Genomic DNA, 144,179 nt, shown 5'->3' on the forward strand with positions numbered 1-144,179 from the left:
AACAGAAAAAGATTCTAGGCGCCAGGGATTAACAAAATGATAATAAACAAGTGACAGTATCCCAGCGACCCAGGGAGGTCTGAAGTGAAGACCCGTGCCCTGGGGACTGGACTCCGGGATTGTAACACCTGCAGGAGGAGGATCCCAGGCTTCCAGACAGAACGGTGCCAATAAAAACTCCGTCACAGCATCAGCCCCGAACACAAATAATGGTTTAAACACACCTGGCGCCTCTACGCAAGTGATCATCCGGAAGCGAGGGCTCATCCAGCGCCTTCGCAAGCCTGAGGAGCCTGGACACAGCCAGGCAGGACAGTCCTTTGAAAGGACCCATCCACCAAGCAGGGCCCAAGGGACCCTGATGGATGCAATCCCCACTGCTAAGCTGAGACCTAATTATGACTGCCAGCAATTCTAAGACACAACGTCTCCAAGACGCTAACGAGGCAGAAATACAACAAAACAGAGAATTAGCATGTGAGGATTTGATATCACACACAGCATAAATATATATTGCAGTTCATAAATGAACATGTTTGAAATAATTAGAAAGGAATAGAGAATGTACAGCAGGATTGGAACTCTATGAAAAAACTCTATTAAAAAAACAAATTAAATATTTTTTGAGAGGAGTAATAAATCAGGTTTCACATTATTTTTTAACCCTCACCCTGAGGATATGTTTGTTAATTTCAGAGAGACAGGAATGGAGAGAGAGAGAGAGAGAGAGAGAGAGAGAGAGAGAGAGAGAGAGAAATATCAATGTGAGAGAGAAATATCGATTGGTTCTCTCCAACCTAGGAATGTGCCCTGATCAGGAATTGAACCCACAACCTTTTGGTGTACAGGACAACGCTCCAACCAACTGAGCCACCTGCCAGGGAAGACATTCTCTTGTATTTTAAAGGTTGTCATGTAAAAAGAGTGTAGACTAGCTCAGCAGAGCTCACAGGGGATGTGTGAGGGTTAGTTCAGAATAACCAATGCTGGAGATGCTCAATAAGTGAGCTGACCCTGGACCTGTGAGTTCCTTGAAGCTGAAGGGGTTGCATCAGTGTCAGGGTGGTCATCTGCTAAGGATGTGGAGATGAGCCACAGAGAAATGAATACAGGTGGGTAATGCCTGTGACCATCACCATTCGGGGGAGGCAATGGATCAAAGTCAAATGGAAAAGGCAGCTTTGAATAAAAAGTTTGCTCCGGGCACTCTGTTATCTTAAGGGAACTATTTGGCTCAATTCAAAATCCTCATCTTTAATAGTGGGATAATAACTTCTAGGCCATAAGAATGATGAAAGGATTAAGGTAAGGCAAGTCAAGTTGTTAATACATTTCCTGACACATATATAAACTCCAACCCATCACTGCTCTAAAAAATGAAGCCTACTTTAAAAGAGAGAGTTTCTTACCATGTTTTGTCCAAATTTAAGAGAACACAGGCAGATTATGGGAATACAAGACATAAGATATGTGTCGTCGCATCATGGCCAGAGCTGGGGTTCTCACATGTCAGCCTTTCTAACCAGGAGAACATGACGGAGGAGAGAGAGGGCAAGTATTTCAGGCAGAGACAGTCCGTGTATAAAGGACTCCAAAGCGGGTAAAAATGGGGGGCTGGATATATAAGTTTAGGCAAGTATGGCTGCAGCAGAAGCAGTGAGAAAAAGCATGCGGTAAGACTGGAAATCAGGCTGGTGTCAGACCCAGCCAGGCCTTAATTTATATTCTGGGCGTTAGATTCTTTAGCAACTGACTAAGGTGATGAAATGTGCTAAAACTAATTACCTTCCAGCGGTAAGAATGACGGATTAATGGAGGAAATGGAGAACAAGTTCCCGACGAGAAAGCTGGCTCGCAGACTAGGATGACAAGATCGGGATAAAAATAGTCATCGCGCTGAGACACGCCACGAAAGCCGCCTCCACGTGACTTGGAGATCAATTGGGGATGATCGGTTAATTGGATATTAATTGGCGATGACCAGGAGACAGAGGAGGGGCAGAAAGCAAACACCTTACCTGCAAGAGTTTAATGCAATCAGCTATGTGTGTGGTTTTGCCATTAGCTTAAATATAAAGCAACAGCCCTGACCGGTTTGGCTCAGTGGACAGAGCGTTGGCCTGCGGACTCAGGGGTCCCAGGTTCGATTCCGGTCAAGGGCGTGTACTTTGGTTGTGGGCACATCCCCAGTGGGGAGTGTGCAGGAGGCAGCTGATCAATGTTTCTCTCTCATCGATGTTTCTAACTCTCTACCCCTCTCCCTTTCTCTCTGTAAAAAATTAATAAAATATATTTAAAAAATAAATATAAAGCAACAGCAAAAACATGGAGAAGGAGCCGCTAGAAGAACGGTGCGTCACTGGGAATGGAACATGAGCCGGTGAGCGCACACCATCTGCAGCATCCTCACGGGAGGGGGCTACGGCATTTGTGATTGAGGAGAGGACTGGCTGTAAGGAGCAGATGGGGTGAGAGAAGAAAGGGGACCAAGACCAAAGCTGAGAAAACTCCAGTGTTTCTAGCTCATCGGAGAGAAGGAAGCAGCCAGAGCAGGTGGCGAAAAGGCAAGTGAATGAGATGTCACTGGAACGAAAGAGCGCTTCCTATGCAGGAACGTTCTGAGAATTCAGAGAAGAAGAATCTCAAAACAAGATCGCCCAATGGGCCCCTCTGAAAAATGTGATACGTACATGTTTCCCAGATACAAGGGGATGAAAACCAGCCAGGACGGGACTTGCTATTTCCAGCTCTCAGGGAACGGCCCACCCTGAGGCTGTTTTTCTCTCGTGTCAGTGAACGTGAATGGGCTTGATCTGATCCCAGTGCACTCTTGAGAATTTCTGTGGACTAAGCTTGGTAAAAAAAAAAAAAAAAAAAAAAAAAAAATCAGTGTTTTTCTATGAAAGTGAAGATGTGCATTTTGCGGAGACTTCCCCTGTTTCTTGAGTTGACATCAATTTATGAACTCCACAATTAACTTGCGGGGTCACTCTGCCCCGAGGTCGACAAAGCGACGTGACCCTGAGCCCATAGAGATCGGCAATGCTTTGCATTATTGGATTGGTCCCCATAGAAAAGCCGAATGGAAGCTGTCAGCGCTGCAGCCTCCGGCCACATGGAAGTCATCAACCCGCAGAGCCGTTTATATCCGGGTTTTTAGAAGCAGCTTTCCCTGTGATTGGCCACCCCATGTGAATGACATTCTCCCATCTCTGCATCCACTTCGGACACTGACCGAGGGCCCATGCCGCACGAGACTCCATGCTGGTGACAGGGACACAGGGCCGCCGGGGCCAAGTCTGGTTTCCGGGGAGTTCAGTCTGCTCAGCCATCAAGCTAAGTCCATGAACCAGGCTCACAGAATCACACCTGTCAACCTTTAATTACACTCCACTTGTCCAACAGAACATTCTGCTTTTTAAGCATCGACTTGTCTTCTGTGTCCACCAAGAATTTAGCTGAGCAGCTACAGTCTGGCCCTCTGGTGTCAACAAAAGGATCAGCTGAAATGGGAGTTCTGTTTCTTAGAAATGTCTTCACAGAGGTCTACAAGAAGTCTTTTTCGTAATTCAAAAATTTCAAGATTTTCTACAGCGTCAACTCTGTCTGCATCAACAACGCAGCCTCTCTGGTCCGATCCGGGGTCTCCGAGGGAGACAGGGGCCGGTATGGGAAACCCTGCGGAAACCAGAGACCATTGTAGGCAACAGGCTACTCCAACCTTCTGGGCTGTGCTGTGATTCCTTCACTTCACTGTTGTTTTCATCGCATTTGAAGAATAATAATGGAATAAACACTTGCTTATGGGAAACATCAGTGTGTAGCAATTATAAGAAGAAGGTAAGTAAAAACCAACCATCCTTGGATAACATTTAGGAATGGTTGAAATTTGGGGAAAAAACCTGAAGAAAGGCCAACTCCTAAAACAGACAATGCTTTTGTACCCTTTTCAGAAAATCAAAACACTCTATTCCAATTACATTCCGTGGACAGTGAGTCCTCACTCACCGGCACCAACAGGGTCTGGGAAATTCGGTGAAACGCTGTGTACCGGTTTTGCACTGGCTAAGTGATAGGAACAAAAGCAAGTTCCTCCAGCACCTCGTGGACGTTGTAACAAAACAACATCAAAGAAAGCGTTTTTCAAGGACATGCTGTAACTGAAAGGAGATCACCAAGCATGTTTCAAACACAATTCCTCGACATAAAAATCCGGTTCTTGACGAAGAAGTTTGAAAAATACAAGTCTGCCTTGTGATAAGCCTTTGTTCTGTAAGCGATTCCTGGAGCAAATGGGTGCCATTCATTCAAGACCCTCCCCCCTCCCCTCCCCCCAATACTCAGTGTGGATTAGCAGAGGTCTTACCGGAGGCTGCACATCAAAATAGCCCGGGAAGACTGTGTAAGACGTCGTGTTGGGATGCACCCTGAAACTCACACTCACTGAGGATTTCCTGGAGTCAGGGATGCTTCTATTTTAAAAGCTCCCCGGTTGGAACTGCCATCGAAACCACACAGTGGACACAGCAACGAGAGCGCTGTTTTTAAAATACATTCATCTGCATTATCATCTAGGCTTTTAATTATGCTGTAAGTTAGGCAGCGTAACTTTGAGGAACACCATCCTGTGCTCACTTCTACTTACTTAATAATGAGGGACCTGAGGCCCAGAGTCCAGTAAGCCTTCCTTTTCATTCCATTATAACCGCCGTCTGTGCGGTTGCATGTGGGATGTAAACTGATAGAAACACAGGTATCTATTATGAAGACAGTGGATAGGTGGATAGATAGGTAAATAAATTTAAGTTGCCCAAAAGAATCCAGTTTATAGAAAATTGTTGACAACTTGCCTGAACCACGCACTATGGTAGGCAAAGGGAATACAAACACAAAACATGTTTTTTCATCACCAAAAGTTTCACAGAAAAAACAAGGTCAGGAACCGTGATCAGGACTTGTCTATGGTACAATGCACCAGACATGTGATACGACATAGCCTGATAGCATAACCTTTGAAGATGGAATGCAAGGTGCTCTAGACCCGTGGTCGGCAAACTGCGGCTCTCGAGCCACATGCGGCTCTATGGCCCCTTGAGTGTGGCTCTTCCACAAAATACCACGGCTTGGGCGAGTCTATTTTGAAGAAGTGGCGTTAGAAGAAGTTTAAGTTTAAAAAATTCGGCTCTCAAAAGAAATTTCAATCGTTGTACTGTTGGTATTTGGCTCTGCTGACTGATGAGTTTGCCGACCACGGCTCTCGACGAACAAACATGCGACATGTTCCACTGAGTATTCACACAGCATTCACCTGAGGCCTGTCCCTGCTCAGCGGGAACGACACGTGATCCAGGATTGGCTACCTTAGCTTCCCTTTCATCACGGGGTCGTCCATTCCCGGGGGTGACCCTGAACATCTCGAGATGCTGAGGAGGTTGTGAGTTAGAGGATCATGAGGCTGTGAGGAATGGATGCCATCACCGCAAACACAAACCATCAGCTAGTTTTATGTCGCTTAACCTTAAGTCTCCATGTACTTCTTATGGCCAATCTGGATGCTCACACACCACTTCCGCCGCCTTTAGCAAGAGGAAGCATCCAAGCAATACATCTGTGGTCGGGATCTGATGCTCTTTATCTTATAGTTAAGCTGATGAGATCACCACTGGCCAATCAGAATAGTGGCCATTGAACCAGCTAGCATGGCTCAGTGGTGGAGCATCGAACTATGAACCAGCAGGTCATGGTTCAATTCCCGGTCAGGGCACGTGCCTGGGTTGTGGGCTCCATCCCCAGTGTGGGGAGTGCAGGAGGCAGCTGATCAATGATTCTCTCTCATCACTGATGTTTATCTCTCTCCCTCTCCCTTCCTCTCTGAAAGCAATAAAAATATATATTTTTAAAAAGAACAGCGGCCATTGGAGGAACAATGGGGGTGCAGAACCAGACTCTTTTAGCTGCTATTGCCCTAATGTTTTCTGCCCCTTGATATTCTCTCTTCTCTTGGGCTTTGGCTGGGAAACTAAAGGCTGAATTAACGAGTTGGCAAAAATAAAAACAACAACAACAAAAAAATGAGTTTCCTCAGCTTGACACATTGCATCGCGGGAAGAAGAATTGTCACATTTATCAAATTGTCTCATCGGGGTAATTTTAGTTTCCCAGGCTGGCTGGCTGGCAGGAGCCACACCAGCAGCTGCACGGCGTTCCTCCCTGGTGCTCATCACAGGAGCCCCCGTCGGCCGGCTCGGCTGGGCGCCCTGCCTGGGGAAGAAACACAGCGATGCGGAGAGGGAAGCTGGAGAGGAGGAGCTGGCTTTGCAGAAGCCATTACAGGACAACCCGCCATTTCCAAGCTTCCCAGCCAGATGGTTTAAAAACAGAATAAAATCCCAAAGCAAAGCTTTTCTGTTTAACATTAGGTCTCTGTTTGTATGTCTGGGATTTGATTAGCTTGAGGTGGGGCAGGGGGAAGTCGCAGTTTTTCAAAACTCAATCAAGATACCAACATGCTTTTTCTATTTTTTTAACTAGAACATATTCCATTAGAATATAAGTTCTAAGGGACCAGACTCACGCTTGTTTTGTTTCTGCTATATGTTCAGAAAGTGCCCACTAATTTATATATATAAAAGCCTAAGCAACCGAACGACCTGTCAACTGGTCGCTATGACGCACACTGGCCACCAGGGGGAAGACACTTGATGCAGGAGCTGCCCCCTGGTGGTCAGTGCGCTCCCACAGCCAACGTCCCGTGGCCGGCCAACCTCCCATAGTCCTTTCCCCTGGCCAACCCTGAAGAGCCCAATTGGGACTGGGTAAGACAGGCCCCAGGCCCCCATCATCCCTGATCGTAGGCCAGGCCGAGGGATCCCACCCGTGCATGAATTTGTGCACTGGGCCTCTAGTATATTATATAAATAAATGAGGTGCATCATTTTTCTTCCCCAACAAGCATGCACTACAGAGTGGCCTTTTATTACTCCGACGCTGTAACTCCAATGCCTGAGTTTTACAAGGAAGGTGGCAACGTCGGTGCAATAACGCATAGGAGGGCCAGCTGGGTCAGGCTTCATGATGACAGTAAATGAAGATGCCATGGATGTGGCAATGTGGCCACAGAGCCTTTTAAACCCGCATGGCTCTGGCCCTAGTAAACACACGTGCACTAATAGATTCTAAAAGGATAATCCTCAATTTGAGGGGAAGTTGGTAACATATTCACAATTTTTATGGTTTGTGTATATGGTGTTTTTAATTTTAGAACTAGCATAAACTTAAAAAGCCAACAATGGAAATTATTTAAAGAAGGAATATTGTACAACTATTAAAAATGATATGGTCATAGCCTGCACCACCCTGGGATTCTGAAATTCCGTTCCTCAGATGAGAACCAGTGACACCCGTCTCTGAATTTACTTTCATGAGTTACTGTAGATGAAAGGGGAACGTACATCCTGTAGTGGTCAAGTCCCCTTCAGAATTGCCTCTGAATCGCCTTCCAGGGCAAGATGGAGCTGGAGTCCAAGTCCCAGGTCCCAAAGGTGACACTGGGCCTGCATGAGGGCAGGACTGATCATGGGCAGCAAACTACTGGCTCAATAAAGATCCAGAGAATGTCCAGAGAGGAAAGCAGAACTGGACAAGGCCTCGGGGCCATCAGCAGGGAAGGGGAGAGAAAGTCCTCTCTCAAGTGGGGGTTAGCCACTAGAGACAGGTGACATAGCCTCCCTGCTGGGGTAAGGTGGAGGTTAGTGCAAACAGCAGGTGCATCTACTTCCCTGGGAATCCCGCTTGGGTGACAGCAAGAGTCAAGAGAAATGCGACACGAAGGTTGCTGACGACAGAGATGCAAGGACCACGGAGCAAGCTTCCCCCTTCCTCCGACTCTGTCCATGAGCATTTCAGTTCCGCACAATTGAAGGCACCGGGGGTCCACTGATTGCAAACAGAGGACTGCCCTGCGTCAGGGCTTCATCCCCTGACGGCAGGAAGAGGGGGTCTGTGTGCGTGCCGCGAGGGGAGCGCGGGTGAAAGCATGGGGAAACCCACAGCACACGCCGAGGAGGAGGGAAAGGCACTCAGGGGCCCTGGGCACCTGCTTAGGGAAGTAAAGCACAGGAAGGAAGGAAGAGGGAACAAGGCCCACAACCGTGCGAGTTTATGCCGACGTTCAGTTCCCAGGTAGAGGGGGCAAGGCAGAACCAACACGTGGTCTGAGTCATCTCACACGGTAATGACGGCTTCAGTACACAAACGCTTTGTCTTTAATTGGAGGGCAAACACCGTATGGGTGAGAATCGTGACTCTGCAGCACGTGTGTGCGATGCTACCTACAGTTAACATGTGGACAATGACGACGACCTGGGAGAGAGCGAGAAGGACCTGCGCCATAGATGGACTATTTAAATTTCCTGGTATGTTCAGAAATATGTATTTTCAGTCCCGGCTACACATGAGGAGCAAGGAGTAACTACTTTAATTAGTTACACCGGCACCTCCTTTCCGCTGGGACTTTCCGGTCTAGGAGGGCTCTATGCTGACTAGAGTGTCATGACAATTATGTGAACACCTTTTTATGAGGGTCTAAGGAGAACCCTTATGATCGAGGCAGAGATAATCCAGGAGAGCAGTCTGCACCTTACATACTAACCCTGACAAGTCTGGGGCACTGCTCTATGGCAGAATGTGCGTCCATGAATAAAACACACAAAAACTCCATCCCATGCGGCCCGCAGTAGTGAGTTGTCTTATGGAGCTACATTTCCAGTAGAAAACGTGAGCCTTGTAGAAACACATCCAGAAGCCATTTCTATGGATGGACCCAAGGTCACAGGGTCAAGGGGAGGTGCCTACTGCATGCAATGGCGCGGTGGCTCAGTGCGGCCTGCGTACACACCACAGTGCATGCGGAGACAGTGACAAGCAGGGGATCCTAGACCCCAGACCCTGTGGTCTGGCTTAGGAACTGGGCAGGGATAATGCTGGGGCTCAAGGGCATCAGAAAATGCAGGTGAGAGGGGCCAAGGTGAGCAGAGCCTGATGGGAAGCGACCCTGTGTGACTCGTGTGCTGACCTGGCACCAGGAGACCTCAAATGCAAAGGATGTCAATTACACACGTCACCATCGGAGAGAGGCGAGACTTCCTCTCCTCCTCACTTCCATCCACACCATCATTCCACGTCCACAACGCGCTCATTTGAGAAGCTGTCCTACATGAAGGAAGCGGGGGTGATGAGAATTGCTTCTGCGTTCACTGGAGGCCGGTTAAAATATAAACGACCGAGTCAGCCTCAACTCCTGCAATTTCTAGCAACTGCAACCTTGTCAATCACCTTCGCGAGAATGGCAACACACCCACTGGGACAAACACGCCAGGCTCGGCCACCCCAGGGCTGCAGGAGCGTGCCAGGAGTGTTCTAGAACAGACCATTTGCAAAACTGACAGCCACACCCTGTTCACGCAGAGAACGCTGGCCCTCTGGGTCACACAGGCTATGTCTGTGGGGGGAGTGACCACTCAGGTAGTCTGTGGATTTAATGGCTGGGAAAGTCCTCAGTCACTCTGCTTCCAGGACACGACGTCAGAGATAAAATCGTGCAGCTCATTAAGCACCAGGTCCCGGAGGGGCGTGGCTGTGGGTGACTGACGATGCTGAGGGGCCACCGCATGGCCGCCTGCTTTAATGACGGACGTCACCCCCACCTCCAAGGTCTGGGCAGCGATGCTGTGTGACCTGCCTGGGTGGCACGCTCTTGTTCCTGCTCAGGGCTGCGGGGAAGCAAAGCTGATCTTCCTTTCTCACGGGGACATGAGTCTGAGTAAATGCGGTCTTTTCACGGCGGCACTGGGATTTCGCTAACAAACTGTGAAGTGCTGTAAGAGCAGTAACTGCCGTGACTGTCACAGTCACCCTGTGTTATGAATTTGGGGACGTGTACGATGCTTTGTTTCTCTTTAACCGTCTCTGCCCACGCACTGTGGACTTCCTTTGCCCTTTGAGATGGGAGATGCCCCCTGGTCACAGGCACGGGTGCCCGGGATGGCCCAGGACCAGGACGCGCTCCGGTTATCTGCCGCCTGTTTCCATCCTGGAGCAGTGCCCGGAGCCGCAGGAACACGGGCGTCAGAAGAGGCGAGGAGACAGATTGGGAAAGGCTAATGCCTCTGGAAGACAGTCTCCTGGAATGAATTCCATCTGACATTTGAGTGGAGCAGGGAGAGCTCCTGGGGATGAACACATGGGAGCGCGGCTGAGGGTCCAGGGGGGGTGGACCAGGTGCGGCCCTGCAGGAGGCTGGGAGCGCGGGTGCTGGGCCCAGCGCCCTGACGCCCTGACAGAGATAAGCAGGTTCCTGGGTCCCTGCAGAGTGCTGGCTCAGAGCAAGAACACTCGCCCCGGTGCCGTCTCAGCCGCTAGACAGCTGACAGACACGGGCTTTGGCTTGGAGATTGCCTTCTCCTGTTAGGAGGAGGAGGCGAATCACTTTCCTTAGAAAAAGGAGAGAAATACAGCTGAAGAATAATTACGTTTCTGCCCACAGCACGTGGAGATTAGACTATTTTGCTGAGGCAGTGACTTCAAGTGCTAGTATTTCTGTTGCCTAGAAAAATGGAAGACGAGTCTCCTAATCTTGAGCGCTGGTCACCCCAAATCAAAACCACACCCCCCCCCCATTTATATGGAGGCTTTTAGACTTCTTAACCCCACGGCCAAGGCTTCGTATCTGTACACAGGGGCAGGGGGGAGGGCGCTCTTTAGCATCCCACGCCTTCCGCGGACCCTCCAAGCACAGAGGTCATATGGGTCCTCTAATTTATTCATTCATAGATTCACCCAGTGGTCCCTGAGACACAGATTCTGGTAGATGTTTAGGACTTGGCAGCTAACAACGGGGACAGAGCCTCAGTCTCCAGGGCTCCTCTCTCCAAAGAGGCATCCCATTTGCACATGAGCTGAGGAGGAAGATGTGCTTTGGTGGTGGTGGGGGGGGGAGGGGGGAGGGGCGGGGCCAGCAGGAGTCTGAGTGAGTGTTCAGCCTTCCTGACTAGGACAGAGAAGACCTCGGGAGAGGAGGTGTTTCAGGGGAGACCTGGATAAGGTGAAGGAAAATGACATGGAAATACCTGGGAGAAGAGGGGGAAGAACGAAAGGGGAAGAAGAAAATCAAGAGTAAGAATCAAAGCAGAAACGCTCCCTCGATGCACCAGGAAGCAAGCAGGCCTAGGCTCGGCGCAGGGGGTGGGGCAGCGGGACCAGAGGGCTGGGTCCTGGGAGGGAACAGCGTCTCTCTGTGCCCCAGGCTGAAACCACCCTTCCTTCCCTTCCATCAGTCAGCTCACAGAATGCTTGCTTTTTTCCTTAAAAGAAGGGATATTATTATTATTATACTTTTTTATTGATTTCAGAGAGGAAGGGAGAGGGAGAGAGAGATAGAAGCATCAATGATGAGAGCGAATCATGGATTGGCTGCCTCCTGCACGCCCCACACTGGGGATGGAGCCCGCAACCCAGGAATGTGCCCTTGACTGGGAATCGAACCGTGACCTCCTGGTTCATAGGTCGATGCTCAACCACCGAGCCACGCTGGCCGGACACAAAATGCCTTCTCATCTGTCATTTCACTTACTGCCAGCGAACTCACTGTGAGGAGCAATGAGCACACTACGCCGCAGGGGTAGCGTTGCCCCTCAGCCTCTAGGGGGCGCCTTGCGGTCCGCCTGGTCCTTCTCGTGCGGCCTCCAATGCGTCCTCAGCAGCCGCGACCATCCACTTCCCGCGTCTTCTCCCTCCTGGCCAGCAGCGTGCTTCTCCTCCCCACCGGGCCATCTCCTCTCCGCTGTGCATGCTCTCCTGACATCGATACTGGCCCGGCCCCGCAATAGCCCTCTGGGGAACGCGTGGCACTATGTGGCATTACGGCCACGGAGCTCCTGTCCTCGGTGACGCCGCCTCTTTATCTCCAGCGAGGGCGGTGGCTGTTATGTTGTTGTGAACAGGCGACAAAGGCGGTGCTGTGAGAAAGTCCGAGTGCATTTCCTTCTTCCAGTGTCACCTGCTTTCAAACCATCTTGGCACCCCGTGTGTCTAACATTTCCCACGACACGGGGGGAGGGGGGGTGGTGGTGGGGGGGAGGCTGGCGTGGCTTTACACTGTGGGGACCTGACGCACAGCGCTTATCCTGGTATTATTAGTGTGATTGCATTCCTTTCCGCAGCGTCAACTGCAAACCTACTTTTGCTCCCTGGTATCCTTAAGCGGGTGCTCTGAGACACTGGTGTCTGCAAGGTGTTAACAGTCTCTCTGCTCTGCCCTCCCACAAGAGCCAAGCCAGGGAGGGTGCTCGCGTGTGAAGCAGCGCCCCCTGGAGGGAGACAGCTGTCACCCCAGGTAATGGACCCGGGCTCCCTGGAGGCAGTAAGGGCATCACTTACTACCGCTTTTACCTAATCTCCCTCCTCTCCAAAGGGATCCAGGACTCATTCAGTCACATGCTGGCTGAGTCTATACAAAGAAGAAGCAGTGTTCCCGGCTGGTGTGGCTCAGTGGTTGGCACCCACCCAGGCACCAGGAGGTCACGGTTCGATTCCCGGTCAGGGCACATGCCCGGGTTGTGGGCTCGATCCCCAGTGGGGGGCGTGCAGGAGGCAGCCGATCAATGATTCTCTCTCATCACTGACGTTCCTATCTCTCTCTCCCTCTCCCTTCCTCTCTGAAATCAATGAAAATAAAATAATAAAGAGGCAGTGGGCTAGATGCTGAGGTTAGGAGTGAACAGGAGAGACACAGCCTCCCCCACATGACAGCAAGTCCCTTCTGTGGAGTGTGAGCTCAGGGTCTTCGGTGGCACCTGGAGGGGCGGGCCATCCACCTGAGGGGAGGAGGATGGGGAATTACCAGACCACGTCTGCACAGGGACGTGGCCAAACACCTGCCCCAAGGCGGGCGGCCCCGAACTGTCTGAAACAGTTTGCTTGGAGTAACATCTGAAGGGAGGACTAGGAAGATAAGGGTGATCAGGTGTGTCTGTGAGTGTGTGCCAGTATTTGGGGTGGAGGGATACTGGTCTTAAAAGAGCAGGTTTAGATGGATTCAAACGCCTCGGCACTCGCTCTCCCAATGTGTCCTTGTGTGGACCCTCCCAACTCTCGGTGACATCCTCTGGAAAACGCAGTGAAGAACAGCAATGACTCATGGGGTTGATGTCAGGGCTGAGGGAGCGAGTATGTTCGGGGCACTCGGACACCGCCGGACAACGGGCCACCTCAGCGTGTCATGGCCTTTGCTGCTGCTGTTCCTGATACTGCTATGATGTAGGGTGATCGGTGGAGGTCATAGATTACATGCGCAAGAACTCAAAATTCTCAATGTTACACCTGGGGAAGCTGAGGCCCGAGGACCAACATTACTTGACCTGTGACCCTGAGGTATTTAGAGCAGAGTTGGGGCACAGGTGCCTGTTGACTACCCCTCTGATGGTCTCCGCTGCCACAAAACCTGGTCCTGCCTCTCCTCCACATCTGGCCAGCCACCCTCGCCACTCATCCAGACACAGCTCAACATGGGAGACGCCCAGCTGCTCACCTGTACCCCGCCCAGCCAGCCACCCTCTCCACTGGTCCAGACACAGCTCAACATGGGAGACGCCCAGCTGCTCACCTGTACCCCGCCCAGCCAGCCACCCTCTCCACTGGTCCAGACACACAGCTCAACATGGGAGACACCCAGCTGCTCACCTGTACCCCGCCCAGCCAGCCACCCTCTCCACTGGTCCAGACACAGCTCAACATGGGAGACGCCCAGCTGCTCACCTGTACCCCGCCCAGCCAGCCACCCTCTCCACTGGTCCAGACACAGCTCAACATGGGAGATGCCCAGCTGCTCACCGGTACCTCACCCGTAGCATCGCCCTGAGCACAGGTCTCAGCATTAACACCACCTCATCCAGCAATGAAGGGTCTGGGAGCGGAGAGGGACACACCTGTGGCTCCCAGAGAAGCAGGTACTTCATCACCACTCAGTGGCCGCTCACATCAGAAAGGAGAGGAGAGCTGGGATCAAACAGAAATGCACCACTGGCCAGCCATAAATTCCAAAACAGAGTCTTGGTAATTCTTTAATTCTTTTCTTTTCCTGTTTTGTTTGTTTTTTTAGAGAAAGAAACATGAATTGATTACCTGCCATACACACACCAACTGGTGATCAAACCCGCAACCTGGGTATGTGCCCTGATCAGGAATCATACCCACAACCCCTTGGTGCATGGGACGATGCTCCAACCACTGAGCCACCCGGCCAGGGCAAGTCTTGGTAATTTTGACCTTGGAGATAAAAGTAGTGGAGAGAGAGAATATTATTTCTTTAACATAAGGAGGTATTGAGAGCATGGCCATGCCGAGGGCCTGAAAGCCCCCAGGCATGTCCCTCTCTAAGCCATCTTGGAAGGAGAGGGGAGCCCGAGGCAGACTGTGGGGAGACCAGGTGTGTCGGGTAGGGGAGAGGGAGGCGGTGTGGAGACGTGGCACTACCTCAAAGGGGGCTCTCAAGGGGATTCAGACCCAGGAGGCTGATGGCCTCGTTTGTAACTGGAAAGGTCGCCCAGGCTGCAGGTGCAGGGGGTGAGGCGATGGCAGAGCCCAGACAGGATCCCGGAGAGGCGGCTGCAGCCACACAGACAAGCGTGTGAGCGCCTCACAGGGGCTGTACTTGGCGTTGAGAGAGAAGAATGAGTGGCCGATAGAGAACACCGTGGGCGCGTGGTGAGTCCAGAGGGGTGGGGTTAAGTAGAGCCGGTGGCGGGAAGGAGTCGTCTTGGGTAAACTGTGCCATGGGAGGGCTGGAGAAGACGGGATTTCAGGAATAAAGTGCAGCGCTGGGTTCAGGTACCCCGCTTTCCAGGACAGTGTGAGCTATGTATATCCAAATTCACCATCAATCCTTACAGACATAAGAATGTGCGGCGCACAGTGCACTGTGATAAAATGTGCCACAATATTCCAAATATTTATGTGTACCATAAATTCCCTACACCTATAACTTAAGCATGACCTGCTGTTTCTTACAGAATCTACCTTAGGTTTTTAAAATGTCATTGCCAAGATAGTGGCACCAAGCCAAATGTGAATGAATGTCTGTTATCCACTTAAGCTAATAAGTTGCTCACGTCACTTGTTTGCTCCAACATAAATGCTCCAACATAAATGTTGGGTAACGTTTTCATTTCTATTGACAAGTGAAATAAAATTAAAAAACAACGGCGTATGTCATAATTCCACCTGCTCATCAGGTAGGGAAGTCAGCACGCCTTTGCCGCCTGGAGCTGTCTGCTGCCGGATGGGCGCTAATCCCAGAATACTGTAACAGTTACAAACCCAACACACTTTTCATCTACTCTGGATTATTAACATTCTCTTCAGGACATTCTTAGTCAACACTGCAGGGAGCCAGGCTCTGATCGGTAGCACGTTCCGATCCCTATGGTGTAAATACTCCCACCATGACTTATTTCAAGCTGCCAATGTGACCTCATTGAGTGCGGAGTTGGCGCAGCTGTCACCGTCATATAGTATTTCCACCATACGGGTACTCAACTGTATAGATAAAAGTGAAATGCAATAAAATACTTAGGAAGTGACAGACTTCCATGTTGATCTCTATTTTTAACATATTAAAATTTACGTAATTGTAAGTGTAGATAATTAAAATTTTTAAATATATTTTTATTCCAGAGAGGAAGGGAAAGGGAGAGAGAGATAGAAACAGTAACGATGAAAGGAGAATCATTGATTGGATGCCTCCTGCATGCCCCCTATTGGGGGGATCAAGCCCACAACCCAGGTATGTGCCCTGACTAGGAATCAAAACATGACCTCCTGGTTCATAGGCCAATGCTCAACCACTGAGCCAACACTGGCCAGGCTATAATTAAATTTTTAATAGTGGCTATGTGTAACAACCAGTTGGCAACATTCCAGAAAATTTAACAATTGACGTCATAAGCCAGTAAGATGGCTCCAGCCTTCTGCTCAATGAAAGAAACAGCAATGCTGAAGCAGTCAAGAAGCAATGTGGAATCACCAGGTGAGGCCCGATTTGAGACTGTATTACAAACGTCAATGTTCTACCTGTGTGTGTGTGTGTGTGTGTGTGTGTCAGTGTATCTGTGTGTGTGTGTGTCTGTGTGTGTGTCAGTGTATCTGTGTGTGTGTGTCCGTGTGTGTGTGTCTGTGTGTGTCAGTGTATCTGTGTGTGTGTCTGTGTGTGTGTGTCTCTGTGTGTCAGTGTATCTGTGTGTGTGTGTCCGTGTGTGTGTCAGTGTATCTGTGTGTGTGTCCGTGTGTGTGTGTGTCAGTGTATCTGTGTGTGTGTCTGTGTGTGTGTGTCAGTGTATCTGTGTGTGTGTGTGTGTGTGTGTGTGTGTGTCAGTGTATCTGTGTGTGTGTGTGTGTGAATGCTTTCTGAAGAAAGGGTAAGTTCTTACAACATGAGGAGTGTCACTGAGCTGACCTGATGCTGTTCTCTGGCCGTTGCGGTCTCGGATTCTTTCCCTGTGGGACTCTCCCTGTTCTCCTGGCTCAGCTGTTATTTCCAGCTCTTTCACACCTGCTGAGGGGACGCTCCTTCACATGATATACAGTTGGAGTGGGGGGACAAAGGTAATTTTTCAGGACCATGGCCATTGGTAGTGTATCTTACAAACTGCACAGACTTATGGCCAGCTGACTTCTGACTGGCTCTCCCTTGAACTTCCAAACTTGGGCACTTGTCAATGCTAGGAGAATTTGGTATTTTCTAAACCAATTTATTCCTTCTATCAATCAAGTAAATTTGCTTCTCTACGAAGGCAAATGTTGGAGACTAAATTGGAATGATCTCCTATTACTAACTTTAAATATAGGAGTAAATGACTCTCAAGGTCAACAGGAAGGTTATTTTTGTCCTCATGGGAATTGCGGGCTTCTTGATCCAATTCTCCACCCGAAGCGCATCCCTGTGCACTCCGCTGCCCCAGAGCCTATGGGTCCCCTGGGAGAGAATCAGCCACCGAGGAGTGGAATGACCCGGCCGGCAGTGTTCCAGGCTGCTGTGTGCCTCTCGACAGCCACATAAAAGGCTCCCCAGGAGCTGGTGTCCGGAAATCTCAGGGCTGAAAGGCAGCCCAGCTCAGACAGTATCTAACAGAACCTCCCCGTTTCACACACGGGGCTGGGAGATCCCTAGATGTGAACAAACATCCCGGAGGTGCGGCTGGCGAGTCTACAGAGCCGGAGGGGGACCCCAGGAGTCTGCCTCTCCATCCGGGCAGACTTTTTCTTACCACACACAGTCCTTCCAAAGGCCACCGAGGAGAACAGACGAGGGCCGCCAGATGGGAGGGGTTGGGGGGCTGGGTGGAAAAGGGTGATGAAATCAAGAAGTACAAATTGGTAGTTACAGGACAGTCCTGAGGATTAAAGGACGGCTAGGGAACCATAGTCAATGATATTGTGATAACATGTACGGTACCAGGCGAGTACCAGACTATCAGGGGGATCACTTTGTAAAGGATATATATGTCTACGCACTCCACTGTACACCTGAGACTAAACATATGGGAAGACTGAATGTCCACTGTAATTGACAAACAATACAGAAGGGAAAACAGAAAGATCGTAAGACACTGCAAGTGGATAACTTAGTGCTTTCAAACTCCAAATGCCACGGCATTTTAGCAGAAGGGAATTCAGAGAGGAGAAATGTCCATAAGAATATTACTATAAAGTGGGACTCTCATAAGGACCAAGAGCCTGATACTAATAACCATTAGTATAAACCGGGACTCTAACAGAGAGGGCTGCTTGAAGGGTAAGATTCCGAGACGGCCGTGGGTGATTAGTGGGCAACCCTCACTCTCAGGCACAGCATTTGGAAGTTCATGGTCGCTGCACCCTCATGTAGCCAGGCAAAGAGGAGCAGAGAACAGTGGCTTCAGTTATAACGCTTGACGTTACTCTTGTGCAACCAGGTGGTTCCTGATTTTACCCAATTTGCAGAATAAAAAAAAATTAAGGCTCAGAGAAATGAACAAATCTTGGGGGGTGGAACACACTCCTTTATTATACAGAGAAAACAGGCTCGATAAAGAGTTTATGAAATTGAGTAGAGTGTTCATTCTGCTATGAAAAGATAATCCTAACTATTAAAGAATATGGCACAGCATGTATTGGTGAATAGGGATGATTGTTACAGTAAAATTTATATAAGGCGAATGCATAGGTCTTAAGTTCATAGTTTGAGTTTTCCAAAATGCAAACCCAGATGGCCTAACTCTCAATGAGACAACAGAATGAACTGGTCACTTCAGAACGTCTTTTCTGACCCTTCCAAGTCAAGTCTCAGCCCAGCCCGACCCTGTAGGATTTATCCGCCTGCTGTCAGTGTGGCTGGTTACGTGGGCTGGTTTTTGAAAGTTATGCCATGCCAGGAGGAGCCCCATTCAGTCCTGGTGTATCATTCCTTCTCACATATTGCTGAATTTGATTTATGAATATGTTGCCTAGGGCATTTGAATTAAATAGATATTGGTCTGTAATTTTATTTCCTTGAAATGTGTTGTCTGTCTTTGGTATTATGAATATGTTGGTCTCATAGAATGAGTTGGGAGATCTTTCCTCACCCTCAGTTTTCTGAGGGAAATTTATATTATTTTTCTCATCATTTTACTTCATCTGGTTTCTATTCTTTTAGTTTACTCTCTGGTTCTTTATATTTAAAACATATCTGTTGTAAAACGCAAATAGCGAGTTTTACATTTTTTCCAGTCTGATGGTCTCTGCTTTTCAACTGGAAAGTTTAGTTTGTTTGCATGTAATGTGTATGCATTGATATAGTTGGTTTAAGTTTATCTTGTTATTTGTTATCAATTTGTGTACTGTTTTTTCCCCCTCTCTTGTCTTAGGTTGGATAAATCAAGTATTAATTAATTTGTTTATTTTTTCCTTTTATCTCCCCCTCTGATTTTTTTGAATACTGATTTTATAGTTTTACTTAATGGACATTAGATGGATTACAATAAGCATTCTTAGCTTATTATCAATGGCCATGAATAATATGCCACTTTGTATGTGATACAAGAGCTTTACCAAGGTACATATCCATTTATATACCTCAGTCTGTTTGCTATTGATTTAATACATTTATTTCTACTTATGCAATAAATATTATAATGCATTGTGTCCACATTTGCTTTAAAGAATCAATCATCTTTTGAAGAAATTGAGAAAGAGGAAATATGCTGTAACTTCATACATATTTTCCATTTCCAGGCTCTTCATTCCATTTTGTAAACCCAAGTTTCTAGTTGGCATCACTTCCTTTCACCAGAAAAAAAATACTTTGTTGGGCTCTAAAATACTGAAAATAGGAAGGAGAAAAAAAATTCCTTCTGCATCTCTATAGTTTGGCCTCGAGGAGTACTAAAACCCTAAAGATGGAAATAACTAAAACTTTACTTGTAAAAACCAACTAAATCATTTTCAGCAATTTTCCCCAGGTATTTACTGAGGCTGGCACTAGCACCAGTAACAACATAATCAAAACTTGGCTCCTCACTAGAAAAGCAGACAATATGACAACCTGCTTCTAAAAACAAGGACTTTATTAAGGAATGCATTCATTTATTGTTAAGACTGTGCTTAAACTCAGATTTTACAAAAATGGTTATTAACTTCTTATCTTTACTGTGGCCCGATGGTCATAGTAAATGGGCACTTTATTTTTAGCCTCACTTTTAAATGGAAGGAACTGAGGGTCAAAGAATTCAAGTAACTCACTCCAAGTCTCATACCGGCAAAGGTCATGCCGCCAATCTGAACACAGGAATTGACTCCAAGTCAATTCATTTTACTGTGTCCACAAAACACCAGCAAGAAGTTTCCCCAATAGAAAGTTTACTGAGAAAACCTTTTATAATTCACATGTGACTCAGGGTGCTAATGACTTCCAGTTAAAAGAGCAGGATTTAAGTGCCCTCGGGCAAGCCATTTCGTTTACTGAATCAGAGCTTCCTTAGAATTACTGAGAATATCAAGTGGCTGAAACAGGGTGGTGTTCCATAGGGTTGTTTTTTTTAGGAATATAACTATAAATAAATGTAACCTTTCACTGTTAATAAGTCTAAGGATTCAATTATAATATGAGGAGAGAAAGATGTGTTTGAATTATTATTTCTAAACAATAATTTTGAAAACAACCTTATTTGAAGTAGAGTCTAATAAATTATTAGGGTGAGGGATCTTTTGTAACCTAGTTTAATGCCAACAATTTAATTACTATATCAGCTATTTTTGTTCCAATAAATGTCACTGGTCTCTTAGAGTAAGTCAGTCATTCATAGTGATGTTTGCCACATAGGATAATTTGTTCATCTCGTGCCCAAGGGTTCCATAAAATGCAGAGAGATTCGACAGTTTCTGAAATATGATTAGTTTTTTTTATTTAAGCCAAGAGACTTCAGTCAAAAGATAAAATCTGAGACATTGAAAGTCAGAAGCAAGCTAACTCTGGAGCAGAATGATGTGGTAATTAAGAGAATGGTATGTGAAGTCATTGAAAAATTCATCGGGATTCTTGACTCCAGCACATGATGTATGACCCTGGGCATCTCAGCTGACACGTTTGCCTCTCTTGCTCTACGACATTACAGGATCGTTCCTGTTAGAGTCCTGCTGCAAGAATCAAGTGAGACAAGGCACCTACTGCATTACCAACCACCCAGTCCTCAACAGAATATGTTGCAATAAATTAATGGTAACAGTTAGAGGTGGCATATTTACATTCACCCGCTTTGATGGAGCTTGAATGAAACTCAGCCTCTGCTATCCAGGCGATTCATGCATGTAACAACCGAGGAGGCACAGACCCACCTGGCCTGCCTGGTGTATTACGTAAGACCTTCAACGGCCTACCATTCTTTCTCTTATACCATGAAGTCTACTCAAAGAAAACGACTTGCTTGTTTTCCATGCTCCTTCATTTCTCCATCATTCCTTGCGGCAGCATGCGTTGCAAAGCTTGTTTTTGCAGATCCCCACACACTTCTTGGCTGAGTAAGTTCTAATAGGCTTCGAGATTCAGGTCAAGCATCTTGCTCTCCCAGAATTCTTCACTGGCCTCATTTCTGCATGGGGTACAGCCCCTCCCCTCATCTGTACTCCAATAGCATGCTGGGCTCAGCCTGGCTGTTCTTAGCATGGGATGTCAGGATTTGGGGCTGATCTACTTCCTGCACCAATGACTAAATGTGAGGCCAGGGACTGCACCCTTGACCTCTGCACCCTCCGTTCTTCAAATGGACCTGCGATGTCTTCGTCGGCACCGTCATCACCATCGTCCCCATCCATGGTTTTTTATAAATGTAGACAGTGCCTCTCCTATCTACACACGTCAAGAACCTTGGCTCATTTCCATGCTCAATGCAGGCTTTCCCCACAGTAGCTTCAAACACCCTCAATAATTTATCCAAACTGTAAGTATAATATCGTTAATTGATAGAAGTAATTTTGGTGCTTTTTAATATGGCAAATCTCTAGTGAGCAGTAAAGTCACTGGAGAGCATAAAATATGCAGATCTTTTTAATTTAACAGGAAGTTCACAGCTCATTTCAATGTGGAGCTGCAGGGATTTGAGCCTGGTGAACTTTGGGCACATTATTCCGTCACATAATATAACGTCCTGAGTTCTGAACACCTCCCTTAGAGGTACTCAGATTCTGAAGTAGAACAAACATTTGACTAGGAGAGTAGTCAGCAAACTCATTAGTCAACAGAGCCAAATATCAACAGTACAACGATTGAAATTTCTTTTGAGAGCCAAATTTTTTAAACTTAAACTTCTTCTAATGCCACTTCTTCAAAATAGACTCGCCCAGACCGTGGTATTTTGTGGAAGAGCCACACTCAAGGGGCCAAAGAGCCGCATGTGGCTCGCAAGCCGCAGTTTGCCGACCACGGGACTAGGAGGATAATAAAGAGGAGAGCTTTAGACTGAAGCCCTCCCGTGCTGCGCAGCAATAGTGACGACCTTCAACCACTGACCTTCAGCCACTGACTTGATGAGTCTCAGTATCAAGAGAAGCCAAGTTCTCGTTCTGCCTACATCTCAGTGTCTGTTGGATGAGCAAATAAAAAACTTAAAAATATATGTGTATGTAAAAATACTTTAAATAAAAATTAATGAATACGAAAGACAATTTTTATTATATAACTAGAGCCAGTTAGCATCATGATCCATGTATACTCGTTGAAGACACCAAATACAGCCCACGGTCTAGGGCGCATCATGTTACACCAGTATAATTGGTTATGTAGCCAATAAATACTCCTACATGCCTGGTTCTTTCTTTCCGTGGATATTGAGACCTAGACTACGAGATGATCACTTCTCAAGACCAACCTATAATCACTTAAGTGGGAACTCAACCTGTGATACTGAAATGAAAATGGCTGGAAGGCAGGAGCATGTGGGAGCTGAGGACTCTTCTTCCGAGAAGAAGGCCTTGCTGATTTCTGAACATCGTCCTTCTGTGATGGGTACAACATGGAGCCCCGTGGGTGTTTCTTGAATTAAGTGGAATGCATGTTCATCCAAAGCACACAGCCCTCCTCCGTGTGTTTATTATAGGAGCGTTTTTTACGAGAGCGGGAGAGACCACCGGATGCTCATTTTAATCCCGTGTCCAGGTTCCTAGGTACGTATGTGTGCCCAGCAACTACTTAACTTAAAGGTCAGTGCCATGCGCATGCTCCTCACACTGATGGGAAGGTTGGAGGGACGTGCATGGGACGCAATAGTGCCGTTCTGCACTTCACCGAGTGACCGGCGAGTTATAGGACAGCTGTCTGGGCGATCTGCGAAGGCTGCTCATCACTGGGCAGTGTTCCAGTTCCCGTGTCTTTCTGAAGTCAGCGGCAGCCTTTCTCATGAGCTGTTATGGGGGAGGGGGGAGGGGAGGGTTTTCTGAAAACCACTGATGGACCAGGTTGGAGTCCATCTTCGTTCCCGTAGGCTTGCATCCCAGCAGCCTGGAGACTTCATTAGATTTTTCCTAGTGTGTTTCTGTCATAGAAAAGCTTTGGATGGTATTGAACAGAATAATGATGCTCAGAGTCAGAGGGAACCACATAAATGATCTGGTCCGGTCCATCCATATTAAATACATGGAAACTGTGACCATTGAGAAAGTCATGCTCTCATCCAAATCATGTAGTTAGATGGCAGCAGAGATGAAGCTAAAGGTCGCATTTCCTGGGTCCCAGCCGTTCAGAGCTCATCATTCTACAAGTGACCTCACTTAGGTCACTTGTAGAATGATGTCCATGTTTTCATGCGCTACAGAAATATCCCAAACCTCTGCAGAAAGTAATTCCCCCAGTACACACACAACCACACACACACACAACCACACAGACACACACACACATACACACAACCACACACATACACACAACCACACTCACATACACACAACCACACACACACACGCACACGCACACACGCACACACACATATATACACCACACATACACACGCACATACACACACACATTTAATCACCTCTAATTTGTAGAGACATCTGTAAGTGCATGTGTCCATGAATTGTACAAACTAAATCACATGTTATCTCAATCTGCGCAGGGAACGGTTTTTCTGATTTTATGAATGGGAGTGCAAGTTCCTAATTCAAGCCTGAATGAGACAGAATCTCTCCCACGGTTGTGGCTGGTAATGGCTGACGCGGGTTTCACGGCGAGGTCCGTGTCAATGAGTGTTCTCAGTGTTTACTCTCATTTCTACAACTTCTCGTATGTCAGTGTGTTCCAGAAAAAAAGAGTAATTCAGGAATCGTGTGCCTTTTCCATGTGAGATAGTGTTAAAGCACCTGAGGCATAGGCGTTGGCTTACGGGGGGGAAAATTCAGGAAGTCACCATAAGTTTTCTCAATGTCTGTATTAAATGGTTATGAGAGATATAACCAGGACTACAGTGTCTCCTTTTCAGGAAATTAACATGAAAGAAGGTGTTAGATGGCTACAGTTACTTCCCTACTTACCTATGAATTTGTCTTTGTTGATGTTCCTTCTTAGTGCCTACAAGCTCCTCTTTGGGGCTTTTTCAGGTAAGAATCAAATTGCACTCAGATGTTAAGAAGAATAAGCATTTCCCCAGACGAAATAAAGAGAAATACAGGTGAGAAAAAAATCCTGTTCCAAAATGAAAACACGAAATAGATACATAACGCTCCCAAGCGATGGGTCACTTAGGCCGATGCTGTCAGACAGCAGATGGAGCCATCTGCATCACCGGAGCATCAGGAATTGCTTTGCAACCTCACTCAGCAGACGGACAGACACAGGGTATTACGCCGCTGTCACTGGCAGTGGGAAGAGTGAGAAGAACAGGTGGACCTGAGACTCAGGCCTGTGCCAGCTACTTACCTCCCCTGAGCTGTCCCTTACCCAGAGGCAAAATGAGAATTCTCGTACTTAACTCTTCCAGCTTGTTTCCTGTATACTTCCTCTCCATGAATTGATTAGCAGCCTCCTAATAAGTTGTCAGTATACCCAAAGAGGGTACAGTAGAATTATACAATATTAGAGTTTTAAATTTCCTTAGAGAACATGCCACACCTCTTAATGCATGTTTTCATCCATTTATTTTTTTTACTCATTTATTCTCCTAATAAAGATAATCCGTCTCCCTCTGCGAGACGGGTGCTGCATGTGCCCGGAGACCAGACATCCTTTGTGCAGAGGAGGTGACAGTGTGGAGGGGGACAGGGACGTAAGTAAATATGTAAGGAAGTCCTCCCTTAACATCATCCTTAACATGGTCTGTGACTTTAAGTGAAATGACATAATAAAACCGATTTTACCAAGGGCCAATGGCTGTAGACAGGAGTTCAGTTCCTAGAGCGCCTCATCAACATTACAATGGAAGGACGGTGAACAAAGCCACGCTACTCCATGGTGCGCTGTGCACACGTGTGTATAAAGAATGCCTCGGTCGTGTCTACACCTTTGATGATCAGGCTCTGGGTTCAGGTCACAACTTCAACCATGGACTCTCCCAACACTCTCTCTTTCTGTGATTTTACCCAAAGGATCGGAAACACGTGCTTCTGAGTAACGGGGTGTGAGGATGGTGGAAAACGGGGGTCTTACAATGAAAGGAGGGTCCCCGTTTCCCACGTCAGGCTCCCTGCCTCAGTCCCTGCCTCCGACGTGCTTTTCCTCAGGTTCCATCGCTGTCACCAACGTTGAGTGTTGGGAGTTTTGAGTGCTGCGCTGTTTTTAGGTATCCTGTGATGGATGAAAGTCCACGGGGCAAAGCTCGCTGTCCAATTCGAGCCATCTGTCACCAACACGGGCGCTCATCTCTGCCAAGCTGCTGGTCTGAGTCATGTCCTGCTTGTGATGAAATGTCAGTACGATTTGTCACCATCTAATATTTATGCCACGTCAGGTTGCCATGGGTCAGAACCACTGGATCGATAGCAGCTCTGGATGGTTCTTTACAATCCCCGATCCCACCCCCCCTCCGCCCCGCCAGCCAGGATAACCCTCATAGCTTGGCTCCACCACCTCCCTGAAGAGGCGCCTTTGTTGCCTGCGAGTGTCCAGCATCTTGCATGAGGACAGTGATTCGACTTAGTCTACCTCTTTCCTGACACTGTTTCTATCCACAAAAGTCCTAACGGATGTGCCATTCCATTTCCTTCTGAGTGTAGAACGCCGAGTAAAGCAACAGAGCAAGAAGAACAAACTATGGTGACCCACGGCCCCACACTGGGGTCACACTGCAAAGGACAGACAAAGGCTCTTTCCACATCTGATCTCAAAAGTGCCACCCGAATGCAAATCATTATCCCTCCGTTAGATCCCGCAGCGTCACTCACCCGTGCAGCAGCTGCGCAGGAGCAGAGCGAATCTGACCTGCAATGGCCTGACACCCACATCCGTGCTGGAGACTGGAATTGAGCGAATCCCCGACTGCATACTTGGACTCTTCCTTTTCTTTCTGAATATTCACACATCTCCCCCTCCTATCCAACACACACTAACAGAATTGACAGGTGCAAAAGAAATTTTAACACCATAATTCACTCCTCTAAATTCTGCATACTTAGTAAATCCCTGTAAGCGCTTAATGAACATAGGTTAAACCCAAGGGGAAAGTTACTGAGAGATAAATTCAGGAAATACATGAAAAAAGGGAAAGAAGTATTCATTAGAACACACAGTCGAACACCTCCCTACGATTAATTTGTTGATTGCGCCACGGAGGAGAATAGTTGGAAGGCATTTTAGACAACATCTGATTCAGCTCTCCTAGGATCAGGTAAGTAGAAGGAGGCCAAGCCAGAATTCAAAACATCTTAAGATGGTACGAAACTATACTCCCTGTGACACGAAACTGCCCCTCCGGCCATTCTGTACGCTCACATATCAAGTTCCTGTAAATCTATACTTGGAAAATAAATCTGCCTTTCATGGCAGTTCTCGACAGGCATAAAAGCTCAATTAGGCAAGACGGATACATTCTAGAGAACTGCTGCCCGGCACTGAAATACCTTTGCCCAGAAGCATACAAGCAGCTGTCTAAGAAAAGTCAAGAAAATGGACAGTGAACACTGTCACGGAAATTTGCTTTCCTGTTCCAAGTGACTTACAAGAAAATCTTTCAACGTTACAGTCTGGGCGAAGCGGCTCGGAGACGTGCGGCAGGGGCCGGGGTGTCTGGCTCCCCGGTGCTCAGAAGACGTGTCTGAGTTCTCTGAATTGGACTCCAAACAATTGACACTTGAAGAGCAGTTCTGAGTTGGGTATTGAAGGTGCAATGTGTCCAAAAACAATAAGTAAATCTCATTTCTTGTAGTTCTAGAAGACCCAAGAAGCTGCTCTCAGTGAGAAACAGGTGGACAGGGACAGCAGTAAACGGAACAAGGGTTTCATGGGAGTTTTTACACGGGGGGTGGCTACGGGCATCCGCAGAGACGTCCGGCCCACGGCCTGCAGACCCCTCTGTGCGGCTCCCACGCAGGTCGCCTCGAGCTTGGTAGCTTCGAGATGGGATGAATAAAAGTGATGCAGGATAGGTCCCGGCAAGCCAGATGGAGTTTTATTGAGAACTATCCGTTTTCCCCGAGAACATCTATATATTTCCTGGCATACGCCATTTGATGGATTGGGGCTTTGCAAACGGTTTAGGTAATTTTCTTGTCCTTGTGCCATTTGGTGACTACGTGGTCTTGCTTTGTCATTTAAAGGTCAACATTCTCAATATGCATCCAATCTGCGTTCATTTATTCAGCTCCATAAATATCCCTTTGCTCATTTCTGCATGAGCCATATTTCTCTTAGGAAGAACTTTCTGTTCTAAAACAATAAACTTAGTGGCTGCGACATAGAAACTTGCAATAAGATGTGTGCCACGAAATTAAACTGTGGCAAACACTATACCATTATTGTTATTATACATCAGATTCCCAAGGTAAGTATTTGGACTTCCCTCCTGTTCCTGGTGGGAGTGTACAAGCATGGAGAAAATACCGCCTGTAAGAAAAGAATGAGGAGTAAATGGGACAGCATTGCTAACATCTGTTCAAGATGATGGGAGATGAGAAAACATGACAGAGAAGGACAGTGAGCTGAACGGAAGGAGAAGACACACACGGGGTTCTTGGTACTCTCTAGAGATGGAGAAGACATGCTAGATTGAAGGCAAAATGAAACGTGACCCACAGCCCCTAACAAACACAGCATAAAATAAGAACTGCCAACTGTTAAGTTCCACGCCATCATTTTTCACTCATGGATTTCTTTCACACACATACTATTCTGGGAAACTAGGGAAAACGTCCTGCCGTACGGGATTTGAACTCAGACAACCCTAGGGTAAAATCCTTACTCGACTATTATTAACCGTGACCTTGGGACAGGCATTTAATGATTCCTCTTCCAGGTCACTCCATGCACGAAGCAGGGGGTTACTGTGTTTGTGCCAATGGCTGTGGTGACAACGTGAGGCAGTGGATGAAGGACAGGAGCTGGTGGGCGGGGCTTAGAAGTCAGTTCTGTGTGGTTTCATCAGGAGCTCTGTGGGGCCCGAGTTTCGGAGAGAAGAGCAGAGAAAAACAGACGGATATTCTGCCCTTAGCGTGTGCAGAGTCTCAAAGTCAAAGTAGGTCACGCACGTGCGGTGTACGTATGTGTGTGTGTGTGAAAATGTGTGTCTGTGCTACAAAGAGGTGAAGATAAAGGTCCATAAGAGTTTATAAGAAGGAGAAAACGAGGAGTTAAAAGGAGAAGGTAATTTAGTTCAGTTATTAAGTTTCTAATTCTAAGGGCCATCCTCGTTCTCCGTGATTCTCATCATTGTTTCTCCACTTCATGCATAATGGGCCGTGATTTACACTGAGCACCCCGAAGAGGGGCCTGTTTTCCGTTTCCGACCTTCCTCCCTCCTGCTCCTCATTTCCTCACGCTGATTGTCCGATGTTCCGCCCCGGTCTGCCGGCCTAAAACCTCGCCTCCTTCCGTCCACCCGGCATATGTGGCCAGAGGTCTGAGAGACCCCCGTGCATTAAAACAACAATAATGACATCTCTTAAGAAGAGCCTAGGATGTAAAAGAACAGAATTCCTTTAAGTCTACAAATATATCTCTGTACAAATAAGATGTTATACTCATTGAATTAGCAATCACAGTGAGTTATATGACCTGGCTGCAGTAATTGCATTAAGCAACCATATTATTTCAATAATAAAATAAACCCATTGAAACAGATTATTTTCCAGAGTAATTATTTAACTAATTTAAAAGTGGCAGGAGGATGGATGTTCCAATCTCCGCGTTTTATTAGCTCCCCACTGTACTCAGCCCAGAAGCACAGTGCTGGCAGCTGCAGGCTCCCACTATGGAGAAGGCTCACTTGTTTCCCCAACTTAAGTTTTAACGCGCGTCCTGATGGCGCCTGTAGACAAAGCTCGGATGCTGATGGGCTCCTAGCAAATGCCTCCTTCCAGCGGCCTTCCCTGGGTCCCCGGTTAGACCCAGTCCCTGCGCGGCTCCCAGAGCGGCTGTGTGCAGCTGTGCATGGCACTCGCTGACCCTGAGTCACTTGTGGAGTGTCCGGGAAATGAGGGGGACGTCATGCACCCCCAGGGTCCGCTGCAGCCCGCCCTGGGCACATGCACCCCCGGGTCCGCTGCAGCCAGCGCTGGGCACATGCACCCCCAGGGTCCGCTGCAGCCAGCCCTGGGCACATGCACCCCCGAGTCCGCTGCAGCCAGCGCTGGGCACATACACCCCCAGGGTCCCCTGCAGCCAGCCCCGGTGCGGCCCACCGCCAGGGCTCGCAGGGTATCCGCTGAAGAGATGACGCAGTGGATGGACAAGGGGTGGCTCCTAGCTGCACTTGGCCGTTCCGCACACTGTGCCCAGCTGCGGCAATGAATGAACCAGGTCCTTCACTTAGTGAGTAATGGTGCCGCTTTTAAACGCCTCTAATAACTCATCCCCGACTGGCCGCACCCTTGGACGTGTGGATGAGCTGGCCCAGAGCCCAGTTTCCTCCCGATTCCAGAGGAGGATGGAGAGGATGCACTCTGACCCTCCCTGCCATGCCCGCCACCCATCGCTGCATTCCTCGCTGGGTGCCCGTGGGCAAGCGGCCGCACCTCTCTGCATCCCAGTTTCCCAGGAATAAACCGCGGACAGTAAGTGCCTCCTTGCAGGGCCTTCGAGAGAAGGAAGTGAGCGTCCGGTGCACAGTGCCGGTAACAGTGTCAGCCTGGCCTTGTCGCGCTGGGATTGTCTGTCTTGTGACGATTTAAAGGAGGTATCATGCTGTGCTAGATGCTGTACAATCACGTGACGTGGGACCAGCAAAACGCGCAGCGAAGGCGGGTGCAGAGGGAGCAAACCGCAGCGGCCGCTGTTCCAGGAGCAGCAGCGGGACCAGCAGCTGCGGCAACGCCGTCCTGTCACCTCACTGTCTGCCAGCTCACACTGCTCGCCCCGGGCGGGAGGAGGTTACAGGGATGTTAATAGCAGACACTGCCATGTACTAATGCCCAGACAGAAGGACTGGGAAGCAGTTAAGGAACGGACGCGGCGGCCGTCACTGGGGCCCGCACCCCGTCTCCGCCACTCGCTCACGCTGGGCCCTGGGTGAGCCCTTCGGGGTCCGGCTTTGAATGGGTAACAACGGCACCAAAGTTACTATTTTCTTCTCGTAATAACCTTAGCATTATCCATTATGTACTAGCCCTGTCTCCGTTACAGAGCCACGCGGCTGCCACGCGGAGGGTACATTACTCTCCAAGCGCGCCCAGCAGTGCCTGTGGGAACTGGCCTTTGACCCCAGGGGGTCGGATTCCGGAGCTCGTGCTTAGTCAGTGTACGCTGGAGCCTCCCCTCCCCCAGAGACAGGTGGGGCCTCAGGTGCGGGGGGCATATGCCAGCTTGCTGCTTGGCCACCACCCACCGCCATCTGGAGCTGACACCCTGCTCCCTCGATGTGTCTCGAGTCGAGCCTGTGGCTACGATGCTCTATTATATGGGATTTTCAGAATCGCTCTCTTACAGGCAGTTTCTTTGAAACTCTTTCCAGATAATTATGAAATAACATACTGTCAGAAAATGGATGGTGGTTCCCTTTGAAACCATGACCAATAGCCACTAATTTCTGCTGCTTGCACACCTGATGTGGCACCGCCCTTCTTGCCATCTCCCTACTTCCCGGTGCAAGGTGGTCCTTCATTGACCTTTACTCACTCGCCCAGCTGTCTCCCTGAGTCAGACACTGTCCTACGTGCTGAGGACACAAAGACATGGATAGATACAGTCCTGGCCCCTTGGGGTGACACCGCGAGTCTAGCTTAGTTTCCATCATAGAACATTCCTAGCCTTTGCTTCCCCAACAGCCCTCCCTAATGCCAGCACCACACCAGACATGCCCACCACTAGCAATTTGGGGCTGAAATTCTGGGGACTCAGAACAGTGTGCTGGGAAGCACCAGGCGCTATTCTTTCTCAGCTTCAGGCACCGACCAACTTCCTCAGCTCCCACACAGCCAGTCCACATGCTCATTCTTCCTTGACCCCAGTTTCTCCTCTTTCCCAACGGGAGAGAGAGTTGGCACCACAGCACAGATTCATTGCCTAAAACCCAGTCCTGGAAGCCTCTATCGCCAAAGGCCAGCCAAGTTAGCCGGTGAAATGCTCCATCCTGGCGAATCCTTTTCTTTGCTGGATCCTGTCTTCCTTGGACAAGTGTCGGCATCCCCAAGTCCTTGTCTAAGAGCCCATCTTCATCACCATCCCCCCCAAAAAACGAATGCCTTTGGCCTGGGTGGGGGTGATCATCCTAGCCTTCCGAACCAGACGACACTCACTGTGCACTTCTGTGGCATGAGGATTCCTTGTGAGGACTGGCATTCTCGGTGGTTCTACCGTTGGCAGGACCGGGTACCCCCGGGTACTTTCTAGCCCAGACCTGAAGGCGCTGTCCATTAGGAAATGCACGCAGGGAACGCTGGCCTTGGAGACACTCTGAGGAGTAAGAGAGATGTCGCTCGGCGACTCCACTGAGAGGGACACACACACCAGCAATTCCTGACTTGGCGGCCACTGATCCCACCCATGCTCCCATTTTCTTTCCATTTCCATTTTCTCTCCCAAACCATCGGCGTCCTCCGTCGACAGCCGATCCCGGCCCGTGTGAAGAGAGGGAAGAGGGATGCTCGGAAGGCTTCCCCGGGGGTCGGGGACATGCCGCTTTCTCCGGGTGGGGAGGGAGCCCCTCTTCGCCTGCTGGCCTCAGGCAGGGATGCTTCTCTCCGATGGTCATAAACAAACACCCACAGATGCGAGGAGCAAGTGAGTATCCAGAAGGAGTCGCCATGGCAACAATAACCATGGAAAGTCCTCTAAACACCCACCCCTGCACCGGCGTCTACAGGGAAATCCAGAGCACCCAGCTCCCAGGAATATAGAAAAAAAAAAAGAGGCAAGAAGATTTCACCGCAGCGTGTAGACATGACCTCTATGCTGAAAAACTGGAACTCCCCGCAGAAGTCTCATTCCTCTGTGCACGCCCAGGCTCGCTCGTGGAAGAGTTATGAGGGGGGATATTCTCTGTGGCTTCCCTTGTCCATAGGACAGCGTGTAGTCCTTAGTCTGATCTCGGAGGGGTTTGCAGCCTACATCTGTGGGGTTATTTGTCGTTGTCTAGCTGCTCAAGTCAATGGTGTAACGCATGATTCATTGCACAGGTGAGTCCCCTTTTGCGATGGTTTATTCTTAGAGTCAGCTATCGCTATCTCAGACGACTGTTCCGGAGTCTCCGAACGCCCATTTCACCCAGGAAGTCTTCTCCGGCCACCATAGTTGACCGTTGTTTCTTGAAATATGAAGACAAAATGTCTGGGTTCGTATCTCTCAATTTGTATATTTAAAGTTGGGTGACATTGGACTGAACATCGCCCATGTAAAATGATGTCAATTCAATACTTTCCTTTGAAAATCAAAAGAGATAATGAGGTCAAATTAAATGAACTGGGGCTCTAAGCCTTATTTCCATTATTATTTTTCACAGTGATATTATTTCTCCTTTCTCTCACTTGCTATCTCCGTACTACCTTGACGCAAGAGCATCAGTGGGCATACTGTAAAAACCCAATAAGATACCTGACAGATGTCTACATGAGTGAAGGCGGTGAAATAGAGAATACTGAAGGAAGTGACCCACTCAACATATATCGGAACAATGAAACAATGAGGAAGGTAGATCTGGAAGAACAGACAGGTATAATTTTGTCCCCATCACCAATCAACTTAAGTCTTATCTTCTTTCACTCAAGCTGTATCTTCCCCATAATTAAGGACTTGGTTGAGATATTTTAGGTAACCCAGGAATCAGGTCATTAAGCGAATGCAGGAGACATATTTTCCGGGACTGTCAAGGCTGTAAGAAAACCTAATCACAGATGAGCACTGTCAGCGTTGACTGAAGGAAGGAAGGAAGGAAGGAAGGAAGGAAGGAAGGAAGGAACCAACTTTCTTCCCGGGGCTAATGCCCACTCATCCCTTGAAATTCTCTTAGTCGGTCCCCTCTTCCCAAACACCTCCTGCCCATTCCAGACTCTCTCTGACCTTTCCCTAGCATCTCTGCTGACTGCATAATACTGGTTAGCACATGGTTAAAAGACTGTTCACTTGTTCTCTCGTATGTCCTCCTTTATTCTATTATCACGTGTCTCCTTCATTGCACAGGGCCATCCTCAATGGCGTTACTTGCTGCATTAGTGACTTAGTGTTGAGATGAATAAGTGAATCGATGGCTGAATAAAAGAATGAATGAATCAAATTAAATGAATGTCGCACATATGCAAGCATCTGGATATCAATTTCTCCAATTTGCTCATTAAAATTTATTTGAGGTTTTAGAATAATCTTAATCATGTGATGGCATATAATATTTTATTTTCTCATATGTATTTTGCAAGCTTTATTTCAATTAATTTATTAAAATCCAGTGGCATATGCATTACCACGGTTTTAAAGCTAGAGTAACCAAGTGTAATTGAAAAATGAAAAATGATTTAAATCAAAACTAAAATGAAACTAGGGTAACCAAGTCTACACGTCTTTGCAGGCCATCCAGCTAAGTGGTTCTCAACTTTCGTTGTCAAACTTAATAATGAGCTATTCTGTATGTGTCAGAAAAGATCGAAGGTAAATGTCTGAGTGTCCCTCAGAAACCCACAGAGCTCTTGGTTCGTGCAGTTTGACTGGTGCACGGTAGCTTCAGAACATTATGCTTTCAAACACACAGAAACACATAGAAACACATAATCTGTACATGAAGCAAAGATTGGGAACAACTAACCGACTGTGTAGCTACTCCTGTGGAAGAGAAACTGAGGCCCAAGGAAGGAAAATACAGGCTTGGGCAGCTGTATGTTCACAGGTGTTTCGTATGGAAAATAACACAATAATTAATAAATAATAAATTCTATCTTCCACACACTCACAACTGCAAACCTACTTCCGCCCCACCCCGCACTTGGTACTCAGTGACGGGGTCAGGGAAATGACATGGCCTCTCATTAACCTGTGAAGGAACTCGCATCGTGCTTTGGGAACACAAAATCCCCTCACTCTCTACTTTCTCCAGAAGGTGTAGCTGCGACAATGTCACCGGAATCGTGGTACATTCTTCCTGTTTCCTACACGTGGTTTTGGGCGAACGTGCTAGCAATGCACACCGAGTGCTGGACTTTGGAGGGAGTTGGTTGAGCTTGAGGAAAAGCCTGCAGATGACAAGTTTAATGTTGTTTATAAAATGATATAATCCCCAAGATGGCCTAGTGATTTAATTAACTCGTATTTTTAAAATATGGAAGTAGGAGTTGGAACCAGTGATATCCACTTACTTTTAATTAAATTTCTGAGAGCAATGGGCCTTGATCACTGGATGGGTTGTTATCTGTAACTCATGAGTCTTAAATAAGGGGCTTTTAGTATCTAATTTTATATTAATAGAAGAAAGGTTACAATTTTTCTACAGCAGTAATTGCATAAATATATATTTTATCTGGCATTAAAAAGACATCACTGATGCAGAACTCCTTGTTACAGAGAATGGACTACATTTCGATGAGGAGTTGTCCAGAGGTACCATCCCATTCATCATCTAAATAGAATTAGTCATATAATGTAACGAAATCAGAATTATAGGAATGTAGTAAGACTGGAAAGCACATGTCCAAGGAGATAGCTCTGGGAATGCTGGGCTGATGCAACTAGAGTTGCATGCACATTAAACTGCAGAAGTTAAGAAGAATTGCATGTGCATTTATTCAACAAGTAGAGTATGTTTCAGGTACTGTATCAGGCACTGACAATATGACACAGACATGGTCCTGATTCTAAGTCTATAAGCTGGTGCTGGGGACGTGAAGCGATCACACGAGACCAGATAAACTGGGATGGTCTGCTGACTTGCTGGTTAGAGCAGGAAATACATAGGTGATGTCAGATGGAATGAATGAAGTCACCACTCACATAACTGACATTCCCTGTGATGTGAAGAGTAGGATTTTCCCAGCACGACCCTGGTGCTCAGTCTGGACTGCTTGGATCTCGTCCACTCTCTCAGCCACGGCATTGTGCTCAGGCACGGCTTCCCTTAGCATGCGTGCCTTCCTTCCCACTGTGTAAAGTCTCATGGGCCCCAAACTCCCGGGTGGTGGGCATCAGACGTCCACAGGCAATCCCTATGGCCGGACCGCTCAGCTTCCCTGAAGTCTGCCTGTGCCTTCACCGGTAAGATGGCTCTTGTATTTGCTCGTAAAAACTACTGGTGTATTGTGGGAAGCGGGGGGTCATCACCCCTGAAAGAAAACTCATCCAGCATGTTCCGGAGATCAACCTCTCCAGGGACCATGGGAGAAGAGGCCTGTCTCCACTCATCCAAAACCCCAAAGGGCAGAGGGGGACGTGCTGACGCGGAGGAAAAGAGAATAAATGGCACACCTCTGGGGTCTGCAGTGAGGAAGAAAGACGAGCCCTGGGGGGCTGCCTGGGGTATACCATGGCCCAGTGCATCCCGGAGCGCTCCCGACAAAACTTTGAAAAATGGAGAATTAAATTCCTCAAGAGTCAGATGGGATCACAGGTAAAAGTATCCTTTCCAACCAGGGAACTCTGTAAAATTGATTCTTGATTTTGAAAGTAAAGCAACCGTTATTTGATTCAGGGGCATCTTCAGAGGGCAGGGAGAGTTCAATGTGCGTGCAGCGTGCTTGAAGACTTTCCTAGGGTCCGAGAAGCTCTCCTCGGGGTGCCATTGGCCGGATTATTACCCATTATCCGTAACACAAAGATAATGAAAGCGGCACAATCGTCTGTTCGCAAAGGCCACAGGGATACCAGGATCTGACAGCCATGATATATCTCAGTTAGTTTTTTTCCGGGTAAAACCGTCACAAATCATAGAGCAGACAGTGTGTTGGTTGAAGAGACTACGCATGGAGATGACGGAGTCATTCATTTATCTTCATTGAAAGAACTCAGACGGCACTGTGGCTGAAAACATAAATCTCATCCTACACAGGAACCTCTTCCTAACAACTTCTTCCAGCAGTTTGATTGAAACTGTCTTTGTTTTCTAGTAAACCACACTAATCCAACTCTCCTGATTAGTCACGGAACCTTCCAACCCCACTTTCGGTGATAAACTCTAAAGAATGGTTCGATGGGAATAAAATGAAGGATTAAAAATACCCCTGGGGAGGGGGGTTGGCGATTAAGACACGTAACCATTAAAAAGGTAAGCCCACTTGTAATTCACCTCCTCCTCCAGATGCTTCATTCAAGTGAACTATTTTCTGAGACCATTTCTACACGCACAGGTAAGCCGGTTGGTTTGACCACGTAACATTAGTTGAAGAAAGCATCAAACGGTGTGGAGTGAGAAGGGAACGTTGCACAGTATATTGATAACGTTATCAAAGGTTAAAAATATAATTATGATGGAGACCATCAAAATATTGCAAAATAAAGTAAGCCTATAAACATCCTCGAGTATAGATGCAGAAAGAGAAGATGGGGGGCTGGGGGTGGAGGAGAGCCAAGGCAGAGAAAAGCATGTTGGGGGGAAGGAAGAAGGACTTGTTCAGACCCTGCATCCCCCACGCTTCCCCCTCCACGAATGTGCACCCAGAAAGCACTTCATAAACATTCACAGGATTGACCAGTCCCGGCCTCCCTCCGAGGCCCTATTCAGACTGCAGAACAAAATCACCACCATCACTTCCGTGTGTCTCTCTTTGCAATTTGCGAAGCTTTTTTTTTTTTTTCAAGTTCAGTGTCTCTTGTGATCCTTACATCATTCTAAGTGTAGGTTTTATTCTTTTTTCAAAAAACACAAGGAGGAACTGAGGCCAGAAAAATTCTAGCAGGTGTAAAACAGACTTGAACTATGACCTCTAAGTCCCAGTTAGATGTAACTCCCGGGATGCTTTGCCATTAACTCCAGTGGCTTCTACAAACGTTAGCTTATTTCTTTACCAAAAACTCCCGTCAGAGCTCCACAGGGAACTCTGGTAATGAATACAAGAACGCGCTTCCCTTGAAAGAGACTGGGACACAATTAGCAAGTAGAATGTGCAGCAACCAACATCTAACAAATAAGGAATACTTTTTTTTTAAAGACAATTAAAGGATAACTACCCACAAGGTGCTATCAGCAAGCAAGTCTGGTCCAATGGGCATTTGCAAACGTAGCTCATTGTCTCATTAGAAAAGCCCAAAGGGGAGCACAGGAAATTAACCCAGAATCACAGGCGAGGTGGGAAGGAAGGATGAATGGCGTTTGCAGAAAACGTGGATGTCACACAAGTTATTGAGGGAAATACATGCCTTTTATTGTATTGGGGGAGGGAGAAAAGATGCTGTATTAATTATAACTCATTTAAGATGTTTACCTTCAACGAAAGCTAAAATAGGCAGGATGCAAAGGTTTATTCAAACCCCTCTTTTCAACAGGCCAGGAAGAGGAGCTTTTCCAGAAACGTGAAGCAAGCAGCTAAAGAGAAAACCACAGTCCCCAACGGTCACTCATGCTAAGAGCCTACACTACCAACCCGAGACGTAACGCCTGACCTCAGAGCAGTCTCAGCCTCTCCCAGGACCGTCATCTGAATCAGCCAGTCTGGAACTTTCTGGGCCAGGGCCAGGGAGGTCACTGTCGCTTGGAGCTGAGGGGGGCAGGAATCAGAAAAGCCAGGGACAGTATCGTCATCTAGTTTTTAACAGAATGGCAAATGCTCGTCATGGAATGTTAACGGGAAAAGGACAGGATGAGATGATGATTACAGAATATGGGCTCCGGTCAGTAAAGAAAACGCTGGAGAAGAAAAGCTGAAAGTAAACATTTCCATTCATTGTCTCAGTAATCCGATCACGGGTGGTTTCTCTTTCTGCTTCTGTCAGTATGTGGTCATTCCGTATGTCCCGCATAGAGAAATTTCTGCATCGCTTTGATGCACAACAGTATAATAAGGTAAAATTGAAAAAAGTTACTGAAAAGGATTTGGCGTGGAAAGAAACAAAATTATAACTTGAGATGCTTCTTAAATGACAATTAAAATATATCTGTGGCCCTAGCCGGTTTGGCTCAGCAGATAGAGCATTGGCCTGCGAACTGAAAGGTCCCAGGTTCGATTCCGGTCAAGGGCACATGCCCAGGTTATGGGCTTGATCCCCAGTGGGGGACTTGTAGGAGGCAGCCGATCCATGATTCTTTCTCATCATGGATGTTTCTCTCTCTCTCTCTCCCTCCCTCCCTCCCTCTTTCTTCCTCTATGAAATCAATAAAAATATATTTTAAAAAAAGAAGGCATAAATAATAAATGAAATATATCTGTGATTATTACATAGGAACCTGAGTGGAACAAGAAGACAAGTTTCCGGTGTAGAGAAATTGCGACAAGAGTGGGTTTGGCTACACATAACTTCTGAGACCTAGAGAGACATACTATATTTTTATTGATTAATAGAGGAAGGGAGAGGGAGATAGAAACATCAATGATGAGAGGGAACCATGGATCCGATGCCTGCTGCATGGTTCCCTATTGGGGATTGAGCCCACAACCCAGCCATGCACCCTGACCAGGAATCGAACCCAGACCTCCTGGCTCATGGGTCGACGCACACCACTGAGCACTGGGCAGATTTTAATTAAAAAAAATTGTGTAAAAGTATTCCATTCAGGCATTTATATATTTAATTCAATAAACATCGGTTGAGTCCAATGATATTTTAAGCTCTGGGTTAGATAGAAAGAGAAGCTTAGCGACTAGTATCATTTTCATCCAAAAGCAGGAACACAACCTTTTTTCACTGATTAATGGGCAAATGTATTTCTGTAATTTTATGTTTTCTGTGCAACATGGATCTCAATTGCCAGTGAGGTAATTAAACTTGACCACTGAACTTCAGAGTCTCAGAAGCTTGAATGGTTTACCTTGCTGGGCTCTTTGAACTCTCTGTCCTCCAATAAGAAAAAATAAAATACATAGATTATATAGATATAGTTATAGATACAGATATAGATATATAGATATGGATATAGATATGGATACAGATATAGATATGGATATGGATACAGATATAGATATAGATAGTATTTCCCTGTCTTGTGAACGTGTTGTTACAGAGAAGGTCAAAGGGAAGAAATCAATAGAGTTTTGTCATCTCTAAACCAGAGGGGATTATTTCTCAGACCATCTCCCTTGTGAGTGAGTGAGTGAGTGCATTTTGTTAGATTGCATCACCTCTGACAGGGGCTCTGTTGAACAGACACTTGATTTAGACTTAGAAGTAAGCCAGTGGAAAGGAAAATAAACTATCAATTATTGAGCGTCATTTGTCAGGAACTGTGTTAGACATGCTCACATTTTAGGATTTAGCAAGGCCATCTCACAAATAAAGAAACTACAGTCCAGGAAATAAACCAACTTAAGCATGCTCACGAACTTAATTCATTTGACAACGATTAATTCACGGAGCACATTCTTTCTCAGGAAGAGCTTCCCAACAGGTCTCACTCCCGTGCTCCTCCCACGCTCCTCGCCAACATCTCGCCAACTAGCTCCTAATGGGAATCGCTGTGGCACTTAGGCAGCTCCTTTATTTTTAAATTTTTAAACCCATGAAGATGTTTTTCATTTTTACCAGGTAACCTGGAACCCCCTCACTGTCCTCCTAACACTCCCAAACTCCTGGAGGACGTAGCTCGAGTGGAAGCAAGTGAGCATGCGCTTTTCCTTCCCACAGGAGATTAGCACTCTCTCCACCTAAACTTCAGGCCCCGCCCAGGACTCAGGCTTGTTGTCTACCCTCTGTCCCTTTGGGAGCCTGAGTCTCAGAGTAATAACCTCTCTCTCTTCTCTCTCTCTCTCCTTCCCTCCCTCGCTCTCTTTCTTTCTCTCTCTCAACCTCTCTCTCTCCCCCATTTTTCAATGTGTATCTAAGATCTAGTGAGCTGCCCCAAATTAACATTTATGGGAAGCAGATGGAAAATGGGCAAGTGTCTGAAAATTTTCAACATGTTGATTTTAAAGCATAATTTATTTAATCATACATGGAGGTGGGTGTGGGGGGAGTCAAGGATGACTTAGTTCATGTCCTTCACTTTCAAATGAGGAAACTGCAAATAATCATTTATTGCATTTGTTCAATTATTCAGCTAATAAAAAGTGATAGAAATTACACTAATGGCTGACATTACTTTATTTAGGGCTCACGGTGTGTCAGGCAGTGGCCTGAGAATTTTCTGTGTATGACTCATTAAAACATTTGTCAAATACCTGACCGGTGCCAGGCACTGCTGTGTCCTGGGGCAGTGTTCACAGAGACAATCCTGCCCTCATAGAGCTGATGTGTTAGCGGAGCAGACGGACAAACACATGCGGGCAGAGACCCAGCGCGCTCTCGGCTTCCTCAGTGTTCCAGAACTCAGCGGGATAATCCAGAGATGCACGGAGGCTGGCTATCTGGGTTAACGTTGTCAATACAGTCCTCTGCCCGGCTGGTGTGGCTCAGGGGTTGAGCATCGACCCAGAAACCAAGAGGTCACCGGTTCGATTCCCAGTCAGGGCACATGCCCGGGTTGTGGGCTCCATCCCCAGTGTGGGGCGTGCAGGAGGCAGCCAATAGATGACATTCCTCTCTCTCATCGATGTTTCTCTCTCTATTCCTCTCCCGTCCTCTCTCTAAAATCAATGAAAACATTTAAATAAAATAATGCAGTCCTCTGCGAGCCAGCCCTGCGCAGAGAGAAGGATCAGGGCGAATGTGAGGTGAATTGTGTGGGGCCAGATCATGCGTCCTCGTTGTCTGTGGTTCTCCGTTTGAGATTTAGTCCACATTTAGTGGGCGAGATAGCGCAGACTTTTAAGCAGGAAAATAAAACTATATAATTTACATTCATTAAAGACAACTTTCCCCGCTGCCTTAAAAACGGCCCAGGGAGAGGAAAGCTAGGAAGCCAAGGAGACTAATTAGATCCAGGCTGGAGACGGCGGCCCTGGGCCCAGAGGAACGCTGTGGGGAGGAAAGTCAGTCGTGGACTGACTGTATTTTGAAACGGAACGAAGGGATTTGGAAGTGAAATGTGGGGGAAGGGTGAGGAGAGATACTAAGATGACTCCTATGATATTTGCTTGAGCAACTGAACAGTTTCTGATGCAATCAATATACACGGTGGGGTGAAGGCCAGAAGAGAAGCAGAAATAATGGGCCATCAGGAGCTCCCTTCCGGACAGATCTGCTCTGGGCGACCCCTAGCCATGCAGCGGCACTGCCAAAGGGGCTGGGCCTATGGGGTGCAGCAGGAGCAAGCCTGAAGCCTGGGCTACAAAATCCGCGCCCACAGGACTTGCACACGCCTCACAGAGCATGCTCAGATGCTCCTCTTTGTTTTCTTCAGCGAATAACACGAAGGAACGGTGTGTGGTGACGGAGAAGCCACAGAACAGCGATGAATACACAACAATGAGGCCCGCGGCTGAGGGGACTGGACACAGGGACAGGTTGGCCGGCTGGGATCGCTCACTGAATTGCAGCTTTTGTCGTCCCGTGCTGAGGGTGTGAGGTGTCACTTGGATCGTTTTAAATCCACAGCCGTCGGTCCACCTCCCTGTGCAATCACAAGTGCCCGCTTGCTGGCCTCTCCAGAAGGGTCAACAAGCTTCTGAAGCCGAGTGATCCTCCTCCTTTCGTCCTCGGTGATCCCATGAATGGAACCACCACCCGCCTGCGATGGCGCACCTTCTCGTGTTCAGAGTCTTGTCTCCTGCCTGCTCCTAGACCCGTGGTCAGCAAACTCATTAGTCTACAGAGCCAAGTATCAACAGTACAACGATTGAAATTTCTTTTGAGAGCCGAAAACCGACTTCTGCGCATGGGCCACGAAGTTTCAATCGCACTGTACGTGCGCGCTCGCACGTGGTATTTTGTGGAAGAGCCACATTCAAGGGGCCAAAGAGCCGCATGTGGCTCGCGAGCCGCAGTTTGCCGACCACTGTCTTAGACGGACCAGCAGTTAGTAGAGCAGTGAGTGTAATTCCAAGAGTCTCTTTTTTGTAAAACGTTTGATTTGGAGATTCTTTTAGACCAACATGCAGTTGTAAGAAATAATACCAGAGATCCCACTTCCCTTTACCGCCTTTCCCCCAAAGATCCCACCTTGCGTGACTATGATACCTCACGGCCTGAGACAGGCACTGACGCAAACCATCTCATTCAGATTTCACCAATTTGACACGTGTGTCCCAAGATTCTTTTTTTTTTTTTTTAAACCATAGCTTGATCCTTTCCATGAAAGCATGGCCACCCTGTGTGATACGTGTCCCCACGTGAGGCTTTCAACAGATGACTGGCCTTGGGAACATTTTTTAAAAATACATTTTTATTGACTTCAGAGAGGGAGAGGTGAAGAGAGAGAGAGACACCAATGATGAGAGAGAATCATCGATCGGCTGCCTCCTGCACGCCCCCTCCTGGCAATCAAGCCTGCAACCCGGGCATGTGCCCTTGAGCAGAATCTAACCTGGCACCCTTCAGTCCTCAGGCCGACACTCTATCCACAGAGCCACACCGGCTAGGGCTCTGGGAACATTTTTTTCATCCAAGAATCTACGTTTAAGTAAAATGTGTCTGCACTGCTATGATGCCCCATACCTTGCTTTGATGAACATATTTTCCCTCGTGTTATTTTCCCCTCAGCCATACAAACGTGCGAATGATCAGAGGAGCACAGGCCCCAAATGGAATCGCTGAGGCTAAGCCTCCACATCACCGAACCGACACCTAACGACAGCTTCGGCTCTCGCCGAAACGGAATCGGAAGCCAGTCGGTCAGGAGTCACCTGCTCAGCTCTCAGCCAGGTAATCGCTGGATAGATCCCTGGCGCCCCGAAGGAAAGGGACCTGGCAGTAATCCACCTGCCTGCGCCGCCTAGAATAACTTCCTTGTTCTCCATCTCTTCCGTCTATAAAAGTCCTTCACTTCGTACAGCTCCTCGGCGCGCCTTCTTATCTGCTAGACGGAATGCTGACCGATTCAAATTGATTTCTGCTCAAATAAAGTCTTGAAATTTTTAGCACGCCTCGGTTCATCTCTTAACACACTTAATCTCAGAGGTCATTTTTTTTTTCCCATACAGTCTGAGAAAAATTCTCAACGGTTACTTCCATTTTAATAACTCACTGTGAATTGTCTACACAGATAGCTGGAGGGGGGAAATGAGTAGAAATCAGTTTTAGTCTGTTAATTTCCATCTAGTATCCATCCACTAGCCACCCCCAACCCCCTCCCCCCCAAACCTGCCAGGCAAGTTTCCCTTTATTGGGCACCGCGAACTGCAGCACGGGTCTCAAAATCTGCCATCTGACCTTCAAAGGACGAAAACGCATCTCCAGAGCATCATCGTTTTTATTTCTGACATTTACCAGCCTAAAAAAGAAACCCTGATATAAAAATAAACATTGAGGTCACTGAAACCCTCCTCTGATGATTAGCTATAAAAATATGCCCATTGCAAGCATACCCCGAAATAGCAACAGAATCAGCATGCAGCTCAATCCCAAGAATTCCAAGGGTGTTTTTCCACGTTCATCAAAATGCACTGCGACGAGGAAATGATGTGAATATCATTGAATGCTCTACAAGGAAACTCTTCAGAATCGATCGTTACGAGTGTTTACAATACAAATCCAAGGTGATTACGTGGTGATTAGCACTTGCTTCTATGTCTCTTAAGAGACGGCACCATCTGATCCCAAACAGCCATCTTTTGGAAATACTTGACCTTGATGAGCCTGAGGCACATTCTGGTGACAGAACTTTTAAAATTAAAATGCTATCATTATGTCGTGGCTTGGCATTAATATTTAGGTATCGGAGCAGCAATAAAATGCCTACCTACCAATAGCCTAATTTTGGTTCCAGCTAGTAATTTCAGGGGTAAAAAACGGTATCTAACAGGTGTTGAGTGCTTAGTATGTGCCAGACAATGTCAGAATCACTTTTCTTGGCATCAATTCTATCAAATTATGCACGTTTTAAAATGGAAGCCATTGTAAGTGGCTCTTTAAAATAAATAAATAAATAAATATTTAAAAAACACCTGGGGTCAAAGTTTAAGGAAAGGTGATGGAGATCTTTGATTTCACACAGCTCCTTGTATGTAAGTTCCTCACTCCAGCCTCTAGATGGCGCCCAAGTCCCCTTCACCCACAGGATGTAGAGGTGGGATTTGGTTCCGTACCTGATGCCAGGATCCCTGAGGATGCTCTGCTGGGGCCACCACCCTGACAATGGAACCTGCTGGGATGAGTGGAGGCTTTGACACGTTTACATGGATGACTCTCTCATTTACCCTCTGGTCAACCATTAGAATCAAGGGAGACCAGGGCGGGAGAGGTTGGGAGAGGAAGGAAGACCACAGGGGCTATTTCTATGGAGCGATGTAAGCTGATGGAGTAAGAAAGGTCAGAGTTTTAATGTGGCCCAGCTCATGTACCAACATAGTAGACAGTTGCTATTCTAGTCGTCGGCTATTTGGCTCACTTTCATTGCCAACCATAAAAGGCATTGCCCATCCCCCATTCGTCCACACAGATCATCAGAGACCCTAGCGATATGTGTGGTCAAGCCTCCCCACAGAAGTTCGTCTCTGTATCACGTGCAGCTGCGACTCTTTGAGCCTGAGACTGCGAGCTGCAGGAACCAGTTATCATCTCCATCACGGGATCCCATAGGGCAGTGGTCGGCAAACTCATTAGTCAACAGAGCCAAATACCAACAGGACAACGATTGAAATTTCTTTGGAGAGCCAAATTTTTTAAAGTTAAACTTCTTGCCAAAACCGGTTTGGCTCAGTGGATAGAGCGTCGGCCTGCGGACTGAAAGGTCCCAGGTTCGATCCTGGTCAAGGGCATGTACCTTGGTTGCGGGCACACCCCCAGTAGGGGGTGTGCAGGAGGCAGCTGGTCAATGTTTCTCTCTCATCGATGTTTCTAGCTTTCTATCCCTCTCCCTTCCTCTCTGTAAAAAATCAATAAAATATATTTTAAAAAATAATAAAAAATAAAGTTAAACTTCTTCTAACGCCACTTCTTCAAAATAGACTCGCCCAGGCCATGGTATTTTGTGGAAGAGCCACACTCAAGGGGCCAAAGAGCCGCATGTGGCTCGAGAGCCGTGGTTTGCCGACCACTGCCATAAGACAAGGGAACAGGAGCAGCAAAACAGTGCGGTCCAGAAAGAAAACCAGGGAAACACAGATCACACTCAGGAAAGCTACTCATTCCCCATTATCTGATTCCTCAGCCTCATCTGAAATGGGCCTTAGAGAGTGGCTGATAAGCTTTCTTAGCTCGGTTCTAATTTCAAAAAGATGAAAGAGTGGTTTTAACCTCAAATAATCTCTCTCTTTCTCTCTCTCTCTCTCTCTCTCTCTCTCTCTCTCTAGCCCAGGCTGGTGGTTCCTTAGGCAGTATCACTCTCTCAGTAACTTAGTGTTCTTATTTTTGTTGCTTCTCTTTCCAAATGTTTGAATCCCATTAATTTCATGTGGCATAGATCACACAATTCTTTTGAGACCTAATTCTGGTACCTGTTATATTTATTGGCCAACTCGCTCCACTACTTGCTTTTAATTTTCTATTCAACTACACATATATTCCTGAGCCTGTGAGCTTTGGTAGGTAAACCACTCCCTCACACCTGTCAGCAAGGCTGTGACCAAAAAGACAACAAGTAACCAGAGTTGGTGGGATGTTCACTGTTGGTAGAACTGTAAATTGGTGCAGCCACTGTGGAACGCAGTATAGAGATTCCTAAAAAAATTAAACATACAAACCAGCAATTCCATTTCTGGGTATTTATCGAAAGAAAAGAAAAATAATTTGGAAAGATATATGCACCCCCATGTTCACTGCAGCATTGTTTACGATGGCCAAGATATGGAAGCAACCTAGGTGTCCATCAATAGATGAATGAAAAAGTGAAATCTTATCATTGGCGACAAGGATGGGCCTACACAGTATTAAGTGAAATAGGTGGGACGGAGAAAAAGAAATACCTTGACATCACTTATATGCGGAATCTAAAATAACAAAACCAACAAGATGAACCAAACTCATAGCTACAGAGAACCAACGGATGGTTGCGGGGGAGCAGTGGGGTGGAGGAGGGGTGGAAGGGAAAGGGGAAGGGTTTCAAGAAGTAAGAACTTTCAGTGGTAAGCCCTAACTGGTTTGGCTCAGTGGATAGAGCATCAGCCTATGGACTCAAGGGTCCCGGGTTCGATTCCAGTCAAGGGCATGTACCTTGGTTGCAGGCACATCCCCAGTGGGGGGTGTGCAGGAGGCAGCTGAATGATGTTTCTCTCTCATCATTGATGTTTCTAACTCTCTCTCCCTCTCCTTTCCTCTCTGTAAAAATCAATAAAATATATTTTTTAAAAAAAAGAACTTTCAGTGGTAAAATACGTCTCGGGGATGTGAAGTACAGCAGAGGGAGTCTAGTCAGTAGTATCGTCGTGACTACGTGCTGCGGAAGATGGTTACTAGGCTCATTATGGTGATGACCCTGTAAGGTATACACATGACGAACCGCTCTGCGGCTCACCTGAAGGTGATACGATACTGTATGTCAACTATGATTAAAAATAAAATTTAATTTTTTTTAAATAAATAGATCATAAAATTACAACAACAGCAACATATAAAAGATCCTCCTTCTCTCAGAGCTGTTTTGCCCAATTACAAAGACCTACTGGGTGCGGTCATCTTAACTGAGTTGTCTCATTCCCAAGAGGACGGGGCTCCCCTTTGAGTAGCAGATCTATTGAGACTAGACATGAGAGCGACGCTGTAAAATCAACACCTTGGAGCTCCTTTAAGAGTCACATGGTTGATGAATAAAGGTGAGAATAATCCAGGGGAAGCAAAGCCAGTTCAGAGCCTGCTTCCGTTCATTCAGTAAATAGGCACGGAGGACCCACTGCAGTCCAGTCAGCATTTAGGTTGTGGAAATACCAGAGTGAAAGGAGACAGTCATTTCTGCCATCGTGGAGCTTGTATTTAGTGAAGGAACGAAGCATTCTTTAAGAGGTAAACGTGAAAAGGTGTTTCTGGTATAGACCTGGAAACATTCTAAGATCAATGTGTTTCTTTCCCTCATTTGACACTCCCATCCTCAGTCCCACCCATCCTATCTCCTCCAGGGTGCGGGTTCCTTTGTTTGATCCTCTCTCCCAAGTACAGAATGAGACTCCTTAAAGGGGGGCCCTCTGGGAGTCCTCTACATCAGATGAAATTCTCCCACAGCTCATTTCCTCACAGTCCCTCTGACACCACCCTTTCCCCCTCAGAATGGGGGAAGACCCCACTTTCCTTGCTAAAAAGAAGGGAGGCCTCTGATGAAGTGGCTGTTGTGGACGTGATGAAACGCAGGTAAACTTTTAATGGGCTGTCCTTATTTCAACATTTCTTTCAACCAGACTCTCTGGCCTTTGAACACTGTGTTCTCCCTTCTCAAAACAGAATGTGGTCTTTCTGGATACTCAAAATGCTCACAAAATTAATGATCGTAAAGGAAGAGAAACACTAAATTATATAGACAAAGTAGAGAGATGACTACAACTATACGATTTTAACTCTTTCTATAAGCTGACATAAAGAATTCCCTGTAGTGTACTGGAAAGTAACAGTCCTCGTCCTTCTCGTCCCCCTTCCTCCTCTTCTGCCTTCTTCTTCCTCCTCCTCCTCTCCCTCTTCCTCCTCCTCCTCCCCCTCTTTCTCCTCCTCTTCTTTCTCCCCCTCTTCCTCCTCCTTCTTCTTGTTATTGTTGTTAGACTCCTAAAGCTTAGGCATGCCATGAATTGGGAATTCTCCTGTGATAATAACTCTTAGGAAATCTTTTCAGGATCCTGTGAATTTTGAGGACCGTGTGGCTGTGGATCGATATCACTGGGCCTGCCCCGCCTTATCCACAGCTTGGCTCCCGCTTGGCCGTTCGTCAGCTGCCTGAGGGAATTCCTCTCTACAGAGAAGGAGGCTGCGGCTTCTCCTGCCCCACTGGTCTCACTGGAGTAAACAGAGGTTTACAGAGAGAACAATAACGACCACTTAGTGGGACAGGAATCTCTACCTCTCACTCACTAATCACCGCATCGCAGCCCAAGGAGTCCAGAAATGTGTGTGCTTTTCCTTCTATTTTAATTATATATTTTTCTCTTTCACAGGCAGAATGAAAGACGCCTGGCGTTCTCTATAAAAACTGTACTTTTTCCATGAATAGATTTTTTTCCCCTCCATTTGGAATATAAGGAAGCTAATAAGCTTAGATGTTAAATGATCTTCACAATCATAACAAGCCATTTAGTAAGGGCTAGGGCTGTTCTTAGGTTATCAATGCCTTTGCATAGATTTTATTTCTAGATCTTTTCAAGCTGCTGGCTAAGGAAATGAATGAATGCATTAATGGATGCATAAACAGTCCAGGTGCTTTTTGATAGAACTCAAGTCAGATGGTTTTGTTTTGTTGTTGTTGTTGTTTTCTGACGGATGACCAACCTATTTCAGGCCAAATGGCATCTCTATTCAATTTATCTCCTGATACCTGATTTTTTTCACCCCCACTGGAAGGGCCATTAAAATGTTACCGCCCCCCGCCCCCCATCATCCATTAAAAGAGAAAATGCAGTTAAATCTCAAAGTCAGATTTAGTTGAACCAGAGGAGCAGTGACCCAGGGCTTTTTGTAATGGATGCGTTTGACATAAAAGCAGCATTTCCTCTGTTCACGGGCTCCTATCATAAAAGCCATTGCCTCCGTGTGGAGGCTACAATTGCCCTTGCGATTTGTCATCCCCACTGGAGTCCTTTATCCTCTGCCATCAGCACGGGAGGCAGCGGCGGGCTGTGCCCACGCCGCGTTAAGTAAAGGGAGGAGGAGGCGCAGAGCAGCCGTAGACGGCGCTGGGAATGTTCGCCTCTTCCTCTATGCGTCCTGTCCAAACCCAGACGCTTTTCCCAGTGGTGGACGATCCGTTATTATTGTAAGTCATTACACATTTTAAGTCACAGAGGATGCGTTGAAATGTGATTTTCATTGTACAAACCCATTCTCTAGTCAAACTTCACGCTGGAGTGTAGTGACAATTACATTACCCCATCACCTGCCAATGCCCTTTGCTGTTTATATTCTTTCCTCAGCAGCATCCGTGGGGCTGGGGAGCTGGGGGGGTGGGGGTTTGGTTCTTTACTCTCCTTCTCCTGGGAAATGTGCTGAGCGCTCACCACAACCACTGAGAAGACAACATAATACCCGCCTCTGACATCATCGGTGCAGAAAACAGCTCTCTGTGCGCCGGACCACCTCAGGCACCTGTTTCTGGGACATGTGATGCGTTCAAATGGAGTCCCCTCTCCCATGAGGCCCAGCGTTTTTACATTGCTTGCGCTGAGAGCACTGCTTTAGGGATCAGGAGCCTGAGATACAGAGAGGGGAGGGGACCTCCTCGGGCCTCTTAGCATTAAACGGAAAAGCTGGAAAGGGGGTGCAGGCCTCAGGGCCATCTGTCTAGAGTTTGTCCACTCCGCAGTCCCACAGTCCGAATCAATGACGCTCTGCAGGTAAGTCCTGCCCCTCCCCTAACCTTGGAGATGAGCAGGAACCAACCAGAAGGTGACAGGGAGGAGGACAATGGGTGCAGAGGTGAGAGAAGATGCGGCTCCACGGGAGCACAAACCGCACAGCACGTTGAAATGCCCTGGGGTGCTCCCCCCCAGGCTGAGTTAGGGAGCGAAGGGGGGGATGGGGGGGAGGAGGGGGCAGTCCCTGAAGAGCGGTGTACGCCATGCTCGGGAGTAGGAACTCAGCCCAGGAACACACGTGCGGGTCTGAAACAGGCACAATCATACACGGCCCCGTAGCTGTGCGTGCTTTTCACTTTTTGTTACCGACACCGTGACAGGGTATGGGCTGGGTTTCAGAAAGATGTGCTATGAGGCAGTGTTGTGACGGTGACCTTGAGGGGTGTTTATAGAGGTCAGGGTCAGGTCAGTAGCACGACTCTAGAGAAGAGGGGTGCCTTCTCATGATATTTGAAGCACAGCGTTAGAGGAATGTGCATCGAATACCAAGAGAGAAAGTGGAAAACTTAGGAAAAAAATCTGCCCGGCTGGTGTGGCTCAGCATCGACCTATGAACCAGGAGGTCACGGTTTGATTCCCGGTCAGGGCACATGCCCAGGGTTGGAGGTGCGATCCCCAGTGTGGGGTGTGCAGGAGGCAGCTGATCAATGATTCTCTCTCATCACTGATGTTTCTCTCTCTCTCTCCCTCTCGTTTCCTCTCTGAAATCAATAAAAACGTATTTTAAAAAAATCTAAGATTTCTCCCTTAGACCACTGGGTCACGTTATTATTGACTTTGCATCCTTTGGGGGGTATATGGCAAGTACTAAAAAATATTTGTTTTGTGAATTATAGCCATAGAGTCTAGGCTGAAAATATTAATACAGAAACATTGGGAAAAGGATATTTGCAATGAGATTCTCTCAGAGACATTTTATGGAATAAGAAGGCGAGGGAATGAATGTTCCCTAAGAAATAACTTTTAACAGAGGAAGATTCAAGATTAAGGCTGGGGGTCATAGACATTAAGGAGAGAGACTTCCAGAAGCAGTCAAGGTCACGGAGAGAGAGAAGGGCAGAGCCAGGAATAGAATCACGTGTCTGGATACCTAGACTACTGTATTTTTTTTTTTCCACAACAAATGACCTTTTCTTTTGGCCATAATTTTAGTATCTGTCTCTCAGAAATGTAATTTGTCCAACCATTCACTTGTCTGTTGGTTAAACCAACATTTATCCCATGTACCTAATACTTTCCAAGGCTCCGGGATCATGCGAACATTAAAAATTCCAGGAGCCGTTATTAGCAGGACTGCTGTGACATGATAACATGGGCTTGATAACAGATGCAAAATGAACATAAAGCTTAATGTCACTACGGCCTCATTTCTCTTTGTTTTCAATTAGCACTAGTGTGGAAGGCTGAATAACCCACTCCCGGGACCCCTCCTCTCCTAGGAGAGGTTAATACAAAAAGGTCTTCAGTCAAAAATACATTTCGCACCTCTCTGTGCACTGAAAATACGTCTGCTCTCTTCCCTGCCATCACATGAAACAGCTAAATTAGGGACATTGGAACGCGCCCTTGCTTAGCTGGGTACATCTTACATTTGGTGTTAATGGATCACTGATGTATTTCATTGGTTCATTCATCTCCTTCCTCATCCACACACATAATGAATGTGTTTGGTGTGTCCCTGACTAAGCCAGTCTCTTCGGAATCACTCTGAGGACCTGGAGGAGGACAGGGACGTCTGGGAGAAAGCGATGCGTGACGTTGGCCTCTTTGCATGAGCAGGAGGCACCAGAAAGAGGAAAGGAGCCCGCTGAGCAGGGAACAGACCTAGGCAGAAAAGAACGTCTGATGTCAAGAATGCAGAGAGCAGGGCCCGTGGTAACTGAGGGAAGGCTAAGTGACAAAGGAAGTTAAACAATAAAAAGGATCGGGAAGGAGCCTGGGTGCTGAATGAAGGAGGTGGCACCTCATTACAGACTCCTGGAGGCTCTCAGGGGGGCGGGGGGGGGGGAGGTGAGTCTGCAGGGAGGCTGGCCCTAGGCAGCACAGACCGGAGGCAGAGACCAGGGAGAACGCCAGGCTGAGTTCTGTTACCTTGTCACATGTCAGACGGTCCGTTACCTTGAATCGTTACCATAAACATCTTTGTGCGTTTTGACAGTGCCGTTCCCATCAGTTATAACTGAAGAAATGAGTCTTAGTCCGGGTTCCTGGGGAATTTCTCTTAGTATCTTGAACTTACCACTGACATTTGCTTCCGAGTGATATGGTTTGGCTCTTTTGGATGATTCAATAAACCCAGCAGTTTAGACTTTCTCAGGCAGAGAATGAAAAACTTAAAAACACTAGGAAAGAGGCATTAGGTGGTGTCTCCAGGGGCAGAAGCAGCTTTATCACTCTTGGACATCAGTATCTTTCAGGAAGATGCCATTATGTGCTTACAGCAACAGTGGCAAAAAGCTCAGTAAGTGAGAGCGTCGTCCCAATACGCCAAGGTTGTGGGTTCAATCCCCCGTCAGGGCACATACAAGAATCAACCAATGACCTCATAAATACGTCGAACAACAGATTGATGCCCCTCTCTTGCCCCTCTTAGTCTTTCTCTCTAAAATCAATAAAAAATTTATAAAGAACACACAAGAGTACGCAGAGCAGAGAAAGCAGATTTTGGACGGTGCCTGTCCGAATGGCATGCCAGCCACCTGCCTGCATTAGAGATCTCGCTGTCACAACTGGTGGGTGCATCCCTCTTACCCACGCTCCCCTCAGCCCTTTCACAGTTCTGCATTTGCTATTCCCAGTGTCTTCCTCGTTGGTGAGCCGCTCAGGTGTGACAGCTGACAGTGACCCTGCTGTGTTCGCACAGCCTGCCCCACTGACAGCTCACCTCGCCTCATCAGACCGTCCTTTGCTTAGGCTTAGACAAGCCTGGCTCTTCCCGTGTCTCACGTCTCAAACCCTGCAGCCACCTGTAATCACGTGCTGACCGCTCCTCTTTTCCAGCCTCTGGATGTCACCGTCGCTTCGCATGAGGCTGCTCTCAGCTCCCGGCTCTCCCTTCGGTTCTCGCTACAGACGTGCAGTTGGTGACGCCGGCGGACGGGCCTGCTCCCTCACAGCCACACAGCTCTAAACCAAACCAGCGGTCACGAGCGAACTTTATTATTTTGCAGCCGAAAAGGGTTATGTACGTAACCTCAATGGACCTTTCTAAGAATCCGATAAATAAAGAAGGCATCACGATGATATTTAGATAAATAAGGCATGTGTGGCTCAGACATAAAGCAACGCATTTCATGAGAGCATGTCTATTAAGGGGACGGGGCGGGGAGAGGACACGGGTTCCAGTCCTGGATCTTCTGCGTGGCTAGCTGTGGGACCATGGGGAAGTCCTTTTTCTCCCCGGAGGCTCACTTCCTCACCCGACCATCCTGACGGCTCTGGGGATCTGGGAAACTCTGACACTGGGTTTGCAAGCAGCAGCACTTGCGAACCTGAACAATGACAGCTTCGAATAGAAAGACCTGGTGGCTTCGGCTCAGGAGAGGTTATGGAGAGAGGCCATGGGATCGCAGAGACAGAGAATACACTGGGAGCGTTCCTGGTGAAACAGAAGCGAAGAACTCACGCCAAGTCTACGGCGTGGCTCCCACTGCCCCCCACCGCGCCTCTGCCCCCAGGCCCCAGGAAACGCTCCGAAGGCGGCTATGTTTGCAGCACAAAAAAGCTCACATGCTCATCTCCCACTTAAAGGATGGAAGAAAGCCCGCGGATGCGACGGGGAAAGGAGGCCCTTATCTGACCCAAATGTGCAGCTGAACAGGCGGACGCCCGCACAGGTGTGAAGGCGCACGGGTGGGCCGGGCCAGGCCCTGCACGGAGCTGCCCTCCGCGGTGAGGAGCGATGATGCGGGACGTAAGACTTCCCGCTGGATGAACACCACAAAGTTTCCCCAAGCGCTGAAGTCACAGACGCCGCCACGTAAACACCATCGTTTTACTTTTTTGTGTTGTTGTTAATCCTCACATGAGGGTATTGTTTTCATTGATTATTAGAGAGTAGAAGAGACAGAGGGAGGGAGGTGAAGAGGAAGGGAGACTGAGAGAGAAAGTGAGAGAGAGAGAGACATCGATGTGAGAGAGACGCCTCGATTGCCTTACGCATGTGCCCCAATCGGTCAGGGAACGAACCTGCAACCCAGGTCCATGCCCTCCACCAGAATTCACATCCGTGACCCTTTAGTCTGAGGGCCTATGCTCTACCACTGAGCCATACCAGCCGGGCCACCGTGTTACTTTATCACAACTACTGTACCAACTATTGGACACGATGTGATCTTTCAAAGACACACAACAAAGAGAGCACTTTATTCTCACATGGAGCCCGCCGTGTTGCTAGATGAGAGATCTGAAACAGGTGACTCAGCACCTTTCCTCCTGTGTCAGGTCAGCACTCCCGTCTGTCCCGTCAGTCTGTAGAGGTGGGACAGTGACTGGGACAGTGGATCGCGGTGTCCGGTTCTGAGGGGAAAGAGCAGTTTCGCAGGAACTGGCCTGGAGACAAATGACCTCAATGTCCATCTCTCTCTCTCACCACCTGAGACTGAGGTGCAGGCGAACAGGTCCCCCCTCGGTTTCCTTATTTGAACATGAAGATAATAATCCAACCTCAAAAGGCTCCGCTGAGCAATTTAAATAGGGCACTGGATCTAAAGTGTGTGTGACACACAACGGATCATTAATGAATAGTAACTATCACTTTAAAGTAGTGACTTTATTTTTATTTGTTTGCTACTTCTCACCCGAGGATATTTTTCCATTAATTTTTAGAGAGAGTGGGAGGGAGGGGAGAGGCAGAGAGCAAGAAACATTGATGTGAGAGAGACACATCAATTGGCTGCCTCTTGCACGCACCCTGACCAGGGCCAGGGATTGAGCCTGCAACCCAGGTATGTGTCCTTGACCTGGGACCCTTCAGTCCACAGGCAGATGCTCTATCCACTGAGCCAAACTGGCGAGGGCAGTTACTTTATGTTGACCTCATTCCTGCTCTCAAGTAGCTAGGAGTCTAAGGCAGGGGATTTGGGTGAGGAACTAAGCGAGCAGGAGGCGGTACAGCGGGAGGACTCTGATGAAGGCAGAGCTCAGCATTCACGGGGGCAGCAAGCCAGCCAGCTGTGCGCTCGGTTCTGCTGGATTGAACACGGAGGCCTCGTGGCTGGCACCGAGCTAGGTTTGCCCAAGAGCATAAGCTTTATGGAGTAACACTCAGCGGAGCCAACAGGGCCGCATCTGCATGAGAAAAGGACCAGTTGATCCTCCCTCCCCTGGGCCCTGTTCAGAGAACAGCTTTCTGGGAGCCCTGTTCTGGGTTCCTGTTCCCTTGGGAAGGAAGTTGTCATTTCACAAATCCCGGCGGGAAAGGTTGGAGAAAACCATTTCTGGCCTTGAATCACTCACGCTTGGGGAAGGAGATTAGGTTGCTGGTGGCACTGAAGTAGGTATGTCTGCGTAACAGTCTCCCACGCAAAAGGCATCCATCAGCAATTCCAGGGTCTGATGAAATGTGCCAGGATCGGAAAGCTTCAGAGAGAGCGGTGTGCCAGGCTCCATGGCTACCTCAGGCTTGCCCCGAAGGGCACCAAATGGATCCTTTGGACCCAGGTTGTCGCCCCGGGGGTGGTGATAGTGCCAGGATCTCCCACGTTGAGATCCTATCCCACCTCACCCTGGTCAGCCTGCACCTCAGGATGTCTTCTGGATATTTCCAATTTGTGTTGCTTTTAATTGGTATTTAATAAACGTTCAGAATTGCTTGAGATAAATGATCTAGTTTCTTTAAGGAGAATTCTGGTTACCCTGGAGCCTTTCTGGGTTTCTGAGGAAGAGTTAATCCATCCCACTCTCGGCTCATTCAGCCCTGAATGCACACACCCAATGTTCCCAGGTCATTGTTCTCTTTCTCTCCCTCCCTCCCTCCCTCCCTCCCTCCCTCCCTCCCTCCCTCCTCCCCTCCCTCTCTCCCTCCTTCCCTCCCTCCTTCTTAATGGAAACACTTCCTGCTTCCCTTTTATCTAACGCCTCTGGCTCTAGCTCTTGATTGGTCATTGCCGATCGTTACTAACCCATCTTCATCCAATCCTTTCACTTGGGCCACCATAGTGAATGTCTGTGCTGACATTTGTTCACACATAATAATCTCCATGGTGCAAATATTATGTAGGTGATTAATATGTATTAGACAAATCCATGCTTTCTCTTTCTTCTCAGTAACAACGCATGCCATCTATTAATTGAATGCAATTTATTAGCAAGGATCATTGCGCTCACATCTCAACACAACTTAAATGTAAATTTTCTCAAATAATTTCCAAACCTAAAGCATTTTCACACCTTGGTATAAATAAGTAGAAAGTACAAACACATTAAACAAACTCAATCATACAAAACAAACATAAAAACCGTAAATGTAACCAGGTCTCTAAATCCTATCTAATGAAAGGGCAATATGCAAATTAACCATCACTCCGTCACAAATATGGCGGTGCCCATAGCCACAAGATGGCGGTGCCCAGTCCTCTCTGCCCCGCGGGAGTCCCCCAGTCCCGGAGGGCGGGGGGCGGCTGCTGAGAGCGGGCAGCATGAGCGGCCTGGCGGAATGCTTGCTTCGTTGCCGCGGCTGGTGGCGGAGGCACGGGGGTGAAAGCCAGCGGAGAAAAAGGAAGGAAGCCCTTTATCGGAGTTCCTGAGAACGGGGAGGGAAGTCGTTTGCATTTCCTGGCCACGGATGGGCCTCTGGCCAGGCTGGGGGTGGATGGCCTCTGGGCTGCAGAGAGCCTCTGGGCAGCGGTCATGGAGTGGCCAGGCCCCGCAGAGAGCTATTGGCGCACGGATTCGTGCGCAGGACTACTAGTTTTTAAATAAGAAGACGTGGGTTAAAATCAAAGCTCTGCTGCCTTTTGTTGTTATTCTGGACAAGATACTGGAGCTCCAGGGCCTTAGAGTCTTTAAGGGATAATGGTAAATACCCATGGTTTGATTCTTTATCAGATTTCCCAGAGTGAAGGCTAAATTCCTTGAAAGCAGAACCTGTGGCTAATTTTACTTTACCCTCAGTTGCCAGTAAGGGTAATAAGTTTATCAAAGGTGCTCCATTTACACTGAGTAAATAAATTTGCACTAAAGTAAGCCGTATAGGATAAATGAATAAATGCTATTGACAGAGCCAGAAAGATAAACGGCAGGAAAGGAAGAAGGTAGGAATCACACACCTAGGTGTCCCACTGAGACTATCTCCAAGGCCCTTCCATTTACTGGTCATGCCTCCATGCCCAGCAGTCACACGTCTTCAGTCCCAGGAGGCCGGGCTCCATCCTTTCCCCAGCACAACACTGGCTCCCAGCCGCCACGGAGACGGCTAGCGGCTGTCTCCACTTCTGCAATCATTTGCTCCAGTCCTGTTCCCAGGAGGAGATTGGCCCCTTCTTCCACGTTTACATGCACACGTATATGAAGCAGCCTACTGTGATCATATGTTAGGGCCATGGTCAGCAAACTGTGGCTCAAGAGCCACATGCGGCTCTTTGGCCCCTTGAGTGTGGCTCTTCCACAAAATACCACGGCCTGGGCGAGTCTATTTTGAAGAAGTGGCGTTAGAAGAAGTTTACATTTAAAAAATTTGGCTCTCAAAAGAAATTTCAATCGTTGTCCTGTTGATATTTGGCTCTGTTGACTAATGAGTTTGCCGACCACTGTCTTAGGATCATATGCAGTCCCACTTTTAAGGTTCCCTTACAATTTTACACAGAAAAAAAAAAAAAAGGCAGAAATGACCAACAACTTTACATATATTTATAGGACCAGAGCGAATTAAGTATAGGAATAGGAGGTAATATGAACTTTTGCATTGCTGATAAGAAACCATTGACTCAGCTGGAAATCCAATTATTTTTGCAGGAACTGTTGTCTGATGACAAAAGAAGAGTCAGAGAAAATGTCAGTGACGCTCCATGGAGGAGCGGATGCCAGTGCTTCCGTGTGAGACACCAACATTGCTCTGTCCACCCAAGAATTTTCAAACACTGCCCGCCTGTCCTGACCCTATGCTTTAAAAAAATCCCAACACACCTATGTCCTGCATGATGCTGTGACAGAGCCACGTTAAATAACAGGGGTGAGGCCCACATGGGAGGGAGAGATGTATAAAGATAAGCCAGATTCTTACACTTGCTTTTATAAAAAGTCTATTTTCTTTTTTTTAAAAAATATTTTTTTTTTATTGATTTCAGAGAGGAAGGGAGAGGGGGAGATAGAAATATCATTGATGAGAGAGAATCACTGATCGGCTGCCTCCTGCATGCCCCCTACTGGGGATCAAGCCAAAACCCGGGCATGTGCCCTGACTGGCAATTGAACTGTGACCTCCCAGTTCATAGGTTGATGCTCAACCACTGAGCCACACTGGCCGGACAAAAATTCTATTTTCTAAATCCATGGTCGGCAAACTGCGGCTCGTGAGCCACATGCGGCTCTTTGGCCCCTTGCGTGTGGCTCTTCCACAAAATACCACGGCCTGGGCGAGTCTATTTTGAAGAAGTGGCGTTAGAAGAAGTTTAAGTTTAAAAAATTTGGCTCTCAAAAGAAATTTCAATCGTTGTCCTGTTGATATTTGGCTCTGTTGACTAATGAGTTTGCCGACCGCTGTTCTAAATGGAGAAATTATCTTGCTGAACTATCATGATGGACCCTTCTTACTGGCCTCTGGCCTTCACTAATTCCTCACTTCCCTCCTGGCTCCTATTCTTCAGACATAAACACGCACTTTCATAACGCGGATGGCATCTCTGTACAGTTCAATTGAATCTCCGCGAGATTACTCCTGCCCCCAATTGCTTTAGATGTGGTTATACTTATTGTGTATTATCATATTCTAAATTACTTTTCCTAGCTTATCTCCCTTTGCCCTTCATCATCAGGTGCCTCACTCCCGTCAGTGCCGATTTCGAGGAGGATTTGCCATGTGTGGTGGTATGAACCGGAGATTATGTGAAGATGCGGTGACTCACTTCCTTTCCCTCGGCCGGTGGCCCACAGCCCCCCGCTGGCCCTGAGCGGGTGGCGCACGGGGCTGGGATGGAGGACTAAGAGGAGACGGACACGTGCCCCTGCCTAGGCCGAGCGTCCCGTGAGCTTGTGGTCCAACCCCCCCTTTTGGAGAGAATCTGAGTTTTCGAGCGGGACGGGGACTTTACCAAAGCTACAGAGCCACCATGGCCAGATAATGATGACGTAGTGTAGGGCTCCCTCTACGCTTTGTCTCTTTATCACGTTTGTTAGGGGCTCTGTTTGCCTCCCACGGAGGAAGAGGCCGCCTGGTGACCGACGTCCATGAACTTGCCCTCACCTGCTGGACTTGGAGCCGCCAGATTCCCACCTCCCAACGGCCACGCCTCTCCACTGAGCGGACCCCATGCCCAGCTCCTGAAACAGTGCAGGACAGTTTTCATGACCTGCTTCCTATGGGCAGTTTCCCATTGGCCTTGGCCCTGCTGCCTGCACTTGTACCGATGAAGGGAGACATCTCAGGCACATCTGACGGCCCACGCACCCTCGCGTCACCCGCTTTTGCAAGCATCGTCCCACTCACCTGCACCCATTCTTGCGGCGTCATCAGCGGGGAAAGACCAACAGCACTGCAAACTCTCTCCAGCGACCCTCTCCGAAGCTTCTCGAGTAACATCCGAGAAGGCTGGCTCCGCTCACATGGAATGCACCCCCTTTCATATGGGGACTCACCCTTTTGGGCCCTCCCACCTCTCCAGCCGTCCACTCTTCTTTCTATTTCTCTTGAGCTACTACTCATAGAAGAGGAATTCGTAATTTTCTCCACCTATTTACTAGTTACTAGTTAGGAACATGTAATACTCCCCATTTTTGTGTAAAATATATTGTGTAACGGCAAGACAACACTCTTATTTTTGCTCATGTAACAGTACCATGCGGGTGAACAGGCCAGGCGTCCGGTACTCACCCCTCCCCACAGGCTGGTGACCTCTGCCCTCTGCATCGCATGGTTCCCGGGTGGCCCTCGGGCTGTCGCCAGCTGCTGCGGAGGAGGAGCACCGTGAGGCTTTTAGAAACATTCCCGTCACCACGGTTCCCCTTCCGTGGCGGGAACTGGCCACGGAGCCGCACCCCAGGGCAGGGGAGGCGGAGCCGTGCAGTCTGTCCAAAGCTGTCAATCTCCGCTACAGAAGAGCTTTCTGTTCACCGAACATTCATTTCCCTAAACATATAACACAGAATCATGCTTCCTTCAAGGACCTGCCCCAATCCCTCCCCAGCAATGAATCCAACGAAATGCCTAGGACAGTGGTCGGCAAACTCATTCGTCAACAGAGACAAATATCAACAGTACAACGATTGAAGTTCCTTTTGAGAGCCACATTTTTTAAACTTAAACTTCTTCTAACGCCACTTCTTCAAAATAGACTCGCCCAGGCCGTGGTATTTTGTGGAAGAGCCACACTCAAGGGGCCAAAGAGCTGCATGTGGCTCGCGAGCCGCGGTTTGCCGACCATGGGGCTAGGACTTTGGGGGGCAGAGGGGTCCTCTCTTTTTGGTCCAGATGTGGTTCCCTGGGCTGTAGAAAACAATGAACCAGACAGAAGCCCGGGACCTCTTGGTCCATGGGACAACGCTCAATCTACTGAGCCACACCAGCCTGGCCATTTATAAGCAATCCTCTCTCTAGGCATGCCACTCATGCCATAGGCACACGATTTTAGAATACAAATAGGGTTATCCCATTGGAAAAAAAACACCCAGTCAGAAAAATAAAATCTCTATGTAATAGACAAAGTTAAACTTTTTATTTGATATGAGGTGCTTTTTCATATTCATAGACAAGTTAAGTTTGTAGAGTCAGAATATAAGGTCCTACATGGTAACTGTCTTCCTCACCATCACCAGCGGGCACGGTCTTTTATTTAGGCTCAGACCAGAGCTTGTGGCTTCTGCTCTTTGCAGATCCCGTGGACTAACTCTTGCCTCTCCCTGAATTATCCCCCCCATCTCCGCCGGCTCCTCCTTGCCATTCATTTCTCCAAACTTCAGTGTCACCTTCTCCAGGCACTCAATCCAAGGTCATCAGGCACTGAGTAACACAACACCAATTAACTCTCAAAAGACCTCTCAGCATCTAACATGGTCTCTTTCATACACCTGTTCATCGCCTATCTCCCTCCAGGACAGGTAGGACTCTGTCTTATTCATTGTTTTATCTCCACCACCTGGAATAGTACCTGGTGTATATTTGTCACTCAATAAGCCTTTGTTTAATGAATCAATTAAATAATTAAGAAGTCATTCCTCCATTGTGAGCCTCAGCGACTTCATTGGGGCTCTGTTCATGGTTAAGAGATGCATTTTATTGTCAGTTAATCATGGGTTATATTGCCAGCTGTCACTTATGAATGACCACAGGACAAATCTGTTCATTTCTTACTTTCATTATTTGTAAAATTGGAATAATTTAAAAAGATGACCCACAGTGATTTGTTACATGAAAAGCTATTGGACACGTTAGTTATTCAATGGAAGTTAGCTTTTACTACCTATTGTACACATGTTAGTTATTCAATGGAAGTTAGCTTTTACTACCTATATTTTTAATTTCTGTATGTCTTGTTTCCCAGTGCCATTTTTTACTGAAAACATGGTTGGTGGAATCTGAAAATAATAGGGTAGCTAATCAAGCAAGGCAGGGGCCAGCCATGAATGTGTCAGAAACTAAAACATAATAATTTAAAAACTTATTAAATTTTAATAACTAAAGTTTAAATTTTTAATTAAAATAAAATTATAAAAATGATAATAATTAAATGTTTCCATTAGTGCCCACTGGTCATCCCCCTGCAGGTCAGTAGCTGTCCACGGAGACTGCATTTTTAATGAGTTTGGGGATGCCCTCATCCCGGGGCAGCCAGCTGCTCCTCCGCGTTGGGTACCATAGATGTCTTTACATTGTAACTAGAGGGTGTTCTGTCTCATTCATCATGAGTTTAATAATCACTTCCTATCGAAGTAATAGACGACTAATTGTGCTAATAAGTTTAAATGGGATGTGTGCTTGTGAACTCGGTGTTTTGCTGTCGTCATGGTTTCAAGCCACAATGTAGCTACTGGGGAGAGGAGCAGCAGCTGGCTCTGCTTTTTTTGGTCGGTGTATTTCCTTCCTTTTGAATTTCGGGGTGGCCAGCAGTCTTTCCCAGCCAGCCCTGGACTGCGGCTCATCTTTTGCTGCTAAGGTTATGCCTTCAGGCTAGTCACAACTCCCCCTTGAGACCCAGTTTCTCTTTCAAAGAGAACGAAGTGGTGACAACAGCAACATTTGTTGTGCTTCCTACTTGCTAGGCACCGTCCTGAGCACCTGAAATGAGTTTGCCCATGTCAGTCCCATAACAACCCTATTCGATAGGTGAGCATCACCCCGCATCTCACAGCAGAGGAAGTTAAACTACAGGAAGTGACTTGTCTAAGACAGCACAGCAGGTGCACGCAATCCCAGCGTCACCGTCGGGCTGCCCGGCTCTAACATCTGTGTTCCTGACCACGGTGACAGACGCAGTGCTGATGAAATAAAGCACCCGCTGAAGGGAGGCATGAGTTCTGAACCTACTAACCCTCTCCCTTCTACCAACTGAGCTACTGTTCCTGTAAGGCACTGATAAAGCTTTTTTAAAAATTTTAATGTGTTTTTAGTGATTTTTAGATAGAGAGGAAGGGAGAGATAGAAACATCAATGAGAGAGACACACTGACCAGCTTCCTCCTGCACGCCCCCCACTGAGGATCAAGCCCACAATGTGGGCATGTGCCCTGACAGGGAATCGAACCCAGGACCTCTTGGTCCATGGGATGACGCTCAATCCACTGAGCCACACCAGCCTGGCCATTTATAAAGCTTTAAGGAGAAGTCATAGAGGAGTGAGGTGAGAGTAAGGGCCTCGCTCACGGCATCTGTTTCCTCCCGACTCTTGCCTTGCAAGTGGAGGAACAGATGGAGAAGCACAAGACTCTACCAGAGGCATGTGACTCTGGCCAGCAGCTACGCCGAGGGCCACCGTGGAGCAGACAGCTCCTCAGACACATCGGAGAGGATGACGAGGATCCTCCCGCCTTAGGTACCTGCACAAAGACACTCCGCGTTAGAGGTCTCCCCAGCAGGCTGTGTGCGGCCGTGAACTGGGAACTCACAGAACTCCGGCACTGCTGTGCCTGGAGATCAAGGGTGGGCGACATCAAAGTCAGCCGCACACACTGTGTGATCGAAGGACCTCGTTTGAAAAGACTTTGTTAAAGTCTCTGGCTTCGCTGGAGTCAGGCGAGTCTAATGCAAGGGGCCAGCCAGCCAGCCCTGGACCGCAGCTCATGTCTCACTTTCATTTCTCACAGGTACAGGAAATCACTGTACCTGTGGCACGTTGGCTGGGCATTTGCCCCTGAACTTACACTTGGTGCCTTTGATGGCAGCCCTCTCTTCCTCTGGTGTCTGTCCGCCCCGTCATCAGCGCACCAGGGAACCTTCCAGTATAAGACAGAACTCCCTCTGGGACTCTCTGTCTCAAATGGACAGTGTCCTCCTTTCCCATCACAAAATGGGGATGGATAAAACACCCCAAAGTTTAGGGATTACAGAGAAGGCATGACTAGGAAGTCAGCTAAGAGGATTTGGCTTTGTCGTGGGGCAGTTGCTTAGTAACAGGTCAATACCAAATACCCTGGGAGTTATCACTGCGGGGCCCACAGGGAGAGGGACTCCAGCTGGAAGGTGCTGGTTTCTATGAGCAAAGTATAAGATGTGACTTCCGTATCACATCTGCTGAAACGTGTTATGATGGGACTACCAGGGTCCCAAATGCTCCTACATGGGGGTTATGAAAAATGAGAAATATGGGAAAATATTGGGCTCAACAATTTTTTTTTTTTGTCTACCACCATCTAGATTCTTTTTAAGGCTGGCTGGGAGCCATATGTTATCATCTTTACCATCTCCTACAGATCCTACTCTTTAAAACTCGAACATCTACTTTTCTCCATCTCCAGTGACATTGACCTCAGAACTTCACCTGTCAGTCATAGATCTTCAAGCATAAGGATAATGGTATGTCTCTATGGTCAGACGCTTTAAGAACACTGCTCTTCCGCACACTACCCCATGGAGGCAGCAAGGAGGGACCTGGACCAGGACCAGGACAGGCAGACTCCCCATTAGATGACCCTCCAGGGCACTGTTCACGATGTAGTACGGAGCTGCCCACACCAAGGATGCTTTTCTCTCCATCAAAAATCAGTTAGATCCCAGCAGGGTGACCAAGTGGCAGTCTATCACCTGGGGCCAAACTGGGATGTGAATCACATGAACAGACTCTCCTTTGCTTGCGGCTCACAGAACAACGCCGAAGAATTCCCAGAGAGGAGACAGATGTCTTCAATGGTGACAACCCGACCGTATATTCACGAAGCTACTTAGGACACTCATTCCGAAGGAGCCGTTACGTTCTGCTCACCCTAAATCAAAACCCCACACTCTGGTACAATTATATTTGCAGTACAATGCAAATAAAGAGTGTTTAACATGATCTCACTTATATGAGAAATCTAAGGAACAAAATAAAACTGAGGAACAAAATAGATCCAGAGACACCGAAGCATGGAACAGACTGAGCAACCTCAGAGGGAAGGGGGCAGGAGGGGCAGTAAGAGATTAACAAAGTAACTTATATGCATATATGCATAAGCCATGGACACAGACAATAGTGCTGTGAAGGCCTGGGGGGAGGGGCATGTGTAGAATGAATGAACCAGATTCTCCCCAAGGTCGCCGGGTATGTCTGAATCCATAGTTCATGTTCTTTACAAACTACCACACGGGAGGTAAGACTAACAGACAGAGACACTGGCTAACGTGCTCTCCTCCTTTAACGCTCGCCGGCAATGTGACCTTTACTCAGGGGCCAGGGAGAAGGTCTGGACTCTGTTCTGGGTTTTGCTCCAGAACTGGTCGCCTGAGCTGCTGCTGCCTCAATGCTCACGCAGAGTAAGCCTACAGAAAAGTCATTAACATCATATTACTGCTGGCTTCCGCTGGTGGTTCTCACACTCTGCTCCTCGGAAAGGCGCAATTCCCGGATTTCTGGGTGCTCTCCAGGAAGGCGTGTGGGTAGCGAGGTATGGTTGAAGGAAGGGAATCATCACCCCGGGGCAGGAGTCAAAAAGAATTCAGCGGATTTCAGGTTATATGGAGGCCCATTTCAACAAAAGAATATGTACAGATTTTACGTGTTAAGGCTTCTTGTAAGATTTTATTTGGATAACAAAAGGGAGGGCAATGGTGCACATCGATGAAACTCACTCTTGGAGGTCAGGTCAGGGACCAAGAGGCAACATACTTCTTTTTCTTTTTCTTGTTCTTTTTGTTAACCCTCACCCAAGGATATTTTTCCATTGAGTTTTAGAGAGTGGAAGATAAAGGAAAAGCAGAAACATCGATGTGAGAGAAACACATCGATTGGTTGCCTCCTGCATGAGCCCCGACCAGGGCCCTGGGCCGGGGAGGAGCCTGCAACCAAGGTACGTGCCCTTGACCGGAATCGATCCCCAGACCCTTGGGTCCACAGGCTGACGCTCTATCCACCTAGCCAAACCGGCTAGAGCAGAGGCAACATACTTTCTGATGATGACACGGCACAGGACAGGCAAAGAAAAGGTGTCGGAAGCAACTATTGTGGGAGGTTTCTGCATCCGAGGACACGGGGAGCTGTGTGCCTGCGAGCCAGTTCCATAAGGGATGGTGGAGGCCGTGACACTGAGAGAAGGCAGGGGTGGCGCTGCCTCAGGGGCCAGGCCCGGCTTGTTGTGTTGCTCCTCACGAGCGGGGCGGGCACTGCTGGCCCATCTCCCTTGGATGAGCGCAGGCCAGAAAGAACTTCCGAAAAGGTTTGTGTGGTTGCTTCTGAGACTCAGGTCTCATCGATTCATGTCTTTTTGGTTCATTTGACCGAGAAGAGCCAAAATGTGGGTAGCAAGTTGCTGAGGCAGTCAATGGACAGCTTTCCATCTGCTCTTATTTCTGGGAAAATTTCTAGCTCATCACCCTTTTCTAAAACAAATCACGGAATTTTTTTGCTGGGGTGGAGGGGTGCTATTTTGGGTGTGTTTCCCTCCTTTTCCTTCTCTTGATTTTTTTCCTTCTACCCTGTCCACTGATTAAAAAATATATCCCTTCATTTGAGCATGTGCATAAGGCATGCCCCCCTCCGTAAGAAATTCGGAATTGCCTGACCAGCGTGGCTCCGTAGTTGAGCACTGACCTATGAACCAGGAGGTCACGGTTTGATTCCCGGTCAGGGCACATGCCCAGGTTGTGTGCTCGATCCCTAGTAAGGGGGCGTGCAGGATTCTCATCATTGATGTTCCTATGTCTCTCTCTCCCTCTCCCTCCTCTCTCTTAATAAATCAATAAAAACATATATTTTTTAAAAAGACAGATTATATGGCAGGTGATAGAAAAGGCTGCAATCACTTCAGATCTGCAAGGAGGCAGACAATCCAATCCGGCAGTGATGCTATGGTAGGGGTGTCAATGGGAGTACCAGGGACAAGACGGCCAGTCAAGCTAATTCACAAACAGAACTCATGCATTTATGTGTAACCATCACCAGTAAGGGGCATGCAGGCAAGGTGAACCATTCTGGAGGTGACTCGTGAACGAAGCCAGAGAAACCTTGTGGCTTGAGAGTGCTTTGCTTCCTCTAATCAAACTATCTCACATCAGACACGGTCTTGCCCCTGACAGCTCTGTGGCTCGCCTTAGGTAAAGTCCCTCCTCCGCAGAGCAGGTGGCTGAGAAGTCCGCTTACATAGGGCACGTACAGGTCCTCTGTAAACCACTGTACCGGCGTCATTATTAACAGGCCTACCTAATTCAGAACCTGAGCGTTCAGCAGGTTTTTCTACATGATTAACGTTTCTTTCTAGCCACTGCCTGTGACAACAACAATTAAGTGTCATATTAAACATGAAGATATCGATATTCTGTTTCAGCATCAAGGTACAGATGTACTTGACTCTATTCATCTAAAGAAAAATGTAGGCATTAGCAACTCATTTTGGTTGCAACATTGGTTATTTAACATATAACCACATTCTAATTTGTAATATGTTTATCAAAATTTAATGCCTCGCTGAGAATTGCTTCCTCCTAGGAAATGTATTGCTCAGTTTTATCCTAGCCTTATAATATTAGCAATAAGGCCAAGCGAGTTATTATGACTTTTTTGATTAAACTGAAATCATGGGCATGAATTAAATGTTAGTGCTTACATTTCATTGTTGATCTCTATTACATCATTTATGTATGATGCACTTAAAATGGTCAAAGTGTTCAGAATATTCGGAGAGAATTAATTCACAATATACCTCAGAATATTATTTTCTGGCTGCATTTTATTTCAAATCCACTACTACACTTAGGGCAGCTATCTGCCATTAAACACTGGTCCCATAAAAATATCAGCATCTAATAATAATATAATAATACCTAGCCTTTCTTCAACACTGCATTGAGTGACGGCCATGCATTACTTCATCTAATTCAAGAAACTGAAAAGATGCCAGATGGGCTTACTGGAGGCATGAGTTACCACAAATTATAGGAGGTGTGCATTACCTGTATTTTATTCAAAAACAAAACTCACTCAAAGATAAAGTATTGCCATGTACCAAGTATGAAGAGACCTACTTTAATTTGCTCTTAGGAAGTTTGAAACTAGCATAAAATGTCTATTTAAAATTAATTATTCTCATCGGTTAATAACCTGCACCTTAAAATAATAATAAAATTCCCACTGAGTATTGTTTATACTGTTAACTTACTATGAAACACACTCTTTTGTATTGCCAGAGTGCTTTTCTTACATCCTGAATACTCAATCTGCAAAAAATCTTCTAACCTAAAGTAGAAATAAAAAGACGATCACTCTGCCTCCACCTTTTATGAAATTGTCTTAATCAATTAAATGTTTTTTAAAGAGTAGTGTTCTTGTATTAAATATATTTTTATTGATTTGAGAAAGGGAGAGGGGGAGAGACAGAAACATCAATGATGAGAATCACTGATCAGTTGCCTTCTGCATGCCCCCTACTGGGGATCAAGCATGCAACCTGGGCATGTGCTCTGCCCTGGAATCAAACCGTGACCTCCTGGTTCACAGGTCAACACTCTGAGCCGCAGTGGCTGAGCTCAATCACATTTTAATTGAACAAACTTCCACAGTCTTGTGACAATGTTCCAAGGGCTGACCGGAGAGTCAACTCTGGACCTTGTTCACAGATTAATCATTTGGAAATCCTGTTAGGAGCCAATGAAAGACAGCTGCAGGCCCCCGCCTTCCTCTGGGGCGACCCTGAAAGACGGAGGTGAAGGAGGACCTCCCAGAGAGCTCTGTGTTGGGCCGCACACAGGCTCATTTCTTGCGAAGGCCAAGTAGGAGCGGCTTGAGGTCAGACTCCTAGGCAGGGCAGCTGGTGTGGCAAAGTGGTCAAAAGCCGCCTTGAGTCAGGAATGGGTGATCCAGGCATGCATGCCCGGGAAGGCGGTGTAAAAATGGGCACAGAGGTCAAGGTCTGTACTTCATTCATGTCCACCACAGAGCAACCACCAAAGGAGAAACACTGGATATCCGGGATAACGAGGCCTGAGGATGTCACCCGGCCTCGGCTCTCCGTCACCCCTGGCGGGGACGAGGTCACGCACAGCAGAGCCACAGGGACTCAGACAACTACTGTGCATGTCAATAACAGCGTGGCCTTGCTCTCGCCAAGACGGATGCACGTGTTTCCACGGTGAGTGCTCGTGCTGCTATTGCTAAGTCTGGATCCGGAACTGCTGCGGGTTCTGACTATTGAATGACTTCTTCACTTACTTGAAGGGAACTATTACACCCTCCCTGCGCCTGGCTCATCCGTGAACACTGCGTGTTACGATGATTAAAGGGAAGAAAACACACCCCAGCTCTTACAAGGAAGAGTCAAATATGACCTACTCTGGGCTTTATGACAGCACAAGTTATTTAGCCTCACTGAATCTTTTTTGTTGTTATTAATCCTCAGCCAAGGATGTTTTTACATTGATTTTTAAGAGAGAGTGGAAGGGAGAGGGAAAGACAGAAAGAGAGAAACATCAACGTGAGAGAGACACATTGATGGGTTGCCTCCTGCACACACCCGACCAGGACTGGGGAACCTGCAACCGAGGTACATGTCCTTGACCAGAATCGAACCCGGGATCCTTCAGTCTGCGGGCCGACACTCTAACCACTGAGCGAACAAGCGAGGGCAGTGGTTGGCAAACTGCGGCTTGTGAGCTACATGCGGCTCTTTGGCCCCTTGAGTGTGGCTCTTCCACAAAATACCACGGCCTGGGTGAGTCTATTTTGAAGAAGTGGCGTTAGAAGAAGTTTAAGTTTAAAAAATGTGGCTCTCAAAAGAAATTTCAATCGTTGTACTGTTGATATTTGGCTCTGTTGACTAATGAGCTTGCCGACCACTGGGCTAGGGAAACCTCGCTGAATCTCAGCGTTCTCATCTATTAAATGGACGTGAAGTACATTAGTAGACAATAACCATACCTTCCTGTGAGGGCACAGAGTAAACATCACTATTTCCTGTGATGATAACAATACTAGCAGGAAGAACATCTCAATGTGCTTGTATTATCATAGGAGCAGCCGACTCCGTAGCATGCACTGCTCACAAGTCAGACACAGCTGCCTTCTGGGACAGTTCCCAGCAGACAGGAGAATCCACGTCAGAGCCGGCAGGTCTACGGGACGGTGGGTGGGCTACACTTCTCCATTCCTTTGGGGTGAGTGGATACTCCGCACTCAGGTTCTGTTTCCTTTGCATTCGTATTTAAGGTGGTCTGTGAAATCGGAGCTGGGGTTCACAGAGATGCTACGTATTCTTAGCCTAAGAAGAGAAGCAAATCAAACGACATGAATTCCCAAAGAGATCAGCAAGTCTGCCAAGTACATGCATGCACGTCCCGCACGGGCCCAGGAGAAATCACAGCGTGGGAGCCACCTGCGTGGCATTCGCATGTGTGCAGACAGCCCACTCCGGGGGGAGCATGTGCCCCGTGCTGACTAGAGCACGCCCCACCTTCTCAACTCTGCCTCCACTCGCACCTGGAGAAGCCATTTTCCTCCCGGGACCGTGGGGCACTCTCAGGACCTGCCGCCTGAGTCACGCACGGAGCCCTCCTCTGTGCTCTTTAACCACGTCGGGGCCCAGACGGCTGTACGGAAACACCCGGATGCACCGGAAGAGGAGATGGGATTGAGATCAATGTTTGAGCCACCCATTTGCTTGCTGCTTGTCGTTCCTGGCATCACTTAACCCTTTGCACTTGCTTGCTTTTTTCTCGATCCCTTTATTCTAATGCTAACCGTGTCGAGTCACACTCGACATCCGAGTACAAAAGGTTAAATAATGCAAGTGTCTCAGTCACTGCAGTGACGAGGGTTTGCGAGGTCACGCTGCTGTGCTTAGGGATTGTGTGGGCTTCCAGTCATGTCACTGAGCATCTCGGTGAGTTTAGTCAAGGACCTCGTCTCTCTCTTCTTCCCAGCGGGTTAGCTTTATCCTAAGGCGGGTTCCATTCCTGGTGATGGGATGCAAACAGCACGAGGCGTTATGTTCAGAGCCAGCAAAGGAGAGGGTGCTTTCGCATTAACAGCAAGAGTCTCAACTGACCACACAGCTCATGCCTCAAGTCCTAATAGCAATAAAGATAACTACATTTTAATGAGCACCTTCGACCTCAGACACCATTCTAAGCACTTATAAGATTTCATTTATTCTTCTCTATAAACATGTAAAGGGATGTCTATAATCATTCCCATTTCACAGATATGAACAATGGAGCACAGGTTATCGAAAAAGCTAGGCCACGGTCGTGCACCTAGACCCGTGGTCGGCAAACTCATTAGTCAACAGAGCCAAATATCAACAGGACAATGATTGAAATTTCTTTGGAGAGCCACATTTTTTAAACTTAAACTTCTTCTAACGCCACTTCTTCAAAACAGACTCGCCCAGGCCGTGGTCTTTTGTGGAAGAGCCACACTCAAGGGGCCAAAGAGCCGCATGTGGCTCGCGAGCCGCAGTTTGCCGACCACGGTCCTAGACTGTGAAGGAGCCCAGCTCCGACCGTGCAGCAGATGGGTTCTGGGTTACTCTATGTGGCCTGTGCGAACCCTGCTGAGCCAGTCATCTCGCCATGGAAGAAAACGCGGGCCACCTGTGGAGAGCCAGGGCCCCTCCCCGGAGTGCACGGCCCACAGGCAGGAGGGGCACAACTAAAGGAGAACGCTGGCCCGACAGGAGAACAAGACCCCCGGGCACAGGGCTTGGATTCAGCAGATTGACCATAACCTGCTCCGTGCGCCTGGCAGCCCCTGAAGGGCTGCGAAGAGGCTTAGGGAAGGACAGGAGGGCTTCGGCCACCACGCGGAAGTCTTATTTTCTAAAAGCAGGATGATGGGGAACGGCATTCCCGGAGGCTCTGCATGCGGGTGAAGAATCTCGAGGTCCACGCATCCAGAAGTAGGTTCACACCCTGCATGTACGAGATCCGTGCGGTTTGGGTCCAGCCCACAGCGCGTGCGTTCCCAGCCATAATGCTCTCGCTGAGTTTTTTTAAAAACTATTTCACAACTAGAGATGGCTGGCTATTTCTAAAAATAGTTTCTAAAGTAGATTTAATTTAAAAATAAATGAACTATTGATACAGGATAAAACATGGATGAATATTGAAATAACTGTGCTCAGTAATAAAGCCAGGCAAAGAGGAGTAATAGTGTATATTCCATTTATATGAAATTCTAGGAAATGTAAACTCTATTGGCTTGACAAGAGACTAAGGACTTCAATTTAGCAGATCTTTTCTTTGGGGGGCGGGGGGTCATGAGTTTATTTGAGCCAAGCTGACGACATGTGCTGGGGAAGAAGATCTCAAATGCTCCTAGCTTGTTTTATTTTGTTCAAGGTGGGAAACCTGTTAATATGAGTTAAGGAGCAGAGATGTTCATAAATTTGTTGAAGAATTATTTATTTTTATTTTCTCACTAAAGAACGAGTAAGTCCCCATAAAGCACGGTCATCATGGAGGGTGTGGGAACAAGGGACACAGTGGGGAAGTGGGTGACATAAGCAGGACACAGCCTGGGTACTCGTAGGATCACAGGGTGGCGCTCAGGGCCCACGTGAGGCCATGAACAGAGAGATGCCTCTCAGCGTGGTTGCTGCAGGCAAGCTGAGCACCTGGGAAAAGAACCCCAAGGCCGGTGTCCCGTTTTCCAGGGGAAAGGAGCCCGGGGCTGGCTGTCAGTGCGTGCAAGGGGGCGGTCAGGGTGGCCGCCTAAAGTCAGCGGCAGAGACGAAGGTGGGAAGGTGGTACCATCCATGGATTCCCTGACTCTGGGCAGGCGGCGCTTTCTTGAGAGTGGCGTGGGGCAGCAGAGCCTCATGAGCTTTGCCAAGGTTGCGTCGTTACTCTTTAGTTTATGTCTTATACCAGGGGTCCTCAAACTTTTCAAACAGGGGGCCAGTTCTCTGTCCCTCAGACCATTGGAGGGCCGGACTATAGTTTAAAAAAAAACTATGAACAAATTCCTATGCACACTGCACATATCTTATTTTGAAGTAAAAAAGCAAAACGGCAAAAACACCCGCATGTGGCCCGCGGGCCGTAGTTTGAGGACGCCTGTCTTACATGGTGCTTCTAACACCTCTCTCTTTCATGTGCACACACATGTGCACACACACACACACACACACACACGGGGCAAAAGTAGGTCTGCAGTTGTGAGTACACGAAACAGCATATTCTTGTATCATCAGTTGTTGACTATTATAATATTTCCCACACAAACAACTGCAAATGCACATGAAACTTCCACGCGCACTTAGTGTGCTGTAGGAGGTCCAAGCACTCCGATTCGGGAACAATGCCGCCCTACGCAGAGGACACCCAGTTGGCCTCAGGGACTTACTTCTGGCCCCGCTGCAATTCTAGCTCAATGAGAGCAAGCGATGGGTTCCCCGCGGGTGGCACGTTCTCGTATGTTTATGTGCACGCGTGTATTTGTTCCTCACGGAAAAGCCTTCACATTGAACCTCTCTCCTTTGAATCATCCCCATTCAAGAAAACAAACTACAGGAACAAGCAGTGTCCCAGGCTTTCAAGATTCAGTGCAGACTCCGTCTTCAGCACCTCCCCTCTCCCAGGTGTGCGGACGTTTATTGGAGCTCAGCCACTTCCTCTCTGTCGTGACATTAATTTTCTGATACGCTTACACCGTCAATGAGGCCGTGGGAGGGATGTGGTCGTGCTCCCGTCAGAAAGGAAGCGGGTTTCAGAGATGCACGACCACAGAAGAGTCGGAGCCAGGCGTTCACTACCATAAGCAGTTTATTTCCGCCGCTATTTATCTTAGGAGACAAATAAATACAGTTCAACCTTAACAACTATATTTAAAATCTACCTTTCCTGGTTCCTGTGCTTGACACTGGAGACTCTAAGGCACACAAAACAACAGGCCTGCTTTTCGAAATAGGGATGGTAGGAATAATAGCTATTTAACAATAAATATTAATAACAATCTCACTTTTATAACAGTGATAAGTAAGGTTTTGAGTTATTATCACTGTCTTCTTTAACATATTTTTATTGATTTCAGAGAGGAAGGGAAAGGGAGATAGAAACATCAATGATGAGAGAAAATCATTGATCAGCTACCTCCTGCACGGCACCTACTGGGGATCAAACCCACAACCCAGGCATGTGCCCTTGATCAAAATTGAACCCAGGAACCTTCACTCTGCAAACCAACGTTCTATCCACTGAGCCAAACCAGCTAGGGCTCACTGTCTTTCTTTTAAATCATTGGCAGATAAAGGAAAGGACTGAGGGCTCGCATTCTGAAGATACTATATCCATAAAAAAGAAATCAAGAGGACTATGTAAACTCTTTATATCCCAGACAGATATTAAAATTGCATTTATTGGACCCCTTGTGGTGGAGAATGGGGGAGCTGATCTTGAATATGTTCCTTTATAAGTCCTCCTTCCAGACCTCCATCCCCTTATTTCAAAACCTATCAGCACCTGCCATGATCCCCAGTAGGGGGGATGCAGGAGGCAGCCTACGGATGTTTCTCTCTCATCTCTGTTTCTCTCTCTCTCTCTCTCTCATCAATAAAAACATATTTAAAAAATATTTAACACTATCCGCATCTTTCCACATAGATGACCCATATGAGCACGACTCCTTCTCTAAAGGTTGCATGAGGCTGAATGCATTCTTCCAACACCACAGCCTTGTGGGAGAGTTAGACCACTTCAGTGCTAAATGGCAACTGACGTGCTACTAGTAAACGCCATAACAGAATCACGTAATCCCATAAGAACTGGTGAGAGGAGTGATTCTGGAGTTGCCATACCTTTGTGTGGGGTGGCACAGTCACAAGCACACCTACTTCTGAGGCCATCAGAGAACCCTTCTAGCAACAAAACGGCATTTTGTTTTTATCTTAGATGGCAGCTGCATGGAGACCTTGCTGCAATACATCTCTGATGGGATAAGATCATAACATTATGATTGTTGCTCTCAATGTAAGGCAAAGAGTCCCCCCGACCCCTAAGTCCTCTGCTTCGCTAGTAATCTCCGTGGATCCGTCAAACAAACAAACTGACAAAAAGGCTAGCAAGCTTTTAATCCTCTTTGGTATTTGTCATTTAACTTCAAGGACCTCATTTCTGGCACACCTGGGCAGAAACCAGATTGCCAATTGAGTAGCCAGTTAGCCCCCAGAGGCCCCAGCTAGAGGGATCAGCTTTTCGGTAGGCTTGCCAATTACAACAAAGCTCTTTAAAATAAGCACAGACAAGAGTGTAGATACTCGTAATACATCATGTTATGATCTTCTTGTTCTTTATTCTTAAAAATGCCAAGAAGAGGGCTTACAGGAAACAACTGTCTAAGGTCGAGGAAGTATATGCTGAGATATTTCTCCATATGGAATATCACGTGGGGGAAAAGGGTCAAGTAAAGTCTCTGTTTATATGATCTATCTGCCATTAAACCATGTGTGGGGTCCGGGAAAATATTTAACCACTCCAGTTCCTTTGGTTAGTTCGAGAGTCCATGGGGGAAGCCAGTTTGTCAGGAAACATAATTGGGGAAAAAAAGGAAATAATGTTCGGGAATAAAGATTAAGGAGATTAGGATTACCTAATTTTATAGCAATCCCACATGGTATTATTTTTCTGATATTTTACATCAAGTGAAGAAACAATAGTTAAAATATCTTGATAATTTATTTTAAATATCGGATATTTAAATATTTCCATTTAATAACCATTTTTGTGCCTTTTCAATGATATAATCTGAACTTAAGAAGTTATCAGTTTTGAAATATAGGTGTTGGATTTGAAAGAATAAAGATCGGCCGTTGGGAGACCAGCTTTTTGGCTATTAAAAAATTGTGAGAAAGAACCAATAACAGATTCAACTTGAGTAGCAAGAGAGGGGGTAAGAAGAAATTATGCATAAAAGAGATCTCCAAGGAGAAGACAGACCTGAGACACTAGTTGGGTAACTGACAAGAAGCAGTGTGAGAGGATGGTTAAAGGGTTCTGTCACTGGTGGGCAGGTGAACGCAGGAGAGAAGTCTATTTGGAAGAAAGCTGGTACATGCCTTGATTGCTACAAGCCTATCTTGATTGCTACAAGAAAGCTGGTACAAGCCTTGAGATGCTAAGGCAACCCAATATTAGTATCTCCTAAAATCGTCCCCACGATGTTAGAGACCATCTAGAGCAGTGGTTCTCAACCTTCCTAATGCCGTGACCCTTTAATACAGTTCCTCATGTTGTGGTGACCCCCAACCATAAAATTATTTTCGTTGCTACTTCAGAACTGTAATTTTGCTACTGTTAATGAATTGTAATATAAATATCTGTGTTTTCCGATGGTCTTAGGCGACCCTGCTAGCGGTTCTCAACCTGTGGGTCGCCTAAGACCATCGGAAAACACAGATATTTACATTACAATTCATAACAGTAGCAAAATTACAGTTCTGAGGTAGCAACGAAAATAATGTTATGATTGGGGGTCACCACAACATGAGGAACTGTGTTAGAGGGTCGCGGCATTAGGAAGGTTGAGAACCACTGATCTAGAGCCATTCAGCCACAAATCTGTTCCTTCAGAGCACACCTCTCCTCTGTCAGCCAGGTTCCACACCCGCCTGCCTACGCGACTCTCTCATTCAAAGTTATACTGGAATCAAGTTACACTGGATTCAAAATAAAAGTGGTGGATCAAGTTAAAATCAACAACATGGCCACATTTTTCAGTGGCATCATGTCTGTGCCTAAACGTCCAGCCCATTCTGCAGCACTACTGCCCCCACTGTTCCCCTTGCCTCCCATTCATAGTGACCGGCTATGGTTGACCGGATGTTAGCTTGTTTTCCTTAAACAAATCAACTGGAATGCACTCAGCCAACACAACCTTCTTCTGTTCTATACGCCTTTGAACCACATGTGAGATCCTGGAAAACATGAAAGCACTTTAGCTCCTCTTTCATCTCATTCTTTCCTAAGTAATCTTCGAGCATTTGTTTCAATAAAGTTTTATGGAGTCCTGGATTAATTGCCTAAACTTGGTTAGCTAATCCCTTCACTAATATCCTCAGAGTACACTAGTTTTAGCCTTTGTCAAATTTTGATCCTGTGTGTTAAATTGTAAGCTCCATAAAAGCAGAGACAATGTATGTTTTTGAGTTCCCAAGTTTTAGCAAAATAACTAACACTTAATATGTATTGAATAAATACTTTTTGAATGATAAAGAGCCCATAAATTTTATGATCTTAGATCTAAAAAATTGATATTGTCAAATCGTATCTAGCAGCAGAGTAAAAGAATTATTCACCATAACAAAAAACATATAAATATTAATACACACCCTAAGTTGAAAAGCCTTTATAAATTATATAAGCAGAAATAAGAAATGTATTTGTGTGATAGTTATGTACAAAAAGTAACAGAAAACAGAATTAAGTAGTAAAATATTAAAGCCTTTGATTACTGGGGGGGAAAATGTCAAGAAAATGTGTACTATCACCACTTAATTCAACATTGTCTGGGAGGGTCTAGCTAGTACTATAAGAAAATAAAGTTTGCAATATAAATAATGTAAAACAAGAGACAAACATGATCTTTGTTTGCAGTTGATATGACTGTATCTGTAGAAAGTTCAGAAACCTTAATGAAAATAACTTAAATCAAAGGAGAATTTGGTAAAGCAAATAAAACATGTAAAAACAATCTAAATTATAAATATCCTAGAGGCCCGGTGCATAAAAATTCATGCACTGGAGGGGAGTCCCTCAGCCCGGTCTGCCCTCTCGCACAGTCTGGGAGCCCTCAGGGGCGGGAGGCGACCGGTGATCAGGGGAAGGCAATGCCTCCATCATACCTCTACTGCTGCCACTGCTGGCAGCGCAAGCCTGTGCCGGCCCTGGTTACGTGAGCCTCGGGTGGCCCTGGGTGGCTGGGCAGCCACCATCCGAGGCTTGCCTGCGCCTCGGGCTGACTCTGGGCAGCTGGGGGGCTGAGGGGACTGGGGGACTCCAGAGGCAGGCATGTGGAGCCTTGCCACGCGCCTGCTGCCCTGGTGGGGCTGAGGGGACTGGGCGCCACCATCCTTGAGGGTGTGGCAGTCAATTAGCATATTCTCTCCTTATTGGCTCCGCCATCTATGAGGGTGGGGAAGTCAATTAGCATATTCCCTCCTTATTGGCTGTGGGCCCCACCATTTTTGTGACAGCGTGAGGGTCAGTTAGCATATTCCCTCATTATTAGATAGGATTAACCTCACATCCTATCCTAGTGTGTTAGGAGGTCCACCCTGTGTGAACTGAATTTAGGGTGCATTTTCAGGGCTGTAGGAGATGAGCTTAAATAAAGCATCATTACGAATAGTATTTTTTGGGTGCTGATCATAAGACATGAATACTGCTAATCACTATTAGCTCAGCTCGTTCAATCAACACTACACTTTCTGACAGGAATTATCTTTCCAAATAAAGACACCAAGCCCTAAAACGTTTAAACAATCCCACCGAGATCACAAAACTGTCTGAGAGCAGGAATGCAGGGGCATCTTCTTGAATGCACTGTTTGTTGTGAAATGAGATCCTGTAGGCAGGGGCAGACCAGGAGGGAAATATTGGCTTTGAGGTTTGTCATGTTCCCAGCTTGGATGGGGGCCCGCCGGGTTCTGATCACTTCCACTGGAAATGAATCTCACCCAAATGGCTTCCCCTGAAGCCCCATCAATGCTTGGCAGGGAAACCCCAGGGCAGTGGTGAAAAGACAGTGTCTTGCAGAGGCGTGTTATTAAGCAAACGCATGTGCTGGCTGGGATTCCAGCCCATGAAATAGACACTCAACATCAGCCTGCTGGCGAAGGGCAGGCATAAGGAGCAGCAACACGCTTTTCTTGTTTTAGTGTTTCGTATTCTTCTCTTCTCTGAAGCCTCTTTTGGGCACGGAAATGTCCTAGACTTAGCCATGTGTTAGTCACTAACAGTTAGTGGATCTGCGGCTCTCGGCTGGTCTTGGATGGGCTGGGCTTTGAGTCAGGGTCACATCAGCACCCCAGAGCTGCATCACTTTGGGAACATCAGCGACTTGGTTCAGGTTCTTCTCGTGGCAGAAAGGCTGATGTGCCAGGAGCCCAAGCCAAACCACGTTGGTAAATACTCCATTAGCCCCTCCATTAGCAAAAGCAAGTCACTTGGAAAAGCCCCAAATCACTGAGAGGAGGACATGTACCCCACTGGGAGGCATTAGGAGGTCACAAGGCAGAGGAAGCGACTAAAGAACCAAGAAGAGCCATCTAACCTGCCCCTCCTGATTCAGATCGATGCGGTGGATATGGAAAACCGCCCTAAGGTGGGTCCTTCCGAAAATTCGGCCATGCCCATTTTACCTACAAGATAGTTCCCGTATCCCTCTACCACCCGCATGATTACTTGCATTCTGCTTTTATTTTCATTGATTCTTTTGCAAATTTATAGACATCTATACTAAAAAGGAACTTGAACCATCTTAAATAAAAAGAAAAACCTTTTACTCATCACTAATGCAAGATCATTATAAAAATAAATTATTTTAAATTATAGCAAGACGCAGTGGCTCCCAGAGGTGCTGAACTTCTCTGTGTTAAGTATGTAATTAGCAAGTGGGCAGAGAGGCATGAGTGATCAATCTTTCTCCATGAAGTGACCAGAATGGAAAGGAAATGCACAATGGTGATCTTGTCATGGTGTATTTAATACTGTGTCTCAGCAGCACCTACACAACCCCTCCATAGCTGAGTTATCTTAGGCGTCACCCAGTGGGAGGCACGTCCCTAGCACAGCCCCTCTCTCCCATTCCATACATGGAGAAAACGGCTCAAACACCTGGATAGACGAGGCCAAGTTCCCGCAAACAGTGTGGCACAGACGAAATCAAAATCCTGTCCCAGTGACCCGGACCAGGGCCGCTTGTGGCAGATTGGATCAAAGCACCTGCGGACTGAGATAACACGACTTCGTGAGCCACGGTTTAGAAGGAAAAGGAGAAACACGAGCAGAGTTGATGTGGGGGAAGTCCATGAGCCCAGGTTTTGCATTTGGTGCTGGCATCGATTCACTGTTCATTGTGAGGGGCTGTTGTGTGTCCAGGACCTTAAGAAAAGCTAAAAAGGGAATACCGGTGAAATTAACTCCAGGAGGAAAAGCAAGGAAGTCATATTGCCAGGCACGAGGAAATCACTTTACTTTCTTCAGACTGTCACTCAGAACCCTAGCCACCTTCGATGCAGGGAAAATAGTGCCTTTGAACCCTAGAGAAAAGCAGTCTTTGTCAATCCACTGTCAGAAAAAACCCTCTCTGTCAAACAAGACGGGCAGATTTATTAGTGCCTCTCTCCTCCCCTCTTCATCTTTTCTTTCCCTTCTATCTTATATGAAAACGAGAGGCCTGGTGCACGAAATTCGTGCACTCGGGAGGGTCCCTCAGTCCGGCCTGTGCCCTCTCACAGTCAGACATCCTTAGTGCTGCTGCGGAGGCAGGAGAGGCTCCCGCCATTGCCGCTGCACTTGCCAGCCATGAGCCTGGCTTCTGGCTGAGCAGTGCTCCCCCTGTGGGAGCACACTGACCACTGGAGGCAGCTCCTGCATTGAGTGTCTGACCCCTGGTGTTCAGTGCGAGTCATAGCACCTGGTCATTCGGTCAATTTGCATATTAGCCTTATTATATAGGGTTGGATTTTTTACCTTTCTGAAATGGGTGTATTTTTAATGAAGATATTTTAATAGCACCAGAAACCAGTGCATTAGGAACCTACGGAAATAAAAGGGGAAGAAAAGAGAAAGGAGGAAAGAACTGTTGTTGCTCTTAAAGATGACACTCTCTTTGTGGAATGGAACAGCATGTTTGGCCTTAGCTCAAAGCAGATCCTCTCAAAGAGTTCACTGACACAGATGTTACCATTTAGTTTCCAGGACTGGCCCTCTTCTTCCTATTCACCCATAAAGTTTGCACCATTTTTTTAATAACTGCTTTGGGCTTTTAATGGGCAGTTATAAAAATCGGCGTAAGCTTTATGGGTGGATCTTCCTTCTTCACTACAGACAGTTCACAGTTCTGGAGACAAGGGCCCCTTTGTACCGGGTACTGACTCGGCCCCACATCAGGTGCAAACCTGGAGCTCTCCCTGTGGGGCAGCCCTGCCCCAAGCTCAGGCCTCCTGGGAAGCAGGACTCTCCCTCCTACCTACTGACACGTGACACCTGTTACCTGGTGCTGGCGTTCACATGCTGCCAGCTCCTCAGGGAATACTAGCCTTCAACTTCCGCTGCCCTCAACTGCGTGTGGCCACCACGGGGGCACCTGGGCTATCAATTTCTCAGTCCTCATCCCAATCCCAGTGACTCGCTGTGATTATACACTGTCTATCTTTCCATACTTTAGTATTGTGGGGTTTTCCTGCCAAACGGCCTAAAGACCAGCAAGAACTCACTTCATAACCCTGGGGAAATTGTGGGTCAGTCACGAAGGTCTGCAGCTTGGACAGCCCTTCAAGAGTGAACAAATCCTTCAACAGCGGGGGTGCCCGTAGCTGACAGCCTCCAGCAGCAAAGATGTGTGGGTTACCCTACAACCGTGGCCGGCAAACTGCGGCTCGCGAGCCACATGCGGCTCTTTGGCCCCTTGAGTGTGGCTCTTCCACAAAATACCACGGCCTGGGCAAGTCTATTTTGCAGAGGTGGCGTTAGAAGAAGTTTAAGTTTAAAAAATTTGGCTCTCAAAAGAAATTTCAATCGCTGTCCTGTTGATATTTGGCTCTGTTGACTAATGGGTTTACCGACCGCTGGACTATCTCCCTTGACCCACTGGCAAGGCCCATGGTAAGTGCACTTGAAATCCCTGAATTCCCAAAGCAGATGGTCCCGGAAAAGAGTAAATGCCTGAGGAAACGAGGCGTTCTCAAGTGGCCGTTGTGTGATCACAGTGACACATCGCAGGCTTCTCCTCCAGGAGGAAGCCCAGAGGACTGACCCAGCATCGCTGGTGAGAGGCCCTGAATCGCTGAGAATGGCGGGGTGGCCACCTCTGCAGGCAGAGCTGAGGGTCGGGCAGTCACAGAGCGGGGTGCACGGATAGCAGTAAGAATGAGGAGGGCAGGAGCTACAGCGGTCAGGTGAAAGCAGTCAACCACAGCCTTACAGGGAGGCAATTACTCTAAGAACCAGGACATGCGGCAGCCCATGGGCTTGGCCTGCCCAGTGTGTAGAGATCATTAATAACGGTGGCATCCTTCTACAGGTGGACACCAAAACAGCCAATGGAACTATCTAGAAACGCGCAGTGGCCCATGCCAATCCCCCTCCAGGGAACAAGAGACCAGTCTCTAAAGATAGACTTCTGGCGGCCCACCTCGGCTCTTCTGGCCGCCTGGACCCCGCAAGTTCACCCCAGACCTCGAGGGTCCTGATAAACCGAGTGGCACCTATGGGACCAATGCCTGGCGCCCTGAGCAGGCCCTGGCGCAAGGCTGCACTCTGGTTCTGAAATCCTGCAAGACGCTCCCAGGATGGCGTCCAAGGCTGGCGGGAGGTGCACCGCTCAAGGGGTCCCTGCTGCTGGGCGGCGCCCCTGTGGACCTCCCTGAGGCCCAGGGACCCTCCAGGTCCGGGAACCCGCGGCGCCCTGAGTCAGCAGAGGGAGCAGACATGGCCAAGGGCGGCTGGGCAGGCTGCGCTGCAAGCTGGGATGGGACTCCTCTGACCTGCCGCCCCCGCCAAGGGCTGCAGGAGAGGCCTGGCTTCAACCTCCTCGGGGAGCCCCAGGCGGGAGCCCCAGCCTCACACACTGCAGAACCCAACCTTCCACCCCAGGGGTGCAGGGAGCGCGCCCACAGCGCCTGCACTAGACTCACCTGGGAGCCCACGTGGCGCTTCCGACCCAGGGCCTCGCTGCAGCCTGTGGGGGGAACGAGGGACGCCGGAACGCGGGGGACGCTGGGAACGCGGTCAGCTGGAGCGGTTCTCAGGTGCACCAGCTCCACCGGAAGTCCGGGCCTCCAGCTCCAGCTCCAGGCTTCCGGCCTCGCGCTCCCGCCTCGCCTTGCACCCCAGCAGCCCAGCACTGAGCTGGGGGCGCTTGCAGGCCACGCCCAGAACCCCGGCCCACTGAGGGGGTCCCCTGGCGCAGTGCGGGGCTCTGCCCGAGTCAAGGTGAGGGAGCCGCCAGCACACCTCCTGCCCCTGGGCCCGGAAGGACGCCGCACGCGGCTTGTGGAACCCCAGGGCCATGGTGCACGTGGTCACGCGATCACGTGATCCTCGAAGCCGCTTCGCTAGCTCGGTGCAGCCACAGGACCTGGGGGCGGGGGCGCCCCTGTGGGGGCAGGTACCCTGACTGCGCGGTGTGTCCTTCATTGCAGGGTCACGGGAGAAAGAGCAGCCGAGAAACAGCTGGATGTCCACCGAGAATCCAGGACAAAACTGAAAGGCCGACCAAAGCCGCGTGTGAAAGCCACGGGGACAATAGGCTCCTAGCTTCCGCGTTGGAATTTTTCAGACAGCCAAGTGCGCAGGAATGGGGTGCTGCGGTCCAGGCGTCTCTGCTGTGCCCAGGTCAGGACCCTGCGAGAGAGCGAGGGACTCTGACCTTGGAGGTGGGGCATAGAGATGTGAGGCCTTGAGGATCCGGAACCCTGAGACTCGCCAGAAACCTTGACCCCTCCGAAGTGGCCCCCCAGGTCCTATTGAGGGAGCACCCCACTCCTTAAAGCTAAGGCGTTTCCAGATGCGGCCCTCTGCTCAGGAGCCACGGTCACTACAGGATGCTGAGTCGCTGAATAACCCAGCTGGAACGTCCTGGCTTTGCTCCAAGAAGAAATGGACCGCACATACCCCCCAGGAGCTGCAGCGCGTGACCAGCATGAGCTGACAGCCAGTGGAAGGCGTGTACGTGAATCTGGATTCAGAGGGTACTTAGGACAGGGGACAGGAATATTGGGTAACAGAGTTTTTTATTTTCATTTTGGAGCATTCTTCTGAGACAGTATTTTCATACCCTGGAAAAGACCCTAGGAAATGGTTCTGTTCACACTTCACAAGAGGATACTTCCTAGCATTTGTAAAACAATGGTCTATGCTGTGTATCTGATTGCCCTCAAAGAGAGTAGAGAAAGGAAAGGATGTCTGAGCCCCAGGGAGGTGGTCTACCCTACCCGCGGTGCCCTGCCCTGCATCTTGGGATGGTTGCATGGAAATTTTCAGCCTTTTTGGCTCAATATGGGACCCATTTGCTGAGTGATTTAATTCTAGAGCTCCTCGTTGTTAGCCAGTGCTGTTAAGGAACCTAATGCAACATAAAGTTTTCCCTTTGTCTATCTTGATTCCTTCCTTTCCTACCCATAGGGATCGAACCCAATTGTGCTTCGTCATAAACCTCCCACATGCTAATCTCCACCTCACTGTATGCTTCCCGCAGACGCCAATTTGTGACGATGATGACAAGCATCTGGAGCCAAATTTATGGGTGAGTTGCTGAGCACCACCTACTCGCCGATCACCATACCCACACTCATTCCATTGAATTATCATCCTCCCCATTTTACAAATGAAAAGATTGGGTTTCAGATTATATGACTTGTTCAAGATTAGCTAATAAATCACACGGTTAAGTCTCAGGTTTCCATTACAGGAGCTTTTTTTCCTGCCACACTGTTCGCTGTGTAATGGTTTCTCCCAAGGAGATCTTCAGAAACCTAGCAGTTACACAAATTTATTGAATTCCTATCGTATTTTGCCACTCTGTACATGTTTTTACAGATTTAATTCTTGCCTCCATTTATTCATTTGAAAACTTGATTGCTTTCAATATTAAAGGCACTGTGTATGATTCCAAGGATAAAAAAAACAAAACAAGAGTGGCCAGATGTCTTATCCCTTGATGCTTTTGTTCCTGCAGTTCTTTCTGGGGACCATTTCACTTCTCTCAGATAAGCAAACACCCACTTTTCTTTCAAGACTCAAATATCACTATGGGATTATGGGATTGGATATTTCTTATGTACCCTAAGTACATCAGGGCAGTATCCTTGTGTGATTTATTTTCTATTCCCACCACTAAGAAAAGGATCTGAAACCAAATGATTATAAAGAAAAATTACTTGAATGATGTATTTTGAAAAATGAATGGCAAGAGTGGTAGATGCTGTTGAGGTAGTTAATTGCTTAGCATAGAAGGAACTGAATTCATCATAGTGTGATGTGGGCTCAGATTCATAAGGAAGAATAAACCGATAAGCACAAATCAATATGATGAAAGGGGCAATTGCTTCAAATAGAGTGGTTAGGGAAACTCAGAGGAGCTTATTTTGGCTGTGTGATGTGATGGATAATTAGGAGTTTACTGGAGATATAAGGAGAAAGGGATAATTTAGCAGAAAAATAGCTTTTAAGGGTTTTTTTTGCTAATATATTTGGGACTCCAGGACTTCTGCTGTGACCATAAGTCTGGTTTTCCATGCTGTTCCTCTGCTGCACTCTGCTGCACCTCCCTCGCTTCCATGCATGGGTTACACGGAGAATAGCTACACTTATTGAGAGCTTCAATTATATGCCAGATAGGACGTACATATATAGAGATTATATAGGCAAGGAACAGACAGATGATAGGTGATTAGATACATACATAGATTCTAGATACATGGACAATGTGTTTTAATCCATATGCCAGTTTTACATTTAGAGGTCATAATTTTTAGTGTGCCTGTATCCATCCTTTCGTAGAGGCTCAGTGCATGAATTCGTGCACCAGTGGGGTCCCTTGGCCTGGAGTGCGGGATCAGGCCGAAACTGGCTCTCTGACATCCTCTGAGGGGTCCAGGATTGCAGGAGGGCATAGGCCAGGCCAAGGGACCCCACCAGTGCACAAGCAAGGCCAGTGAGGGATGTGGGAGGTTGACCAGCTAGGGAGGGACCGTGGGAGGGCTCCAGGGCATGTCCAGCCTGTCTTGCTCAGTCCCGATTGGCTGGACCCCAGAACAAGCTAACTTACTGGTCGGAGCGTCTTCCCCCTGGTGATCAGTGCATGTCATAGTGACTGGTTGACCGGTTGAGTGTCTGCACCCTGGTGGTCAGTGCATGTCATAGGGAGTGGTTGAGTGGCCTTAGCATTTCATTAGCATATTACACTTTGATTGGTTGAATGGCCGACCAGACACTTAGCCTATTAGGCTTTTATTATATCTACACTAATAAAAGAGAAAGATGCAACTTGACCGTACCTTCGTGACACCCAGCAGCCAATCAGGAGTGAGTATGCAAATTAACCCAACAAAGATGGCGGGTTAATTTGCATACGCAGGCGCCGAGCAGGATGCTTACGTCGCTGCCATCATGACGACGCAGGCATTCTGCACCGCCCCAGCCGCTTGAGGCCTCTGGGCAGCGTGGGAAGGTGGAAAGGCGGCTCTGGCCGGAGCGAAGGTGGTGCCAGCAGCCAGGGGAAGGAAGGCCCATTCTTGCACGAATCTTCGTGCGTCGGGCCTCTAGTAGGATATATAACGGGCTATCTATTATGTGGAACTGTGAATTGGTGATTTCTTTTATTCTAAATCCTACTTATGAGAATATAATACTTTTATCATTAATGGCCATCTGAGCCGTTTCTGCTTTGGACCTAATGTGGGTAATGCTGCCATGAGCACTTCCAGAGCCTGTGTTCTGGGAACATGTACATCTTTCCATTGGTTATATGGAAGCATTGGAATGTCAGAGCCACTGGATAGGATAGCAGCAGGTTTATGAGGTTGTGCCACATTTTTCTAAAACATTACATGAAATTGCCCTTTTATCAGCAGTCTCTGAGCAGTGTGTCATTACTCTGCATCGTGGCAACTCTTGGCATTGATGGGTTTACTCCGCAGTCATGAATTTTAGCAGTTGGTTGAGTGTGTGGTGTTACCTAGTTGTATTTCTGTGGTTGCTAATGGGATTGACCACTTTTCTCACAGGTTTATTTGATATTTGCATTTCCCATTTTGTGAAGGGCCCTTTTCCTGATAGGCTGTCTATTGTTTTATGATTGGTTTGTAAATTCAATTATAGAATCTGAACAAGAGCTTTTGTTACTCTTAATGGAACCTTTTGGTGGGCATAAGCTCTTTGTTTGGTGACGGCAGGCTTATCAGTCTTTTCCTTTCTGGACTGATAGCACATGTTGCCTGTTATGACGTGTCTCCCTTTCCTGACGTCATAAACACCTTGCCTTGAGGTTGCACCGAGAGACAGTGGCCAAGCCACAGGCAAATCTGAGTTTGAGGAGTTCCAAAGACTAACCTTTCACTGCCAGCAAGATGCTGGTCCCATCTAAAAATATAGGCCCCCGCCCCCTCATAAATCCACCAACCCAAAATGTATGCCCTGGAAATATGGAGTGGTCATCCTTAGAGTGGTCTAATATATAGAGCAGTGGTTCTCAACCTTTTTAATGCCGCGACCCTTTAATACGGTTCCTCATGTTGTGGTGACCCCCAACCATAAAATTATTTTCGTTGCTACTTCAGAACTGTAATTTTGCTATTGTTATGAATTGTAATGTAAATATCTGTGTTTTCCGATGGTCTTAGGTGACCCTGCTAGCGGTTCTCTCAACCTGTGGGTCGCCTAAGACCATTGGAAAACACAGATATTTGCATTATAATTCATAACAATAGCAAAATTACAGTTCTGAAGTAGCAACGAAAATAATTTTATGGTTGGGGGTCACCATAACATGAGGAACTGTATTAAAGGGTCGCGGCATTAGGAAGGTTGAGAACCACTGATATAGAGTATGAATTAAATCTTTGTCATTTCTTATTAATGAGTGAGACGTGGCCTCAGATGATCCGGATGATCCGGGAGGAATAAACAAGTACTTCAGAGCAGCAGTCTGCTTAGCCAAATGGAACGGATCTGCAGCCTCAGGCACTGGGTAGTGTTCAGTAAATTATCTTTGCCAGTGAACTAAATGGCGCCTTAACGAGCTCATTCACCTCACATGGATGAGCAGTTCACATCAGATAACAGATTCTTCACCCCCACGATCCGCCTGCTGCTATCATCTCAGAGATTTGTCACTGTCCTCTCGCTGGTGCTCTGGATCAGGTGGGGAATTGGAAGGCTGTGAAAGCATAGACAGAGTTCCCTTTGCCAAGCTCCCAGACATGGGAGTGCATATGGTGAACTGCTTCATGGGAGAATAAAAAGGGTAGCTTAGGAATGCTTGGAGGGATGGACGGACACGTCATGTTCTCACTTCATGTAGCCTGGCACCATGCTGTGCTGTGCTTGGGGGTTGCTGAAAAAACAAACAAAACATCTTTAGAGTTCGTATATTAAAAGGAGTAAGTTAAATTCAGTGACATGTGTTTTAAATATGTGTATGTAATAGGATGCTTTACATTTAAAGTGCTCTTTTATATATCAAACACGCACACACGTTATCTAGATATGTTAATTTGTTTACTCTCCAATGAACAGATGGTAGATATCATTAGCCCAATGTTAAATATGTAGAAACTGAGGTTTTGAGAAGTTAATCATGCTTGAATTTACACAAGTGAAAAATGGTAGAAATGGGCTCAAACCCACATTGATCTAAAGTCCATGCTCTAATGCTATGCTGGGGCACTAGAACTTAGGACTTAGTGGACTAAGAACAGAAATGTAGCAGATTAAAGAAATTCAGAAAATGGAGGTCGATTTGATGCTTAGAAAACACATTGCTAATGAATTCCAAAAATAACAGCGAAGTGAGAACAAATGTTAATAAACCCGTGTCAACAAATGAAAAATGGGATACATACATTTAATAAGTTGAACTGGCCACAGACCAACTTAAAATTAAGGCAAATGATCACTGAAGTAGTTTCTGTGGACAATAGCATTTTATGAGTCGTTTAGATTTGGTCTTGACAGCAAAACCAGCTAGTTAGTAAACCTATTCCCCAATTTACATCTGGGTAAACTGAGGCAGAAAGAAACTAAGTTAAGGCCTGAAGGTTATAAAGTCAGCATGTGGTGAAGCCAGAATTTGAAGCCAGGTCCACTCGGTGTGAGTTCAGTGACTTCCCCTCTGCACTTTCCTGTCGGTATCTTCCTCAAGGTGTAGAAATGCTGAAGAGGTCACTGTGAGACTCTGTGAAAGGCGTGTCCACAGGGGAGCTCAGAAGTGAGGCTGGGCAGGAAGGCACCCCCACAGGCTGTGCTTTGGCGAGGAAATGCTGGATTTGAATATTTTTATTTGTTTCAAATTGACTGATGTATTGGTTTCACATAGACAGGGAGGTGTGTAGCCTCACTGAGAAGTCAGTGCTGGGCTGTGCAATGCTCAGAATTACATCCAGAATCACACTATAGCTAATGACTAATCTATAGCGTACCTGTTTATTTTGTTTCAAGTCACTGTCATTCTACAAATGTTTATCGCTTCCCTTTGTTTTTGCAATCAAACCTGGACTTCCCAGGGAAAGCAGGTTTTCGAAGTTCTTTTACAATAAAAACTCCACTTTTTCTTAGTCTTTTCTGAGAGACGTTTGAATCTTTTCTGGACTAGATAAAACAGCTTTCCCTTCTGGGAATGGAGACCTGGCCATCGTATTTCTGAAGAAAAATCCTCTCTGACCTTGAACAAGAGGGAAAGAACCCAGCTTGTGTGGTTGAAATGATTGGCAGTCCAGCTTTTGAATGTAATTAAAAATTGTCCTGACAGGTATTCAGGACTATTATGGAAGAAAAGAAGAAAACAGGGATTTTTTTTTAAGGAGAATTGTGGTTCTAAAGTTTGGGAGTGGTGAGAGGAGGGAACATAGAGAAAGATGGAGGCCCGGAGGCAGAGTTGGATCTGTGCCCAAGGGTGTGAGTGCCAGCGGCAGGTGCTTTGTGGTGGGTTGGCAGAAGGGCCTGGGGCAGAGCCTCACTGGGGCTCCGAGCTGTGATGGATTAGTCATTAAGGGGACGGGACGAGAGCTTTACATTCCCCTGAGCCCAGGTCTTTGGTAGCTTTTCAGGTGGCAGAGAAACTGACCCTACGGATAGTGCAACCACAGACCTGTCCCTTCAGGAGGGGGAGTGGGTGATGCCTCCCATAGACCCCGCTGGGCACTTTCTGAGAATGCTGCTGGCATCTTGGCCCCGCCCAACATTAAAGACACTCACTGGAATGAAAGGAGACCCACAACCCTCTAAGAGGGAAGGAATGGTTCTTCCACTCTACATGGCATTGACGTGGGCATGCGTGAGCCCCCAGAGCTGGGCTGGTGCAGTTGGATTACAGGATCCATGACGCATGTGCTGTAATTATCATCCACTGCTCATTGTGAGGATGGAAAAGGGACAGGTGGCATTACTGTAAAACCACCACGTGCCAGGCATTACTACAGTAACTCTATTTTATGCGTTTAATTCCCTCCTGTTTTAAATGATCAAGATTACAGGGAGGTAGATATTTGCATCTCCATTTTTAAAATAGAATGAGTTGATGCTTATAAAGGTTACAAAACTTGCTTCTGATCACTTGCACAGCAAGGCACATGCCAGGATCAAACACTGTTGGTCTCACATCAAAGTCCTCCTCCTCTTTTATGATGTCACCCTGGTTTTTTTGTGCTAATTCTCTGAGTGTCTTTAGGCAAATCATGTAACTGCTGTGGACTTCAAACCACACATCTGGGGACAGAGAATACAGTGATTGCCCATTACAGCTTCTCGTTGGCTTGCATTTCAGTGTGGAGGTGAGGGGGAGGGCTGCCTTTGCACATGCTTTCCCCATGAATAGCTGATGCTCTCACATTGAAACGGTCACCTAAGACCATGGAGACCGTTTAACCTCTCTCTCTCTATTTCCTGCTGTGCTGGGTACTTTCTTGGAGATTCTGGAAGGAGGTGGGAGGAGCAGGGTTCTTCCAGCAAGCGCCGCTCCTGGGACTAAGGGGAACTTGCGGGGTAGGTAATGGAGCTGTGGTCCTTTGAAACCTGTTCTTCTTCCCCATCCTTAGCCAGAAACGGACAAGCTCTCAGGGTACGTGGGCGACGCCCGATGGCTTCCTCTCCGTTCTGAGTGAGTTGGCTTAAGGGCCACGGCTGGCATGGGAGCGACAGGAGGAGGGAGCTTCTCAGAGGCGCCTCACAGTGACTCATGCCCACGCTCCGTCACCCCCGGGTTGTCGGGCTGGATTGGTCCCGGGGGCTTGATGAGGAAGGAAAAGGAAACCAAAGATACATTGTGCACACTGGTGATGAGGCAGGAGAGGATGGAAAGCCCACCAACTCCGTGCCATTCCAGAACCCTTCATCTGAGTCGGCTCCTGGACTGAAAGTCCCTCTGTGGGCAGGCAGAGGAATAGCAGCTCTGAGGAAGAGTGGCCCTCAGCTGTGCCCGGGAGAGAGGAAAGAAGAGTGTGTGATGTGCCAACGTCCTCACCACCCCAGGTCCCTCTCCTCCGACGTGTCACTGCCCCCTTCCAGCTGTCTCACTGAGATGCGGAGGTGGGCCCTTTGCAGGAAGTGTGGCGGCACTCAGGGCGCGGACGCCCCTAGAGGACGCCATTTGTGTAACCCTGTGACCTCCCCCTCTGGCACCATCTGGCCAAGCGCCTCCCCTGCAGGCCTGGGTCCCCCCACAACTGCCCTCCCTTGCAGGCCTGGTCTCCCCCAACTGCCCTCCTTTGCCGGCCTGGTCACCTCCAACTGCCCTCCTCTGCTGGCCTGGTCACCCCTAACTGCCCACAACTGCCCTCCCCTGCAGACCATCTTGTGGCTGCCATCTTGTGTCCACATGGGGGCAGCCATCTTGTGTCTTGGAGTGATGGTCAATTTGCATATCACTCTTTTATTGGATAGGATGACATCATGTAACTTAATAGCTGACCATGTGCTGACATTGTGCTGGTGTTTGCATGGTGCCCCTGTGCTGCCTGTGAGCCACCAGCTTTCCTCACGGGTCTGCCTGTCCCACAGTGTGTCCTGGAATGGTGAAGAAGAAGCTGCCAAAGGATGGAGTGGAAAATAGCAGCAGTCAAGTCTTACCACGTCCTTTCCTAATCGTGAGGTGGCAAACCTCTAAGGTGGCTGTGAACTAGCTAGGCTAGGTTCTTCCCTGTGACTGACAGGTGGAATCCAGGGGCACATCGAGCCATGTTTGTGGGAGAAGAGACAAAATGAAGTTGTGTCTGAGGTGCAGGTGTTGCCTAGAAGACTGGGTATTAATTTATGGGATGGGGTGTCTGAGGACACATGGGCAGTAGAGGCCAAAGCTAAGAGCTGGAGATGTAGACCATGATCAATCAAAGTGGGGTGTGAAGAGTCTGGTCCAACTTGGAGCCTCCATTTTCTCGCCATGGCAACCTGAGCTCCAGGCTAGGCTGTGGGTGTCCTGGCAGGAGGACTCAGCCAGGAACGCTGGAGAAGCTGGAAGGGATTGGAAGGGCACGGGGCAGACAGAAATGGGAGGTCCCGCCCTGAGGACAGCTGGGCATGGTGATGACAGAAGCTGCCCACAGTGTCCACTGCGAGGAGCCAGTGTAGGGAGGTCTAACCAGGCATGAAGCAAAGAGCGTCAAAAAGGGTGGCATCCAAATAGAGGCAGAGAGCTCCCCAAGATGCCCACGGGAGAAGGGAAATGTGAGAACACGGGGCTTGTATGGACCTTGGGCACCGGGCTGTTGTTCCAGCTTACCCCAACTGTTTAAACCAGGGGTGGGGAACCTTTCACTGCCCAGGGCCACTTGGGTATTTATCACATCATTCTCGGGCCATGCAGAATTATCAGCTTAAAAATCAGCCTGCTGTATGTGGTCAAACATTTAATTAACTCACCCCTAATGCCTAGGCGGGGCCAAACCACATGATTTCATGGGCCGAGGGCCAGACGTTCCCTATCCCTGGCTTAAAGACAAAGAGAGAGTATAGACCCTGTATTACTATTGGGAAACAATTTAGTTCCCTGAACCACAGTTTTCTTATGCAGAAAATGAAAACACATTATACTCTCTAAATTGTAAGGATCAAACTAAGGGATGTAAACAATTAATTGCATTACTAGTTTTTAAAAGTAAGTTAATATTAAGTATTTTATCGTGTGTCAAGCAGTGTGTTATCTCGTCTATTTCCCCTAAAGCATAGTGTTAGCATATCCTTGCTACAGTCCTGGGAGATGCAGATGCTTTTTATCCCCAGAGAGTCAGCTCGGGAGAACCTGGGCCATGAGTCACTCACACAGCCAGGGAGTAGGAGAGCCAGCGTTTGAATCCAGGAACTCGTGCCCGAGCTCAAGGTCATGGCTCCTAAGCTGTGTGTCCACTCAAGTTCTCACCCTGGGACAGTCTGGCAGGAAGATCTGTGCAGGAGGGCTGTCAGCATTCAAATGCCTGTTGCCACACAAGGTTTTGTTAAAAAACCTTGACTAGAGAGAGAGAAGGTAGGTTAGTAGATCTGTGAAGAGGCCGTATGAAAGGCTTTTGCAATGCGAGTGGAATCTTATGTTTGTAAGCCAGGAAACGCAACCGAAGGAAGGGGGCAGTTGAATACGAAGGGAAGAAAAAGGAAACAAGGTCTCCGAGGAGCAGAAGAGGAGCGTGTTCACAGTCCCAGCAGGGGAGGCGGTTCCTGTCCTAGCGGCTGGACGGAGGGGAATACAGGTGGGCATTGTTGTGGCTGCATTCAGGCCTACGGGGAAGAAATCGAGGGAGAACAAGCAATTGGCATCTCCTTCGTCTCTGAAAATTATCGGAGAGTGAAGAGCCTGCGTCCTGGAGGCAGACTTCTCAGATGGGAATGCCCTTCCTGTCGCCGGATTGTTTGTGCGACAAGGGTTCAGTCTGTCTTGTGGTTCCTCGTCTCTAAGATGGAAAGATTGTGCTTCATTGGATGGCCTAGCAGAGCTGATGTGAGGCTGTGAGGTGACGTGTGGTAACATTCTCCTACTATTGTATTATTTGGTGTTGATGTATGTGTTTATATGCACATAATTATTACAATGCTAAACATTGTGTTGAGTAACTCATGACCCCCTTAACTCCATGCTCACCGTTTACTCTGAACTCCAAACGCGGCATCTGTGACTTGTCTCCCGCCAGTTGTGCTTCCTGTGTCATCAGCATGAGTTCCGCCCGTGGCCCCGCCTGCAAGACTGAGGTCCCTGAAACCAGGGCAAGCTGTGTGCTTGGCATTGCTGGGCTTCAGCATTATTAGAAGGACACGGATACCCAATTCACAGTACCCTTCTGGTTTGATTTTTGGCAACTTGCTATTTCATATGGTACAAATAATCATAAAATTAAACAGCATCCACTTATAATTTTATAGCAATTACGCACATAGCCTTTGCCAGGTTTCCCAAAATAATTCCACATATAATTAGTATGTAATCTCCAGGCATAAATAACACTCTAATTAGACTGTAACCTGCAATTATAATACACTTACAGGCCAGGTGTATATATGTGAGAGTGTAGGTATGAGTAAGCTGAGGCGGTCTGAAAAACACAGTGTTTTTAGTAAAGAAAATGAAAGGGATTATGTGGATTTAATTTGTAAGCTATTTTCAGTGCTATTAAAGAATGAGTGAAATTAGATCAAACCTGTTCATTGAATTCCTATATCCATATATTCTACACAGCAGTAGCTATATTTACAAGATGAAAATAACAAATACATGTAACAAATATATTACTCATCACGAGTGAACAAGCATATAACACCAGATGTGCAAACAAGATATGGCCTCTGGGTGGATATCATTCATAATCTGTTTGGAGGATAGAAATGAGATCATTATGTAATTTAAGTATTGTGGTAAAATCTCTCTCCTAGAGAGAGATTTGGAGGCTAGTCAGTAAATTAATCAAAAGTCATAAAAGCTGAGCTTGAATTTCAATTCAAAATTTCCAAATTAAAAACGTATATTCTTATAATAACACCATTTAAAAATATGAATCAAAATATTTGGAAAAGAAATGATTAGTAAATACTTCCCCACGCAATCAAGAAGTTCACCTTTGATGTCCACAGTCAAGTATACAAGATGAGGAAGGAGCTGCAGCTTAGCAAGAGAAAGGAGAGAAGGAGCAGTGAGGGTGAATACAAAGCTATGTGCATTTTAAGGTGCTTACTAGAAACATTAATGAAGGAAATACAGGAAAAAACATTTTTTCCCATTGTATTAAGAAAAGTCATCCTGCTGTCAGTTAACAAAAACAGATATGAGAGGTGACAGATAAAAAGGGTTACGTAGGAGCTAATGTGCCTGAGCACAGCTCAGCTTCCCTGAAAGAGCCAGAGAATGACGTCCAAGGAGGACAGTGGCTCAGGCTGAGAGAGCATTAGGTGAATTCTAGACTGTGTGTCATCCCAGTAGGATTTGGTCGGAAAGACATTTCTATTCCAAAACCAACATCTGTTCAATCCAAAGGCTGATTCTAAGGGAGGATATATTCCCTTCCACGTCTTCGTGGTTTGCCTTTCATTTGCTTGTGGCCATAATTGGATGGAATCGTTTATTTGTTTGCAATTTCCTGGTTGTCGCGATCACTTGTGACCATATAATATGAGCCCTGTTTATTAGGAAGCTTAAATTTCAGCAATAGCTTTATCTGTACAAGTCATGAATTCAGGCAGTGGATAATTCATTTTAATAAAATTCACATCCAGAAAGTTTAGCACCAAAGACACCTGGTGTTCTTGGTGTATTATCATATGAATATGTCAAATGTAAGTAAAAATAGATGTTTTCCTCTTCGGGATGATTGAAATATGCCACAATAAGGGTAAAATTAATGCGTGCTGTCATTCAGTGAATAAGACATTCCGGGTACCTTTTGCATGCTTGCTAAAGCCAACAATGACACTGACCTCCCGTCCTGGCCCTTGACAGGGGTCTCCACTCATGACACATGAGTGCCCTGGTGAGTAGGCGTGGCTCAGGGGCGATCGGCCAGTCCCGTGGTCGGCAAACTGCGGCTCGCGAGCCACATGCGGTTCTTTGGCCCCTTAAGTGTGGCTCTTCCACAAAATACCACGGCCTGGGCGAGTCTATTTTGAAGAAGTGGCGTTAGAAGAAGTTTAAGTTTAAAAAATTTGGCTCTCAAAAGAAATTTCAATCGTTGTACTGTTGATATTTGGCTCTGTTGACTAATGAGTTTGCCGACCACTGTACACAAGTGAGTGGATTTAAAGAGCGTGGGATGTTGACATTCAGGCACCTTTGGTGAGAATTTCTAAGTAGAGTCAGCCAACTCAGATCAAAGAAGGTGGAGTAGGAACCAAAAGCAAGGACTCGGCAGGGGCCAGGGCCATGGTCACCTGGGACCCGCAGGATGGACTTACAACCACGGGATAGACCTTGACAAAGGAAATGGAGAGTAACAGGAGGCAGATGGGACGGGTGAGATGCCCGGTGCAGAAAAGTGGTTCTGTCAGAACCAGCAGGCCTGTGGACAGAGAGCCAGCAGGTAGACTCAAGTGGACCAGACAGTGTTTGATGGCAAGTGACCGTTCATGTCACCAACTTAAATGAGAGTCCCCATGACTGAAAAGATCATGTCTAGGATGTGTTCCTGCCTCAGAAGCAAGAAACTCCAGTGCTGTCTCTCTCTCCGTTTTTCTTCTACTTTCCTCAGGAAAAAAATGGCACAGAGTTACAGACTGTGAAGGAGATCATTGAACTATCTGTTATGTATGCACGCACACACATACACACACACATGCATGTGTGAGCACAACTCTGAGTATAAATATAATTCCAAAGTCTCTACATATGCGCAAGAAAAAAAATAGGACTCGAATAGGCAAGTGGTAAAGGATTAGTGCAGAGAAGAAAAATACAAATGCTTAGTTGCATATGGAAAAAAATGTGCTCAAAGGAATGAAAATTAGAACAATAATGAGGTACCATGTTCTAGCTGAATCTAGCAATTGTTCTATGAAATGAATAGCTGGCGTAAGTGTAAATTATCACTAGTTACTTTGGAGCAGTTTACTCTTAAACCTATCTCAATAGATTTTAAAAAGTACATTTATATATATATTGATTTAGTAGTATTGATTTTTGCAAGCTAACCTAAGGAAATGTGAAAGAAGAAAAAAAAAATAACCCAGTTTGTGAAGATTACTTCAGTGTTACATATAGTAGTGAAAAATGAAGAGCATATGAAATTTAGCATCTGGAAGAATTGGTTTATTTTATAGTACAAAATTATCAAGTTATCTCGAGCAAGCGATTCAATCTCTGAAGCCTTATTTTCTGATTTGTAAAACAAGAAAATGTTACCTGTTTAATAGTATTTGTTAAGTAAGCACAAATTGATAATAGGTATAAAACACCTAGTGCGGTGAATATACTAGTAGTTGGTTAAGAAATTGTAGCTTTTGTTATAACTAGAATCACAATTAAAATTAAGTTTATGTAGTACCAAAAAGGAATTCCATTATATAATGTTAAATAAAAATAAATCAATAGAATAAATGCACATGAATAAAAAAAAATAGGAATTCTTCATTATCACCACTGCTGTATTTGGGTAGCTGTTTTTACACCTATTTTCCAAATTCCCTGTGGCATTATACATCACGGGGCGCTTGAGACTCTTAGGATAACTAATGCATGTGAAAGCAGTTTACCAAATGAACAGTGTCATACCCAAATCAGGACTGATGATAGCGATTATTTCAATGAAGTGGGGAAGACAGGGGACTTGCAGCACTAAATTAGCGTGCCCTAGCACAAACAGAAGTGTTTGATTCATGAACTGAACATTTAAGAGTTGGGCTTCCTCCCCCCATCCCTCCCTGGGGGAGAAGGTTCCTGTTTCATCAATGCCTGTCTGAGGCTGAATACTAAGTCTGAACAATAACCACATGAGACCTTGCTGAGTCATAAATCTGAATATTCTGGGGACCAAATGAAGACGGTTTGTGAGCAAGTTCAAAATGCATAGAAGAAGAAGTGGGAATCTATAATAATAAAAGCGTAATATGCTAATTAGACCAGACGTCCTTCCGGATGACCTTCTGGACGAAGCGGGGCTGGGAGGAAGCCCGGGTCCCGGGTGCCAGAGGGAAGCCTGTGCCGGCAGCCAGGGGAAGGAAGGCCTACTCTTGCACGGATTTCATGCATTGGGCCTCTAGTTTGCTTATAGGGGCTCAAGCTGCCACTGGCTTTGTTTGAGGCACCTATGGCCGTGAACATGGGCTGCCTCAGGTCACTAGAGGGTCAGAGCAGAGAGAGAGTCCTGAGCAGACAGAGGCTGGCCATTGGGAAGAACCTGCACTCAGGAGACCTGGGTTCTGACTGGGACTGGGAGTGGTGAGCAACATGGCCTCAGGTGAGAACTTGAGGTCTCTCCACCTTAATGTTCTTAGACATAATGTGGCATAGATGCCTGCCCTCCATGCATCGGTGTGCAGTACAGGCGATGGAGGTGGAAGGCCTAGTTGTCACCATGGGATTTTCCCCCACATAGTCCGTGGAAATAAAGGTAAATTCTAAATAACCTGAGTCCTTACCTCCCTTTTCCATATATATATTTCTCAAACTCCAAGAAGGGAATCCATAGTCCCCTAAGCATTTCTTAAGACCTTTCTTTCCCCTTTGTTAACTACTGCTCTAATACTTGATGTACACTAGAGCTTCAATGAATAGCAAATTTTTCTTCTTATTTTTATTTTTCTTGACCTTTGGCAAGTCCATCGATCTCTCTCTCACTCTCCTTCTCACTTCAGTATCTTGAGTATATCTCGAAATTGCCTCTTATTTACCATTATCAATGCAAATAGCTCAATCAATACCTATAATATTGATAATAATGATACATTTATTGAACATTTTCTTGGAACCAGATGCTGTGATGAATTATATCATTTGGGTCTCAAAATTATTTCTTAGGTGACTAATGCTTATATACACTTTACAGACGAGGCTGAAGGCAGGATGAAACTAATCCAAGGCAGCCTTTTGTAGGAGGTGAGCAGTCATTTGAGCCCATGTGTTTGCTTCCAAAACCTCTGTCATTATTGTGGTCACCACCTCCCAAGTGAGTCCCTTCCGTTTCCGGCCTGAGCAATCATGAGACTCCCCTGTACCTCGTGAGTGAATGACAGCAAATCTAACCAGGCTGCTCCCCAGCGTAACAGCCTTGGGTGAGCAGATTGACAGAGTAACAAGGCCTGGACTCTAGTACGTGAGCTGATAAATCCTCATGTCTGGCCCTGGCCTATTGTGCATGCCCATCTCTCCCCCCACCTCTAGTACTTCTGGAACATACCTCTATGCTTTATCCCGCTCTGTCTCCATGTACTTGGTCATCTTCGTTGGGTTTGCTCTGCTGACTACCTGCCTCCCTTTCCCACCTGGAACATTACTACTGACATGGTGAGGTTCAGCTCCTCCTCTCAGCCCTGAACCTCTGGGTGACCTCCCCAGATGCACCCTCCACTTCCTCATCAGAGCCTCCAGAGCAGCGTGCCCTCCCTCTCCTGATAGCATGGAGGGTGGCACGTGGCGAATGTTGAATGAACGTTGCCTCGTTGAGTTATGCAGATGTCGCAGGACGGGCTGAAACTGTCCCTGTGGTTCTCAGGGGCTGACAGGCCGTGCGGGCCTCAGAAGCAAACCGTTTGGACACAGCCCCATTAACACCAGGTACGAGGGGACAGGAGCGACATGCCATCATCGGGGTTATCACTTGTGAGAAAGGAAGTCGGTCAGTGTGGCAGGAAGTCTACAAGTCCTCTACACAGACGGCACGGAAGCTTCTCCTGCGGTTAAACTCAGTTTCTAAACTACTTTTCTCATTTGTTTCTTCATCAGAAAACGGGGTATTATATTCCACTCTTGCTCGTAGGGCTGCTGTGAGAATTAAAGGAATCTGTGGCAGTGTTAGTGGTATGCTGCATCCTAAGTGCTTGATAAATTAGTAAGAAGGAGTGGTGTACACTCAAATAATACTTCCTGGACTTGCCGTGTCCTTCCATGCTCAGCTGTTGTGAATCATCCCTCAGCCTCTGACTTAACCTCTCTCCCCTCCAGCCTGAGGGTCCTGAAACCTAGCCGGGTCCCAGAGTCCTGGGGCCCCTTTGCTTCCCTGTGGGCACGGTTGGCAGCAGCAGGGTGCTATTAAAATGCAAGAAGGAAAAGTGGAAGACATAAAAAGGCAAAACATGAAGCTGCCTCTAATTTTGGTTTGCCTGCTCATTAGCACAGGAATTTAAACCCATCCAGGCCATGTTCGCAGATGTGTGCTGGGCGGGCATCCTGAAGGGCGTCTTCCCGCGGAGAGGGAGGGGGAGGGATGGCCTCTCCCCTCCTTTTGTTCAGCAAGCGCCCAGCCGCTCTGGGCTCTGGCAGAGACCATGTTGTTTCTCCCCTGGCAAATGCACAGACCTCAGTGACCGCCCTGAGAATTCCAGCCGTGGCTGGGATGCTTCCTGCTCATTGAATAATTTGTAACCCAGGAAGGCATTCAGATGTATAAATCCAACTCCCCGACAGTCTTGGGAGATTGGTAGGATATGTTTCCCCATTTTACAGATGAGGAAAGTGTATTTTGTTCCCTGAGGACAGTGACCTACTTGAGAGAGGAGCGCATATCGTATTCGTGATGAATTCTCAGATACGGACAGACCTCGGTTCTAGAACCTCTCCCATCTCTAGCAAGTCACTTCTGAACCCCACAACCCTTTCCTGCTGACTCCTGGGTGATCAGTCCTGAGCCATGCGGCGACAAGGGAGAGAATGCATGAGTATGAGTCAGTTTACTGCTAAGCCTCATGCGTTAACATCTCAGGAAATTGTGCTGTGAATATTTGCGTGCTATTTTTGCTTTTGTTCCTGCTTGTTATTATTAAATTTTCATTTTTACTGTATATTTTTTCCTTTTTGTTAAATTTGCATTTACATTTCATGTCCTTTTTGTCTTAAAAGTATTTATAAATAGTACATTCGACATGTACTGTATATAAGAAAGGTTAAAACGGAATCATTTGTGGTCTGTAATGGATTAATTCAATTTTTATTATTTCTAATGACAAAAGAAAGATTCAGTTTTTGAACAGCCTGCTGGCATGAATTGAGGCAGAGAACCCAGGCTCTACTGTATAGGGACCCCCCCTGGGCAAAGCGTGCGTGAATTAGCCAGTGCCAGCGTGCGGGAGGCACACCCAGGTGACGTGCCTGTGCGTGGCAGTTCTGCGTGTCCAGTAGCGGCTGGTGTTGCTGACTCTGCCACTTACCGGCTTCACGACCTTCAGCAAATCAGTTGCTGTGTCTGAGACTTCCATGGAGATTTAATATAAAACTGTTAGAAAGTGCCTGCCACGTAGCAGCAGCTCATTAATGACCGCTGCCTTTATCTTCTCCCTATTCCACCTGCTTTCAGGACTTACTGCTTTCACCAGAACCATGGCAGTTTGCCTGGTTCAGAACATGATTAACTATGATTATGAACGGTGGAAATAAAGAGAAGAATTTTGATTTATTAACTCACTGTGGGATATATAGTCCATAATCTGTAAGCTACCTCATTTAAATTAAAATCAAGTATTATACACCAGGTTCTAATTTGGCATCTATATATATAAAAGCCTCAGAGACTGTCCAACCGTTCAACTGTTTGACCAGTAGCTATGATGTGCACTGATTACCAGGGGGCAAACGCTCAGTGCACAGGCATGGCAACATGGAACAGACTGATGAATCTCAGAGGGAAGAGGGGCGAGGGGAGGGCAGGAAGAGATTAACCAAAGATCTTATATGCATACTAAAGACTCATTGCTTGGATTCGTGCACCGTGGGGTCCCTCGGCCTGGCCTGCGGGGATCGGGCTGAAACTGGCAGTCCAACATCCCCCAAGGGGTCCCAGATTACGAGAGGGTGCAGGCCAGGCCAAGGGACCCCAGCGGTGCATGAATGCGTGCATCGAGCCTCTAGGAAAAAATAAAAGTATACATATGCAGCACCTACTGAGAGCAAGCAATACAGTTGTTTCCACATATGTGCTGTCATAAAACTATCCCAGCCTGGAAAACAGGCATCGCCGAATCTAATTTGACAAATGTGGGTGAATTTCCCAAGACAAATAGTTAGGAGATGGGGTTGATATTAATCAAGAGTATCTTTACTTCTCAAGTCAACATGCACACATACAAAAACATATAATATGGTGTGCTTATTGTCACATGTAAATACGTGCCGGTGCTTATTTTTAACTTTTTATCATCTTTAACTGCATCAGTCACTGCCATAGAAATAATCTTAGATGTTTTGTTAATTTTGCTCACTGGGTTCCATGCCTCATTTGGTCTAAGAATGCTGTCTGCATTCCTGCCGCGAGCATGTGAGAATATGTCAGTATAGCTTCGTTCTGTAAAGGACGTATGGCGTAGTCACCAGTATGGTTCATACATCGCCTTAGGGGGGGCCCACCTGGATTTCTCTTCACCCAGGTTCTGCTGAACTTTCACCCTGTGTTCCCCTTAGTTCGCATCTGCACAACATGATCAGGTTAGTGTAGGACTGGGCCTTGAGGACAGTGCAGTCCAGGAGCTAGTGTAGCCAGAAGGCAACAAGTATGCCCTGGGAGCTGGTCAGAGGCAGGGACATACCCGTCAGCAAGGAGGTGGGAGAGGGTTCCCGGTCAAATGCAGTCCTCTAGACGCAGCTCCTCTTCACTGTGGGGTGCTGTGGGGTGCGGGCATCATTTCAGCTCTGCCACTAGCTGCTACCTACCCTAAGGAGAGGTACTTACCCCTGTTTGTGCCACAATTTTCTTATCCAAGAAAGAGGTAAGTAAAATGACAGGCATATGTTTTGAGAATTATACAGGGTGGGGCAAATGTATGATGACAATTGTGAGTACACGAAGCAGTTTATTTTTGTATTATTATTAATTATTGTATTATTTCCCATATGAACAACTAGAAACCTACTTTTACCCTACCCTTTATATGCCCAATGCACAAAATTAGACCTCAGTAATGTTATGTTTTCACTATTTTAATTATAAAAAAAAATAAATATTTACATTTTATTGCTGAGGGCAATAGAATAAAAAGAAGGGAGATAATTTGCTTGAATTTACAAAGCTAAGAAAAGGTAGGGCTTTCCTGATTCATGAGCTCTGCATGTGGCCTCAATGCCTTTTCCATCATGGCCACTTCAGTCGTGTAATCTTGTCTTCCATGTGCTCGTGATTTCGGCAATCCACTTCCTTCCCTGTTTCATTTTTTCGTCACCTGACATCCTACAGATGCTGGTTATGATTGTTTTCACTTTCTCTCTCTCCAAAGAAGAATAGGAAGCCCTAAGAGGGCAGACATCTTTTTCTCTCTCTTTTTTTAATTGTCTTACCATTAGTGTCTGGAAAAGTGTTAAGCAACTAGTAGATGCCTAATACATATTTGTTAGTTTAGTAAGAGACAGATATACAGTTTATTAATGGTAGAAAAATTAAGACAAGTTCGTTTTTGCTTAGGGTAATCAAAGTTGAATTTTATAAAGAAATGTAGGTTAAATAGAAAAAAGGCATTTCTGGCAAAGACTAGAGCAGGTACAAAAAAGTAAGAGCTCATGCATGGATTTGTACATGGGTTAAATATAGTTTCCATTAGGGAAGATTAAAAAGAATTAAGTTTAGTGAACAAGGTAGGAGTTTTCAAATTTGACCTTTCAAAAAATTGACTTGCATAAATGACTCTAATAGATCTGAAACTAACCCATTACCTAAGATTATTCCTCTAAAGTGGAATATGTAATGTATTTTCCCCATTTAGGATGAAGCAGGGAAGTGATATAGTCTTATGTCAATCAATCTATGTATATAAAAGCCTAAGCAACTGTCTGTTTGAGTGTTCGCTATGATGCACAATGACCACTAGGGGGCAGATGCTCCAACCAGTAGAGGAAGGAGCCCAATTCCTCGCAGAATCAGCCAGGGGTTAGGTTGCTGCTGGGGCATTGTCATCCCGAATTTGCTTCATCCACACCCCGGACCCAGAGAGGAGGGAGCCCAATTCCGGGGTGCATCACCCAAGAACTGCCCTCTCACAATCTGGGGGCCCCTTGGGGGATGTCAGAGAGCCAGTTTTGGCCCAATCCCCGCAGGCCAGGCCAAGGGAACCCACTGGTGCACGAATCTGTGCACCGGGCCTCTAGTAGTTTTATGAAACAAGATGGTGCAGCACAGATTTATTGTGGTATAATTTATATACAATGTGCTGCACATATATAAGGCATACATTTTGATAAGATTGTGTATATCTGGAAGCATTAGGACAATCAGCATAACGAACATACCTCATCACTCCCAAACGTTTACTCATGCTCCGTTGTTATCACACCTCCTTCGTCCTCATGAAACCACTGAGCAGCTTTCTTTCACTAAAACATAGTTCATACTTTCTAGACATTTGTGTCTTTACTTTTTATCCCTTTCCCCTAGTTCTCGCTTCCTTTTTCTTGGTTGACAAATATACTGGGAAAATTATGTGATTAAAAGCAATGGAGTGGATGTGTGCCAATGTCACTTCAATAGAAAGTGGCGAAACCAGCAAAATCATCTAAGTAGTCATGTGAACTAATCAATAATAAACCCTAATATTATTATTTAATAACTTACAGAGAATTTCATATTTATTATGTCATTAAACTTTCATACGCATTGGTGAGATTGTTAATGTTATCATTGAGAGAGAATAAATCAGGTCATCTAAGATTGGACTAATTATTATTTAAAATCATTCAAAAATATATATTGAGGCTGTTAATGCTCCAAAAGCCAAGCTACACATTTTCACTTACTGTTTTCACTCAGTACTCATGGAGAACTCGTGAAGTTAGGTTAGGTTTTTCATTTTTCTATGTTTGAGAATGTCAAGATTCTCGTAGTTGACTCATATCGCTCAGTGATAGCATAGCGTAGTCCAGATTTGCAAACTCAGAGTTCTTCTCTTGGGATTGTGTAGAGTCACCATTTCTCATCTGAGAATTCTCAACTCCAGAGATTCAGAAGGACACAGGAAATTTAAAGAATGCCAATATGCGAGAGTAGAGTTGGCATCCAGATGGTTGAGTGGGCACATCAAGCTGCACCCCCATGGAGAGGTGCAGAGATGGACTGGGTTTCCCGCCCTGGGGACCTGTGCAGCCCAGGGTGGTGATACTGGAGTAGATATCTGTCACGAACCAATGAGTGTGAGAGATGGTACAAATTCTGCGGTACCATTCAGACCTGGGAGAAGAGAGCCGCCCGAGGACCTGGGGATGACAGAAGGAATGCTGGCGCTACAGTTGGCTATTTTCTGGTACCTTCCCATAAGGCATCTGTGACGGGGTGTCTTTTTTTTTTTTTTTTAGATTTTTAAAATTTCTTTATTGATTATGGTATCACATAATTGTCCTCATCCCCCCATTCCCATCCCAAACCCCTCCCCACGTATGCCCCCACCCCTCTGTTGTCCATGACCACTGTTTAGGCTTATATGCATGCATACAAGTCCTTTGGTTGATCTCTCCCCCTTACCCTTACCTTCCCCTACCTTCCCTCTGAGGTTTGACAGTCTGATCGATGCTTCCCTTTCTTTTTTCTTTTCTTTTCTTTTCTTTTTTATATTTTTTTTTGGGGGGGGGTGTCTTGTATATACATATTTTCTGTCATGGAACTTTTCTCATGATTCACTTCCTGCTAAGGATTATTTTTATTTTATTTTAATAAAAGCAAGCTTTATCATAATTGCATTCTTATTATAGAAGCTCAGAAAATATTTTTAAAGAATAAACAAAGAAAACAAGCAATACCCCATGAGCCCAGCAATCAAAGATCATCGCCAGCAGCAGTTTAGACTTTTTCCTGTGCATTTTTGTTGACAGCAGGCATCATCTTCCACTCACTCCCTGTTGCTTTCTTCATTTCAAAATAACTGCAAAATCCCCATCTGGCCAAACAGCCAAGCCCAGAGTCCCGGCGTGGACTATTTACTGCCGGAACCATGAAGCCGCACTCAGGCCTCTCTGCCAGGGGCTGCTGCTGCTGGAGCAGAAACACTCCTGCTGAGCAGAGTCCCAGGAGCCTGCAGGGCTGTGGGTGCAACTGAAACCAGTAAGGAGTGGGGAGAGCCTTGCAGAAGCAGCCTCCGTGTGCCAGGCCACGTCCCGGTCCTCCCCTCGGACCAGGAAGGATGTGCAGTGGTCCCTGGTCCCAGCACCCCTGGTGTATCGTCTCCTCCCGCTGTTTCCATCGTTGAGTCGCTAAAGATCATGGGGAGAAGAAAGTCTGTGGATTGGTAATAGAATGTCTAATTTGCCAATGGCAAGATATGTACACATATAATACCTTAATAAAAAAAATTGGGGAAAAAAAAGAATGTCTAATTTGCTTAAATATTTAGCATTTTTCTCTACATGATCTTGTCTAGAAATATTTTGATATAAAATTTTGGTTAATTTGCTTAAATATATGACAGTTAACCAAAGTAAATGATCTTCCCTATTAAAAAAAAAAAAGAAGAAGAAAATTGGATTAAGCAACATGTCCTTGAAAAATGAAAACATGTGCAGATGAATATAGCTAGATGACAAGCCCTCAGCAGAATAATTAAGAGAATGGGTAAATGAAATTACAGATTCATTTAAATGTACTTGGAAAGTGTGTAGTATGGCTAGACTCTGCCAAATAAAAAGGAGAGTGAGAATAAGTATACTAAATAGCATGTGTGTGTATGTGCCTGCATACACACACATCCTTCTTTAGTTCTTTACAAGATGTCGAGTGTGACTCGACACGGTTAGCATTAGAATAAAGGAATCGAGAAAAAAGCAAGCGAGTGCAAAGGGTTAAATGGTAAGTTAGTTTTTCTTTATTATACACGTTTTGCTCTTATCAAAATTATAAACCAGTATATCTTCAGTTATTATGTGGATGAATTTGAATCTCTTAAAAACAATTTTTCTTGAGATTAAATTAAAATTTTTGTTCATCTTTTCAAGTTGAAAGCAGAATTTATTGACCTCAATATTGAATTTCCTTTCTTTGCATTTATGAAGTGAAACATTTTTCTGAGCTTCTGTTTAATAAGTCACTTACTAGAATGTGACATGATTATTAAAGTTTTTTCTTCCCTTTTATAATCTCAATCCATCCTATATGATGATGTTTTGTTAGTGTGGGGAAAGCTGACAAGTAGGAGAAAGGAAGGCATGAGAGAGACGGGAGCAAGTGAAGGAGAGCAAAGGATGGGGAGGGGCAGGGTCCATTCTAAGTGAAAAACAAGCCAGCTGTCCTCAGCCTTTTACCTCTTTATGTGCAGCATAAGTCAGTAATGGACTCATGATGTATCATCACTCCCATTTCACAGATGAGTAAAATGATTTCAGAGACAGAAGGTCATTCTTTCATACAGTAACAGTGATGGTCAAAATCTGAAATCAGATATGCCACTTTCAGTCTTCCCTGTCAGCCCGCTTTTAACAAAATGTAACGGGCCCTTGCTTTATTATGAACATTTCTTTCAACAGTAAAAGCACATGATTATTCAGACCAACACTAGGAGTAGTATATAAAGATTCCGTTTCTCCTACCACTTCTGTGAGATTGCATGTCCTGATCTGCAAAATGAAAGGCTTTGAACACTAGAATGTTGTGGTATGTGGCTAGAGATTTTGTAGGGAAAAAACCTGGACATTGTTTTGTGTACCTCGTAGATCTATAGGAATCCTGGTGGATTTTTGCCCCCAGGATATATTTTAAATACTTTATTCATCAGTAAATACGTTCCAGACTGTCTGCCAGTGGCTGGGGACATGATGATAAAAGACATGAGCTCTGTCCTTCAGGAGGCATAGGTCTACATTGGTAAGTTACAATGAGGAGAAGAAAGAGAAAGAAAAGAAACAAGTGTGATTTCAGGTTGCCATGGGAGCTCAGGAAGTGACAATATCTATCTCCAGCCAGCTTCAGGTTGCCATAGAAAGTAAATATTTAAAATATTTAAATATTTCATCATAGTAAGTCTTTGATATCCAGTGTGTGATTGACACTTATAACACATTTCCATTCAGCCTAGCCATGTTTCAGATGCTCAGTGGCCATATGGTCTACCAGATTGAACAGCACAGCTCTAGAAATTTGGAATTTTATTCACCATAGAGTGATAGAGCAGTTCTAATAGGAAGATGTAATTATTATTCCATAGTGATAAACAAACTATGTCGCATCCCCACTTGTTTCTTGTGCCAGAATTAAATTTTTCTCATAATTGAATAGTAGCCAGGTGAGCATTACTGGGAATGTATGTCCAAACCCATGTATGAACAGGGAGAGACTTGGTTCTGGTCAAAGTTTATGAAAGCCTAGTTTTAGGAGTTACCAATATATCTAACATGTTGCCTCTGAATCCTATTCCAACAGACACAGTGATAAAAATCCGATGACCAGTTGATGGAGCAAATTAAAAATAAAGGTCACCCGTAATTGTCACCCCTGCTTCCTTCCCGACCAGTTTGTCAGTGGTGTCTCAGTGTCTCTTGTTGTGCTATGGAATTTCCATGTTCTCCTGCTTGGCCATCTGCTCAGTCTCAGTCTCTGCTTAGGACCGAGTGCTAGTGACATGAAGGTGGCGTGATCGCTGATCACGCCATGGAGTGAAGAGCTGCCGCAGCACCACGGGGAAGGGTTCTCGCCACGCCTTGTTGGTGAAGCTGAATGAGCATCCCAGGGGCAGCGGACACAGAGCAGAGATTCCACACAGCCATTCATCAGCAGAGGCTGTCAGCACACCTGGGTCAGAGCAGCCCACACTGATAGCCCCGTGTGACCTTGGTCACCTCACTTAGCCTCTCTGAACTTGGGTGGGAAAAGCTGCTAAACTGGATTCATAGGCGCTCTTATCTTACAAGCCTGATGTTAAAAAAAAAAGGAAAGAAAAGAAAAAGAAAATTCCGCCAAAGCCCTAACAATCCATTTATTTCCCGGCGAGGCTCAGGAACAGCGTTCCACTGGCAGGACGATGAGAGGTCAGCAGAGCCCATGCCCTGGGGAGAGCTCAGAGGCCAAGGTCAGTGCACCCACATCCAAGGCAGGGTTTTCTAAGTGCTGCTGGGAATGGTTTTTGGCGCTGAAGATACAATATACAAACGACAATGTGCTCGTCCTCACGAAGAGCAGACAGAACGAGAGAAATGCATCGATGTTCTCTACAGTCAGACGTAATGAGTACTACGAAGGAAGCGGATAAAGCAGTGACGAGAATGCGTCAGTGATGGGCGAGAAGGAACCTCGCTGGATCTGAGCAAAGCATTCTAAGAAAGGAAAGGCCGGTGCAAAAGCCCAGACAGGAAGGATGCCATGTTTATGAAGAACAGGAAGCGGAGGGTGGAGCAGAATGTGTGAGGAGGTCCTGCCGGGAAGTAAGAAAGGGAGAGCAGTGGGTTGCAAGTCCATCGGATAGATTACTATACATTTTAAACACACTACTGCTGGATCTTGTATGTTATTCCTAGAGGACTGGGGTTTTGTCAGGATAGCATGAAGTACTGTATGTGAAAGCACAATGCACCTTAAAAACATAAGAAATTCTTTAAAGGGTAAGCAATCAACTGAACATGCTTCCTGGATCCAGTCCCATTCTTTATGATGAACAACCCACCATCTACTCCTCTGCTACCATCACTTAAGGTCTTTCAGGTGCACTGTAAGAGTTATTAATATTCTCTGCATTAACCCAAACATCTGTCCTTAATTAAGTGAGAGAACAGACACAGCTTTTAGAAGAGTACCAAGAACATTAATGTTAGCCACTGTTATTATTTTCCCATTCGCCTTGTGAGCTGATCAAAATAAGAATGAATGAAATTTGCAAGACCCTTGCTTTGGCTATCTGTCCCTACAGAGATGAGTGGGGACTGGGCTAAATGTCTTTGTACTTTTTTTCCTTGGTGATATGTGACAATCAGAAAGAAAAGAGACTCTTAAATCCATTATGATTATACTAGAGGCCCGGTGCACAAAATTCGTACACTTGAGGGAGGTGTGGGGGAAGGGTGTGTGTCCCTCAGCCTGGCCTGCACCCTCTCGCAATCTGGGATCCCTGTGGGATCGGGCCTAAACCATCAGTCAGACATCCCTCTTGCAACCCTGGACCGCTGGCTCCTAACCACTCGCCTGCCTGCCTCATTGCTCCTAACCACTCTCCCTGCCTGCCTGATTGCCCCAACCCCTCTGCCTGCCTGCCTGATTGCCCTTAACCACTCACCTGCCTGCCTGATAGCCCCTAACTGCTCGCCTGCCTGCCTGATCACCCCTAACTGCTTGCCTGCCTGCCTGATCACCCCTGACCTCTCTGCCTGCCTGCCTGATTGCCCCTAACCACCTCTGCCTGCCTTTCTGAATGTCCCTAACTGCCTCTGCCTTCCTGCCTAATCACCCCTAACCACTCTGCCTGCCTGCATGATCACCCCTAACTGCTCGCCTGCCTGCCTGATTGCCCCTAACCGCCTCTGCCTCAGCCCCACCGATGCGGTTTAGTCGGGAAGGACATCTGGAATGACGTTGGAAGGTCATTGGCTGTCCGGTCTAGTTAGCATATTACCCTTTTATTATTATAGATGTCTAATGAAGGATGTGATCTTCAAGAAAGTGGATTCTATGGAGTCTCAATATTTCTCAATGTCTTTGAGCAAATTGGGTTCTTAAATTGAGAGTGAAAAGTAAATAAGAATGATGGGGGCACTAGGTAGTAGATATATATGCCTGTATAGCCATCATAATCATTAGTATTCTTGTACAGTTGGGTTTTGACATAAGAATAAAATATGTTTCTCTTACAGCAATATCATCCTACCAGTGTCTGAATTTTTACCATCAGTCTGTGTTTTTGATGTACATGAAAGTACATTTTATGCACAAAAAGGAAATTGAAAGGTTAATTTGGCTTTAAAAAATAATACTTAATGCATTAATATTGCAAAATCAAAATCCTGTTCTTGTGCTTTTGAATTTAATTTACAGATTATATTATTTTCTATTTATAAGTCCAGGAAACACTAACAAAACTTTTAGGTTGACCTTTACAACTTAATTAATTAAAGTCCATTACAGGTTTTAAACTTTATTTATAAATGTAATCTAAGTACTTCAATGCTCTAATAAGCTAATCTTCCCAAGCACTTAAGCAACTTCCATAAATCTAATAAATCAAATTATAAGATGTTCTAATATTTTTCACAAATGTAAAATTTTCTTAGACTATTCAACTCAGAATGTCAAGCAAAATCAAATTTTCAATTCCACATTTTAAATTGGAATCTGTTAGATATGCTGTGATTTCAAATTATACTTTAATATGCCAAATTCGCCTAAGTTATAAGTGATTAAAATGTCAAATGAGCCCAGATTATTTCCAAACTTAACATGAAAATATTAACACCATGAATTATAATCCCCGTCATCATGTTCAGAATTAAGTTTATCTTTTCCGTGGTTGAACTCCTCACTCATGCATGCAGCTTCAGTGCCTACCATGTGCCAGGCACCATTTAAGATGCTGGCTCTGAAACAGTGAGGAAAGAAGATCCATATCCCTAATCTCATGAAACGCAAATGCAGGGGCGAGAGACTACACAGATCATTAAGCCTCATGTTATTTCAGGAGATCCCCGTGGAGAGGGCATCGGCCGGGGAGTGTTAGGAGGGAACCACTGTCCAACAGCACAGTCAGGAAAGACCCTGGGACCGGGGCAGCGAGAAAACACCTGGAGGAGAAAAGGAAGTTTTCCTTCTGGGTCCTGGAGCAGGGGCACTCCAGGCACAGGGAAGGCCGCCGCAAACCCCCTGGAAAGCGAAGTGCCCGGATGCTAGAGGAACGGCCACAGGCCAGGGGGCTGCAGGGGCAGCCAGAGGAGAGGGAGGCCCCTGGGTGAGAGGGTCCAGGCTGCGTGGGCCTCCGGGTTCTGCCTCCTGAATGGGAAGGACACGGAGCGCCGTGCTCGGGGAGGAGGAGTGTCTGTCTTGTGGTGAGGGGGTGCCACGTAACCTGGAGCAAGATGCCTCTGGCTCCCAGGCAGAGACGAGACCCTGGATGTCGGGTGGGGAGTGCGAGGGCGGAGCTGGGAGACACAGGGAGGCTCCTGCACCCACGGATCTCTGGGAGTTAGGTCTCCCTCTTAAAAACATTCCTGCAAAAATCATCTCCGTCGATTTTCCTTTTTTTGTTTTTTGTTGTAATTGTATAAGTTTTGCCCTCTCTAGGCTTCTGTTTGAAGATGCAAACATTAAGAGGAGGGACATACATTAAGATCAATCACACTTCAATTTTTTTTGTCTGAAAGAGCTAAGGAGGAGAGAAAATGCTTTGGCTTTTCAAAATGTTCGCAACAGTTTTCTCTGTGAATAAGCGGAGGGTTCGAAGACTAGCTCTGCCTCCTTGATGGTGGAGCGGCTGGGCCTATGAGAAGGAACCTTTCCAGGCTGTGCATGTATCGCAATAGGAGCGTGCATTCTCCCTTGGAGCTCATTTTCCCAGTTACGCATCCACCGCCAGGGGATCCACACTCCCAAGGGGAAAGGAGGAGCTCCCAGAGGCGTCCCAGCGGTGCTACGGAAACCTCCCTGGGAACACCTGCCCAGCGCCTTCCCCAGCCTCCTTCAGGCGGCCTCTGCGCGGCTTGACGCGCTGGGCGATGGACAGCAAGGGGACCAGCACCTGAGCGGCTGCTGGGTCCGGAGGTGAACTCAGCTCAGGCGGAAAGAGAAACACTTGGGCACAAGATTGCCTCTGGGACCACGGTCGGACGGCACGGACGCCTCAGGAAAACGCAATTTTATGAAGAGCGAACCGGTATTTAGAGTTACATAAGACAGAAACAGGTTCAACTAAGAACAAATCTAGTAAAAATGGTGAATGGAGAGTTTTAGCATTAAAATGAGTGCATTTTCAACCATTTGGAAACTGGTTTCTGAGGATTCCAAATAATCAGAGGTTTTCTGTGGAATCACACACTATTAGAATATCTAAAAGGAAACGTCAAATCCGTTTATTTACGGGGAAACTGGCTCGGGAAGGTTAGGTGATTTTTGCAGTATCACAGCGTGTTACTACAAAGATCTCAATTTAAAAGAAATGAAATACAGGTGTCCAGGATGAAGTGTTACTCCATCAGGTTTGGGTGAAGACCCAACTTCCTGCTCTTTCGTTTTTCTACGCCGTGAGTGACTATGCTGTGATCCTTTCAAAGGAACTGAAAATGAGGTGGACTATTCCTCTTAATTACTCCCCACAGCGCTTTATTTTCATGTGTTTGTGATCATCTGGATGTAGTTTTATCTTTCAAGGACCACATGACCTCAAGGCAATTTTGGATTTGGCTATTTTTGTACATCTTTAGTGTCCTCTAATTAGCCAGCTTGCTTTATTTTCATTTTCCTTACAGCCTAACTTCAAAAAGCATTCTGTATGCAGCGTGGTGCGTTACCCCATGAAGTACGTTTGTCTTCTCCATGGTTTATCATGATCACTCTAATTTCTCTTTCTCAAGTGAAGAGCTTAAAAACTTTATTTCATTTGACAACGCACTGTGTGTCTTCATGGGTATGTATTTTGCTTCATTTACACTCACACTCTTTTATTCTTAGTATGAACTTCTATAACCTACAGATAATTTTAGGTAATAAAAAAATAAGTAGCAAAGAATTTACATAGTCGTATACAGAGTTCTTGTGTTTAACTTCTGCATCAGTTTTTTTCCCCCCCATGTAGATATGCCATTTGCCAGTGAAGTTTTTAATTACTGTAAAGCTAACATTTCTCAAATCTTTTTTGGGAAATTTAGGAGGCATCTTTATAGAACGTTCTCAAGTTCCATCTTGTAGTGACCTAAAGCAGTGGTCGGCAAACTGTGGCTTGCGAGCCACATGCGGCTCTTTGGCCTCTTGAGTGTGGCTCTTCCACAAAATACCACGTACAGTGTGATTGAAACTTCGTGGCCCATGCGCAGAAGTAGGTTTTGGGCTCTCAAAAGAAATTTCAATCATTGTACTGTTGATATTTGGCTCTGTTGACTGATGAGGTTGCCGACCACTGACCTAAAGGAATAAGCAGCATTAGTCTGACCAGGAGGTTCAGGCACCAACCTAAGTGGCAGGACTAGACACCCTCCTCACTCCTGCGCCCACAGTACCCCGCGCTCCTGCCTAGACTGGTGGTCATTTCTGTCTCGGGTCTTCCCAGGGACTGTGGTGATGATTAGGAACCAACAGAGAACACATTCTTCCTTACTGGATACTATCTAACTACCAAAAGCCAATGGCTTGATAAGACACACGTTTTTCTCATTTTTAATGTTTATGACATAAGTATTCCAGAAGTATCGGAAGCAGTTCTGAGTATTCTTAATGAAATAAACTGCATCCTGGAGCCTTTTCACGCTGTCTGCAGATCACCGTCATGAACAGTCCTGATACGATGATTCTGCTCAGCCCCTGTGTCACCTGAGTGTCCTGGCATTTCCGCTCCAGGTGAGGTCAGTTGAAACTCCGTCCCACACGTTGTGTGAGGCTTGATGCCCTAACACAGTGGTCGGCAAACCGCGGCTCGCGAGCCACATGCGGCTCTTTGGCCCCTTGAGTGTGGCTCTTCCACAAAATACCACGTACCCTAATTAAGTTAATAACAGTGTACCTACCTATATAGTTGAAGTTTAAAAAATGTGACTCTCAAAAGAAATTTCAGTCGTTGTACTGTTGATATTTGGCCCTGTTGACGAATGAGTTTGCTGACCACGGCCCTAACAGAAATGTGAGCCGAGTCAGAGCTGCAGGCTCCTCCTCCGGACAGTTCCATGGGGCTGTCTTCTCTCCGTGCTACTCCACCTCATTCTTATCAGAAATTGCAGGGGCCAGTGTGAGGGGAGTGTGAGAGCGGCAGCTGGGGAGGGCTGGATCCCCCGCAGAAGGAAGGCAGCAGAGAGAAAAGTGGGCGCCCTCCCGCCACGCTGGTGCCTATAGAGCAGACAGCCATTCTTCTCCACCTCCCCCGTGGCCGCTCGTGGCAGCATTCGTGGATTCCAGCACTTCCCAGGGAACAAAAGAAAACCTGTGATCACCAGCCTACTGCCCTTCATTTTATGAGTTCTCTTATCTGAGGAGTCTTTTTCTGTGCTCCCCTGATTTCTAGATCTTGTGACACAGAACTTCAGTTTGGGGACACAAGGGCAAGACCAGACATCTTGTTTTAATTACGTTATTTGTACATTCGTGTATTTTGTCTTTTTTCCCCCTATGAGTGCAGACACCCATCTGTTTCGTTCATTTTTTCTGTTCCCTGTGCCCAGAGGGTGCCCAGCATATAGAAAGCATTTAATAATGCGTATTTTCAACTCTTATTTGTATAAAGCGATTACATTTATGTTGTCTCCTAACCATGAGTGCATAGAAAATATATTTGTCCAGAGAAGGAAAACAAGATGGCAGGAGGACCTGTTATTTATCTTGTGCCCCTTAAATCCCAGGCACTGTGTTACACAAATTTATCTACAGTGTGTAATTTAATTCTCATAACTGCCCAATAGAGTAATCACATTGAGAACTAGGAAAACATTAGCTTAGCTATGTTAGGTAGGTACTCCAAAGCCTCACAGATTATAAATGGCAGAGTAGGGTCAGAATACAAAATCATTTTTCCTGGTTTGTAAAGGTTTGCTGTACTGAATTTCTAATTTGATCAACATAATATCCCTCCAACACCATCTATCAGTGTGCTGTCAAAGACACTGAGAGCAGGAGAGGAGCAGTCACCTCTGCAGGCCACATGGCCAGGGTGGGTGTGAACAGTCATCCTTAACAAAGACCTTCAGTGACAGGCCGGAGCCCTGTTCCCCAGGTGGCAGACTGTTAGTATTGCCGCATCTCGGGGCTTATCGGAAATACTGTGTCTGAGCCCCACTCTTGGAAAAGGGGATTTTCCTCGTAATTCATCTCTCAAGAACCAGATGCGGTACCTGAATGGCGTGTTTCCAGTGGAAGCTGACGTGGAACCCAGATCATAAATGAAAGAATCCCAGGACACCTGCCCGAACCCTGTGTACTGCAGTCCGTGTGCCGATGCCTTAGACCTTTATTAATCCAGGCTTCAGAGACGCAGCCAAGAGACTCAACACGTCAGAATGTAAGGCGTGGACAATCTCGGCACATGGCTCCAGGACAGGGCAGCATATCACAGGAATTACAGTTTCCCTTCATTCTCTTCCATCCAGCATCGGAGAAAAGACTCATGGAACATGCTCTTAGCGCTCTGTGAATGGATGCTAATTAAAGTCTTGCCTTGGACAAAAGGAGACAACTGCAGAAGGTAAAACACAATAGCACGAGGCAGCTGGACCAGTCAAGGTGGGCTGGGCAGGGCTTGGTGATGAAGACACAGCACCAGGGAACTCCAGCAGCTGCAGCTCTCCTGGTCTCACATAGACACAGATGAGAGCCATTACTCATATGGAAATGGGGTGACTTTTCTCCATCCTAAAAAATGGCTTTATTCACTGTAAATTCAAATTCTTACAAATAAATCCAAGGGGACATTAGTCTGTAGATTCTTTATTTTTTTCTTTCCTTTTTTTTTTCTGTTCGTAATGGCACCCTCCTTCTAGATGTTACTTTGTAAAAAAAAAAAATCATGTAACATCTGGAGCTGCTTAAAATCAATTTCTTTTCTCCTTTATTTTTCTGCTCTAGAACTAAAAATGGACTTTCCAATTTGCATCATGCTCCCCCCTGCCTCCCTTTCCTTCATAAAATAAATAAATAAATGCCATCTGGCCTAACGGCTCAGTTGCCAGCGATCAGCCCGAGGCAATCAAATCTGCCAGAGAGTCAATGCAGGAAATATGGTTTCCAGGAGAAATGCTCACAGAGCCCTCGCGGTAGTGTGGCCGGACGCCCTGCCAAATTCCTGCCCCGTGCAAATACTCTCCGTCTCCAAGGGACGTGTGAAACCTTTGCCATCTGCATTATGGCGTATTGGCACCTTGACTTACCTTAATGAAGATGTCTTCAAACTAGCTGTTCTTTCATAGTTAATGAAACATGCTGACGTCTCAGAAAATCAGATCAGCACTCTTCTGTTGGACTCTGGAGTCCCAAGTGACTGAATTTTCAACGCGTTCTTTTTCCTGGGGTCACGGCGCCATTTTGGCCGTGGCCATGGGAAACAGACACTCTCCCTGTTGCACCTAACTGAACCGAGGCCATCGGGTCCCCAGATGGCATTGATTCACTGAGAGTCAGTCTCAGCAGGAAAGGATACTTGGGCTACTTGACTTGGGTACTATTTATTTATTTTTTTTAAATATATTTTTATTGATTTCAGAGAGAAAGGGAGTGGGGAGAGAGATAGAAATATCAATGATGAGAGAGAATCATTGATCGGCTGCCTCCTGCACGCCCCCTACTGGGGATCGAGCCCGCAACCTGGGCATGTGCCCTGCAGGGAATCGAACCATGATCCCCTAGTTCATAGGTCGATGCTCAATCACTGAGCCACATCAGCCAGGTGACTTGGGTACTACTTAAATTACAGCAATGGAAGGTTTAGAGCACCATGGGACCCTCATTTCCCTTTTCCTAATAAAGCCAATAAGGCCTGATATTTCTATTCCCAGTACTGGCCCACTCCCATCTTCACCACCACTCCAGGTCCTACCCACTCCTACCCCTTGTCTGATTCCCACCCAAACCATCCCTGTGGTCTTTGATAGCCTGCACTCCTTCTGTAGCCAGTTTGGTCGTCTGAAAAGATACATCATACCATGTTACTCCTCAGCTTAAAACAAGGCAGTGTCTCTACCTTGTCCTTAAGGATAGAATCCAAAATCCTAAAGGTTCTTTGTGAACTGGCCTGCCTCTCTTAGACCATCTTGGTCCTTTCACTACTTCTCTCCACAGACTCGTCATTGGATCCAACAGAGCAAACACCAAGTCTATTCTGTTCAACATCCTTAACTCAGACACTAACAGTGCCTGGTGTGTAGTGATCATTAAGCAAATGTTCTTTAAATTAATTCAGATTGAATGTTGATTCTTTATACCTGTATCATTTCAGACAGTCTGATCATTCGTAGCCTCCACTTCTTTATCTATGAGACAACTTGTTGCTTCTCAGAGTTTTCTTGGGAGGATTAAAGGAGAACGTGTTTGTAAAGCTCAATTGGTTCCGCCCAGAAGCACAAAATGTTGAATTAATTATTATTATGCAAATATTTTAATACTAGTTCTTCCACTTACTACCCTTATGATTTTAGACAAATTCCCTAAGCTTTTCAAGCCTCATATCCTGATCTGTAGAGTGAGGTAATAATATCTCCTGAGGAGACTTGCTAGGGAGGCTTTGATGAAAAAAATATTGGCAGGAAACAGAGAATTGCTCAGAGCCTTCAGGCATAGACCCAATTATCCTTATTATCTTACTTTGCATAGATAAAACTGTTGAGCTTGCTCATGAAATTAAATGACATCCTTATCAATCTGTTGACATTGATTGGCTTGCTGACTTGAAATAATTTTAAGGATAAATGGAAATATGAGAGAACTGAGATGAATTCTAGGCAGTGATTTTCATAGTCAGGAGTGGCATTTTCACACTCCAGGTGTTTATATAAGGGTTTTTGAACACGATAGAAGTATGAAAGGAGGTGGTAATTATAGTTGGGGGACTTGTATTATATTTATTAAATTATTTGGTTATCATAAATGTTACAACTAACTGAAACCTAAATTATTTGTTTCTGTAGGCAATGTTGTCATATTACTGGGACAATACCTTTTCTTAAGGCAACTATATACAGCATATAGAACTTCCTTGTTTATTAAGATGTAACTGGAGAGAACTTCGGTTAGAATTGTAGAAATTTTGAATGCAGAAATAGATAATCCATTATTTGTCAACATAGTTTTTGTGTTCATATTACAACCTGAACTAACAGACTACTATTACTTAAATACATTTCATAGACCTTCTTTACTGATGAGAAGAACGTGAATTCAATAACTCATTTATTCAAAACATTTTTATGTACCTGCTGTGTCCTCAAACACAGTTATAGTGACTGAGGATTGCCAGAGATGAGTAAGTCATTTTCTTAACAACAGTCATGCAGTTACTGGGGCTACCATTTAATTGGTAATGATAATCAGATATGGTATTTTCTGTTGTAGAAGTATTACATAAGAACAGGGAAAGGTCATCAACATATAAGAGGGGTCCAGAGATCTGGCAGTGGGTGGTTGAGGAAGAGACGTTTTATAAAGAACAAAGAAGAATCTTGATAAATGAATAGAAATATCAGGGCTGGCCATGGAAAGGTAAGGGAGGAGAAGAAAGCAGATTTTAAGGAATAATAATTTGGGAGACATAGATGTATGGAGATGTTGTTTTCCGGGAATTTAAGAGTCACTTCTCCAGGTAGAATAATGCATATGAAGTAGAGAATGGTGGAAGGTGTTACCTGCTGTAATTCAGAACAAATCATACAGATTATGAAGGGCTTCTTACACTTAGGGAGTTGGAACTTTCCTCCAGGAAGCTATAAATCACTGGAAGATTTCCAACATAGAAGAGATGGTATTGGGTATTGGTTTGAAATTATTAATTTTGACAAATATACAGAGAAAGAAGTGGGGAAATCCAGGTAAAGAGGGAGAGACCAGAGGGAGAGGATATTATAGTAACTCAGGTGAGAAATGCTATCTTTCAATAGAGGAATCGGCGCCTTAAGGAAATAGGCTTGATGTGGTTTGAACATTAGTCATTTCTGGTGGTATTTGGCAAGGTGTGGAATTGGACAACTAGATGGATGATGCTACCATAGTGAAATACAGTGGGAGGTAGATTTGGGTCCCTGAAATGGGGAGATTAAATATTTTACCTGAAGACGTGCTGTATGTTACTAATTATAGTTATTCATATAGTTAACTTGTGCACTCATTGAGTTAAATCACACCATACTCACACAGTCATTGGGTTCTAAATCACTGATGTTTTGCCTTTGTTATATAAAGGAATTACTGATTTAAAGGGAAATTAGCCATCATGTATTTCATCAACCTTGTTTTACGATAAGCAAAGTAAGGCTCAAGGAGAAAAAAATATGTTCAGCTTATAGAACTCCCAAGACTGAATACTGAGCCCTATCTGCTAGACCAGTGTCAACTGGACATTGGGTGGTGGTGATTTCAGACCTGGACTTCCACACTGATTCCCTGATGACCATGGAGCCGTTACGCTGTGTCCTAAAAATCATCCCCACACCATTGTTACCCTTAGCTATCGGCCATGAGAGTCTCCTTTAAGACCCCCTGCTTTCTGGCTTCTGTGAGGCCTGCCGTCTGGGCCTTCATGTGCTTGTCCAGGTCATGGTTCGCTATGACCTGTCATGTGCTTGTCAGGTCATGGTTTGCTACTGTTCCTGTCATTGCTGTGTCTGTCATTCCAGTTCCCAGGGAGTCCAGGCCCAGGAGGCACCAGGGCAGCTGGCCACATCGCCATCCTTATATCCCTAGCCCACCGACGCTCACCGCCTTCCACACGGTGCTTTCTTCAGCAGGGATTTCCTGAGCTCTGTCTAAATTTTCTGCCCTCTCTGCTCACTGCTTAGCACCCCCTCCCTTTCCATTGTCAACATTATCATTGGCCGTAGCAGCCTCAGAGTCTTCTGAACCTCAGGGAGATTCTCGGCTTTGGGACCAGACAGATGAGCTGGGTTCAAATCCCTACTCGGCTCCTGTAACAAATACTGATTGGGAATTTTTCTTAAAAGACTAAGTTACTCGGAGCTGCAGCCGCAGCATCATGCTGTCTCATACAGTTGCCGTGAGCACAGCCTGTGGAGCTCTGAGGAGCACCCCTGTGTTTGTTGCCATGGGTACTGTTACAGCCCGAGGTCAGACCACCGTCGCTGTCATGCTAGGCCTGCAGAGTAGTCCTGACTGGTCTCTCTGGTGTGGCACGTGTACTGTTACAGCCCAGTTCAAACCATCGTGTCATGCTAGACTCGGCGAGGTAGTCCTGACTGGCCTCTCTGGCCAGCACTCTTTACAAATGTTAGTCAGGTTACTCCTCCTTAGAACATCTGCTGTCTTTCCACCGCACTCGGAGCACAAACCACTCCCCAGGCAGGCCCCTTCCTCTCGCCTCTCCTCCAGCCTTGTCTCTGAGACGCCCCCCTTGCTGCTTGTGTCTGAGACGCCCGGGCCTTCTTCCCGCCTGGCGCCTGTCACATTCACCAGAGCCTCGGCGGCATGGGGCCTGCTGCTTCCTCCGGCGGGACGTGGCCCGGGTCTGTGCGCCTTGCCTCCACCCCAGCCTCTGTGCCCAGCCTCCACTGCCCGTCACTTGCTGACTTATCACCCGTTAGTCTCTGCAAAGAACTTCTCTCTCTCTGAATTATTACATTTTCTGTAATGCCTGCCTTATTTATGTGCTTATCACTTATTTATTTACACCATCTATTTCTTTTTCCTCATGTGCACGTCAGCTTCATGTGAAAGGAGCTTTGAGCCGCTTCAGGAAAAGAGAGGCATTAAAAACACAGGCCCTGGGGCCAGACTCCCCGCGCTGATGCCTGGGGTCACCTCCTAATAGTTGTGTGGCTCTGGTTAGGTTATTTAACCTAAAAATCAATTAATTAGAAAGTGCCGCATTTAGAACAATACCAGCACGTAGAAATTCTCCATAAATGGCATGATTACAGTTGTTACTCTCATGGCCTCGCCTATAAGAGTGATGGGCACACAGCAGGTGCTCCACAAAGATAAACATGTACCAGCTTCATGCTTGGACCCCACTCCATGTTCAGCAAGTGGACTCTGCATGTCACTGTCAATGATACGATTGCTCATAAAAAATAAGAGTACTACCATTGTTCATCAGCAGCCATAGCAACAGTTCTGAGTGTCCAGGTTTTGAAAAGATGCACAGGAACCAAGAGCTGCCCTGTCTCTCGCTGCATTTCTCTGACCTCCTTTTCTCCCTACACAGACACCCACGGCCAAACAGCCGGAGACACAGGCCAATACACCAGAGGCCTTGTCCACAGCTCACGCTCCAGGGCAGATACAGGCGCGGGAGGCAGTCACCTGATCTTACAGAGACGTGGGAAAGTGCTCAGGAATCTCAGGGAAGTGGTTCCCCGTTGTTCCTAAGGGGGGCAGACTGTTCTCACTGAGTAGACACCCAGTGAGTGGCAGTTGGAATAAGAATGAGGAGTTGAAGAAAAGGAGATAGGAAGGCGATTCCAAGAAGAGAGAAGAGATTGTGATGGTTTTAAAAACTCACTATTCAGGGCAGGGTGAGGTGTTAGGATGAGCTGCCACAGTTACAGGGAGTCGGAGCCAGGCCATGGGGATTGCACTCCATATTGAGGGCAGGTTAGCAATTGGAATGGTCCTGGGATTGAGTTTTATAATTAAGTCAATGGGGAATACCAAGGGTTTTTAAAATATGGGAGTCAAATGATCATATTTGAATTAATTACCTTAAATTAAATTACTCTAATTAACTCATTATAATTAAATAAGAATAGTGCTTTTTTTTTTGGATGAGCAGTAAGAGAAGTAAAAATAGCACTTTGAAAGCTTTCCTGATATTCATAATTGGAAAAGGGCTAAGGCCACAGCAGTGAGGAAGATGGACAGGGCGCAGAGTATTGAGAGAGACAAACTCGGCAGCTCTGAGGACGTGTCTTTAAGAGAGGGAGAAAGTTGAGCCTGAGTTGCACTGATCTATCTATTTTGGGGGATAGACTATGCAAGCCGTGTATACAACAAATACAAGGTTAGAAATAGATCAGTGTACACAGTCTGAATTTGGAAATGCTGCTTTTGCTCTGTGAGGCATTGATCTGTAATTTTTCGTGTATTAGTAATTGATTAACTGTTTCCTATGTCAGTGTTTGTGCTAGAGTCTATGTGTAGGGTAACCATATCAATTTGATTAAGCCAATGCTGGTTTTTGGCTTACCATCTTGGAGCAATTATCAACATCACCCCCTTTCTTCACTAAACTATCCTAGTCTGCATCATAAGTATATGGGTCCTACGTTGTAAGGAAATCCAAAGCCAAAGAGTTGAGAAATCTCTGCTCTCATAGAAATATATAACCTCGTCTATGATGCAAACATATTTGAATAGAATTTTTTTAAATGTTGCCAGAATGAGAGAAAAAAAAATAAAAATGGTCAGGATTCCAAAGTCAAGATCTAATTTTAATTCCTCTCCTGGCGTCAAGGGCAATACTGCTGTGCTGTTGAGTCAGTAGATGACACTTTTCCCAAGGGCTCATTGCTCATGTCATTCCAGAGGATGGCCTCCAGTGAGGACTAGTCTGATACCCCAGGTAGCCTTGGAATCTGCACAGACACGGTGCGCGGTGCATCATGGTCTCCACTTAGAGATGACCAACCCATGGCGCTGAGGTGACGTGACTTGTCACATGGAGCCAGAACTCGAGCCTCAGCCTGAGCTCAAAGACAGCTCTCTCCCCTGCACCCACTTCCTCCTGTTAGAGGGCTGCGGCCGGCCGGGAGCCTGGGTGGAGGTGCCTGGAGCCGGCCTCCCGCATGCCAGCCCAGGAGAAGGAAAGGAGGCTCTCATTGGGAAGGGAGAGCGCTGCTGAGCATAAATACATACCTTGCATAAATACATACCCTTCTTTCCAATGATATAATTCCGTAAATGTCCGCCTACTATAATGTAATCATTTCAAGCTAAAACTGGTCTAGCCCCACAGCAGATAGCCTAGACTTGGTATTGAGATTCAGGCTCAGGACATGTGGGCCGTGGGCATTAAGTGGCCCCATAATGTTGCAAGGACAGTGTCTAAAGGGAACCTGTTTGACAAGGGGACAGGAAGGACCTGTGTGTTACCGCCCCCGCCCCTGCAAACGGGGCCCCTTGGCCAGCCTGTGCGGTAGAGGAAGGCTGAGGGGGAAGTGAGACTCGCGTCCTAGCACAAGTTCCAGCCAGGACTTCCATGGTATTTGCCAAGTCGCTCTCTGGAGAGTCAGGTCACTCTCGGGCTCAGTGTCCTTCTCTGTCAAATGCAGGTGGCCTTACCCGGTTCAGGTGTGAAAGTTAGTTAGATACAAGATCATCTCTGGGAAAAAGTTTTCAACCAGTGGGTTCTTACACTTCCCTGTTTCAAGGCTGAACACTAGACGTTCCAGGGCCAGATCACACAACCTAATCGGGGTGGACGTGGACTGGGGAGGTGACAGCTCACCCGGTGCGGAGGAGAGCAGCTCCTGAGGGGCCTGTCCTGGGAGGGGAGGGGAGATAAGGGAAGGGAACGGCAGGTTCAAGGGTAGGAGCTGTGCCCCGGTTCCAGGACGGCCCCCCGATATCAGCAGAAGCTTGACAGAGTCCTAAGGCCTCTGAGCGTTGGCTGAGGCCCCTGTGCAGGCACTGGGCCCTGGGAGAGCTGAGGAGGGAAGAGCAGGGCTCGGTGGCGGGAAGAGCTGAGACCTGGATGGTGCCGTCAGTGACTAAAACCGTACCCCCTTCCTATCTTGGAGATGTAGCCTGGTTCTGAAAAAGAAAGGCAGTCCTCAGCAATCACAGACTGCACTGCCTACTGCCTTGGTCGGTAGGGCTCAGATGTAATTTGATTTAAAACAAATAGAGTAACTAAGGTTCCATGGATCTCATAACTATTATAAGATACATTTTCATCATCTACTCAAAGAAAAACGACGTTTTTCTGGACCACAAATATTCTTAGAGAATAGTTTAGTAGGAGAAAGACACAGCCGGATGCCACCTAAGAAGGTTAAGTAAGATTTGTCCCTGGGTCAGAGGGAGGGGAGAGCTGCAGGAGGAACCACAATTGTGAGTTGTCAGGTAGAAAGCAGGGCAGAGCAACCCGACATTGGCTCCGATGGTAATACCCGGACAAAGGACTGCGCTGAGGCCAGGCAGGGAGGCTAGAGGGGAGAGGTGAAGAACCGCTCAGGAGAAATAAACAGAAACACACAGAAACAATAGTCCACTCTTGCTACTCTGTCCATTTCACTCAGAAGGCCCTACTAGGGTAAGGGCCGGTTCAACTTGTAAGCACCACTTTGCAATGTATTTATTAGTCCTTCCTTCCTGAGGAAGGAAGATCAACTGCAGACTCCTGGCAGTGTCAGAGGGGAGGGGCTTGCTGGGCTGGGTTAAGAGGTGAAGGGATTAAGCAAAACAAAAACAATAACAACAAAATCTCATAGACACAGACAACAGCGTGGTGATTACCAGAGGGAAAGGGGTGGGGGCGAGATAGGAGAGGGTAAAGGGGGATAAATGGTGATGGGAGGAGACTTGACTTGAGATGGTGAACACACAATACACTATGCAAATGATGCATTATAGAATTGCCCACCTGGATTCTATCGTTTTACTAACTCTTGTAACCCCAATAAATTCAATTAAAAAGAAAAAAAATGTCAAAAAGTCACTTTGTTCTAAATGGGCTACCTTTAACCACATTTGTTACAATCTATTGCTAATTCCAGGGCGAGTGTAAAAATCACCCTTAATGGGCAGTGGCGAAGAAGTCTCCCCAGGAAACCTCCTTCTAAGGAAAATGTAACATTCTATTAGTGAAAATGACAGCACAGAGCTGAGAGGAGGTAGAGTTGGTCTGATCTTTTGTCTAAAATAGAATAATTGATGAGAGAGAGAGAGAGAGACCGACCATTACGTGAATGATTGATAATGGAATGTTCCTAATTACATCAGCCCTTTCCCGAGGAGAGAGGTCATGGAACCCATAGATCCACAGCTCCAAGTTTAAGAGTTTTTGACAAATAGCTGTAATTTAAAATACAATTATTGAAAGATAAGACAGATGTGAACAGCTTGTTTTTCTTTCCATGTAGAAGTCAGGGACAGAGGTTTTGCTGCCCTGGTGGAACTAGGAATTACAACTTCAGTGACGATGGTTTGAAGTTGGTAAAGTTAGATTACAAAGTACTAAACCAGGGAAATTGAGGTTACCTTTAACTCTACCATATGGAGGTGGTGGTGGGGGGAAAGTATGTCCTCTTACTTTCCATCCTCTAGAGAGGACTTATTTTAAAATAGTATTTTATTTTCTGATTATAAATGCTCTTCTTGAAGAAGTTGAAATGAAATAAAAGGAAATAGCATAAAATAATAATAATATATAAAATATTGTCCACAATCAATTCTCTGAAGTAACTACTGCCATAGCTTTTTCCTATGAATAGCTTTATATAGTTGAGATTTTATGTAATTCATGTAGTAATCTGTTTTGTTATTTTATTATTAGTATTAAAAGATTTTACAATGCTATTAAAAAACTTCCTACATTTAATTTTAATATCTCCAAGTATCCTATTAAAACTTTAGAATTTGTAAGTCTGTTTTGAATTTTGTAAAATATAAAGGTAAGCTAACAAAATATATTTCCTAAGATTGCTATGCAGAATTTCATTTATTTACTATTGTAAAAATTTTCCTGAGAAGTTAATTTTATTGGACAACATTAGTTTTGCCAAATTGCTTTCCAAAACCTTTGTGTTTATTCTGTACCTTCCTCATATCCCATCATGCAAGAATTAATTTTATGTTGGAAAAGTCAAGCTTTGAACCTTTAAAAATCACAGACTATTTTCTCAATCCAAGTTCCTGGATATATTCAATGCAAAAGTGAACTACTAATTAGCAACGGCAGATTCTGGTTTGGAAAAATGTATTTCATTCAGTTCAATTCAGTTTAGTTTGTCAGGTTTCCTATTTTAATCCTATCATGAAAACTTCCTTTTCCCTTGCACGTTTTTCCATATCAATTGTGGGAGAAAGACCGCTCTTGGCCTTACCTTAAGTGATTGAAGCTTGTGTGATCAATCTAGCTTTAGAGGGTTTTATTTCTTTTATTCCTGGGGGGAGGGGTTGTTGTTGATATTGTTTTATTTGCTTTTGGTAATTGTTATTTACTATGGGAAAAATTTTAAGTGCCGATTTATAAATCATACATTTTACTGATATTTTTCTTGCTAATATAACTACAAATAATATCTAATTTGTATTGAGTGTTTACTGTATCCAGGCACCATACTAAGGAATATCTATATAATTTCCACACTTAATTCCCACAGTACAGTGTCGTTTCTGTCTTATGAATGAAGAAAGTATGACTCAGAGAGGTTGAATGCCTTCTCAGAGTCACACAGCCACAGAACTGGATGGGACTTAAGCCAGGCATTATGACAGCAGCGTTCACCCTCTTTCCGCATGTGGCGTCTGAAACACAGACGAAGCCATGTCTCCGTCAGTGATGCTGTGGATGTATAAAAGACCAGCCATGGGGTTTCTTGGACTTTTATCTTCAAAATGCCCATGGCCGTGACTGGGAATGATGGATGGGGATTCGTTGTTCTCTACTATGTCTTAGATGTCAGTTTTCTTTGAATCAGGAATTTGAATATTTGGGGGGTTATATCCACTTACACAAATCCTCATGTTCCTTTTACCCATCGGTGTGAACTCTTTAAAGGGTGAGTCCTTGGGAATCTGGTTGTTTCCTCAGTGACATACTCATTTTCAGAAAATAATCTCTATTAGTGGAGATACGGCATAGCATAAAGGCTTGTAAAGCTCGTTTTTCCAGTGTTAGCTGCAGGTCGATAACTACATAACTCTCCATACCTCTCTGTACCTCCATGTCATGGTCTAGAAAATGGGGGCAAGAATAGCTTTCTCGTGAAATATGAGTATTTTATGAAATAATGGAAATGAGCAGGTTTTATAAAGCATAGTATGGCATGTAAATACTTGTCAAAAGAAGAAAAATGGTTCAGTTTTGTCATTTTGCTGATAAAGAAGGAAAGTAAGTCCTAACATTGGCTATTACATATGTTCACTACACATGCTATACACATGCTTATGTCAGTTAAGCCCCACAGCACTACCTGAAATATATTTTTGCATAGATGGGTACACTGAGGCTCAGAGAGATGAAGTCTTATGTCCTTGTTTATACGTGCAATATAACTTAATTAGTATTTGAAGCCAGTCCCTTTCTAGAAGACCCATGCTCCATCTCTGTCCCCATTTTATATCCTGGAGGCCCTTTCTTCCATGTATTTCTTCCCACTCCTAACCAGGCCAGTTCCTTTGATTTATATTGGATGGCAGTGGGACCAGCACATGGAAGATTCATCTCCCACAATGTGTACCTCCCTCCCTGGACCTGGGTTCTGTCCTTACGTGCTCCAGTTGTAGAAACACCTCCTTGTTCAGCTCTCTTCTCCCCTCTGCACAAAAGCTCTCTGCATATTGGAAAATCACCGGAGTTAAAGCTCCGTCTCCAACCACAAATCACCTGGGGTCATGAAAGCATAACGAAATGCCACAGTCAGTCAGGCCTACCCCCCCCCCGCCCCCCCTCACACCACCACCAATGCAGGTGGGGCCTTTAGGAGGTAAAAGGGGTCTTTCTTACAATACTTGCCTCCTTCATTATTTCTCTAACCAGACAGCTACACTTCATCTGCCCATAGCCTACTTTCATATGTTAAATAAAATTGATTGTTTTTAATATATAGTTTATATTTGGGGTTTAAGTAGGTAGTTGCTGTGGGTGAAGGGTGTTGAGAAAAGGGAACTGAGAGAAAATCCATCCTTTCCCAAATAATATTAATTACTTACATAGAATATCTGTCCAGGCCCCTAGGTTATCATTTGTTCTCATTAGTATCCTTCAAACATTGCCTGACTGAGAGTCAGCAACAGCAACTTGAAGGACAACATTCACTCATTTGTTCATCCCGTCGGTAAGTGAATCCTGACACCTCTCATGCCAGGCACTCTGAGTACTCGGGATAAATCTATGAACTGAATAGACACAGATCCTTTTCTCTTAGGACACAAGTTCTAGCAGAGGAGGTGGACAGCCCATGATCAATGAGCATGATTGATGTGTGGATTATCTACCATATTGGAACAATTATGTGGCTCAGGGTAAGAAACATCAGGGAGGTCATGTGAGTCTAACTGAGAGGTGGGACTTGAGCAAAGTCTTGAAGGTGACGGACCGAGAAGGAGTTTAGGCGATCAGAGCTAGGAGGAGTGGTTCTGGTCAAGGAAGGCCAAGGTCAAAGGCTTAGAGTGTCCAGGAATCCACCAGGAAGCCCCTGTGGCCAGATGGAGGGCACACAGGGCTTCTTGGAGATTGGCCTTTACTCTGAGTGGAATGGGTAAGCATGAAAGGCTTCTGATAGAGGAATAACGTGAGGTAATATTTTACCATGAGAACTCGTCGCTGTGGGATTGCTGTGGACTGAATATTTGTGTCCCCCAAATTTACATTTTGAAGCTCTACCCGCCCCACCAGTGGAGGTGGGGCCTTTAGGAGGTAATTAGTTTTAGGTGAAGTCACGGGATTGGGGACCCCAGGATGGAATTAGAGCCCTTGAAAGAAGATGAAGAGACCAGAGCTCTCTCTGCCGTGTGAGGAAATAGTAGGAAAGCACCCATCTGCAAAGAGGAAGTGGGCTCCGCCAGGAGCTGAGCTGGCCAGCACTTTGGTCTTGGACTCTGCAGCATCCAGAATGTGAGAAGTAAGTTGCTCTTGTTTTAGCCACCCCGTCTTGATATGATTTTGATCTAGAAGCCTGGCCGGACTCAGGCACAGCCTTTGAACTAAGACGTTTATAATTCATGCTCAGCAAGCCCATGAGTTGCAGCTCCATTGCGCAGGTGCACACACACACGTTCTGAGAGATGGAATGCCCCAGGACTCACGTTCAGGAAGCTAGGGAAGTGGAAGGGGAGCCTCAGAGGAACCTGGCACGCACGTCACAGCATCCCTGTGACCTGCCACACAGGTCCCTGGTCACCCCAGGCCTACCTTCCAGATGCTCCTGGCATCTGCTTCCTGTCCAGAGCTGAGCTTAAACTGAATGGCCCCATAGCAACGGTCCTGAGCACCCTGCTCAGCACGGCAGCTCGCGCCCACACAGGTGCACCGCAGTCCCCCCTGGGTCCCTTCGTGGCTCTTCTCACCGTCGGTCTCCAGCCGTTTACACCCTCCGCACGCTGCCTCTGCGCACCACACGGCAGCTCGCTTACTGCACGTGACTGGGAAGATTACAAGCCCAACACCGTGCTTGCACCGTGCTTGCTGTTTTGTGGGTGTTAAATATTTATGAAGAGAGCTTAATTAACACTTAAACAATAGAATAGAAAAACAAAACTCGTTTTTACAGATGAAGCAAACATGATTGCTCACTGCCTACAGAGCCAGAAGCTCAGTGCACTGGCCTTCCGGTTGTGGCCAGTTTCCTTCACAGGCTGATGTCCACCAAACCCTTCGTCTGCTCTCTAGAAGCTCTCTCCAGTGTGTCTGTGTCATTGCTCCTCACTAGTTACCGAACCCCGCCCGCTCCCCGCTGTGCTGCTTCTCTCACCAGAAATACGCTTCTCGGGGGTAGAATCTATGGATTCGTTCATAACCTTTAAGTTTTACTAACTCAACACTAAAAAGCACTGAACGCATAACTGTAGATGAAGTACTACATTGAAATGTTTAAAATGGTGAGAACTGGTTCGTGTTGGTTATTTATTCTTCCCTGAACTCAGCACTTTGGCATGACATCATGTGTCCTTTAAGTCCCACCCATTCACCCGCATCTCTGCAGCAGCTGCGTGTTGCCCTGCGGTGGCCCAGGCAGCGGAAGCGCAGGGCGGGGAAGGCAGTGCCTGGGGAGACCGGCCTCGTGAGTAGGTGGCCGAGAGGAGCTTCGACCCACGTCCGACGTCCTCAGAGCCCGTGCATTTGAACCCGAGGAACAGCTGCCTCCTTGTCACATGGAAGGCATCGTTGTTCCTGTGTGCCTGACCTGGATCCACTGGGGACGGGACACAGCGCCAGAGCCCACACTCATGCTGTCACATAAACTTCCTCGCCCCAGGCTTGCCTTCACTGCTTTCTCGAGGGTTCTAGAATTTCCCAGAGTAGTCACCGGACGTTTCTCCACAGTGCCAGCGGGAGCAGATACAGTGAGCTCCCTTCAGGATGTGCGAGAGCAAAAAGCCAGCGGAGCCTATAGCTTGAGAGCTCTTGGGAGAATGGTGAACTGCTGAGCTAAATGAGGCCATTTTTTTTGTTTTAATGGGGACAGGGATGCCCAGAGAAAGTCAGCACTTCCCTTCTCCCTGCTGACTCCAGAAACCCAGCCCTCCCAGTCCTGCCTCCCACCCTCCTTGAGAGACTCAGGCCGATTCAAAACCATTCGTTTTGCGCCAGGACAGAACGCGTCGTCCTCTAACATGACGTTAACCACACAGACACGTGCACACTGTCAGCGGCAGAGTGGGAGCAGAGGCCTGGCCGCTTTGATTGCCGTGATCATGTGACAGTTGTAATAACCCTGCCACAGAGCAGACGCCGGCTCTTCAGTGGGAACGGGGTGATGTAGCAGGCTCTTTTGACATTGCTGCCCGCTGACTGGAAGCGGCGCGTAGGAGCACAAACGTACCCCATTACGTGGGCCTGGCAGAGGAATTACTGCAGAGGTGCAAAACTGAACAGGGTCTGAAGGCCGATGTTAGGCCTTACAGGGCCTGAGAGGTGCGAGGGTCTGGAAGCCTCTGGAACTCCCAGTGTGAGAAATCGCAGGCCAGAGGTCAGTCATCCGTGTTAAGAACACGCCCCGTGTCCCTCCTGCCCATGGCTCTGGGCTGTTCCGGGAACACCTGCTGCGCTAGAAGATACCTCAGAGCCGCAGTTGGAGGCCAGTGGAGGGGGGCCATGCCCCAGGGAGGGTGGATCTGATGGACACAGTGAAAATATGTGGGCCACACCTGTGGGCCACAAGGAAACGCTGAGGGGTGCTGAAGGTCGCTCTAGGGTAGGCAGCAGCTCTAGGAACTCTGTGTGAGCACGCAACAGCTTATGAGGAGCGTGGGGTAGAAGTTAGAACTAGAGAATATGATTTCTTAATCATTTTTCATCACAGGGCCCAGCACCGACTTTTTATAAAACCCTCTCCTAGGAGACCTGAAATATGAAAACCAGAAGGTCCTGTCTTTAAGGCCATCACGTGTGACGCTGCAGGGAGAAGCCTGGGCACACGTTTGTAATGTGATACCACTTTTCCAGCACAAGACGGTGCGCTGTGGGCTCAGAGGAGGCGCTCCATTCCTCCTGTGGACGCAGCAAAGGTCCCCCCGGAGAAAAGGGGCCGGTGCATTCCTAAGCTGAATCTAAGAATAAGTCCGATAAGATCATTGTGAGTGTGACAAAGCATTGCCAATGGAGGGAGCGGGCCACAAAAGACTTGTTGGTGTAGCAGCATAAATTAGGGAGGCATGGGGGTCACTGGGCAGAAGAGAATCCTGGGAGAGAGGCAGGGCTGCCGGGGGGTGTTTATGTGGTCACAGAAAGAACCTGAAATGCTCAGGAGAGATTCCAGAGGGAGGTTGAAGGACACAGAATACGTTTAAGACAAATTTTTATGGAATATGTGTTTTAATAAGTTCAAGTGTGAAGATAGGGACTTTTTTACAGATGACAATTTTTATTTTGGGGGGAAACAAAATAACATGATGGAAATATTTCAAAACATAGCATACAGTATGCTCTTTTTATTGAATGAGTTTATCATGAAAAAGAGATACTAATTGCTAAATGCATTTTTCCCTAAAGGGAGACAGAAATGGATGTGGATGTAGAGAGAGAGATAAAGATACAAAAATATAGACAGTCAAAGATATAAATATATTTACCCATTTATCTTTTTATATAGAGATCTGCCTATAAGTACATATCCTATATAATAAAGAGCTAATATGCTAATTAGACCAATTAGCAGAATGACCGTCGTCTGGACAACCTTCCGGATGAAGCCAGGGCTGTGAGGGCAGGCCGAGGCTGCGAGGGGCTGCTAGGGCTGGCCGAGGTATTTTGTGCATCGGGCCTCTAGTAGGTATAAATGTTAGGTATAGGTAGAGACAGAAAGATATGGATATATAAAGATAGATAGATAGATAGATAGATAGATAGATAGATAGATAGATAGATTTATCCCTACATAGATATAGATATAGACATATACTCTATCGGTCAAGGTTCTCCAGAGAGACAGAACCAATAATGCCCCCCACCCACCTCACCCCTGGCTTTGCATTTTGGAATTTCACACTGGCCACAAAGTGTATGCAGGGGGCTGAGCGGGTGGAGTGGGGGTAACAGCAGGCTACTGAGGTGACCCAGGCAGGGTAGGCAGCAGGTCCTAGAGTGAGGTCCAGGCAGGTGGCCCCACAGCTGCTGGTCACCTTGCAGACCCAGGAAGCATTTGGCTGGGCTTGCCTTTTGTCTGGTAAACTCTGCTGCTGCTCCCACTGATGTGGTGATAGATCCACTACCTACTGATGTGGCGATAGATCCACTACCTACTGATGTGGCGATAGATCCACTACCTACTGATGTGGCGATAGATCCTCTACCTACTGATGTGGCGATAGATCCTCTACCTACTGATGTGGCGATAGATCCTCTACCTACTGATGTGGCGATAGATCCACTACCTACTGATGTGGCGATAGATCCACTACCTACTGATGTGGCGATAGATCCACTACCTACTGATGTGGCGATAGATCCACTACCTACTGATGTGGCGATAGATCCTCTACCTTCTGATGTGGCGATAGATCCACTACCTACTGATGTGGCGATAGATCCACTACCTACTGATGTGGCGATAGATCCACTACCTACTGATGTGGCGATAGATCCACTACCTACTGATGTGGCGATAGATCCACTACCTACTGATGTGGCGATAGATCCTCTACCTACTGATGTGGCGATAGATCCACTACCCACTGATGTGGAGATAGATCCACTACCCACTGATGTGGTGATAGATCCTCTACCCACTGATGTGGCGATAGATCCACTACCCACTGATGTGGCGATAGATCCACTACCTACTGATGTGGCGATAGATCCACTACCTACTGATGTGGAGATAGATCCACTACCTACTGATGTGGAGATAGATCCACTACCTACTGATGTGGCGATAGATCCACTACCTACTGATGTGGAGATAGATCCACTACCTACTGATGTGCTGATGGTGCCACAGGACTCTCCCAACCACTCAGCACGGGCAGCTTGCTCAGAAGTGTCCCTTCACGAGGGCACACCAGAGCCTCCCCACCAGGAGAGGCCAGGCGCCGTGTAAAGCCTGGGCTGTGGTCTCCGCAGCTCCCCCGCCCGCGCCCCCCCAGAACAGCGACTGCTACACTGTTGAGCTCTCATGGAGCAGCCCCGCTCCGGCTCTGCCATTTGCCAGCTGTTTGATCTTGAGTGGTCACTCTTCTGGTCCTGTGGTCCTATCTGACATCGGTTTCAAAGGGCAGGGGGCTTAAATGGACTAGCTCCCCCACACCCAGCTCCTTGTGCACGCCCCTCCCTGACTGCTGCTCAGAGAGTATCGATGACCTACCCTATTAAAATATCGATGCACTCAGAGAACAGAAATATCAGCATTGCACACACTGCACATGGAGCAGAAAATTGCTAGAAAGGCTCTAAGACCTCCAATCTCCATCTTAATTAAAGGAAAATGGCCCCGTTTCTGCAAACCTAGCAGTGGACTCCGGCTGAACCCCATTGCCGCAGCCAGAGAGCACACTAAGCAGATACCTCTTGACAGGGTTTCTGGTAATTGAGACAAAGCTCCCATGTTAGCTGCTCAGGGTGACCGATGCTCCGAATATTAAATATATAGTCAAACTATATACAATTGCCAGTGTAGGTCAAAGTAGTCTGTTAGTGACAGTATCGGTGATATCATATGGCTAACCCTAAACCACCTTTGTGGTAGATTCTGACATTTCTGTTAAAACTGACAAACTAAATAAGTAAATACATGCAAAGTGTCCGTTTCCGTCGCTGACATTCAGTGTAGCTCAGTAAATACTCAGTGCTGCCTGCGATCTAGCGCTGGGTGTTTACTGCAAACAGGAACTGAGGAGCAGAGGTGGGCAGGAAGCGCTGGCCACCAGGTCTGGGCTGGGCTCTCAGATGCCTCACGCCCCGGATGTACTTCCTGCTGAGCAGCTGGCACAGGACAAGGGCAGTTGGAGCTCCACGCAGCCGTGGGCGGGGCAGGGTGCGGGGAGGTGCTGGCAGCGGGTCAGGAGCGGCTGTGCTTTGGAGAAGCAGTGGCGATGGCGTCTCTGCCAGCTTCCGGGATGAGCGTTCAGGGGGTGCCTCCTTGGCTGTCCTTGATGCCAAACGCTCTTCCCACTTCTGGAGCAGCCTGGCTCTCAGCCTTCCCGTGGTTCCGCCAGCCACCAGGAACCCTTCGACCAGATTGCTTTTCTACTTCATCAGCAGAGTTCCTTCCTGTTACTTGACACAGCCATTGTTAACTGTCATTGGAATGTGGCAGCCAGGGTGCCGGGACCTTTACAAACAATGGTTTTTGTGGGGTTTTTGCACTTAGGTTAAAAAAAAAAAAAAAGGTATGTACTCCTCTGACAGCAGTTCTGTGATTTGCATCTTGCTACCATTTCTAGAGTCCATCACTCCCTCATGAACCCTCAAAGAAGGCGGGGTATCAGTGTCAGAAAGTTGTTGCCACAATAGTGTTCCATAATACAGTGGACCACACCCAGTGGCATAAAACAGAAGTTATTCTTGACCTTGTATTTGGTGGTCGGCTGGGTGCCCGACTTCAGACTCAGCCCAGGGCTACTGCACAGCCCTCTGTCCTCTGGCCCGCAGCTGCCCGAGGCGGTGTTCTCAGGGCAGCGAGGGGCAGGAGGCGTGAGCGGAAGCGCCAGGTGCTTCCGCGGGCCTAGTCGTGAAACTTGTGACCACAACCGTCTGCCAGCCCCAAGTCAACCAGTGACCTCTAACTGCAGAGTCACATGGCACAAAGCAGGACCATGGGAGCCTGAAGTACTGGAAACTAAAGACCGTCCACCATGGGTGGGACTCAGGTCTTCCCGGCTGCCGATGAGGAGGCCACGCAGTGAGGCCCACACCTCACCCCTTCCCCAGGTGAGGCACCAGGTGACTGTGAATGCTGTCACTCTCAGCCTGATAGGAGGGCGGGTAGATTAATAAGCTGTAGTGAAAGCCTGACTGCCTCTTCATTAGACTTTCATTAAGGGAAGATCGGTCCCTACTCTTGCAGCCCTGCGTGCTTGACTTATGTATTTGTTGCGAAAACAAATTAAAAACCAATTTACTAAAGAGTTTCAATCTTGTCCTAAGCAGCTTTTCTTTTCAAGTGGCTAATGAGCAACATTATTGGATAAAACTAAACAATAAAATTTTTTTCCAGCTGATACAGGTGCTAATTGGTGATAAAATAAAGAAAAACCTCCAGTGACTTTGACTAGTACGAGAAGGCGTCTGAACGATGCATTACCTGGGTCATCAGAAGCATCACAAGTGGAATGTACGATGTTAAATGAAAACTTCATAAAGGAAAATTAAGCCTCTTCTGATTCGTTGGCGAGGGACCTGGAGACTGTTAAAGGGAAAGTAATGCCTTTGCAGAAATCGGAGTTTCTACAGCGGTCACAGGACACCGCATCTCCTCACTGGTCACTGTGTGACCCTCCGTGGGAGATGGGAGACGAAGACCCGTCTTAATAAACGTACACTTGGTGTGTAAGTAGGCGATATCCACGAGAAACAGTTAGAGGAGAGAAAGCGGGCTGCTGGCATGTCATTAAGAACAGCACTGTGGGGCCCAGCCGACATGGCTCAGTGGTTGAACTTTGACCTATGAACCAGAAGGTCAGGGTTCGATTCCCGGGCAGGGCACAGGCCTGGGTTACAGGCTTGATCCCCAATGTGGGGCGCGCAGGAGGCAGCCGATCAATGATTCTCTCTCATCATTGATGTTTCTTTCTCTCTCTCCCTCTCCCTTCCTTTTTGAAATCAATAAAAATATATTTTAAAAAAACAACAACAAAACAAGAACACCAATGTGGGGGAAACGTCAATTCATAGGGGAAGGCGTACGACCTTATTTAAATTTCACCAGCTCTAGTTAGGGTATGAAGTGGGAGATAAGGATGAATATTTGTCTGGCAGGGAGACCAAGGGCACTATGTGAGCATTCCAATCTGTCTTGTTGAAACCTGAAGCTGTAAGTTCTGCATCTAAAACTCTCTTTCCTCTCCATGCGCCTTCACTCCTGAGAGGCTGCTGGGTGGGGGGCTCTCCATCAGGTCCCCGAATGGAAACCTGGGGAGGCAGTGGGCGTGTCCTCCCCCTGCACCTCATGCCAGGAAGCCGTGGTATTTAAAAACGTGTCTCTACTACATATTTTCACACACATCCTCTTTTGCTTCATTGTTAGTACGTTCGTTGCTACCGGGGGTTTGAGCTGGGGAGGACACTGCATGTGGAATCAGCAGTGTCCATTGAGGGCCCGCAGGGGTGCTAGTGGGGAATTCGGGGACCTCTGATTGAACAGAGGGTGACAGAACAGCCCGTCCTGAGGAGTGGTAACGTTTCACTAAGGGCAAGGTGCTTCTTATAGCCACCTGGTTTCACCACGGATGTTAGCACTTCCAGTTGCGTTCAAGTACAAGTCCAGACCCTGTGCTGGGTCCCAGTTGGGAGGGGACAGGGCTGTGGACTGGACTCCGCAGGCCACTCACGCGGGTGGTTGTCATGCAAGGAGGGGTGGCGCAGGTTGCCCCCGTGTCCCCCAGCCTTACTGAGCTCCAGCAGGCTTCTTCCTGACTCCAGGCTCCGTACCTCTCTCTCTCAGCGCATTTCTTTAGGAAACCGTCCATTGAAATCCTGTCCCTCACCTCTGAGATGCGAGTCTTCTCCCAGCCTCTTGCCGTCTTACTGCCCCGGTGACACCTTCCTCCTGGGCCCTCCCTCTGCCACTGATCCCTGAGGGAGACAGCGCTCCTGCCTCAGGTCCCTGTGGAGGGTCAGAGCCTGGTGACCCAGACCCTGCTCCCCAGCGCCCCCAGCTCACAGCGGCACCGCAGAGCCTCCTGCCTTTCCCGGCGGAGGTGAGTGCGGCCTCTCCTGTGGCAGCGGGCTGGAGACAGAGTCACTGTCTGTCACTTTGTGCGGCGCCGTTTTCCTTCCACATAAGGTGCTGTTGGTGAGTGAATTCGTTGTTGGGTAATCCACTGGCTCGAAAGGCAATGAATTGACTCTGGAGTGCAGTAAAGAGAGTAAACTCAGTCTCAGCTTGAAGGACAAGTAGATGGTCACCTGAAAAAAATAAGGGACTGTGAAAAGGGGGACACAGACTGACACTGAGGGGTGGCCCCCCGTGGCAGCTCAGCACTGCTTTCATACCCGGGGCAAGTGCCCTGCACTGCAGTCAGGACCAGCCCTGACGATGCAGAAGACGCACCGGTAAAGCTGACGCTCCAGCGGGCATGACTGAAACGGGGAGGGGGTGGCGAAAACCTGGCTGAACCGTGACCAGCACCTTCCAGGTGGTCAAGGGCCTCCACGCCAGCTGCTCCCCAGCTAGAGCCTTCAGGCTGAGCTTGCCTCTCCCTCCTCTCCCCCCTCAGTGGCTCCCTCTCATTTCCTTAGAGCCGTGGTCGGCAAACTGCGGATCGTGAGCCACATGCGGCTCTTTGGCCCCTTGAGTGTTCTAACGCCACTTCAAAATAGACTCGCCCAGGCCGAAAACCGACTTCTGCGCATGGGCCACAAAGTTTCAATCGCACAGTACATGCGCGCCCACACGTGGTATTTTGTGGAAGAGCCACACTCAAAGGGCCAAAGAGCGGCATGTGGCTCTCGAGCTGCGGTTTGCCGACCACTGCCTTAGAGCATCCTTTCTGGCTCTGAAGAACAGGAAGGGGATCTGAGCTTTCTGAACTTGCATGGAACTATTGCAGCCAGGCTCTGAGCAAAGTAGTGTGTGTAACCCTATAATTTATTCCTCCTCCCGTTCTGGGAAGGAAAATGATCTCACGTTCCCAAAGGGTGCAGTTTAGACTCAAAGTTGAGCAACTTGGTAGGGATCACAGAGATGGTAAGAAGCTGAGTCAGGATTTCAAACCAGGTGCCCAGGCTCCGAGGCCAGCGCCTCCCTGAGGCCCACCCAGGAAGGCGCCGTCCAGGGTAATTGCTTCTTCTAATACGCAGCAGTTTTCTCTCCGCCTCCGCTTGCCTCCCCAGGGACCCCAGCTTCATTAGGATGCCGCGCCTTAGCTTCAGGTGACTTGTTAGGCATGCCAGTGCCATGCTTTTTATTTGTCAGCAATTCCGGTTAGCCTATTCTTTATAGTCAAATCCTTTCTAGCAAAATTCTTTCCTCTTGCAAAAATTCAATAAAAACAAAGGCGGGGGGTGGAGGTGGGGAGGGGGGATCAAGATTAGAAAGGTTGAAAAAGGAAACTAGATAACTAAGGAAGAACAGTCCCCCAAAGCCCGGATTTCTCTCTCATGGGAGATTTTGTGAAGGGGCCAGATTGGCAGGAATGAAGAGGAAGATCATTTTTTATTAAGCTCACCTGGATAACATTATCCCTTCAGAGGTGTTTGTGAACACATCGGCACACATTGAAACTGGTCTCCATGGACCCACTGTTACTGAGTTTCCTCAGCTCTCCATCAGGTTATGAAATCCCTGCCTGTTCCTCCATCACTGCTTCAGTCAGGCCCCACGCCCATCAGGCTCTAGGGCAGACTCGGTTCTCTCCGGCTGCCAGGAAGGGGATAGGAAGTGTGTGTCATGTGAGGAGGCACCGGAGTCCTGGGCTCCCAGGTCACACAGGACACAGAGGCGGAAGTGAACCAGGATCCAGAGGAAGAAGTAAAAAGGTGATTGGCAGTTCTATTACCGTATTTTCTGGCATATAAGATGACTGGGCGTATAGAAGATTTTCCTGGGTTAAAAAAGTCGTCTTATACGCCGGAAAATACGGTACCACCGACCCTCAGTTATTTAGGGGGCAATGACCCACCCTCTGAGTGAACACCCTCGCCATCCCGATGTCTGTACCAAGAGCCTGCCCTGGGCGCCCGTGCGGTTACTCAGCCCACACCACGCAGGGAAAGGGAGCCCGCTCACCTGGGAGGGGAGGTCATCCGGGCACAGATTGCTGTCCTTGGGAGCGAGGGAGTCGAATGTGGTGGCTGAAAGAAGACACCTGTGTGGGGTCCTGGGCTGAGGCTGGAGGCCAGCCCTGGCCTTCACTCCCTGGGACTAAAAGGGTTTTGCTGGTGGACAGTGGGCTGCTAGGCTTCAAAGTTTTACAAAGTGAATAAATGCTGGACTGTTTCTCCCAGACCTGCCATTGTCCTATGCTCGCTCATTCATTCATTCTTTCATTCACTCACTCATTCATTCAGTGAGCCAGTCTTTCAGTCAACAAAACAGCCGAGCCAGTGGAATGCAGGTGTGGGATGTAAAGGTGGACAACACAGACACGGTTTATGCACTTTGTACTCGTATCCCAGTGAAGAATGAATCTAAGCAAAGAATTTGACATAAACACATGAGTTCAGAATATGCATGTTACACAGAAAGCCACAGGAAGGGCAAATATGAGGAAAACTCTCAAAGCTTTTTAGTTCAGAATGTAACGATGCAGTTTCCTTCTTTGGGTATGGCAGGGCCACGTGGGTGAAATCACATATTGGCCTGTGTGATTTCCACCAAACGTGTCCATCCAGACTAATTTTTTGGTGTCTAAACACGGTACTGTCACAAGTCAATAACAGCATGTGCTGACCCATCAGAGGAAGAGCTGGCCCTGTGGGTTGCTGGGAGAGTCATTGAAAATTAAGGAGCGATGTCCCCCTTCCCTGGACGGGTCTCTGGAAGTTCTATTCTCCACCCTTCCCTAGACATCCTGTTCCGTGTAGTCACTGTCTGGGGAGCAGGAGCACGTCTGTCTGTGGTGACGTCCTTCAAGACAATGGGAATGGGTCTGCCTCCTCAGATCACCTGATCTTACTCCCCTTCCTCACCATTTCCCCCACCTCCGGGCTGTCTCTTCTGGAGCGATCACAGCTCCTTCTGGGCTTTGGGATGGACAGAGCGCAGCCCTCATCCTGGGAGTGGAGTGTGCAGCGCTGGAGAGTGAGAAGGATGGGGGCTCCGGGGATCTTTCTGAGTGAGCATCCTGATTCCATTCACTGGTGTCTGGTCTTAGGAAAGGCCGTGGACTTCTCTGGGTCATAGCAAACGTGAGATGGGAGAGCATACCTACCCAACAACGTTGTTTAGAGTTTGAAACCCCAAAGTACCTTCTCAAAATGCGGTGCACAGTGGGCAGTTAATATATGTTACTTCTGCTCTCAGCCTCCTCCTTCGCTTAGATGTCATGAGCCATTAGTGATCTTGACCTTTCTATCTCAGCTCTCCTTCTAGGCACGTGGCATAACATTGTTTCCCCGGTCTCTGAACGTTCACCTTGGCCATGTGATGGTGATGACCTATGAATTATAAATGAAATACACCGCATCCACCACATGGCCTTCCCCCTGCAGCGGCGACCCTGTGGTGTACATCAGATTGGAATCTTTGGCAGTGGATGCTTGAGTAGCTGGATCCCTCCATGAGCTAGGTTGACATGAAGTATGAGCAAGAGCAAGGCTTTTGTTGTGATAAGCCACTGAGATTTAATCACAGTGTAACCTAAATGTCCTGATTGATTCAGGCAGGGTCTACCTTGACCTTCTCTTTCATTTTATTTTTCACCGAAGAGGCCGGTTTTCACTCTTCTCTTCTGTTTTCTTGGAACCCCAGAGGAGCGTGGAAGCAATCTGATCATGTAAATGAATGATTTATCACTCCCGTTTGGCCCTAAGCAAGGATTCACCTTGGACCATTCATCTCTCAAGGTATAATTGGACTTAAAATTAAAACTGCATTACCTTCCAATTCATTGAGAGGAAACTGGTGGTTTTGACTTAAACAGCAGTTTGAAGCAAGGTATCTATTAGGGGCCTGTGACAAATTATTCCAGCGTGTTATCCTGGGAGCCAGCATGAGAAAAGAATCATTTTTGAAATGGTGCCCAATTAAGCCTGAGGTCCTTAGGACAAACTGTCAGATTGTGGGGAGACAGTAGATTGGACTCTGTGGCACTCCCGACTTTGGCTCAAGCTGCTTCTGTTGTGTGTATGTGTTTCACCATGAGATTTTATTTGAAAATGGCATTTATTGCTAATAGGAGGCTCCTGCAAAAGGCATGAAAAAAGAGGGTGTGTTTCAGGAACATGGGAACAGACCTAGGTCAGCGTAAGGTTCAATGGGACCCTGACAGCTGAGAGTGGTCATGGGTCAGGCCCCCTCCCTGTCTCTGTCCCAGTTCATCTTGGTCGTGACCCTGAGTGCAGGGATACGGTTAAGGTAGAATTCACTGAGCAGAGCAACTGTCATCATCAGCTTCAGTTTGGAAGCCAAGGTGTAGACAGAAAGACGTACCTCCTCGCTACTCACAGCGTGGACTATAGATGTGTCCTCTAGGTTCTCTAGAGCAGCAGTCACCAACCTTTCGGAACTCACGGACCACCAGTGGTTGGCGACTGCTGCTCTAGAGGGCAACGGCTGACATGGAGGTCAGGGCAAAAGCGTAACACCTGTGAATGGAAAAGACAGGGCTGCTAAGGTGGGGGACCGCAGGAAGTGCATGTGTGGCAGCGTCTCTGTCCACCCGATGGGAGGCCAGGGCAGAGGCTGTCGGTTAGAAGAGTCTCGCTGGGGTTGCAGTGGCCTGACCTTGGGCCAGTATCATGCTTGTTATTGGGGGAGAGGAGTACTCATGAAGATCACGGCCTCCGTCTGAGCTTGAGGTGGACCAGGAAGGAGGTGGCCAGTTAACCACGTTCCTCACAAGTAGGCGGTGCAGGGAGCCCTGTCTTGACAAGAGACCTGAGCAGCATGCCTCAGTGTCTGCCACGGTGGTCAGGCAGCCTCAGCACCCCTGGAAAATGTGGAAACTTGAGTCCCCAGGAGACGTCCTGCATCGTCGAGATCTGTAGTTTAACCAGATCTCCAGGTGACTTGTTTTGTACATCGGTGTGAGAGGCCAGAATTGGATCCAGAGAATAAAAGGAGGCAGATTAAGTTTGTGGCTGGTCGGAGAACCAGAGTTCCTAGAAGTCATGGCAGACTGAGAGCTGAGTGAAGAATTTCTTACAAATTCTAGACTGCATGAGAAATTCTAAACTGCATGAGGAACTTGCCAAATGTACAATTTCTAGTCTTCAAACCCAAAGATACGGTGTTAGCATATCTGGAGTGGGCCCAGTGCTCTGCATTTCAACAAATGCTTAGGCCAGTGGTCAGCAAACCGTGGCTTGCGAGCCACATGCGGCTCTTTGGCCCCTTGAGTGTGGCTCTTCCACAAAATACCACGGCCTGGGCGAGTCTATTTTGAAGAAGTGGCGTTAGAAGTTTAAGTTTAAAAAATTTGGCTCTCAAAAGAAATTTCAATCGTTGTACTGTTGATATTTGGCTCTGTTGACTAATGGTTTTGCCGACCACTGGCTTAGGCAGTTCTGCAGTAATTGACTTTTCATCTTTTGACAAACGCTGACCTTACAATGGGAATTCTGTACCTGGCCTTGCCACATGCAGATAGCTGAGGGGTTTTGAACAAATACACTGAGTGGCCAGATTATTATGATCTCTGAACACATAATAATCTGGCCACTCAGTGTATATCCTATATAATAAAAGGCTAATATGCAAATTGTCCCCTCGACCAGGAATTCGACCAGCAGGCAGGCCGGCCAATCGCCCATGTCCCCTCCCCCTGGCCAGGCTGGCCAGACCCCACCCATGCACGAATTCATGCACCGGGCCTTTAATACACACACACACACACACACACACACACACACACACACACACACACACTGAGTGGCCAGATTATTATGCATTCAGAGATCATAATAATCTGGCCACTCAGTGTATATATAGATATATTGTGCATCAATATTTGTAAGCGTATAAATAGTCCCAATGGCTGTGGTGAGCATGAAATGATACAGCATTCATTTTTCACATTTTCTCCTGTTAGAGAACAAAACAAAGACCTAGAAACAAAGCTGAGTTTATTTGCAGTCAAGGGAGAGAGGGTCATTCAAGAAAGAGTGTCATCAAGTCTTCAGAGCACCAGGTGTAGAAGCAAATGTGGGAGTGAATTTCACATTGGGAAAGAGGGTAGCCTGAGGGGTAAGGGCAGAAGGATGTGAGGGATGGCCCCGAGACTGTGCTAGGTCACGGAAAGAGTGGCATGCTCTAGAAGGTGGTCCAGGAAGTGCTGGCATGAACAGCGGTCGCCAACCTTTCGGACCTCATGGACCACCAATGGTCTGTGGACCACCGGTTGGTGACCGCTGCTCTAGAAGATGGTCCAGGAAGTGCTGGCATGAACAGCGGTCACTAACCTTTCGGACCTCATGGACCACCAGTGGTCTGTGGACCACCAGTTGGTGACCGCTGCTCTAGAAGATGGTCCAGGAGGTGCTGGCAGGCTCTACCAGGTGGTGCCGGGAGGACTGTGAGGCTCAGCGTTTCTTGCACACCTCCTTGATGCACACGTTGGGTCCCAACAGTGCAATACCCAACACGGAGTAGGTATTCAAGCAACCATTGCAGTCTGCCGCTGGGATGATGAACCTACTGTGAGTTCCCCCAGCAG

Source organism: Cnephaeus nilssonii (genome assembly GCF_951640355.1).
Source record: "Cnephaeus nilssonii genome assembly, chromosome: 18".
Classification (NCBI taxonomy): Eukaryota; Metazoa; Chordata; class Mammalia; order Chiroptera; family Vespertilionidae; genus Cnephaeus; species Cnephaeus nilssonii.